Source organism: Tauraco erythrolophus, chromosome 5, assembly GCF_009769465.1.
Source record: "Tauraco erythrolophus isolate bTauEry1 chromosome 5, bTauEry1.pri, whole genome shotgun sequence".
Classification (NCBI taxonomy): Eukaryota; Metazoa; Chordata; class Aves; order Musophagiformes; family Musophagidae; genus Tauraco; species Tauraco erythrolophus.
The window spans coordinates 12,985,356-13,129,534 of record NC_141469.1 but is presented as its reverse complement, the minus strand read 5'-3'; the positions used below and the strand labels follow the sequence as shown (position 1 = coordinate 13,129,534).

The 144,179-nt window shown below is 40.8% G+C and overlaps 1 protein-coding gene across 2 annotated transcripts; it reads left to right on the top strand.

The window, feature by feature from the left end:
* The first annotated feature begins 81,173 nt into the window (after positions 1-81,173).
* On the top strand, positions 81,174-139,278 carry SLC7A11 (solute carrier family 7 member 11). 2 transcript variants are annotated; one of them, XM_009978301.2, is made up of 12 exons: positions 81,174-81,450; positions 84,432-84,558; positions 88,612-88,727; positions 96,461-96,586; positions 98,771-98,870; positions 101,993-102,037; positions 127,152-127,275; positions 128,456-128,559; positions 129,059-129,155; positions 132,138-132,287; positions 133,976-134,153; positions 139,211-139,278. In XM_009978301.2, the coding sequence occupies exons 1-12, from the start codon at positions 81,174-81,176 to the stop codon at positions 139,276-139,278; spliced, it is 1,512 nt and encodes a 503-aa protein (XP_009976603.1). The 2 variants fall into 2 exon arrangements, with proteins under 2 accessions (XP_009976603.1, XP_086467408.1); XM_086611282.1 differs by having other exon boundaries at positions 133,976-134,157; positions 139,215-139,278.
* Positions 139,279-144,179: the final 4,901 nt, after the last annotated feature.

The following is a 144,179-nucleotide window of genomic DNA, read 5'->3' as shown; positions in this document are numbered from 1 at the left end:
GCACAGGTGCTTCCCATGTAGCAGCCAGGAAACTTCCCCAACACTCTCCAAGGTCTTGCACAAATTCGTGTATCAGTAAATCCCAGTCGTTTTCATAAATGGCTTTTAAATAAGTGTATTTCATATTCTAAAAGAAGCTTTAGCAGAAATATAATTCTCAAAGGCCTTTAAGTATTAATCCCAAATCAGTTCATATGTTCTCTGAGCTGCTTTACCTGCGTTACCTGCAGCAGAATTAGGCACTGTATTAAAAAGCACAAATTACCACCATTTCCTCCCCGTGTTCCTCTTCTCCATCACAACAGCCAAAGGCTCTGTGCAGGGCAGCATTGATGCTTTGAAGGAGGTTTCAGTACCTTCCCAGGTGATTTATAAACTGAGTTTTAATTGTAGAAGTCTTATAGGGCAAAGTCACGCTTCGATTGAGGAGGAACAGGGCTCTCCCAGTTCCACATCATGCTGATAAATGCTTCTCCCTTGGTACTTACAGCTGGGTGTCATCTTCACTGTCAGCCTGCCACGAGAGCCTTGGATGTAAGGTTGGTATTTATGAATGAACTACTTCAGAGAATAACCACTTATTACTCTGAGAGAAATCCCATCATGTAGCTGAACCTTGTGCAGTTCTGGTAGCTCTGTGACGTTTTTCCTTTATACTTTTGACAAAAAGTGCTGGGATACAGCGATGACAGCACCATCTCTGCTGTGGCTGAGCTTCAGTGAGGTGAGGTGCACTTGGTCACATAGATTATATGGCTGAAACTCATTTTTGTCTTCAATGACATAGATGATGTTCAGCCTCAGTTTTCTGAACGGTGAATGTACTTGACCCCATTATGCACATATACCTTTTCTCCTTTTGGTGGAAAAAACAGCAAATGCCAGCAGCACAGGGCAGGAGGGAGAGAGAAGTATTCAGAACTTGGTTTTGAGCTGCTTTGTTTCTATTGTGTTTTGGGTGGCTTCGGGTCACAAAATGGTGCAAAGCCATCTCTGTTAAGACCTGCTGCTGAAAGACAAAGCTACAGTAATTTTTGTATATATTCAGTGTTTAAAATAGAAGTTTTCTTGTTATTCTTTCACACTTCCAGGTATAGATCAGTGTGTTGCAAGTCTTTACATTTCTGAATATAAACATCTGTGTTTTGTGGCAAGTTTTATTTTGGTTTCCAATGGTGTATCACTAAACAACTGGTATGGTAAAATTAAAAGTTGTTTTTTCAGTAAATGGGTTTAGAAACAAAGAAAAGTGTTGAAGCGTATTCTGATAATGTGTGGAGGGCTTTTCTTTCCTTCAGTAACACTAGGTCTCATGCACCAAGCGTCGCATCACAGTGCACTAGCTTGCAGACAGGGTAGGTGCTTTTTAAAAAACATACTTCTGAGTTTATAAAAGCACTTGGTTAAGACAAAGAAAACCCTTTATTGAAGCGCTATAACCATAGAGAGAGGGATTACGAAGCAAGTCTTCAAAGGAAAAACACTGAGCTACAGGCAACACAGTCGGAAGCACAACAAAGGACTTCTGAGGCTTAGCAGAGGCACGCAGGAGATGGGCTGGCTTGCCTGCCTGCATGGGGTTGGGAGAAAAGGTATTGGAACAAGATTAAAACCTTGTTCTTAGTAGGATTTCTGCACAGTTTGCGCAGCTGACTAGGAAGGCAGAGCAGGCCCAGGCTATCAGCGTTTATCTCTTTCCCCAAGTGTTGCTGGGGTGAGGAGAGTGGGAGGGCTGCTGCTGAGCTGTGTGGCCAAGTGGTGCGTGCCTGGCTTTGCAGCTCTCCGCAGGAGGATGCGTATGTGATTTTTAGGTATCCTCTCATGAATTCCTTGCGGTTGCGTGAACACTTCTACCTTCGTTTAAAATCTCTGGAATATGGAATACAGTTTAGGTAGGAATTTCTGTAATACATAAAATGGAAGGCAGCATGGGGAATTCTTGTATCCCTCCGTAGTAGCAAGATTGATCACAAAATGAGCAGAGTACAGAGGTTAGTCTGAAAATAGTTTTTTAGACCTTAAACTTAGTGTAATTTCCAGCTTGAATGCAATTTTAAACTTGGAGTCAACAAGACAGCTCACCTGAAACTGGGCACGGGTCCTGCTCTGCAGGGTTTTTTGGAGAAAAAGCAGTTTATTGTGCGTTATGTGCAAAAATGGGTTACATGCAAAAATGCTAGCATAAGGTTATGTCAAGATGGTGCTTCTGAATTTATACTTTAAATTATTTTCTCCTTGTAATAGATACCTTACACAGATTCAAAGTCCTAATCCTGCAATGGCACTGGTGCTTCAGAACTAAAATACCTTGGCTGCTCTGTGAGAGCACTAAAATGCACATCAGTAAAAAGTTGTTTGAGCTTGTGACTAAAAACTGTTTTCATCAGTGTGCTGGCAGCATTCTTGAAGCAAAGACCTCTGAGCTACTGTAGTGTGAGACTTAACCGGTGGTCCTAATTGACTATTGTCACTAAAAATTTCTTGCTACTTTTCACAGTCGGAAGTTTATTAACTCTGATGTTTGGACTAAGTCCAGTTTGGATAATTACATTGTGGCTACATGAAGTATTATACTGCAGTATATTATGTTGGTAGCTCTTTCCCTTCTCATCATAAAATACAGTGTGGTAGTCACGGTTTCTTCTACACTATTTAAATGTATTTTATCTGCTTCAGTAAAGTTAAGATCCACAGTTAGCACGTGCCTGTCTTACCAGGCTTATGCAATACTGTGCGTCAGCGCTGGGTAAAGCCACGGTGTGTGTTCGGTTGAGAAATGGGCTGTCTGGTGAGAAAGCAGTTGCTGTGGAGCATGTCCCGTGGCTTTTGTTGAGGTGTCACGGCCCCCTTTGCCTCCTCTTCTAAAATTAGTCATGGTTAGTGCCTCCAAAATTCAGTCACGAATCTGTGCAGATGTGCCCGAGAGAGAAAAACATTCTTTGTTTTTCACCACTTCCCCATTTTGAGTTTTAGTCTTATGACTGACTTCAGCACATCAGGTTGTGCAGTTCACTTATCCACATCCTGTTGTCACTGAAGCATCCGTGACCATGTTGAGGTACCTCATTCACAACAGAAACATGACGATTTCTGGAAAGTGATGTTGAGTATCTTTGGCTATTTCTTGAGTTTGTAAAATCAATGGCCAACTTCCACTGCGGTGGGTGATGATTCAGAGAAGGACAGAGTGTGTGGTTTTGTAGCAGGAACCCAGACTTCTTCTTTTCTGTTTCTGAAAGACTGATCGTCTCGTCTTAATTGCTAAATCCAGAGTAGCTCCAGACTGTCAGCAACATCCTTATGAGAGAAGACAAAGCAAATGATTACCGTGTCCTCCTGCAGATAGGGATAACTCATGCAAGAGGCTGGAGGATGAAGTGAAATGGAAGCGAATGAAGAGAGCTGGAGTATGCTAAAATCAAGGAGGCAATCTTCTTTCTTCCCGGCAAATACACAAGTGGGCAGAAGAAGCAAATGCATGGGTAAATGGAGACAGAACCTACATCTTTGTAAATCTACTTCGTTCCATCAGGGACACTTCTATTTCCTGCTGTAAACATTTTGTTCTTCTCCCAGCTGTGCTACACTCTCTCTCCTGATTGTTGCTGGTCTGTGTAATGACTCAGGAAAGCGACTTGCAGGTCAAAACGTAAAAACCTGGCCCAAGGAGAGTACATCTAGCTGGGAAACAGCCTCCATCAGCCACTAGCATGGCAGGAATTCAAACAAAACAAAAGGGGAAATAACTGGGCTAGGTGATGCTGAAGTGGAACTGACTCCAGCGGTGGCTGGGATTTCCCTCCCTTAAAGAAGCTAGGAGATCCCCCCTCATATTTGTTTTAAAGTTATGTTGCCATTTGTGGGTGAAATCCTGTGTCACTTGCAGTTTGTGGCCCCATGACTTCTCAGTAGCTTCCAGGACCTCCTTTCTGGGGACTCCCAGACTGTGGTTGTCTTTGGGACAGCCTTGTGAGGGCATCTCACACAGCACAGGGAGCCATAACCTCAGCATCACAGATCAAGGAGAGAATTTGAAGAACTCCTGTTATCTCCTCTGCTACCTGGTTTCCCCTCCCTCTTTGTCCCTGGTCAGAATCTGAAGGTCAGGGAGATGTAGGGTGCTGTGTGGATTTGTATGTGATCTAAACCTGCCGGAAATAGCAATAGATTTGTTAGATATTTGAAATATGGTAGGCAGGAAAGAGATGTTTGGAGGGAAACCAGCTTTCTGGCTTAAGATGTCTGTAGCAGATATCCATTTATACAAGAGTGTTTTTCTGATTCAGGAGTTAGCATGTTTTTTTTTGACCTGGCTCTTTCACATGTGAAGAATTCTGGATTTTCAGTAGTTTCTTTCTGCCTTTGACTTCAGAGGCTTTCACTTTGGGGGGTGTAATGCAGTGCAGACTCTCCTGATGAAGTCCTCAGTTTACTTAAATTGACACGACTCCTGTGAGTTAGGGGAATGGGACTACTGCACGTTTGCTGGCTGAACTTTATTTCATTGCACAGCAACCTCCAAAATCTCCATAATTGCACAAAAGGAGGATACCCAGTGCTTTCCAGTAGTGCAAAAGCCATGTATTTAATGGATTGAAGAAGTTAAGATCTAATGTTTCAAGAGGAACAGATCCCTTAGTATGGAGTGTTTATTTTAGCAGAACTTAGTGGACATCAGCTTTATTTTTCTCATAGAAATTGAAATTGTGCTGGGGCTATAAATATATTTTCAATTCAGGTGCCTTTTAGAGATGTTTTTAACATCTGGTGTCAGAGTGATTGCTATTTGTGGTTTTATTCAGCCCTGGAGGTGTAATACTTAGCGTTGTCAGAGCAAGAGCTTGGATTCCACCTCAAGTCTGAGCCTGCAGTCTGCCTTTCTTTGTATTTTATTGTTTTTAAAATTCCTGTTTGTTTTGCCCTGCACAGGCAATTAGCGTGAATCTCATTAAAAGTGGGGCATGATGACTTTGTCAGGCTGGGTGCAGCACGGATCACCAGACTTTTCCTTCCAGCTGTGTAAAACGAGGGTTGGTTTCAAATCCTTGGAGAAAACTTGTCATGATATTTAACAGGCTTCACTTATACAAGCAGAAATGACTCATTTAAACCACTACCAGCACAATGATTCAGGCTCTGTTAACGAGCTGAAATAAGCAGGTCGTGATGAGGCATATAGGTGTATTTAGATTTATGAAGAGATTTCTTTTTTAGAGTCCTGCCCTCAGACAGGGTAGCTATGAGTCTAACAGAGTGAGTCTAGCGCAGAGGTATGTACTCAGCTTTTCACTGCATGCTTTTATTTTGAAAAATCTGGAGGGGGAAAAAAAAAATCTGTAAAAACTTATGTTGTATCTTTGGCATATGTTGTCATTGATATGTTCTTAGACGTGACCACCCAAACTGACAATTCTAGCTGGCAAAAATCCGATCCTCCGAAGTGTAATTTTTAACTCTGAGCTTATAAAAGCTCTCAAGAAACTGGTGCAATGTCATTGCTGCTTTTTTTGTCTACAAAAGATAAGAACAAAAGAATTCAGGTTCTGGCATTTCCCTCAATATTAATATTTCAGTCATTGTGGTGGCACTGTGAACTGGAGTCAAAGCTGGCAAATGGTTCCTGCTTCAGCAGAGGAAAAAACAAACCCCATATCTCTGAAGCTCCCCTAGATGTGTCAGAAACCCAGTGTCAAGCCCTGTGGTACAGTCTCCACCAAAGTTGTCTCCTGAAAAGCCTGTAAATACCTACAGTCTCCATCCTGCACTAAAGACCATCCCAATCTTTACAGTGCTAAATTACCAGTGCCGTGTCCCCTCCACAGGCCCATCCTGCCTCACCTGCAGATATTGCAGCAGGATAGGCTGATGTTCTGCTGCTCCCATCCAGTTCTTTCATGTACTGTTATGACCTTTTGTGAGCCTGTTAAATCTTCCAGAAGAACAGAATTTTAGATCTGCCACAACCAAAAAAAAAAAAAGTCACATCCTTTGATGCCCTTGCGGATGGAAGCTTCAAAGGAGAAGGACAAAGGCACCAGCATAATTTTAAGTGACTGTGTGATTTGAATTTTGCTCTTCTCTTCGTCAGTAGAAAATGAGGATGCAACACTTACACCCACAAGCAGAAAGGCGATGGGATTCAGTTTTCAGCTACTATTAATATTTTCCTGAAAAGTTACAGGTTTCCTGTAGACTTTTGTCAAGAGGCAAACCATACTGGTTTTTAACACCATAATATTTTCTATGATGAATAGTCATTGTGCAATACTTCGGTTTTATCTGCTGCATTCTGTGACTTCTGATTATTATTTGTTATATCTTATGCTGCGTGCTCACTTGTGCTATGTTCCTCTTTAAGTCCTACAGAAGTCGTCAGGATTGCTCCGCAGACATAGATCTGCACTGTGAAATTGTGCTGCTTTAAGTTTTGTTATCCAAGAACGGGTAACACACACGTGCTCTGGGGACATAGTGACATCAGGATGCTAAAATAGATTACATATCCCCTTGCAGGTGATGCTGTAGCAGTTGAAGCTGATGTATTCTCTGGATAGAAAAAGCAGAGAACTTTCTGTGCTTTGGTGCAGTGCATCACATCACACTCAAGTGTGTTGTCCAGTACTGGATTAGCATGAAAGATTTAGGAATACTAGGGAAAAACAGGCCATGTTTTTGCCTTTTTCACTCGGTCGTTTTGCAGCCCAGAATTTTTGCAAAGGTTAAATCTCACAGGTCTTTGTATGCTTCGTTCTTGCCTATCAGCAGGCACTCAAACCCTTGCAAAGCTATATTTGGTGTTTTTTTTAGTGTAGTGTCACTTTTTTTTTTCCCTTTTGCTTGTAAAATACTTTACATTGAAATTACTTTCTAACAGTTTAGAATCAAAATAATGCCCAGTGGCTCTGGATTTATCTAATGTTAATAATATCATGTTCGTGAAATGAAAAACTTCAGAAATCAGGGAGAATTGCCATTTTCAAATAAGAAGGGGCATCAAAGTGAAGAAAAATGGTTGTCTCTGAAATCAGTCTCTTTCCTGACTGTTCCTGTGACTTCTGTGGCTGCAGTCCTGTTGTGTTTCTGAGAGCTCTGGGTGCTCTCAGATGGGTCGACATCACCTTTGGCATCTCCTTCCTCTTCCTTGCTGTGTACTTGAAAGCGCATGTTGTCCAGTTCATGTGAAGTTACCAGCAATATGGAGCACACTGTGGGTGATTCACCCCTGAGTATGGAAGGGAAAAATCTCTGGGCTGGCTCTTGATGTTTTTTTGTTGTGTGGCCTTGTGGTAGCTAGTTCTTAAGAGACTTCCTCTTGGAAGCTGCTGATTGTGAGCCATGACCGACAGGAACAGCCTTCCCTGAGGTGTCTTCAGAAGTGTTTCCATCCCTTTTTTCCCAGCAGCTGGGCTTGAGCTGCCCTTGCCTGCCTCTAATCCCCTTCCCATGCCGAGGACCCCTTTGGATTCCTTTTCTTTCTCTCCTCTAGGTAGGAGGATAAAACGTAGGTGGTATTTTTTCTTTTGATGGAGCATTGGTGGACTTGGCAGTGTTAGATTTATGGTTGGACTCAATGATCTTAAGGGTCTTTTCCAACCTAAACGATTCTGTGACACTATTACCTGTTTGCTTTAAAATCACCCCGAGGACTTGGCGCTGTACGGGAGCTGCTGAGGTGGTAGGCAGGGCAGCAGTGCGAGGCTGCTGGTCACATTGACCTGGAGTAGTGATCCTCACTGAGGGACCATTGTACGCCCAGGAGTTGGTGACCCACGTAACAGTGACCTTCGGTAGGCGCAGGCTTGTGCTGTGCTGTGTTGCGCTGCCCATCCAGCCTGGCTGTCAGGCTGTGCGGTGCTGCATGGACCCCTTGGTCCGTGGGTTGCCTCAGCCCACTTGTGGCAGCTGAGGAGCCTGTGGGCAGCTCCCACTTGGAGCCACCTGCCTGGCCTCGCCTTTATCTAGCTGTGCAGCAATGCAACTCAAGCCAACATCCTTTCTGTTTGACAGCAGAAATGATGAAGAGGGTTGTTTTCTTGTAAGGAAATTAATTATGTAGTAGCTCAAACGACCAAAAAGGAGGAACCTCTCTCCATCGACAGCATCTGTGCCATGGGGAAATCCATCCAGGGTCTGTCTGATGCCACACGAACATGGGGTTTCCAGCATCCGAAGGGTCACAAGATTTACTTGCTATCTATTTTCCTCTTTTTGTTCAATTTTTATCAAACCAGGTATTTTATTAAGCCATTTGTTGCTGGAATTTCTTGCTAAGATCTGGAAGGAGCCCTGCACTGTCTCTCTCTCCCACCTCACCCCAGTGCAGAAGACCTGGGCAGCAGAGTTTGAAATCATGACACTGTGAAGGTGTGGGTGTTACGGGGTTAAACCTGGGGTGCAGCTGGCCTTCAACACAAAAATTAGAGCCTATAGCTGAAGCCTGGGGCCAGAGTAGTGTTTCTAAACACCTGCACCTGTGATGCATGCCTTGACTGTGTCCCCCTCCCTGTGCCATGACTTCCTTGGGAATGAAATGTGGACCAGTGGATGGGCAAGGAGTCATGGCACGCTCTGGTCATGTGCAGTGACTCTAGTGGTTGCTCTAGTGACAGGCAAAGCAGGACTGCAGAGCCTACTGCAGAGTTCATCCACTACATGGTACAGACAAGCAGTTGTAACTGCAGTGAGATTTTGGTGATAGTTATCTACTAGCTGAGGGCTTGTGGCTTTTAAGGAGATGGTATCACTGACAGAAAATAAAAAAAAAATTAAAAAAGAGTAGTTTTGCTGGCTTGCTCTGAAGTTGTGAGTGTTCACACATAAATCCCTGGTGGTAAAACCTGTGTTACGGTGACAAAGCTTCACAGACCAAGTGAGGGCTGAAATGTAAAAAAATGGGTATGCTGTGATCTTTATCAATCATAACAATGAATCATTTAAAAAATATTATTGAATGAAGGGCTGAGCTTAGGAGCTTGGTATGCCTTTTCACATATATTTGTGAAGTGCATATAGCAATTCTTGTTCTGTTTTCAGCTATCAATAAGATAAAAATCTATCCAAACACTCTTATTCTAACATGCTCTTATTTTATTTTCTTTCACAGTCCATACTTCACATAAATAGTTCCTGGTTTGTAAAACACATGGTGGCATTAGCTATTTTTAGATCTCTGCCTGCAACAAGAACATAAGGTTAGTGTGGTGTTAGTATATTTTTCCACAAAGTCCATGTGATGTTACTACAGAGGCATGGGGTGTTTTTTTACCTTCTGTGTTGCTGGTTTGCATTCAAACTTTACAACAAATGCAAAATGTCCAAACTACCAATATATAAAACTAACAAAATAGTTTTGAAAGCTATGTTGTCTTATTTTGGTAGGATTTTCTCACTCAAATAACTATCCGCTTACAGAAATTTTAGAATAAACATCGCAATACAGGGCCAGTAGCTAGTTTTTGGTTTCAAGTTCTGGTGCTGGTCCTCTTAGGCACCTTTGTGAATATATGAAGTTTTACTCTGAGGAATATTGCCAACCATTAAGACTCCAAATTTAGAACTTTGTGTTAAACGGTTAGAACTTGACAAGAATTGTGCTAAATATTTACTTAGGTTTCACTGAGATTGTCTAAGTTCTGATGAGATCAGAGTTATGATGAAAAGTCAGTATGTAATGCCTAGCTTCTTGAAACAGAGGTAACCACAGCAGGGGCTTAGATACTTTTTCTCAGCTGTGTTTTTTACTTATTCCATCTGGGGCCTCTCACCACCTGTGCACAAACACAATAGTTTGAGACCACCTGTGAAGATCCGGGCAAGAAAACTGTCTGAGACCCAGGATAATAATACCAAAAAGGCTGAGTTTAGGGATTCAGGTTACTGTGTGGTCCACCAAAGAGTTATGAGGGGTGGCACAACCGTGAGTTGAGCCTTGGCATGGGAGTGAGCAGCAGGACTGCAGGCTGGGAGTCAGGACTTCTTCAGAGCCCATGTTGCTGCTGGTGAAAGGCAAACTGTATGCTGATGTTCAGTGGATGATATTGTACATTTTTATGGTGTTTAATATTGTTCTCTTGTCCTCACATAATTCTCGGGGAAATCTACTGTGGAAATTGTTCTCCTTGCTTTACATAGGGAATAGAGGGCAACATCAGTTTTTATCGTTAAGATTCTTGTGGGATTTCATAGGCTGCAAACTATGTTGGCGCATGTGAAGAAGATTTCATACCCTAGCTTCATGTTGCCATTGATCAGCGCAATTTTGGAGTTATGAGAGAAAATTCAGTATCTGCGTCTCCAATTTTGGATTGGTGATAACTTAGGTTGGCCCACATGTTGCACTCGAGATGGGCTCTTTTAGGGCTCTAGGGGTGCTTTTTCATGATACTGATATAGAAAGCAAGCTATGGTGCTAGAAAGTAGCACAATGAGACTATGAAAGCTTTAGCAATAATATCTCATGTGTTTGAGGTGGGACTGGGAATTTCTCTGTTCTCTGCTTCACCTCTTACTCCCCAAATAACCCAATCTCACAAGTAGGGACTGAGTATGAAACTTGGAAAGTTTTAATTCTTTATAGGCAGCTGGACTACAATGCAGCACTGGACTACTGTCCTTTTTCTTAGCTCTCGTAGGAGACTACCCAAACAAAATCCCTCGTCTCAGGACACACACCTTGGGATACTGAGACAAGACTGCTGAGGTGGTGGTACAATGAGTGTTACTAGTTTGTGCATCATTTTATATTTCATACATTGATAATTTCAGTACCACCAGACTGCCAGATAAATATCTAGAAATAGTAAAGAAATGACATCTTGTATACGTATGGGAAGCATGCATGTCTTCCTTGCAGAAGGAGAACCTTGGGAAGGCAATATGGGGACAAAGATCTGATGGTGCTGTCTTGAAGGAGATTTGCCTTTTCTCTCTGTTCCAATTAAAGTCTTGTTGTAAGCCTGCTGTAAGTTGTGTCAGGATATGTTATATTTTATTTAAAAGAGCGAAATTGAGGCACCATAGCAACAGTCTCAAGCACCATCTCTGCGATTTTACTGAGGCCCAGTTAAATGAGGTGCTCCTAGAGATGCAAAAAGCTGGTGTGGGAGTCGTTTTTTTTCTGAGCGGCCCAATTTTCATTGGAAGAAAGGTCAAGAAAGCATTGAAAAGTGATGATGATTATTATTTTCTGTAATTTACACAAGACTGTATGAAGGCATATATCGCTAAGACTGCCATCTGTTTCCAAGGTACTTGACGGAAATTACTTATTCATCTGCTTACCTGCTACTGTTTTAACATGAGTTCAGGGGGTAATTAGTTGTTTTCATTTAGCAAGTTTAAATTTTTTTTTGGTCTAGGAATTATAACAACAGTAATATCATTGCCTATTTGTTTTATGATAGAATAATTGGATGTTCAGTGGCTGAGTTATGAGGCTGGAGAACAAGTAGTTTATCACCAGTGAATTGGAATACCGCTTTGCAGAACACGGAGGCAACGATGTTATCAACAATATACTTCAAAGGCAATCTTCTCAGCTTTTCTTGGGTAGCCTTCTGAGGCACAGGGCCAAATGTGACCTTGAGATCCATCACTTGAGAGCACCACTGACTCCTGTAACGCGCTTCCAGCTTTGTATCACTTTCAAGAAACACAGCTTGCCCATAGCAAATAACAATCACTTATTTTCATTGTTTTGTTGCTAGAAGCCCTTAAGAGAGTGCTCTATGCCCCCAAAACTGTTGTTCAACAGGAGAAAAGTAAAAGCTGAGATGGGTTTGAATCATCCATTTGGCTTAAAAATTCAGAGACATTTGAGATCTGTTGGAATTACAGTAATTTGAAGGGGAACAATATTGGAAACTTGCCCCACTGACATTCAGAGTTAATGATGGAAAAAATGCCTTAAAAAAGAACAGAAAGTTTTTCTAGACTATTAGCACTGTTGCTTTTTTATGAAGAATAATGAACACGCATGCACAGACACTCCCACCTTCCCACCCCTCATGTTAAATGGATAGGTAAATGATTATTAAAGCTAACAGCCATGGTTAGTGGTATGCAGTCACTTTACTCTTAAATGTCTTTCCTTATGATTTAGCTACCTTTTCATAAGATTCCTCTCGCCTCCTGCAAATATTTGAAATATTTTGTCATCTTGAAGACAGTGGTTGTTTATTCTAAAATATGTATATTAAAGAAACTTCTGTTTTCAGACTAGATATAGTAAAATCATAAGGCAAAATCAGTCTTGGAGGAGATTTTCATATTTTCATACACATCACAGGGACAGATACAGTCTTGATATGCAATGGGGGATAGTGGGAGGAAATGTTTGCTGCCCTCCCTCTTCTGCCTCCTGCCAAATGGTTTCTGCTTCAAAGGTTGAGGTTCTCTTTAGTGTGGTGTAATAACTTGGGGTTCTTCCTGCAATATGTGCAAACACGCTTGGTAGTTCACATGGTTGTACAGTAATGGAGTGGAATCATGAGGACTTTACAGAGTACATGGTGATTCACAGTCATGGGTGTGTTTTAGAAAGAGAAGGATCCTCACCATAAACATATCCTGCAGTTCTTGTGTAAGGGTAAATCTTCAAAGGGTAGATAAAAACTTTTGATGACAGAAGTTTTTGAAAATTCCTGTTTGATCTTTTGGTGCATTTTTGGAGCTGCACATTGTAAACTCTTCCCCACTTCCCCAGAAAAAGAAGGATGCTAAGAACAGGGATGTTGTGAAGCTAACCAACACCTGTTTCTGAAGGTTTGGATGCTACTCCAGCATAGCTTGACAGCAGCATCTTCCTAGCAGCTTGACAGCAGCATCTGAAGCAGCTGTTTGACGGCATTTGGCACTGTATCAGACTTCTACATGTAGCATTTTTGCTGCATGCTGGGAATGTGTTCAGAAACTTCTGCTATCCAGCGATGTATCTGGATGTCGTCTTCATTAGTATTTTTGTGTGGTGGATGCTGTTAGCCATGTTAGGTGATACGACTGCTTTCTGTAGGTTATCTTGAGAGCAGTGTAAGCACCACAGGCTTTACAAGGGCAAGACTGGACACTCATCTTGTGGGATCTGCCTGGCAGATACACGTTGGTGGTGACCTGGGGGAACAGGATATTGGTTATTGTCAATTCCACTGTGAGCAACTGAACTGACTAGTCCATTTTTTTTTTTCCATAAGTGTTGTCTACTAAAATTTATGTCTACTAAAATTTATATCTACCAGCAGAAGGCTTAGAGGACAGTAGTTCCTATGTAGAGGCTGAAATGTAGGAAGAGGGAACGGATTTATTAGCTATTGTATAGTAACTGTTATTTAGATTGTATTTTATACAAATATTATTACACTAGGGAAAATGGATCAGATTATACTTAAAATCATAGAATGATTTGTGTTGGAAGGGGCCTTGAGGATTGAGTTCCAAGCTCTCTGCCATGGGCAGGGACACCTTCCACTACACCAGGTTGCTCAAAGCTTGGTCCAACCTGACTTTCAACACTTCCAAGGATGGGGCATCCACAGCTTCTCTGGACAACCTGTTCCAGTAGCTCACCACCCTCAGAGTGAAGAATTTCTTCCTTAGATTTAATCTAAATCTGTGAAGATTGAAGCAAAAAAGTCGTTGAGTACCTCAGCCTTCTCTGTATCCGAGTAACCAGGTGTCCCATATCCTTCTGGAAAGGGACACCTTTTTCCTAGTCCTCCTTTTATCACCAACATACCCATAGAAGCTTTTGTTGGTGCTCTTGGTATCCCTGGCTAGATTTAATTCTCTCAAGGCTTTAGCTTTCTTAGCCTGATCCCTGGCTGCTTAGACAATTTCTCTGTATTTGTCCCAGGCTACCTGTCCTTGCTTCCACCCTCTGCAGCCGCCTTTTTTGTGCTTGAGTTTGTCCAGGAGCTCTTTGTCCATCCATGCAGGCTTGCTGGCATTTTTGTCTGACTTTCTCTTTGTTGAGGTGCACTGCTCCTGAGCTTGGGGAAGGTGATCCTTGAATATTAACCATATTTCCTGGGCCCCTCTTCCATCCAGGGCTTTATTCTGTGGTGCTCTACCAAGCAGATCCCTGAAGAGGCTAAACCCTGCTCTTTTGAAGACCAGGGTAGCGAGCGTGCTGTGCGCTCTCCTTGTCTCCTTAAGGATCTTGAACTCCACCATGTCGTGGTCACTGCACTGCCCTTGAGCTTCATATTCCCCACCAGCTACTCCTTGTTGGCGAGAAGAAGTTCCAGCATAGCACCTCTTCTCGTTGGTTCCTCTATTACTTGGAAAAGGAAATTATCATCAATACGGTCCAGGACTCTCCTGGATTGTTTATGCTCTGCTGTGTTGTCCCTCCAACAGATATTGGTGTGGTTGAAATCCGCCTCGAAGACTTGTGGGCTTGTGAACGTGAGGCTGCTCCTGTCTGCCTATAGAAGACCTCATCCACTGGGTTGTCCTGGTCAGGTGGCCTGTAGCAGAACCCCCACTATAATGTCCACCTGTCTCTGCCCTCCCTTTAATCCTGACTCATGAGCTCTTGGTTGGCCCCTACATCCATCTCCCAGGCAGAGCTCCATGCACTCCAGCTGGTCCTTGACATAGAGGGAGACACCACCTCCTCATCTTACCTGCCTGTCCTTCCTAAAGAGCCTTTATCCTTTCATTCCAATGCTCCAGTCATAGAATACATCCCACTACATCTCTGTGATGCGAATAAAAAAATCATAATCCTGCAGGTGTGCACACATCTTTTAACTCCTCTTGTTTATTCCCCATGCTACGGTGTGTGTGCATAGAGGTATTTAAGTTGGGTCCCCGCTGAAGCTGACTTCCCAGCTGGAGGGGCTTGAATCCCCTTCTGCTGCTCTTCAGGTGCTCTCAGCCTGTCAAGCTTCACCCTTCAAGTCTAGTTTAAAGCTCATGTCAATGAATATTCGTGCGTACAAACCCTAGTTAAACATTTTTTTAAACAACGCAAACCTGGGCATAATTTATTCTGGGGTTTTCGTGTGTGTTGTGTTTGTTTTGTGGTTTGATTGGTTTTTGTGTGTGTTTTTTTTTCCCCCAAGTGTTATGGATTGCTTGGTTAATAGTACCTGGAACTCTGCCAGCATCAAATATAAATGACACATTCCTTTTCACTAGCAAATTTACAGATTTACAAGCTTATTAGATGATAGATAGCAGAATTTTCAACAGATGTGTTCTATTTTGAATTCTTTCTGCTGCATGGAATTAACTTGAAAGGAATTCAGAAAGAAACATTTTCTTCTTATTTAATTCCTGAAATACTCTAGCTGGCAGTTAATCTATTCAGTTTATTCCCTGCTTTATATTCTAATAGGCTATACGGTCTTTCTGACTTTAAAGAGCAAACTTCAAGGGGAAAAGTTGCTTAAAAAGGTAGAGTTGTAGAGGTGCTCAAAATTATGAGCTTGCTGGAAGCTTCAATAGTTCTTTATCCTCCTCGAAATAAATGAAATAGAATGCAGAAAAGACTTAATGGGTGTTTAAGTGGAGTACTGACCTGAAGGATGTAAGCGATGCAATGTGGAACTTAAAAAAATTAACTGATTGTCACTCCTATCACCTCTAACATGGTCCATTTCTTCATGATGTTTTTTCATGCTACAAAGGAAAACAAGCCACAAAACAGTCTGTCAGCAATCACTGCGTGCTGAATAAAATGTATGAGGAGAGAAATGTTTAGAAACCTATTAATGATAGTAAATCCCTTCACAGGATGTTAAAAGGTTAAATGCTTGTGTATGCAGCATCACTTAAGGTCAGTGGCCTGGGAAGGGCAGAAATTAGGGCTTTTGATATGGGTCCTTTCACTCCCTTTCCTGCTCAGTACTGCCTTCCTATTCAAGTGGACCCTGTACTAATGGAGCATGGTGGAAAATACAAAGGATAATGGGTACCAAAACTAGGACTTATTTTATGTACTGTTCTAGTGTCACTATTAAAACTTTGTTTTTTGAACAAACCCAGGTTGTTTTCTATCTTGTAAATCAGGTGGTTCTTCTAAACAAAACTGACACTTCACTCTTAGAGTAACACAGTTAAGTTCATGTAAAGTGGTAAAATCTGAAACTTTAATACTGATAGAGAAAGTAAGTTCAGGTTTGCTTTTATTATGAGATGATATAATTTTTATCCTCTTCGGTCTGTAAACTGGCTCTGCAGATTGATGTTATCAACATGCATATCTACTCAGTAGCAATCGTTCCAGTTCCTAATGCAAATACAACATCATTCCTCTGTAATCTTAGTATTCTCCAATTCATATGCTTAAGATGATACTGGCCATTCTGGTACACCAGCATCACCGCTCACCAGCTCATGCTTGGCTGGTTGTTTCCCGTTACCCCCAAGTCATGTAGGTCCGAGCCTAGGAGCCAACCCTAAGTGCTTCAGGGGTGTGACTATTGTATTGTGCAAAGGCAGGCTCCAGAGGACAGTGGTGGGTGCTGAGACACACAGCCCAGCCTTTCTCCAACGAAAAACCCACTTCTGCATTAAATGTGCTTGGAGACTGGAGCTTGCTCAGTGTCAAGCTGTGAAAATTAGCCTCCTGGAAGATGGCACAAAAAAAATGTTTGTTGTCAAAACATTTGTAAAGAAGCTTCAGTGCATGACAGTCTCTCTCTCCTGTGCTTATTATAATAATTTTTAAGTTTCTTAATTTCTGGGAACAAGTAGGTCTCTTGTTTTGTCATCTATCTCAAGATGCTAACATTGCCTTACGAGAACCTCTCTCTTTCTTGTTAATTAGGAAAAAACAATTCCAGTTACTCTTTTTTTAAGTTACCCAGCAATTAAGCAGCAAAATATTTTTCTTTCTAGTGCTCATTCTTAGAAGCTAGAAAGCTTGGAAAGCTGAAGATGGCTATTAATCTTTCCTGCTATTTGTGAAATACATTGTATCTCCTCTTCTCCCCCCCACCTCCCTGCCCCCTTCCCCTCTTAGATCTTTTTCTGTTGAACTGGATGATGGTGTTTTCATTTTACTTTTTGGGGCCGGGGTGCTGATGCTGTTCTTTAAGACTTAGCAAATAGACAGATGTGTCTTGCTTACTGTAGCACTTCTCTTCAGATCATATCCCTTCATTTCTATGGAAAAAAGTGTTTTGTATGGAGACATACTAGTCTAACACTTCCAAGGCCTCTGTCCATTTACTGTACTTCTAAAATGCTGATTGGTTTTTACTGTACGTTTTGGGTCACTGATCAAAAGAATCATTGAAAGTACTAAAACAACACTTGAAAGAAGAAGGTGAAGTTGTGGGCTGGGGTGTGGGTTTTTTTGATAGTATTCAAATTGGCACAGCTCCAATTCTAGAGCCTATACTCCTCCTCTCTGGCATCCAGTCCAAAGAAGTTCACAGAAGTAGTGTCCTTGAATGGGTTGGTATGACTTATCTAGTATAAACTATACCAGTCAGCTTTCTCAAAGTGAAGCAAAATGTTTATGGCAGCCTGCTGAGAGGACACTTTCAAATCCTGTTAAGATCTTATGGCACAGTACTGCTGGCCACCTAAATAAAAATTTGACAGGACAGCTCAGTTTATTATTTTCTGGGGATTAGTATGGTATCCCTGATGGTTTAACATAAGTGATAAATGCACTCGGAAAACCTACAGTATTTTTTAAGTGGCTGAGCTCAGGCTTTGCAAGGCTAAGATTATGCTGATGTGATAGCTGAAGATGGTCTGGTCATCAGTGGAATTAGGGAAAATTTCAGAATTGATAATTCATGTCTTGAGTTCCCCCAGCTAATCCTGTAATGCACATGCCTGCTTTGGAACTTTTCTCTGCATTACTTTTCTTCCGGTTATATAAGCTCCTCACTCTGGGTGCTGAAGCAATGTGTCAGGAATCAGAAATGGTATGAAAAAATATGTATGAACGCTTTTGGTATCGGAGGCAGGCATTCATAAAGAATGGGAGATGTAGAGGAGGTTGGTTCAGGTGGTCTTAACTACAGCTCAGGTACACCCAGAACTGTGAGCCTCCAAAAGCTGTGTGCAGCTCCAGCCTGTGCCTGTCTGGGCTACATCCCTGTAGGTGACACGTTTTTTGACTGTGCTATGATTTCCCAGGTGGCTACAATCTCTTTGTACGTGTACCTAAAAGCACTTTATTCCTATTGCTTTTTGGCAGCTTGTGTCAAAGACCTGTCTCCTTGAAGGTATTTGATCTGTTTGGTTTGATCTGTGAGGCAGATCAGACACATCAGCACCTACCCAAACGTTGAGAGCCTTGGCTGTTATAGAACACAGCCAAGGGAGCAGTGGGAATACTGCTGCACCCTAACGGTGGAGGTTAACAGTCGGAGTAATTACTAACGATGTGGGAGATACACTACGCTGGAGATGGGATAAATCATACTCCTTGGCACAAAGTCTTACTGTGATAAGGTCAGGAAATTAGAAGGAGCCTTCAGAGTATTTGAGTTGAGGAAACTGTTCCAGCCATAATTTCAACAGAGTGATGAGAGCAAGCAAAAGTGGAAAAAAACCTGCTGTCATATTGGCTTTTACATCCTCTTGAGAGTCACTGGATACCCTTAGTACCAGGTTGTGCCTGTAATATAAGCTCCAGCTGTAGAGCTAATGTTTTTCCGTTCCTGCTGACCTGCTTTGAGGTTTTGTTCTAGCTCACAGACATAGCGTATGGACCTGTAGCATACACGTTTTCTGGAACTGATCATTCACCTAAATGTATTCAGGATGAGGTATCTTCACCGTTCTTCCACTTGGGCGCATCCTGAATCTTTTGCAAGGAGAGCCTCATCTTGTATGGAGAGCAAAACTATTTGTTACAACACCTTTGATGCTGACAGAGGGACTAACATCGACGCATGACGATGGAGCTGGTGTTTCGTTTGGGTCACTGCATCAGCTGTTCGTGCCTTTTCAAGTGCATTGTAAGCAAAACCTCCTTGATTAAAGCTTACCCTGCTGTTGCAGAAAAATTATTCAGAGGCAAAAGAATGATTTGTTCTTACTCCTTGGGCAGTGCTGTGTACAGTCTCCTGGTTGGGTAGGGTGTGCTTTAGTTGTATGAGGTCGTTTTGGTTTTGCACTGCTAGTGCTTTTGCGTTCTTGCGTTTCAACCGTGCACAAGGCGAGTCAAAACGTATTTGACATAGTTGCTGTTATCGGTTTAAAACCGACTAGCATTTAGGTTTCTTCTTTATGAAAGGCATTATAAAAGCCAGATTGCTGCTATTAATAACAGATGTGATCTACCTCTGGCACATTTCAGAGATTCGGTTCACTAATCCGTTACATTACACTCTCTTGTGTTGCATTATTCTGCAAGTGGAAGAGTAAAGTGCAAGATGCTCTTTTAGCATGTTTGCTTAAATACAAGGAGCTTAACTTGAATGAATATTATATGTATAAAAATATATAGTGAGAGAGATATTTACAGGGATATATAGAAAAATATAGTGGGAGATAGATATATCTCACTTTTATTTGAATAGCAAGGCCTCTAATAAAGATTAGAAAAGTATTCTTCTAGGTGAAGAATAAAAACACAATGTGGGATTCTCCTAATCCGAGGGACTTTGACATCAACAGGGAGAGTAGGAGAGTATGCTGAGATGTGGCTGTTAGGGCAATGTGCAGAGAAGGTGAATTCAAAGCAGTGGTGGGACTTCACACTCTCACAGATAGCTGCCAGATGACTTGTGATTGTGACAATTTGCAGTTTTGGTGTTCCAGTTAAGTCCCGTTTCAGGTTCCTTGATCGTCTTTATAATCTGAGACTTTATTTTTGTAGTGTGTAGTGTAAATACATGTTAGATTTTCTATATGCTATGATTAGCCCTTCTTTAGAGGAGCAGAGAACAGGAAGAACATCTATTAACCCAGCTTCAATTCATATGTTTTAAATAAAAAAGATTTTTTTTTTTTTAAAAAAAGAATACTGTGACCAGAGGAGATGTCATTTTCATTTGGTAAAGCTAATTATCTCATTTTGAAAAAATAAGAGTATAACTCAGAACTGATCCCCCCCATCCCCCAAATTTTGAAGACCTTTGCTGTACTTGCCCTTTACAAGAGCCGAAGCTCTGGAAGCAGATAGATGATCTTGGCAAGATGGAGAATTTGTTAGAAGAGAATTTGTATAGTACTGATAAGGGACCCTCCTGCATTTCTTCTTGTTTTTCTTGTGGAAGATTCAAGAGTGTATTGGATAGGTAGAGGGAGGAGACTATTTTTGCTTTTCAGTTGAAATTCTTAAGCAAACTGTTTTATCTTCTATCAGAATGTTGTCCTTTCAAACAGTAATAAGATAGGAATGTTTTATTCATAGCTGGGACACAATTTAGGGCCAAAAGGGACCATTATGATCATCTTATCTAACCTCCTTAATTATTATTTGCTGTTGTGGAAATAAAAAAAAAAGGGAAAAAAGCAAGCTGTAGTTTTTTTCAGAAAGATCAGTATAAGCCAAACACATGTTAAACTATGCTGTGTGAAACACTTATCATAAAGCTGAAAACACAAATGTGCTGTGTCTTGGGCTTCATTACAAAAAACATTTCAGGTGAGTCTTGACTTTTTTTGATATTTCATCAGAATTATGTATAAAATGATAAAAGAAAGGGAGAGGGGAGACAGGAGAAGACACTTTCACCTCCTTTCTGCTGCTAATATTTTAGGCTTTTTGAAACATCAAACTCTACAAAAACATAATGATTGTGCACCCTTTCGGGCCAAAAAGAGAAGAATGTGAGATTTGTGTGATATGAACTGATGTCGAATCATACATGCTGGTTGTAGCTCATTCCAAACACTGTACAGAATTGTCTTTCTCTAAGGAAGAGTATTTTTAACTTGCAAAATGTTGAAGAATTCTGCTACTAAATGCTTGTTATAAAATCAGTCCGTTATATATAATTTTTTTTATTGGGAAAAATGTTAAAACAAATGTCAAAACAAGATTTTTTAATGCCTTACCCTATAACTATTGGTTTATATACCATCAATTACAATGAAATGTGTATTCCATAATAACACAGGAAATGCCTTAAGGTAATTCTTAAGTGTGTCATGTGTACATAGTGTCAAATAGGACAGATTAAATTTACATGCATGCAGTAATGCAGTGTCACTACATAAATGAGAGTAAAGATTTATTCTAGCCCATTGTCTTCTCTTACAATGTTTTCAGTGAGCTGATTTTCATTAAGGTAAGATTTTTGGCTAGGTCTTCTGAATTTGAGGAATAAAATAAATTATTTCTTGTCATCCATATAAACCACTTACCTTCTAGCACACTTTTAAATGACTGTTTTCTGACAATGCAATAAAGGCACATTTGTTCATTTCCCACAAGATCTATAGATATGAGTTGCATTTGTGGGCAGAAAATTTCAAGTGGAAATATAAAAAGAAAATATGAGACTTTCTTTGTTGTCTGAAGATGTGGTGTCAAAGGAATATTTCTCTGTGAAATTAATATCTGGGTTGAAAGGTCAGTGGTGCCTGCACCAAGGACTGTATTTAATGAAAATGAATTAAACAGTTTCTTCTCAGATGCAAATCTTCATTTAGCAGTGTCACCCATGGTAGGAAATTGCATGTGGTTAGGGTTACTATCAGTTGATTTTATTTTTTATTTTCTTCCTGGCCATGCCTTCTTTTTTTCTGGAGCTCTGTTCAAGAAGATTTATGGGAGATTTGGTGCAATTGGGTACTTTACAGTTCTTGTCAAAGGAAGGAGCTAAGCTATAGCTTCTGTAGAGATAGCCAGAAAGCTGTTGAGCTTGTCAGTCTGTGGAGCTCAATGAGAGGGTCAGCAGGAGGCTGTTGAGTATGAGGGGCTGAGGAGAAAAGGCCTCTGGTAAGTCTGGTTTGAGAGGCACGGTGGAGAATGAGGAGAGATGAAAGAGCACCCTGTGGTGAGGACTGGGTAAACTGTGTGTTGTAACCTGATAGACGGTGAAGTTTCACTTTTCCACCCTTTTCTTTTTACCTTAGTTAAGCCCCATCCCTATGTATTGTTCCTTCATTTCTTTAACCTTCCTGTCTCAGGTGGATCAATGCTGGGTTTCATGCACCCATTCTAGGAAACTGTAATTCTGAGCAGCGTTTCCAGGATGTGCTGGGTACCAGGTCACCCATCGCTCTCCATTTACCAGAGCTTGCTGTGGACCAGGTGAGAGGTGAGGAGATGGTGCTGTGAGGTGGTTAGTGGTGGCAGTGGGACAGTAGGGGACAAAGAGAGACTAGACTGTTTCCACCAAACTTTCAAAATCTTGCTCTTTACAGAAGGGGGAGAAAAAGTTACAAAAATCTGATCTAGAGCAGAAAATCACAGATAATCTGAACAAAGAGGAAAGAAGCAGAAGGCTAGGAGTCACCACTTTGCTCAGAAGAGCAGAAACAGAGGAACACCACAGAGACATTATGGGAAGGAATGATTTATTTGGATCCCAATTAAGGGATGATTTGTCTTGATAGTCTAAGAATTGGTTGTATTATGTCTAGTTGGCTTAGATCCATATTTTCAGATCGAAGCAGGCAGTCTTTCATCCTACCCTCATTCAGTTTGTTGTAAAGATGTCTCTTGAAAGGTAGCTCAAAAAGCGAGTCCCTTTTTCCCTGCTGATGGTTTCTCTTTAACGAAGGCCCACCAGATCAGTAGCTGGCCTGCATTTGTGTATGCAGTTGCCTCAGCCAGAGATGTATCCTTGGCAGCCTTCAAATCCCTTCTTTCCTGAGTTGTCTCTGGTGAAGTTATTGAAATCGTGACAACTGTAAGCCTGACCCGAAGCCTCTTGCAAATGGTGTGGGGTCAGTAGGCTTGAGATCAGTATCCTAGAAATATCAGTTCAGTAACTCTTAGATTGGCTTATCTTCTAACTCTACAATTTTAAACAAACTTGTATGCCTAGGTTTAATCATCTCAAATACACTAAATTATAAATCCTATAGATATAAGGTTTAATGATTAAATTTAAGATAAAATTCAAATGAAATCTCAGGTTAAAACACACTGTAAATGGATTCATCCAGTCTTAATTCTGCTCTTTGGTGGCATCAGAAATAGCCACAATGTGCTTGTCGTACAGCAATTGCTGTGACTCTTTAAAGAGCTTGCAAGCAAAGGTGCACGGTAAAACAATCACCCTGTTACCCCTGTGCGCAGGCCTTTGTGGAAAGGGAAGCTTCTGGGATCATTTCACTCACCCAAACAGCATCATCAGCCAGCATTCAGGATAACTAACGTGAACTGGTACCTGCCGCACTGAACTTTTTTAATTTTTTTTTTTTAAATCCCCACATTAAGCAGTAAGTAGTTTTGTATATCATGTTGCCTATGTCTATCTCTTCATCTGTTCGCCAGCCTGAAATTAATTTTTTCAATATCATCCCAAGATTTAGTTTGCAGGTATATATTTGTGTATATAGGCACGAAGTTTAAGAAAACATTTCCTCCACTGGAAATTAAACTATTGAATACTTTCAAAACGTATAGTCGAGTGTCTGAAAAGCAGAGTGATTTGTTTTGACTTATTTATTAAAGAAATTGGTAGAGTGCAAGTGAAGCATTTTAGGGTAAGCAGTTTCTTTATCACTGAAATGGGAACGAACTACAACTCTCGTTGCATTTCAATTTTGTCTCCAGGTATTAACTAGAATTAGCCTTTATGGTGCTTTTTGATAATACTGGAGAGCAGAGGGAATGGATTTTTTTTTAATCTGTTTTTCCTGTGGAGATCTACACAGAGGCTTTCTGACATGCTTCGCTTTTATGGCAGTATTCTGAGGCAGTGCCGCAGTATCCGAAACTAGCCTTGGTCTAGGAAACAAGTGAAGATTAACTCACTGACATCAAGTTAGTCAGGAGCTAAGCTACAAGGTCCATGCAAGGTTTAGCATCCTTGGCATTTGTGTTTCTAATGGTTAAAGTGACACAGACTGAGGAGTAGAGGAAACAGAGCAGAGTGAAGCAGAGGAAGGAACGGAGCGGAGAGCATGGTACACGACTTGTACTTTCTTTGGAAAATAGTTTGCATCGGCTGTAAAACAGTTTGGTTAGATGAGGAACTAAACAGAGTGCTGAGAGGTCTACGCAGCAGTGAAATGTGTTAGAATCTTTCCTGGAAAGATTGAAAATGGGGGACAAAAAGGGATCTCGAGGACTATCGAGTAAAGTTCCCTGTCATCACAGGCTCTGTCACTTAATCCTTTCTAATCCCATAATTAGTTTTCTTTTGTATTTAGAGGTTTCATTTTTCCACTCATTTGCTTAATTCATTTTTTTGTCTCCCTGTCCTGGAGACAAAACTGTAACTGGCATTGGACTGCTGAGATTTATCTTTGAAGAACTACAGTTAATTTTTATCCAGTATTTTTATTTCTGTAGCATAGCAGTCATTGCTAGGAAACATATAGAGAAGGATTCTGATGTTAAATTGAAAAACTGATTCAAATAGGAGTTCTTGGTGCTCTGTAAGTTATAAGTGCTATATATTATGAAGCAATTCTGTTTATGATACATACTGTGTGATGTGCTGAATTGCTTTAGAGAAAAATGTAAATTTACAATGTTTTCTCTTGATACTTAGAGCTTCTATAACTGAAGCTTCAGTCACAGCTTCATCACCATCACAAAGTTGAGTGTACTTTCCAAACTCTTTTATTCTGTTGGCTGTCACTTTAAGGACACTTAACCACAAAGCTGTAATGTGTAAGACAGTATCTAGAAAATCTTCCTTCTGTTTCTCTACTTAGCAGAAATAATTGGCCCTTGATAACAAGTGCAGCAGTCCCACCCACAGCAGCACAGGAAAGGAAGCTGCCTGCAGCAGAGGATGAAGCAAAGCGATGGGCGACTACGGTTCGCCCTTTTGTCACGGGTCAGGGATGCTGCCAAGACTGGATCAGAGATACCATTTCCCCTGCGGTAACCTCTCTGTTCTGATTACTGAGCTGCTGTTGAGCAACGTTCGTGACACCACTTCCACTTGTGGTTACTATTTGGCGAGCGAGGATAATTTCCATTTTTTGCTACTTGAAACTTAAAATTGCTTCCTGGCTGCTTTTCTACTCAGCCTGCTCTGATTTTAATATTGTAGCAAATTCAAGGGTATAAGCAGAAAAATATCCCTGTCAAAAGCTCTTTTATCTTTTTTCAATTTTTTTGTTCTTCAGTCAGTGAACAGAGAGGCACTAATTATTTGATGATGGTTGATGACTGGTAGGACGACTTTCAAAAGGAACAGAAGATCACAAGCAAGTGTCTACCAGTAAGGAAAGAAGCAAGCAGCGAGGCTGATGCAGAGTTCAGCAGGGTAAATCATAATCTGAACTGGCTGAGGCAAGGTCAGATGTCTCTGCTTAGCGATGTCCTAATTAGTAAAGCTACTGATGAACTATGAGAGCAATACTGCCAGTCCGATGTTAATCACATGAACCTAACTCACTTAATTGGATTGTGTTTTTGCCACTTTGCAAATCCTAATTATACAAAGAGGCTATTTAGCAGCAAGCATGCTTTAACTCTACAAAAGATTTTTTTCATACTGTTCGTCATTAAAATAAGTCTCTTTCAAGAAGTATGCTTCTGTTCAAGTTAGATGACTGAAATGATGATGGCTTTTGGGATTTTTTTCCACCAAAAATCAACATTTACTGGTAAAATCTGGCCAATGGAGTGTTTCTACAGTTTCTAAAGAGGTGAGATGTAAATAGAAGAACGTTGTCACGAGGTAACAATGGTCTCCTGCCAGTTCAGAAAAAAACAAAGTAGAGAAGTTATTGATTGCAAAGCAGTGAGAGATTGATTGTATGACAGTGTTTTCTTACAACGAGGTTGTAAGATACTCTTTATTTCTCTTAGTTCAAATAAATAATATAGATTTATCAATTTTGTTATGGGAGTGTTTGTGCAGAAGTGATTACCGTACCATTACTATTTGTATTCTCTTTCGGCTATAAAATAGACTGATTTGAGTTTGTAAAGGTAGAGGACCTAAGACTGTTTCACTGTGTTATTCAGCAAATCAGGCTACCTCCTCCATAACGTCGTGTTAGGAAATATATTACCATCTTACCTCTTTAGGTTGTATGTTTCTGTAACATTCAAGGATCAAAGAAAGTTTAGTGGACTCTGTCTCTTCTGGGTTTCTGAACTGGCTTTCTCTCTTGCGTTTGCTTTCTTACCCATCTGTGTATTTTGACTTCTAGTTTCTGGCCATTCTGCCCAGCATCTCTTACACGTCAACCAGCCCAGAGACAGGCTGTGAACTTTTCCTTGATGGTGAATAAAGCAATTTGGAGGGTGTTCCCAATGCCCACTTTATAGAGGTGATTACCTTCCTGACCGCCAATGTGAAATCTCCTATTCCAAATAACTGCCATTATTTGGTCAAGCAGATGTCCTGCCTGGTTGGTGCTACCTGCAGGGTGGCTGAGTTGGAGCTGTCCTTTCCATCTTTTCTTTTTAAATCTTTGTTTCGCTCGTGCTAAGAGCGTTTGGTCCTAGATGTTTGTGTCTGTAGGGTGAGCTGATTAAAACTGTTTTAATTATTGGTGTAAATTGGCTCCCAGTGAAACTAGTGATGAAGCTCCCATAGTTGCATTGGGGGGAACAGCTAAACTGCCTGGTAAATCTTGCTAGTGCAGCTTATCCCACAGACACTTTTCTAGGAAGCAACTACTTCATGCAATGCACCAGCGAGCAGAGCTCCTTTGAAGAACTATAGGCATGTATGCCTAGTGCTGAACCAGAACTAATTAGTTCAGCTCATCAACACCATTTCAGTGTGCTCACATGATTTTAAGAAAGCCTCTGTGCAGCTCTTGCTGTGTCATTTGGTGCACCAAGTTATTTGGCGCTTGCCTGGATGTCTGTAATGCAATATAGTGTGAGCTTGCCCCAGAAAGCTGGGCTTCATCACTGATACTTCTTTATTTCTGGATGGCAACTGTATGCTTATTTCCACAAAAGCCAAATGTCTTTTTTTCTTTTCCAGAAACGAAAATGAAGATGACAGCTGCCATAGACAACAGCTCTGATAGGATTCTTCTGTTCTCAGTAGCATCCAAATATTTTTTTTTTTTTTCATACACAACCCCCAGAATTACTCTCTTAGATCTACAAAGAGGACTTCAGTGGATTGTGAATTTTTATAAAAGAAAACCAGCAACAGCCAGCAGGTAGAGAACCACAAAAAGACTTCTGTTTCATTCCTGCCTGGTCAACACACTTATTTTTTCCTCCAAAAGAAAAAAGGTTCTATGAATTCAAAAAGCTTCTCTTGTATTTTAAAACAAAACTGTTAAAAAAAACCCAAACAAACCAACAAACAAAAACCAAAACAACTGAGGATTCTTCCAGAAACAGGTATTGGAAGAGTTCTGCATAAAACTAATAAAAGTTAGGAAAGAAACAAACAAAAAAAAAAATCAAGAATTCCACCTGTTCCTTGATTAATGGTTTAGCTTTACTTTTTCTTCATTTTTGAAGAAGGCCAACAATGCTGCTTTTTCCCGTATGGTTCTTTTTCTATAAAGAAAGTGGCTCTATGCACACCTGCCAGCAGTTTCTTAGATTCCTCTTTACTCTGGTCCTTGCTTACTGTTGCTTCTAGTGGGATTGTTCATCTTTTTGCTGCTGGAGATCTATATCCTTAGACACATACCTAAGAGTACCCTCCAAGTACCTTAGGCTAAAACAAAACTGTAAATAATCTAAGGGAAGAGGAAAAAAAACTGTAAATGGTGGATCCTCAGTGCACTCTGAAATCTGTCTCTTTCCTGACCATGTACGTTGCTGATCTGGCCAGGAAGTGCCACTGCTCCTTCCTAATCCAAGTGCTCTGATTTTCTGTCCCTGAAACCCGAGCAAAGTGGGGACATAAGAGAGGAGAAAAGTGTCTGTTTGGTACAGTAAGCCATCCACGCTTCATCCTGATGGAGGGGTTTAGATATTGCCTTGTTGTCTACTGCCCTGATTATATATCTCCTTGCTCCTCAGACAGCTGCTGGGCACCTGTGTCTAATTGCATTTTCTTCTCTTTAGGTATCTACCTTTCATTTTTCATCACATTACAAATCTAATCCAGTCCATGATGTTTCAAAAGAATTTCTCACTGAAGCATTTGAAATGCCTTACAAAACTAGATGTGAGGAAGGGCAATGAGAGGTAATAATGGGATGAGGTCAATGACTGCACTTCCTTTTTTATTTTAAGTTTACTATTTGTAGCAGGAGTGTTTTTTTTACTGCTGAGCAGTGGTTACATAGAATCAAGGCCCTTTCTGCTTCTCATCCCACCAGCGAGTAAGCAGTGGGGGCACAAGGAGCTGGGAGGAGACACGGCTGGGACAGTTGACCCCAACTGACCAAAGGGATATTCCAAAGTGTATGAAATCATGCTCAGAATACAAAAATGGGGGAAGAAGAATGAAGGGGTGAATGTTCAGAGTTATGGAGTTTGTTCTTCCTAAGTAACCGCTTTCCTGAAGATGGCTGAACACCTGCCCCCCCATGGGAAGTGGTGAATGAATTCCTTGCTTTGCTTGCATGCATAGCATTTGCTTTACTTATTAAACTGTCTTTATCTTAACCCATGAGTTTTCTCACTTTTACTCTTCTGATTCTCTCCTCCATCCCACTGGGAGGGAGGGAGTGAGCGGCTGTGTGGTGCTTAGTTGCTGGCTGAGCTTAAACCGTGACAGAAGGTTTCCTCAAAAACAATATGTGGATTTTCGTCTCCGAGAATGAAGTGCAATAGAGCCAAATGTGATCTCTCTTGGCAGATTGCTCCATACCTAAGGTCCTGCTTTTGTAAATGGTCTGTCATCAGATGATGAACATCTGATTATCTCCAGCTGTGGTATCTGAGATGTATGATGGTGTGTCTGAAATGCAGTGCATTAGAGAATACCAGAGTAACACCCCCAAATCCCTCCAAATCCCTTCCAGAAGAGAGGCATTAAAAAAAAAGCTTAAAAATTTTAAAATCTGTATTTATATGTAACAGTTTTAGTGTAATACTACTTAGAAAAATCCTCTGGCATTTTGAGAACAGGCTAGTCTCAAGGAACTTTTAAGTCCCCATGTACTAGACAAGACCAGCCGTGAATCCAGTGGGCAGGCTGGGGAGCAGCTGCTACTGCTGACACCATTTCCATTCTCATGTTTGGCGCTGGGCTCACTGCTAGAGGTCAATATGAGACAGGCCTTACTGACCCTTTAGGCTATACCTTAAACTCTGGAGCAGGTTTAAGGGCACTGGTGTGCTGAATGTAAATACTATATCATAATATGTTTAGCAGAGGGCAGCAAGGGAGTTAAGCATAGCTTACTATGTGTATTTCTGCATTAATCTACCACACTGTGGGAAATAAGATATGAATCAAAAACAAATAAAAAATTCAAGCTCCTTGAGAAAAGTGTCTTAACCTAAAAGTGAACAGTCCTAAATAAAACTGTCAATATGTCTGCATTTTGCAATACTGTAAGAGCATTGGAATTTTTTAATATAAATCTGTGTTGAAAACTACTGACATATGATCATAGGTTGCTTCTTCATTAGGTAAACAACCTTTTTTCCCTACCCCAAAGCAAACAGGCTCTTGAAAACAATAAATAATTTATAGCAGAGAAGCTGTAATCATAGGTAACGTTTTTTGCTTTGTTAGCATAAAAAAGGTAGCCTATATGTTAAGAGAAATGGACACCCACATAATAAAAGTAATGAGTACCTTAGGAAGTGATGAAAATAGACCAGGTGCCACATACCGAGCATAGGAATAGGTAGTTCAAAATTGTGGAACAGAAATAAATATGGCCCTCACCCTAGCAGGCTTCTGGACACAAGTGTAGATGTGCTTACCTGGGCAGGGTCTGGGTTTGCAGTGCTTCCAGAGTGGAGTAATTGCTGTTCTTTGCATGGTGATGCCTAGGGACCACAGCCAGAGCCATGGGCTCTCGGTTGGGTGGGCTGGTAAAACACGAGCTCTAGAAGGCAGCCTGAGCTGGAGTGTTTTGTTGTTAAGGTTTCATCTCTCGACTGAATTCACTAAAATATGTTGACTGATGGAAGTGTGACATAGGGTCAGTTCAGTAGGGGTGGGGACAGGGTTTGCAGTAGCAATCAGAGCGAGTGAAATAGTGGGATATATTAGACAGTGATCCAAAATAACACAGGAAACGTTTAATTGGCGTTATCTAAACAGAAGCACATCTTTCTCCTTAACCTTGAATGCTGTGTTCAGTTCTAGTTGTGTTGTAGCAGAAGGACATGGCAGAAGTAGATGGAATTCAGAGCGCAAAGGAAATTTTTGGAGGCAGAGGGACTACCAAGCAAAGAGATATTTATAAGGCTTGCCTGACCTAGTTAAGGAAGGAGGACACAGTAAAAGATGTTAGTCGTGTATGAAATATGAACTGGTATGGAGAAGCTCAATCAAATGCTTAGCTTTTCCTCTTTCTCGTAACAAAAGAACAAAGGGATACTGAAATTAAAAGGCAACAAATTTAAAACGGATAAAGAGAAACATGTTTTCATGCAACATTTATTTAATCTATAGAAATTGCTGAGGCAGGATGATGCTGTTGCCAATAGCTCAGCTAGGTAATAAAAATGACGAGACACATGAAAAGGAGTTCAGTTACACAAGCCAGGAAAAAAGTTACATTATATGAGCAATTAATCAGGCTTCAAGGGAAAAATAATGATCAACTGCTGGGTGCAGGAAGAAACTTCTCTTACATTCAGTAGAATTTGATCTAATTAAGGTCTGTGTGATTGGCTTCATCATTCTGCTCTTTCCACATGATTGTATAATTAAGAAAAAGTACATTTAAATAAATACTGCTCATTGCCTAAGCACAGGATTTAGTGCTAAAATCTGTCTCTCTTGCTTCTATTTGGGAAAACACTCTCGTGAAAAAGTCAGCTGATGCTTGGCCGACATACCATAGTTACCCTGCCCTGTGATGTTGAAGCTAGTTTATGCTAAGTAGCTTTGATGGGACCACACTTTTATGGAACAGTTTGGGGCAAGGATCTACGTATAAAGTCCTGTGTAGGGTCATGCTAATAGATGAGGCTTCCTGCAGGAATGCGAAGCCACAGGGGTTGTATGGTAAGAGGAGGGTGTTTATTAGCGTATTTTTGCTCCTGGGCTGCACAAGCTCTGTCATATTGATATGATACCAACATTTTAATTAGAAAGTTCCAGAATGGAGGCTTTTAGCACTGATACACTGTAGTATTATCTTTTTATTAATACAAAAAAGTGCATTTACAATGACCTACCCATGATGCAAAATCCAGTGAAATTGCATTGGATGAATATAGATCTACATGCCTACAATGTATTATTAACAGTTAGTGTTAAAATTGATTTGAAACGAAAGCCACAATATTCCATTTTTTACAATATACTCAGAATAAACCGTTAAGTCAAAAAGACTCTTATTGTCTCAGATCTCCTTTGTATCACTCTGCCTAGAATTTGTTTAAAACATAATTCCTTCATATGATAAGTATTTTTGAAGCTAAGCGTACATCTGTAAATCATCTTTAAAGTTTTTAAGCATTTTTCCAGTGAGGATGTCACGCTGACTGTTTTGTATGCCATGATGGTCGGTAGCAATTTAGCTTTCTTCCTCTGAAAAGACTTTTTGGATCCTCACTTTGCATGTACTTGTGAAATGAACGGATGTGAAAGTCAATGCGATTGCTTGCGTGTGAACGTATCTCAAAGGTAAAAGAGTCACTACTGGACTTTCTTTGTCTATAAAACAAGAAATCTCACATTTGACAGCCTTCTTACTTGCATCTGATAACTGATGGTGTCTTCTCCTAGCTCAGTCGTGTCCCGAAGCCTTTATTATCAGGCTATCGTCTCACAGGTCAGAGGCTACAGAACAAATTATTGTGATAAATGTCAATAGTTAATTTAACTCCCATTAAAATTTTCTGTGTCGTAAACCTTAAATTAAAGACTAATGACATCTCTTTTATTATTCTCCATGGCAGTAAAAACAGTATTACATCTGGCTTTGGCTCACAGGGAAAGGATGAAGTGACTTGAAAAACTGTTTCAAAAACATAGGGGCAGAGAGTGATGGTCCACTGCTTTTCACAATTACCTGATGCTCTGCCCAGTGTGCTCTTGGTAAGAAGATCACTGATCTGCTCAGCCAGATCCCAACCCTGCCTGGTGGCCTCATGGCGCAGCTGGTGTCCTTTGGCACCAAAGTCAAGCAGTCAGACCTCTCAGAGCCGCTGAAAATTCCTGAAGGTATCACTATTAATTACAGTCAGTTATAGTGAACCACACGGGAAATTTTCTGGCCTTTTGCAACCTCAAGAAGGAAAAGAGAACTAATTATTTTTTTATTTTTATTTTTTTTTAAATGACACTGAGAAGCAGAATGGGCATCTCCTTTTACAGATAACACGAAAACTTGAATTCATCTTGGAGCCGCTTAATTCCTAGTGAAATTCTAACTCCATTCAGGAGTGGACTCCGGAATAAGCGGAGTCCTCCAGGCTGGACTGGAATTTGGTTTTTAAGTGATTTTTAGCCCTTGCCTTTGTGCAGTACCTGCCTCTGTTTCAAAGAACTGTATTTTCAAGCTCTTCCCTTCTTAAAAGGAAACATGATCTAAAAGGATGATCCCCAAAAACTATGTAGAGTATGGACTAGAATGCTTGTGTTGAAGGGAAAAAATTTATGAAAAAACACCTCAGAGAGAGATGGGTGGAGAGTGAGCTGGAGGAGATGGACTGGGAATCTCTCTTCCCATTGGCACCTCTGATTCTGTGACCTCTCTTTAACTGTAGTAAATTTGGAGATTCCAACAGAATGGGAGATGCTTTTCTCTGTTTAATAGGTAACATCTTAAATCTTAATGTTAGGTACTATCTGGTTTTATTGCTAGTCACTTAGAAAATGGGAGTCTAAGCATGTGAGCAAGGCGTTGTCTAATAACATGCGCTTATTTGTCACTAACAGTTTGACTCACAGTAGGTACAGTGGAAGAGCTATAAGTCCGTGATTCAGACTGAAGTCATGAGATATGACCATAGGTCACTTTACTTGGTTAGGAAAGTGCTATATGCTACCAGGAATGCAAACATATAGTGATGGATGTTTGTGTGACTTGCCCCTCCCACAAACTTTATGCAAAGAGGCCGACTCTTGTTAGTGACTACAGTCAGAGCTTAATGTTCTCAATTATAAGCGTATTAAAAAAAAAAAAAAAAACCCACCAACCAAAAGAAGAATTGTGAAAATGAAACATTTATGAAAGAGCAACGGAGACATTCCTTTCTTAGCAGATGACAAACCCTGACCTGGCATTAGATGGTACAGCAACGAGGTTGTGCTACGCTTCTCGTTGTAACGTTGCTCCTGTACTTTCAAAGTATCTTGTGCCGCTTGTGTGCTCTGTAGTGGTGGTGATCTGCCCCACTTCTGGATTCAGGGACAAAATGTTTGGTTTATGCAAGTGTTTCTCCATCATCTCTTGATTATGTCATTAGGTTAGAGATGAAGCATCTTATGATAAAGTTTTTGACAAGTTACACTCTGTTACTGTTAGTTGTTGACAGATGCAGGTATTTTTGTTAGTAATTAACTGTCATTCAAAAGGAACTTTAAGTTATCTTAAAGTTATCTATTTTTTAATGCAAAAGTTATTTTAGGATTATTTTTTTTTAGTCATTAAATGCTTTAGGTTACCTACATCCGCTTAAGTTCTAACTGTTTTTTTGTAGTCTAATTTTCTGCCTAACTTGAGAAATGAATATTAAGTGTAGCTGAAATCTTCTTAGGTTTTCTGTGTTTAATGTCACATGTTGCTAAGAACTTTGAGGACCCTTTGAATCTTTACTGAGGTTTTTTTTTTTAAAGTATAATAATGAAAACAAGTGGTTGAAAGCTAAGCAATGCTCTGCATTAATCCATCTGTCATATTGGCCTTTAAAGTGAATTTTATTTTTTACTAGAACGATAATTTTGATAGAACTATCACTATGTACTAATAATCTGCAAAATGTTTTTGTGAAGTTTGAGTATCTCCTTGAGGAAATCATAAATATTTCATGTTACTAGGTTTAACTCAGTGTCATGCAATCTTGATTTTTCTTCTCTGTTGAGATAACTTGATTGATAAAGCACATGCGTTCAGAGAAAACGGTTGAGCAAAAAGGAAGGAATACTGTTGTGAATGGTTTTAATGCCACAACTTTACTGTAACTGATGTTATACCATTTTCTTGTTGCCTCTGAAAGTGCCCTATGACCATGCAAGGTTTCATTTTTCTGTTCTCCAAACCCACATGTTTGTTTTTTTGTCAGGCTGCAACACATTCGTGAAACGAGGACAAAGCTCTCAGTGGAGTGTTGGAACGAATTTGTTTTGTGAATCTGAAAGGTCTGAAAGAGAGGAACTTTATTTGGCTCCCTCCAATGTGTCTCTATTGAATTGCCAGCAGGTCTTTAGTCAGTGTTTTTCCATGTCTTTTTCCACCTTCAGTCTGTTCAGAGGTTCAGGATAACCAGTGCGCTCCACTGGTGTAATTGATTCATTGTAGAGTCTGGGAAGAGTTGAAGAAAATACAAGCAAAAATCCATCCAAGAAAAATAATTACGGGATTTGGAGGAGACAGGTAGGGGACCTTGTTTCCTGTAAGTGCATGTCCCATTGACACCTCTGCTTTCTGTATTTTCCCTGCTATAAAGAGAGAGTCTCATCAGCTGAGGCTTTTTACCTTTTGGAAAGGCTGAGTTCTCAAGTATATTATCTGCGTAGCCCCGGTGACATATAGCTGAACTGAGCTGAAACTGGTAACCTGGCCAGCTGTCAGAGGTTTGGATTTTTTTTTTTTTTTTAATTGGCATACAGGAAGAATTCTTACAATGTGGAAAAGATATCAGTGGATTCAATTGTATTTTTTTCTGTTTGTTTTAAAATACAGCATTATGGTGGTATTAAATTTTCAGGATGCTTCAAATGTTTGATCCGAAAATGAGAAAACTTTATAGACTTTGGAAGGAAAGTAACTGATACTGGAGGGTGATGAAAAAATAAATACTGCAGAAATTTTAAAAAATATTTTAATATTGTGGATGAAATATTTTTGTGAGTAATAAGTAGGACTAGGGTTCTCTTGGGGCTTGAGCGTTTCATTTTTAATGTATCAATTCTTTCTTCTTTTGAAATATACAGGGAAAGTGCTAAGGTAGCCACCTTACTGCACATTCTATTATTTGAAAATAGGCAATTAGGAGAGCAAATAACTTAATATTATTTGACAGATCATTAGTCTGTAATACAAAAAGTGAGAAAGGGTAGGAGACTAAGGAAGCAGTAGCTCTCTTTAGAGTTGAAGAGGAAAAAAAGTTCTTACTAGTGAAGCATGGTAATAACTAGAGGATAGGCAAAAGAAAGCAGAAAATTGCTGGTACACAAAAAATTTGGACTGTGTCTCGCCGCCGAAGCTGAGTCAGCTTAAACCTGAATGCTAATTGGCACTCATAGGCTGCTCTGTACTTCTTCATGACCTGGACCTGTCTCAGGTGATGGTACGTGCTGAGTACTTGAGTGAATGACAGCTGTGATGAGCAAATTTGGGCCTCATTTCCCAGAGGGCCAGGTCTTCATTAGGAAAAATGTGTTTTGAGTGGCTGAAAATAGAGTCAAGTCCTGGTGAAGATAAAATAGCTGGAAGATTTAATGTGCTAAGATTAGATTTATACGTCCTCCCATTTCAGGAGGGAGGAAATGGAAGGGTGTGTTGCAGTGAGGGGGTACAGCCTGGAGCATGAGAGTGAAATGGGAATTTCATGAGGTTGAAATAGGAAGCTGGACTGTCCCGTAAGTAGCCTTTTAAAACAGAGGTTTTCTTTTAAAGACTGATTTAGGGTCATCTCAAACCTACAGTCAAACTTCTTAGCTTTCTAGATCACATAGTTCGTAGTATGGGAACAAACCTTATTACAGATCTTTCATAAATGAGAAGAAAAGGTACAGGACATACCTACCCTACATGTCAAACTGTTGCCAGACCTGTGCGTGGTATTACACCTACCGCTGGTGTGAAAACTGTTCCAGTAGATAACAGCAGTAGCAGGAAGAGGAGATGAATGCCCTAAGACAGGGAAAAGCGAATTCAGCAAGAGAAAAACGATATGTTTGTCTTTCAGGAATTTTTAATGAGATCACAGCAAAGACTGGGCTGGAACTAATAACTAATCTTTCACTCTAGGTAGATCAGTAAAATGTATTCTATTGTTAATTTTGGGAATTTTAATTTTATGTACGATAAACCTCCAGCTGAACAGAGTCCCTACCTGAAATGCAGCTTGCTAAATACTACATTGTGATTTCGGATGGCTTTTAATTATAACTAACCATAGTTAGAACAATAATTTTTCAAAGTATTTTTCTTTTCTTTCACTTTTTTTAAGGAAAAAGCAAAAAACTTTTTAATTAAATTAAAATAAAAGAAAGGTTTGTTCTTCCCTTTTTTTAGTGTTCATTCAGAATGCTTACCTTTTGTTAAATTTTCTTCTTTTCTCTCCCAGTGTCAAAGGTTGTCTTTATAATTACTCTCCATTTCTTCATGGGAAATTATTAGAGAGTAGAATCTGTAGTGGTGATTGAAATAAACGTGAATTTCTCTGTATTGTCTTAGAAACCTGGAATGTGAACATCTTAGAATAATATGCAGTTCTTGAATATTATCTAATTATGTGTGGGGTTTTGTGTTGCCTTTTTTTTTTTAACAAACCCCTAGGAGAATAGAATCACTGGTCTCTTTCTTTAGAGTTTAAAGTTCCCATCCTGCAAAGATATTTGCATGACAGTTTAGTAGCTACTAGCAATATGCGAACTATATATCCTTCTGTGTCTGAAGTGCATTTTTAGAGAGGCCATTTAAGAGATCTTCTAGGAGGTTGCTGTTTGGGTATCTAGTTATGTGAGATTATTCTATAGACACAGCTTAGAATGTATATATAAAATGATATATATAACACATATCCTTCAGTTAAAGTAAGGACATGGAATTTCAATGACATGTTTGGACTGACTTTGCATTGAAATTTGAGATAAATAATAAAACTTAGATTTATGGAGGAAAGACATCTTAGCTGGAGAACAGATGAAACAAACTTGATTAGTAATGGAGCCTGTCCCTCCAAAATCTGAATATAGTGTAAATAAAATACGATGTTTGTGGGGAAAAAAATGGGAGTGATCTTTTGAGTCAAACGGTAACTGACAAGGCTAGGAGCTCGCAGCAAGACTATGTGATTCTGATGCTTTGTTTTGTTTTGTATTCTCTGTATATATATTTATGATTGTATCAGAGAGGTTCTGGATTCCAGCAACACCTTCTGGCAAGGTGGTTCTTCAGCCATTTATCCATCCCTCCTCTCAGTCAGATGAGGTCCCTGCTTCTGTCGTGCATACAAGTGCTCTCGGGAAACTGGGATTCGTCTCACCTGACTTTACATGTCTCTGGGGTTGATGCCTGAACTCCAGAGGCAGTCGCCCTAAACTCTGGAGGCAGTCGCCCTAAACTCCCTGTGTAGTCAAAGGTGAGAAATGTGTATTTTTAGTATGTGATTCCCCTGATCCATTTTCATTTTCTTCTGACCTGTGCCCTGTTTCTTTCCATTGACTCCAATGGAAGTCCAGGAGGGTATGGGATGCCAGATGTAGGTATATCCACCTTGTCAGAGGAATGATGCGTTTCCTTATGGTATTTGACATTTTTTAATGGGTGTTGTCCTTTCTTTCACTAATACAGGAAAGCAAAGTAGAGGAGGAGGGTTCTTACAACACTGATTTTGGAGGAAATGAGATCATCTAAATAGGTAGGTAAACAAATAGTTTCCCCTAGAATTGAATTTGAAATTGAAGTTTTCAAACACAACTACCTTGGCTTGTGCTGTTTCTCGATGAAATGCTGCTTCTGTGCTCTTTAATGCATAAAAAAAAGTCTTAGGCCCAAATGAAATCCTACAAGTTTGTTCTACAACTTTTTTTCTATATGTTTGTGTGGGCCAGAATTTCTATGTTATTTTGGCTTTGTTCAGCTGCAAAGTACAGGTTCAGAGAAATTTTGGAATTTGTGGTACCCTACAGATATGAACTATAGCCACAAAAAAACGGGACTGATTTGGGATTACAGATGACTGAAAATTTCTGGTGAGAGGAGATGAACAGGAATGCTCTGTACTTTTAGTTTGTTTCCCTGCTTGTTAATTTGTGAGCTATAGAATTACCTTTTTTTAAAAAAAAAAAAAGTAAATCAGACAACTCTGCTGAAATATTGTCTCAGTGCTGGAACTTGCTGAGCTAGTCTAAATGGAAAACATTAATTAGTATTTTTGTATTTATAAAACCGATATTTTGGGCCACAGAAATTTATCCTTTGTATCTAGAGGGAGCTCAATAGTTTATGCTTGAATTAGACACACCTGGTTTGGTACAAAGATCTATTGTGGCTAGTTGAGACTAGCTAATGCCAGACTCTTTAAAGATGCAATTCTCTACAGTTCTCCGCTTTTTCTGTCATACACAAAAATCAATTTCTTGTGTTTTAATTGTATCGTGAGTTCATATAAAAACTTTACAAAACTATAAGCTAATTTAATGCTTATTTTAAGTGTCATTGATGATGATACCCTTTTGTCAAAATTAGTTTCACCAATGTTTTCTCTCCACCACATCTGAGAAGTATATGAGCTGTTGACCAGTGCCAATATCTCGTCAGAGACTTTTGCAGTTTTCTGGAAGCCCTGACTTCTGGAGGGGGAGACCTTCTTTTTTTTTTATTAGAAAAAGAAGAGAGTGTATTTTAGATCTCTTGGCTCAGCTTTTCCACAGGGAAAAGCCTGAAAATACAAGCTTAATTCCTCCTCAGTGTCCAGACACCGCAAGACAAAGGGATCCGTCATGAGGAAGATATTTTTAAAAGACATTTGAGGAAGGGGATTATTTCAGGAGGGGTAAAGGCGGACTAATGCATTTATAACGCCAGGAACTGGCAAGACTGTCTTCTGGAACTGAATTCAGCCTGTGCAGCTGGAGACACAGAAATGACTCCTCGCTTTTATCTTGTGTGTGACAGCTAACAATTTAATCTGCTCTGTTGTGCAGGTCGGATGCTCTACCTGGTTAGTGGATTACAGAAACAGAAAGCGTCTGTGCTTACAAAGCAATTACTCTGATCCTCTGATTGTTCGTGTGTTATAAAGCAAGATAATCTTTCAGATATTAAACAGATGCATTTAGATTCTACATAATTTGATGCTCAGCGGTGTGCTGGGTGTTCTGATCACCCAGTTGCGGGTCCACGTTTCATTTAGAGGTCACCTTAACAAAAGGAGGTGTGACGTGAACAGTAACTCGGCATGCGTCTTTGATCAGTCGCTTCTGCAAAGTTACTTTACTTCCCTTTAAGAGAAAATTCTTGCTGAAGTGTGAAATGTGAAGTTTGCAGGAGTCTTGGCTGATTCAGGGTTTGGCTGCTGTGTAAAACAACGTTAGGCATGACCACAGTCCTTTCCGATCCTTGTGTCTCTTATACCAGTTTGTAAAACTTGAGCAGGAATGTGCGAGGCGGGAGGAATGGACTGGAAGGAATGGGAGCTGGGTTTTCCTCAGGGCCTGTTTGTCCCTGGTGGGTTGACTGTTTGCAAAATGAGCTCTATCTTCTCCCCTTTAACAAAGGGGAGACGATAACTCCTTCTTTAATAAACATTTATTTTCTTTGAACTCATCTTCTTTGTCATTTCATTTTCCCCTTTCTCATCACATCCATCGTTTTACATTTCAGTTTGGTTATTGGTGGACAGAGGAGAGGAAATGAGCTCTCCTGTCAAGGAGGGAGGACCAGGCTGGCAGATGTGCAGCATCGCTGGTGATGCAGGTTGTTTGGGCAATGTCAGCCGCTGCTAGCACTGCTGGAAGTTTTAGAGAGGCTGGTGCTGGTGACGTTTTACTTTTGTCCAGATGGTGGCTTAATCCTCATAGTGATGTGCGTCAGGATGGCAGCTGAGGCTGTTCCTGGCCTGCCCTCCTCTTCCCGAAGAGTCCTGCCACACTCTTTGTTTGAGTTAGGTGCTTTAAAGGTAAGTGCTTCAGTATTCATTCACTGGCCTGTCCTCTCTGCATCCCTTTTTCTTGCTTTTTTAAGAGTATCAGCTTGTATGAGAACAGGAAATGGACACCTGGCCCCATTGGAATTGCTGCACAAATTGGCACCGTATCGTTTATTTGTCTATGTTCAGATAAGCTTTGATGTCTGTCAGTTTTATTATACAGACGATGTGAATAAAATCTGACAGTGTAACAGAGCACATAAGACAAGAATAGTGTGCTTTAACACTAGCTTGAATTCACTGGTTTGTTACATAAAGAATGAAAAGAATGTGCCAGTCGAAAATCAGATCATGTTTGCAATGACTTGGGTGCTCTATTGCTTTTCTCTCCCTTGTGCTTTTCAGGGAGTCTTTAAGTCACAGGAAAGCCACTTTTACTTGCTCACACCTTGGCTTCCCCATTGCTTTGGATTTCTAACCCTGTGGTGGAGCTCATACACTCAAAGTCTAGCACAACTTATTGTCTTTGTACCCTCATTTGTTCTCATTAGTATGTCTCTGACAGAGGTTAGATAACCACATGGTTAGAAATAGGCTCAGCTTTATGCAAAACTATTCCTTCTCCTTGAAGGGTGGTGGATTAGTGTTGTCTAACTCCTTGGCTGGCACCGTCTCTTTGTCTTTTCTCCTCAGATGTTGCACTGTCGGAAGAGAGCGCAGCAGCAACACCACTGGTTCAGAACAAGGTCCAGATAATTTTGATTTTGTTGCTTAACGTACAGTGGTTTTAAAGCTGTGTATAAAACCAATGAGGCATATAGACTGTTAGAGGTTCCAAAGGTCTTGGGATGTGGCTTAATTGTTCTAGAAATGAATCAATTGGGATATGAGTGTAAATCTGTCTTCTCATTGGTCTCTGTAGTCTAGTCCTTGTGCTTCTGAGGAAAACATTTGACATTTCAGAGAAGAAAGAAGTAATACAAAATGTGAGACAGCTTGTTTTTCATATCATCTGGGGGATGTTGCAGATAAAGCAGCAGCACAGTTTACTGATTTTTGCATGTTGTCATATTTGTGTTAATTTGTTATCATTTTTGAAGTAGTAATATCCTTAAAATTAGTATAGTTGTTTCTAATTTGTTTATTTTCAAAAAGCTGTGTTCAGTTCCTCTCTTCATCTTTTATGCTTACACCTCAGATGCATTGCAGTGAAGAAACTTGGTTTGTTCTTCCAGACATCATCAATTATAGCCAGGATAGGCTTCTGACCTAATACGGCGTAGATGCTCGTCCTTGATGAAATTGGTAGCATTTAGCTATTTTTAGCAAGCTGTTCTCATAGTCCTGTCAAGCCTTTGTTTTGGTAGCCTGCAATGAGTATCGGCTGAAATCATGAGACTGGGATCAGAATTAACAAAAGTTTCGGTTTCCTAATACTTTTTTTATCTCCCTCACTCATGCAGAGCTCACAAGGGAAGGATACTATGCTGAGGCTGCTTTTCCTACCTACCTCATCAAAAGCAGTTCTGAAATAATTTTTGTTGTGTTGTATTTGAAGACAGTGATTGAAAGCCTCTTTGAAGTATATTTTGTTAAGTGGGCAAAAGACAACGCAAGGACACTCGGAAACTGCTTTGCATTTTGCCATTGGTAGGAGGTGAGGTTGTTTAGCAATAAAGGTTACTAAAGAGACAACTTACCTACACACTGTCTCTGTCTTCTCAGTACCATTACATCCTCTCACACACACCCCATCTTGTCCAGAAGAATTGTCTGCATGAAATAAACTGCAAAACCACTTCCAAAGCTATTGTAAGAAAGGAAAACAATGTTCATGTTTTATCTTGTAATTCCTTCCTATCAATCACTGGCTTGCACCGCATGTTTATCATTCGTATGAGGAGTTGTAAGGTGGGCCATCTTTCCTTTTTATGCATGACAGATTCATTTTCTGCTAATGGATTACAGATATGAAGGGCTTTTGTTTATAAACCCATTATGTAAACTCTTTGCCCTGCTTGTAGTTTATAGAACAGAGACAGTGTGATTGTCTTCCCACTTAAATAAGCCTTAGACTGCTGTAACTCACGGGAATTCACTCGAGTTATTCCTGGTTCACAGTACTGTAAGAGAAAAGCTGGAGACTGCTTAGCTTTAGGAAAATGGAACAGGTTTGCAGTTCACTAGTACCTGATATTATGCATTCCTGGAACCTTAAAATTACATCTGTCTTGTAGGAAGGCACTTTCTTTGTCAGAACGCTGCTAATGGAATTTCTTTTGGAAGTCAGGAATCTGCACCATTCTAATGGTAAGCTTCCAAGTCTCTGCTGTATTGGATTTGAAGTGCAATGATGTCTGGAGAAGATTACGTTTATTTTTTCAGCCTGTACTGCTTGCTTTTGGACTTCCACTACTAAGGTTTGCACCATGGCATTTTTAGAAAGGAAACCTAAATGTACAGGCTATATCCAAATTAGATGCAAAGTTGTTATGTGCCAATATTGCTTATGAGAATGCTGCTGTGAAATTGTATGTGTTTTGCACAGGACTCAGATCTTTATAAGTCTGGAAATGGTGGGATAGGAGTCTTTTCTCAGGTACCTGTGAAGTTGACCTGGTTTGTGGACATTAGCTTCCTTCAGAAATCCTTTGTGAATATTTTTGATAATGTCAATATGTATCTGTTTGACCAAAGATTAAATTAGTGTGTAGACTGGTGAAACTGTTAGGGATGACTGCATGGGGTGGGTGACACTGTTTGTCTAAGCCACTGCTGCTGGTGCTGTTTTGGAAGGGAATCCTCTACTCCAGATTTGTCTGAATGACACCGTTCACATGATCCCCTTCCTTGTCTCTTTTCCTTTTTCTTTGTTTGTCTGTTCTGACTGCACAAGTCAGGGGCCCTTAAGGAAAGTCACATAGCAAGATCATGAAAGCACTGACTTATGTTAATAATAAAGTAAGAACGTTAGTAGATCTGTATTTTCTACCTCTGAAGGAAATACATAGGAGCAGAAGTTACTGAACACTTGGAAGGACGTTTAGCAAACAGCATTGCATCCTTTTCAGAAAATCGCTTTTCTGACTAGCGTCTAGTCATTTCTTGCATGACCCCTGTATCCTACTGATTGTCTTGGTATGTTTTCCCTACATTACTTGTCCACACAGTGCTCTTCTGTTGCATTATTTATGGTAACCTTTTCCCTGTGTGCTGTCTTGTTAGTCAGCCATTGTTTTGACCTCCTAGCCTGAGTTATCCAGGAGGAAAATGTCAGTAGACAAACACGTAACTTGTTTGGTGCCCCTTCAAGAATGCTGCTGTTGTTTTGTGAGGCTTTTTTCTACCTGTGGTAATTTATAGCAACTGCCACCCTTGAAAGTGCAGAGCACAAAGGTGAGCCTATAATTATGGCTAAAGGCAGATCTCTGAAATGTTGAGCTTTGCCTTAGTGCTGTGGTTTGCATCAGAATCTCAAATGAGGCTTAATTCTTAGATCTCATGATCTAAGAGAACCAAAACAGCAGCAGGAGCCCATAACCAACTAACCAACCAACCAGCCAACCAACGCAACGCTGTGCTTGGTCCAACACGTGATCAGAGAAATGCAAACACAAAAGCTTTCTCTGAAGAAATGTGGATGGCAGCTGGCATTTGTCTTATGCTGTCACATCTAAGCGTAACTGGTTGATTGATGTTTGCTTTTTTTCCATAGGAAATGTACGATTGCCTGATGTTCACTGGTGTTTCTTGCAAGGTAGCTAGCTGTCACCCTGCTAGGAATTCCAGATCAAAATAATACTTGCAGGATTATCCTGGCTCTGCTGAACGATGTTACTTTCCTAATGCTTCCTCTGAACTTTGTTTGAAGTCTTTTGTGAGTCTTTTTCTTAGGTGGAGAAATGGAAAGAAATAATTGTTTTGCTCTTCCAGCAATACCTAGATAGGAGAAGGACTAAGAATATTAAATTTTCTATCTGGACATGTTTTCACTCATTTACTGTTGCCATTTTCCAATAAACACTTCATTGTAATGAACATTATTGAAGGCTCTGGCATATGATCACTAGAAGTGGCAATAAATATTTAGAGCTTAATGTTGAGCTGGTTAAAAGGAAGTCAGTGTTTCTTGTGGACTCCAGTAACTTTGGATCATGCCCTAAGTGCTGTCTCAGACTTTTGATGTCTGCTTGTCTTTCCAATGAAATCTGATGATCTTGGTGTAACTGAGATGCTGAGAGTGTTTGAAGAGTGAGAATAAAAGGAGGAACTGAGTTATTTGACAGTAGATCTGATAGAGAAGGAAAAGAATAATGTCGTAGGAAAGAAGATGTAATCTTAAATATTTACTGCTCTGTTGTCAATGTCTCTGGACTGATTTAATATGGCATTACAAAAAAAAATAAATTGTGCCAGACACACTTTTATTTTATATGAAAAAATAAATTTAGCTTCAATCCAGTAAATGTTTAGGAAAGTAACAGATACTGTCTTGTATAAAGAACCTAAGATCAATATCACTAACTTTTTAAAAGGACCTGAAGTTGTGCTTTTATTATACGTTATAAATAATATTGTCCTTAGTATTGTGTCCTCAGGCAAACAGATCAAGAACTCTTTAAGGAGCAGAATTTGAGTTCAGTGTACTCAGGTTTTTGCTGCCTGCATCTAAGTTCTGTATACTTCATATACTTACTGTGTTTGGGGTTTTTTCCCCTAAAAGAGTTTACCTCCCCTTTTTGGGATGGCTGTCTTTTCTAGGGTTACTTCTTTGGCCCTGGTTCAGATAGATATAGCTAAAGAGCAGAATATTGCCTTCAGAATATTCCTTTTCGAGCTAAGCAGGGGTACAATGCCTGGGACAGCTACAAACCTGCAATGTTTCGTTTTTTTTTGGTGGAATAACAAAGTGTAAAGTAACTCTTGTAATTTTATGTGTAAATGATGTTATTTTGTGAGTGAAGTTACGTTGAAGCCAGGCCTTTTCTGGCTAAGCATGCAGCTGTTGAATGGGTAGATTGTAGTTTCTGTGCTGCTGATGTACAATTCAAAAACACGTTTGCATACCAGCACACTCAGTAGCTCAATATAGGATTCACCCTGGGGCAGAATTGCATCCTGAGTGGTTTTATAGCCGCCATGACCAGCGTTTTCCTTCTAGCCAGTGAGTGGTGAAGAGCCCACAGCTCTTACCACCTCCTTGGACCCGGGATTGGAAATTCTGGGCAAATGGTACCAGCCTGCTTGCTTAAGAGCACAAGCAGTTTTTGGGCAGGACAGAAGTGAAGAAGTTATTTGTTCCAACATAAACCCTGTTTCAGGTGTTGAAATGTTTCATCAGGCAGTGGTCAGCCTAACCCAGGGTGGTGTCCCAAGAGCTACCAGTGTCAAAGGGCTCAGATGAAAAGTTGCAAAAACCAGCTTGGGTAACATCCAGAGATGAAGCACAGCTTCTCATTAGCTGTTTTCTATACATTATTGTCTGTAGGGTATATTTTCTCATTGAGGTAAGGATCTATTTGGGGTTTATGTGGACATTGTTACATCCACACCCCTGAACCTTTGTGGTTTTAGTTTGTCAATTAGATTTAAATATAAAGCACCCTGACTGCAAATTAAATTATGTTCTTTTGCTGACTATTTTTCTGGCAGTGTTCTGTCTCTAACTGTCCAGACTGGCTTCTGAAGGCAGCTAGGTAGAAACATAGCTCCGAGGGCAAGGATTAGAGAGGAAAGACTCTGAATGAAGGGTCTGTGCTGAAGGAGGAGATAGTGGTCAATATAGGCAGAGCTAAGGAGTATGATGATTTTCCCTGACTTTTGTTTCTGTTTTCTTCCAAGGCATATTACCATGCAAACATTGCCCAAGCTTTCACAAGCCTAAGACGACCTCGTATCTACATACACAAATGCAAACTGAAAAAAAAGCCTCTACTAAAGTAGTTATTTTAAATAGCCTAATAATAATTTAAATAACCTGTGAAGTTACAGTAGAAATATAATACAAAAATATTCATCTCTAGAAGAAGCTTATTGCGTCTCAATTGATATGTGGATACAGATCAGTAAACATTAAATGTATTATTTCTGGTTAGTCTTAGAAACACATCGAAACTCTGAATTATAGCATAAAAGGACACGTGTTTAGGGTCGAGTTTGTACTTAAAGCAAGAGCTTAGCATCTGTGTAGATCTCAAATCTTCCTGCTCCTGTGAATTCTTCCCTAAATCGCTGTCCTTTTTGAAGCCTGGAGCAGATTTGCTGATAAGAAACAAATCGGTCCTCAGGCAAAGTGCTGAGCCATCCCTCTCTGCCCAGGTTTGCTTCCCGGAGGTACCACCACCATCCTGGTCCTCGGGCACAGCTGGTCGATCAGTGGGGCTGGGGGCTTTGTCAGGAACACAGCAGTGAATTAGCATCAGAGGGCTAAAACTGTTGTTGCCCATCGCTGTCTGTTCCACCCTGCCAGTGGTAAACCAACTTTGATGTCAGGTTACCTTAAAATGCTGGGCTGAAAAGTGGGGTGAGTTAGGAGTTGATTCATGAGTGGATCAGATGTCCCTGCCTTGGAGGCAGCAACATCTGTTTAGCAGGTGGGGAGGAAGGCAGGGAGTGGTAGCAGCTTCAGCTGTCCGATTTTCAGCTGCTGCTGCGTGTCTATCAGAGCCCTATGGTCACGAGTTGCCCTTGATTAAAGTGTCCTTCCCTGGCTGAGAGTTGCTGCTTGTTGTTCTCAGCGGGATTAAGGTTTGCAAGATCAAAGGTTCTGGTTTTGCTTGACATACGGCCACAGTCAGCTCTTCCTACCAGATGAGCCTGAGCTGTGCAATGTTTTCTTCAGCCCTCAGCACGGGAAGAGGGAGGACTGCAGCTCGAAACTCCAACAGCTGCCTTTTCCTCCTGCTTTTTCAGTTTTTCTGACATCTTCACCTCCTTACTGGGTTTGTCAATACCTGCACTTAATTTTACAAAGCTCAGTCGTTCTCTTCACTCATGTTGCACTACAGTTTTCTAACACGTTTCAAGAAATCTTTCCCATGTTCAGCCCTTAAAGACAGTGCTCATTCAGCTGCAGGCAGCAGTTAGCCATCCAAATTCCACAGGGTTAGCCTGGCTAACACCGTACTCTTTTTTGAAGGTATCCCAGTTCTCAGTCTAAGGACCACCTATCATGGACAAAAATCCACGGTCAGTCCTGGATGTTGTAGCTAAAATAATTAATTTTAAAAATTTGGGTGTAATTTGAATATTTTTCTGTTTTGTTTAGTGGCTTGCTTTATCTGTAGGAGTCTCTGTGGTTTTATTAAAAATTATAAATATCATTTATGAACATTTTCCTGATGTCTTAGTGACCACAGGCTGAGGAATGCCAATCATCTGAAAAGTCTTGCCAGCCTCTGAGACATTTCAGTCATAGCCAAAGTCTTTATTAGTAAACCAGGAGTTGCTGGAAGTTGTCAATTGTGCTTGTGTTTTCTTGACCAACTTCCCAAATTCAAGTAGGATAGAAGGAGCTGATTTGCCTGATGAAATTTATCTGGTGGTGTACTCTGGGACTTTACCTAAGCTGCTCCTAGACTATATGCTGGAGTCAGCTGTGGCGTATCCAGATGTCCTCTGTATAGAAGCAAGATTTCAGGAGTAAAAGACGGCTTGTCGCATGCAGATGCAAAACTGGGAGAGGGTGTGCACTGCTGCCTTGGAGTGGAGTTCATGCTATGCCTGGTAATACAGTTGTAGTTCCATCCTCTTCTGTGTCTGCTTATGATGACAAAAATAGCATTGCTAAACAGTACTGCCTTTCTTCCTGGCATGAAATCCATTAAAAAGAACAGACAGACACTTGTTCTTGTCTTTTATGCTGAAGAAATTAGTTGCATTGGAAGCAGTGCTGAAAGAAGGAACCTCACGGTAGGATGTTCTGGCAGTACTTAGGCAGCAGAGACGAACAAGGAGGGAAAGTATCAGAAAGCAAAGGATGTATGGGTAAGCGGGACAAGCCATGTCATGAAAGGTTTCACCAGGAAAAAATTTTCTCCTTGGTTCTCTTCATAATTTTTTAAAAATCGTTTTCCAGCCATTGCTTCTTATTTATATGTATTAGTGAGTACTACTGCTGGTGCTCAGCCCCTGCCAAAGCGTAAAAGCTGGAGTGGAATTCCTCTCAACTCCCATTCACTCTGAGCACTGGAAAAATAAAAATGCAGATGCCCAGAACAGGAAAAAAAACGTTAAAATCAGTAGTCTCAGTGAAACACATCCTCCTACTCTCCAAAACTTTGTTCTGCCAAAATCCCTGTGCTTTTCCTATAGCCAGTTCACATCCCATTATTTTACAGTTATGAGATGATTATTTTTCTAAGATGCCGAATCAGAAATACGCGTTAGAATAGGAAAAGATTAGGCCTGATGTATCTCTTCATTCATTTTTAGTCTGCTGATAATGAGCCAAGATTGACTTGGCTCTGTGGAAGTGTACAGGGCCAGATTCAGATTAGTTAAACACTTAATAGTCTACATGGACAATAGCATGATAGTTAGGAAAAATCTGTTCAAAACCCTCCAAAGAAGTTGCTGGTTCTCTGAAATAAAATGTTCTCCTTCTATATTTTTATCTGCTCGCTTTCTCTTCTTTCTTTTGCAGACCCCCTAAATGAATGAGGGATTGTTTGTTTTCAGTTAATTAAAGCTATTAAATGGATTATTTCATAATCCCAGGTTTATTGAATCACTCTGTTTTGGGAATGAGTAAGAAAGATTCGATCAGGTAAATATATATATAGCTCAGGAAAGTATCCATTTAATGTGGGAGTTGGCATGTTTGTGCCAAGTTTTTTATCGTAGATGTGGGGTTTTTTTCTTAGTACAAAAAACAAGATGTGAGTAAAGGTCGTCAGCTATTCAATCTGTTTCTATCTCTGTGATGTGAGTGCTAGTGTTGTACGATGTGTTCTTACTCCTTCCATTGCTTTCCTTACTCCTTTCCTTCCAATCAGGGTCTCTCTTCTGCCTCAGATCAATGGATGAAGATAACTAAAACAGATGGTGTCTCCCGTGGGCTTGCATATGGTTTAGGGTGCAAAAGGCACCACCCTATGACCACCTCTATGACCTGCCTCAGAAGGAGAGTGGGAAAGAGGGAAGGTGTTGCCAGTCTCAAGTCCCGAAGTACTTGGTGTTTCTGACTCGTTTCCTCCTAGCCAGTCTTCCCCAACTCCTGTTTCTGTATGTCCAGCTTTATGTTTTTTCAGCTTCCGATGTAAGAACTACTACTGATGGGATGTAAATGAAGTCAAATGAATGTCAACCAAATGTTTTCATTATCACCTTGGAAACTTCTATTTCTTAAGTTCCATCATTTTTCTCATTCAGACCAGTTACTCTGAGTGCGTGCCTCAGAGAAGCATTCAAATAATGTAGACTTCTGCAACTCCCTCCTCTCTTCTTTCTCTAGTGAGCACATACACAAGTGTGAGACCCAGGCAGGGTGTACAGAGGTGTTACACCAATAGCTGCTGAGTTGGGTTCCCCTCTTTGACTTCTAACCGTATGTGCTGGAGCCTACTCTTGGGCTCTACCTTGGCAGCACCCAGGGTGCGGGCAGTGCCAACTGGCTGCCCGCACACCTCTGCCTCACCTCTGGTCTTGGAGTGCCTTCTCCATCACATTCTCAATTTCCTTCCTTTCCTTTCCTTCTCAATTCCTGGTTTCAAGCATTTTCTCTGTCTCGTGATGCTAAGCCAGCATTTTCTATAGCAACTTCAAGACATCCTAGTGGTACTACTAGTTTAGAGCCACAACCACACAAGTGTGTTGAGCGTTACTGTTTCCACGCGTACCACGAGGCACTTGCCAATGTAGTATTTATCAAGCAACAGGGTTATAATATATCAACATGCAATTTTTTGCTGTTCTTTGTAGCCGGCTTAGGTTTGAATCACTTGAATGATTTTTGTGTCACCGACAGAGTTTGGAACTTGGCTGTCTTCTCTCTTCTCGGATTATTGATTTATACAGATGCTGAGGATGTGGTGTAGCACAGACCCTGCTGGGAGCCTCACTCAGCCCCAAAAAGTGGCCTTTTCTTTTCATATCTTTTAACTGGTTATTAATCCAGGAAAGTATCTTCCCTTCTCCTCTGGGCACTTTTTTTGAAGCTAACTGAAAGTTTAGGTGTAACTGGGGACTGAACGTAAAGATTTGGGTTCAGAGAGGGGCCACAAAAATGATCAGAAGAATGGAACACCTCTCCTAAGGAGGAAAGGGCGAGAGAGTTGGGATTGTTCAGCCTGGAGAAGAGAGGCTCTGGGGAAATCTTACAACAGCCTTCCGGTACCTAAAGGGGTCCTGTAAGAAAGAAAGGGACAAACTTTTTAGCAGGGCCTATTGTTGATAGGACAAGAAGTAATGGTTTTAAACTAAAAAAGTGCAGATTTAGACTAGATATGAAGAATTTTTCGATGATGAGGGCAGTGAAGACCTGGAACAGGTTTCTCAGAGAGGTGGTAGATGCCCCATCCTTGGAAACGTTCAAGGTCAGGTTGGATGGGGCTCTGAGCAACCTGATCTAGTTGAGGATGTCTCTGCTCACTACAGAGTGGTTGGACTAGATGACCTTTGAAGGTTCCTTCCAGCCCAAACTATTCTATGATTCTGAGTTAATTAAGCAGGAGGAATCTGGTTCGCGTTTGTCTTTTCTTCTTCAGGGAAGAAGATGTGAGTGGGGTAGAGCTTTCAAAAATCATGAAGGAACAAGATATTCTGTGCAGGCAGAAAAGCATACCTCCTTCAGATGGTTCAGTCTTTGTTGTGGTGTCTTGGAAATAGCATGGGTATTTCTACTAAGCACTCTGCATCATTAAATATTGTAAGCTCTTTGCATTATTAATTGTTCTCACATTCTGTGAAGCAGGAAAACAGCCGAAGGTGCATAATCTCAGTTCCCAGTCCCCTTATATAATTTAACTAGTGTTCAGTGACCTTTAGCTGGAGAATGATTTTTTCAGAAGCCTTTTCAAAATCTATTTTTTACATGACATCCATACTTTCAGCTATACCTGAGATTTTGCCAAGCTTAGGGGAAGGTCAGGGCGTTATATGAAACAGATCATTTTGCTTCTAGCTACACTCCAATAAAGAAATAAAATAGATCAATAAAGCATGTTGAAGCCATTATAATCCAGATTTTGGAAATTCCTCTTAGTAGAGCACTTGCAGGTATTAACAGAAAATATGCTTTCTTGAAGGATAAGTGGCTGCAATAGCTGCTGTCACTCAGTGACTGAGAACTTTCTCTGCATGCAGATATCATGCCCAGCTCAAAACTGTGCCATTCAGGTGTCAGTCTTGATACGCGCCTTATTATGGTCAGACTGGTAAAAGGAGACGTGTGTCAAAACTCTGACCCTTCAAACTAAGCTAACCCTTTTTTGGAAGCCTGGAAAATTTTCACTGAGATGTTTGTATCTGTGTTGTCCTGATTGGGCAACCACCTTTTTCCCCTCTGTTAAGATAAAATGTCAAATTATTTCATAGAATCATAGAATGGCATAGGCTGGAAGGGACCTCAGAGATTATCTAATCCAACCTCCCTGTCATGGACAGGGATGCCTCTCAACTAGATCAGGCTACTCAAGGCTCCGTCCAACCTGGCCTTGAACACCTCCAGGGAGCAAGTATCCACCACTTCTCTGGGCAATTTATTCCAAAGTCTTACCACCCTTGTACTGAAGAATTTCTTCCTAAGATCTAATCTAAATCTGTTCTCCTTCAACTTAAACCCATTTCCCCTTGTTTTATCAGTGGACACTCTTGTAAAAAGTCCCTCCCCAGCCTTCCTGTAAGTTCCCATTTAAACGCTATTCACTTGAAGATACTGATGGATAAATAACAGGTACATAAGTAATAACAAAATCATCAAATTTGGTAATATGTCATCAGTGAGCCGAAGACCTAAATTCATTGCTCTTTTCAAATAAAAGCAAATCAAAATCCTTTCTGTAGTCCAGAGCAAGGCATTCCTCAGGGAAAAAGAAAATCCAGAAAGTGCTTAATGCTTGACTTGCTGTGACATATTTCCTATTATAATAATGAAAAATTCCAGTTGTCTCCTGCTGTGTTTTCTAGCTATTCACCTTTTATACACATAAATCTTCAAGGGTAAATTCAGGAAATTAAGATAGAAGCAACAAAAGAGATCAATGTTTGCTGTCTTTTTTTTTAAAAAAAGTTTTACTTGGTTTGAATAGGTCCTGTTATAAAATATGGTCCATATGTTGCACATTTTGAACTACATCCTAGGCTGATCATTCATATTTCAAAGAAATGGAGAAGAGCATAGAAACGTGGGAAAGAGTGATTGATTTATTAATTTTTAGGGAAACTATTCGATCATACATTGTTCATGTAAGAAAGAAAACTCCAAGTGTGAAACAGTTGCAATACAGTGAAATATCTTACCTAAAAAAAAAATACTCAGGTTTTAAATGAGTTTAATTTTTCTACAGAAGATACTCTTCCAATTCCTCTTGTTGTGATGCTCATAGAAATGTAGGCAAAACTGAATTACTCTGTCCTGAGAAGGCTGGGACTGAGTAGTCATCAAAACAAACAACTAATGTGTGACTAACTCAGCAAAGTGAAGTCAGCCAGCCCCTGTTGAGCATGTGCGCTGTGGGCGGGAAGTTTAAGGCGTTTTCCTGTTCTCTATTTCATCCCATTATTTTTCAGTCTTATTTCTCATTACTTCTTGAAATTTAATCCTAATACATATGAGTAGTTAATCCTAAAAGACGTCCTAAGGGTGAAGCGTTGTTTGCCAATGTGTGGTGTCAGAATTTGAGGGTATAAAATTGGGAGTATGATTCTGTCCTTCCCTCAGGAGACAACGGACACAGGCAATCCTTTTTTTTTTGTGTGTGTTGTGCTCAGAACAAAACACATTACTTTTATGTTTGAGTTCTAATGCCCAAGGCTAAATTTATAGGACTGACAGTTGCTATAGATGTAGTGCTGTTTATGGAGCGATCAGGCTTGTTCTGGAAACCGCTGACATGGTTCTCTAGCTCAACAGTTTCTGAAGTTAATTTTCTGAGTAGAGTCTCAACAAAACTGCTAGAGCCGTTAAGTAACTTCCAAAGAGATTTTTATTTGCAAGGAATTTGTTACAGTTTGGAGACATTCCTAAAGTAAATGCCACCTAGATTTTGCATGATGTCATATCCAAAACTTATTCCCCGAAAACAGACACACTCTAACTAGAGGAAAAAAAATAAAGAGAACAGACTTTTCATTCACTAGTTATTAATAACTTTTAGTCAAGTACCTTTTTAAAACCAAAACCACATACTGCTCCAGTAAAGATCCTTAAGTAAGTCCTTCTTAATAACTATTGTCCCTATCCCCATTAGCACCTAAAGCAGATAGAAATGAAGCTTGTAAGTGCTGGAGAGAGAAGATCAGCAAAATCTTTTCTGTTGAAGTCACCAGTTACAAAATGTTTCCCTTTTAAAGCACATCCAAGCATAACAGCAGTCTCTTTCTTAATAGGTTAAGTAATCTCTTTTCATTTGAAAGACTTTAATCGTGTACTGTTAGAGGGTGATTTGCTGTTTGCCAATATTTGTTTATAGAGACTTTTATTGCAGGAACGTTTTTAGTTGTTGGGTTTTTTCTGTGTGGTGGTGTTTTATTATTATTTTTATTCACTTCCAGAAAACTTTAAATGTGAGGTCTTGTAAACTAATCTGTGTTTTTATAAAGTGATATGTGGGATTGCAGAACTCTATTTTAGAAGTAAGATATAATGATCTATAGCTGTGAAGTTAACAAGCTGTCAAGCATTAGTCGTTCACAAAAAATGAAACTGTTTTTTACCCTTAACTATCCAGAGATACTGAAATACGGGCTTTGCACCAGTGTTCAAAAAGTGTAATTCTGCAATACTAGGAACATTTATTTACATTTTCTTGTCACATGTTTTTTAGTATTATGAATATCTTTTTTTCTAGTCATGTAAAATACGATCCAACCTTGAATATATGCCTGAAAGCATTCTGACAGCAAGCAGTCATTATAAATAGTGCATTCACTTGAAGCTGAATAGTATCAGATTGTTTATATTCAACAAATAGGAATAAGATACTATTTCCTGATATAGAGGAGCATTCTTTGTGAAGGCGGCTTTGCAAGCAGTGCTGTCTGGAAAGCAGAACTTACTGACTGTCCTGAGTGCAGCATACTGCTGCTCCAGAGTCCCAAACTAAAATTGCTGTGTGGTTCTCTTTCACTGTCTGTCCATATACCAGCTTGGTCACCACTGGCTCAGGGCTCTCCACCCAGCCCTCCCTTGGACAGTGAGAGTTTGCCTTTTGCCTCTTTGGCTGGGACTCATTTGCTTAAATGTAGACCTGCAAATGGTGTCTCCATCTAAAGAAACTGCTAGACAGCATTTGCAGTCAAAAGGAAAAAGGACGAATGTCTGGGGCACGACTGATCTCATTCTGAAGGTAGATATGTGAAACAGAGCATATGACTCTGGCCCTAAAATGCCTTTTTCTCTGCTGTCTGTTAACAGAGCCTGTGGTGCAATCTACAGTTGAATGTTTTGAAGCCTACCTTACGTGACCTGTCAAATCTCAGTCATCTAAACCTAAATGTTGGCAGTTAAATATATGTTTTGTGGAAATTCAGAATGATCATAAACCCAGGAGAAGTAGTAGCCTGAGGAGCAGAAAGCTGTGAATATGAATATTCACCTACTTGAGGTCAAGGCTTGCTTCGAAACATTGGCTTTTCTCAGTTTACCGTCTTATAAAGTATAATAATGCTGCTTTTTAATCACAAATGATTTTGTGCTCGCCATATTGTAAATCAGACCTACAGCCACAGTCGTATAAGAAATAGACCATCGAGATACGGCAAGTCTTACTTTCTTTGCACTGGCCATTAAAGATAACTTGATACAAAACCTGATGTATTAATCCTGATTTTTATGTGTGTTGCCATCTATACCTACAAGACAATAGGATATTACTTACTGCAATGACTATTTCTGGCTCTACCCTTATTCTGTAAAAAGAATATTTGATACCTCTTTCCCTTCACTTTCTTTGGAAGTGTGCATATGGAATTGATCATAAATAGCTTCACGTAACGAAAAAGGCTGAGGGGTACTCTGTTTCAAGATGTATCTGTGGAATAAGATTTGCATCTCTGTGATATTTACATTATAATTCAGCTCTTATGTATTGACCTTTTGGCTCTGGGAAACATTAAAAATGCTGAATTGCCTCTTAGATGCAAAACAGCAGCAGTGTCTCAAATACAAGCTAAAAGCACATCACTAATAAACCATCAACTGTTCTCTGCTAACAGAAGCAGTCTGAAGCCCTTCACCCAATTTAAGCGATACCAGTAATAGAAGTTCTTAGTTTGACCGTTGGAATCTGAATCACGCAGGATGAAAGCATGTTAAAATGGTGAACTAATATAGCTGCTTGGGACTGAGAGAAGAAAAAATTAATAAGAGACCATGGGATCAACGTTGGCTAGCTGTGATTGAAAATTAGAAGTGTTGAGCACTGTGTGATTTCTTTGGTGTAAATAGAATGAAAGCAATTTTGAAAGCTTAACAAGTCTGTCTCCCAGTTGCTCTTTGTAATTCAAAGCCAGTGTCTTTGCTGATAATTTCTGCTGGAGTCTCCTGAAACCCCAATAGTTAGGGAGAATAATTCTGTTTGTTTTCTAACTTCTAATCTTTCTTCTTATTCCTTCTGAACAGGAAAGTCAGGGTTAATTTTGGAGAGGAAATGCAATTTGAACGTTATAAGCAGTGACACCTAGGTAACTTGCAGAGGAGCTCTGCAGCTGCCCTGGAGTCACAGATCTCCTTTTGAGATACCTGGGGGAACGTGCCACAGCTTCTGGCTAATCTAGGTGCCTGGATTTCCTTTTGGTGGAGTAAGGATGCAGTTGGACCATGGCCATGGAAGCTGCAATTTGATTCTTTAAATTTTACCTTGTTTTGAAGCACCTTGCATTGCAATCTGTCCCAGTCTTGTCTGTTTGATGCATAAATTTGAGAATTAAATATACTCGATTTATAACTTCCATCTGCTTAAATACTGCAAATTTTGGTACATTGTATTATACAAGTGCAAGAAGAGGAAATCTGACCTTTTTCTAAAACAAAATATTAAGTGTCCCAGTGCCAATGGAATGTGAGGGATGATGCAGTACCAACAGTAGTACTGCTACAAAGAATATTTTTCATAGAATCATAGAATGGTTGGAGTTTTTACAAGCTTATAGTTTGCAAGCAGTGAAAGGCAGATAAAAGAAGCGATTCACGTACTTAGCTGTAGTAGACACCTATACCTACAGATGTAACCTCTGTATGGTTGGCAGATGTGTTACAGGATCTATGGGATACCCGTGCACTGCTGGAACATCAGCTGAAGCAGGAAAATACCTGTAAGCATTACAAATGGACTAAACATCAATGTCTAGACACATGAATTCCTCTTAAAGTGGTGAGAATTTGTGACCTCCTGGCCTTCTGCTTTATTAAGCTCCTTAGTGTGACAGGTTCTGATCTCCTTTTCCCTTACTGGCAGAGTAGTACTTTGTCTGCTAGCACTTGTTTTAAAAGGTCAGCAAGGCCAAATTTGGGGATAACGTTTTTGGCTATCGCTATTATAAGGAAATGATATCTGGGTTGACACGTTTTAGCTGTAGCATAGTTCATACTCAGAACTCATAATTTCTGTAGTAAATAGAAGATTTTAACGTTGTGTTGGTTTTCAGTTCACAAAGAGTGGCTATACACTCTTTAAATTGTTCTGTGGCTTTTCTTAAGATGAGTGTAAGTGAATAAATAGCAAAACATCACCATAAGGTTTCCAGAAGTTGTTTAAACTACTGCCTTTTTGGTTCTATGGTGTATCAAATCTGCCTTATAAAATGACAGCTGCTAGAAATGTAAAAGCTGTGGTACAGAAAAAAGATCATAAGTTACCTTAGTACCTATACAATAGTTACCTACTGACCAAGAGCTACTGTCTGCCACAGAGGGGTAGTAGTTTCTTAAGTGCATGGCCAACACAATAATTTATGCCTTTGTGTAGTCAAAGCAAATAATTCCATATTTATTTATACCTATTTTCAAATTAACTGTTTTATAATGAAATAAAAACAGCAAACATATTGCTTCCCTAGATGCAACATCACTTTCCCCCTTAGGACAAGACAAATGTACAGAAGTCGATGGGAGATGTGAGCTGCTAATGCATCACTTAATTTCCAGCAGTGCCTTAAATGATAAGGTTTTAGTCTTGCAAGACTCTGTAGAGCTGGGTGAAATTTTTCAGTGAAAATGGGGGAAAGAGAGGAATCTGTGACATAAATAATTCCTGGTTTTGGACAAACTCCTGTAAGGCACAATGTAACCTAAAGTCATCACTCAGGAAATTTAGATGCTTGAGGCCTCATCAAAATACAGTTAGAAATGCACTTCTAGACCTAGTAAGGAAAGACAGAACTATTCAGGTAAGAGAATACTATGTGGAATGATACCTCAATAATTCTGCCTTCTGATTAGGTATGCATTTATTGGCAATTGTTGTTGTGCTGCTCTTCTCCCTGTCATCCCTCCCCCCAAACCTTCTTTGTACTTCCCACTTTTTCTTTTTAATTAGTTCTCTTCTTTGGTCCTAACATGTAGGAGAATTAAACAAGGCTCTCCAGGCTGCTAGTAAGATCAAAATCTGTAAAATGAAATGGAAGATGGAAACCAAACTTTGTTTGAACATTAAACAAAGAAAAATAATTATGAAGAAGATCATAATAATATGAGTCCTCCATTACCGCAGCAGTCTGGCCACGAAACTACAAAAAGGGGGAAAAAAAAATAATCCGCCCTAGCATCTCTCATTTTAATTAAACTGTGTCATTTTTAAGTGCTGCCATAAATTTTACAACCAGGTTTATAAATCCTGACTGTGGGCCTAAGTCTGATTTCAGATCAGGAGGTGCTATGTCCGCACACGTTTCTGTGGATTTACCTCAGAATAACTTTGATGTAGGAAAGGACTTTTGCCTCTTGTGTAGACCAAAACAAATATAATACAAAGAAAGCAGCAGTTGAAAGAAAGCAGCTGCAGAACGACAGAGTATCAGTGAGCCAGGATTTTAGATGCTACAATTAACCTTTAACTTTAAGTACCTTTCTTTAGTGTATCTCTGGTGATGTTTAGTTGCTGGATAAGAGGGAATGTAGAGACATGAATAATCTGTGAAGCCCACTGGAATTGACTATGTGCTAGGAGCTCATAAGCTCTTCTGCCTAGAGTCTGAGAAAGGCTATTTGTAAAATAAGATAGGCAATATTTAAAAAAATATACAGTAAAATTTGATGCAAGTTATCCTATTGGGAATTTTTCTTCTTTTGTTGCAAAGTATTGAATTTAGAAAGAGAAAAGTTGTCCCCACGACAGTCTGAAGAAAATATAGTCATTCCTTCAAGTGTTTATGGTGTCTTCTGAGGGGAAAAAGCCCTCATACTGGTGTGCTTGTTTTAACTGACTGAGCCTCCACAGCATATGGAAAGACTGACCTGTACAAAGTTGGTTTTGACCACCCCTGAAATGCAATAGTCTCTTAAGACTCTGCAACTGCATTGACAAGTTTCATGGGGGAAATGGAGATGGTAGGAAGGGAGGGGAGCAGGATGTCTGCAGGAGCTGCTGGTCATTGAACCGCAATTACCTGACTCGAAAAGACATTAGGGCGCTGTCACTCTGTCACTGGCACAGTTGGTTTTATAACGTTGCTACTCGATCTTTATTGATCCTAACTGGATTCTGAATTTATTGTTCCTTTTTATGTAATGCCTGCGATGTGCTTTTTGGGGTAATCCTAGGTGGTGGCTTTGGGATGGGGAAATGCTCCTAAAGCATACAATGATCTTGGATTGTTTGTGTAGACAATAGATGGCTTCAGTTGTCTCTCTTAATAAAACATCATCCTTTCTCTTATTTTCATGGTAGAAAACTTGCCTCTCTGATAGTGAAGAGATGTTCTTGGTAACTCTACAACAGGTTGGTGGAACAGGAAGGTTGTCTCTTGGCTCACTGCATCCCTCTGGTATGCAGGCAGTATTTTTTCAAAAATTGCTCCTGTGCAGCAATCGGCATGTTTGCCACCTTGCAAAATGAAAGAAGACATACATACTTGTTCATCTTCCACAGGCTTTCATTTTTGCAGTAAGAACAGCAGTCTTGCTGGGTCCAAATTACCATCTATGGGCACCATGAAAACTCTAGGGGATTCACTTGTTAAATCAACCCCTCAACGAATATACATGGAGGTTGCTTTTTTCCTTGCAGATATGAGACTAGAACATCTGTTTAGCCCAGTGAGACCTTTGTTTTAGCAGAATTTTTATTCTCCACAGGGATTTGGTTATATTTATGCAGTAATTTTTACTCACATAAAGCTACATTTAGTTTTATGATTTTTTTTTTTATATTTGACTTCTATGATAAGCCTGCTAATAAAAACTTCAGACCTATATAGCCTTCTCCATTTTTGTGCATTTGGGAATAACTGGAATTTTTGCATCTTTCTCTGTTGGATTTTAAAAGTGACACCATCTTTCCCTTGAATCAGTGCTGAAAAAGCATGTTATAACTGAAGTGCAACTGCAGACTTGAGTAATGACTCAGTACCCACCCTCATCTCCTATTATGTTACCAGAAGAATAATGTAATTGAACTAAAACATCATTTTGGAAGCTTATCAGTTGGATTAAAGGGAGACAAGACTTATTTCGGCTTGTGTGTGACTTTCAGAGATACTTCACATGTTGCAGAAAGTTATTAAGTGGTTATAGCAGCTATGGAATAGATTTTCAAGGAAAGCTAACTGTATAATTATTTGGCTTTGATGAAGCTGCTGCTGGTATCAACTATCTAGCACTAATCTCAACACTACATTGAAGCAGAATGTAGATGGCTTTACAGCTTTCTGTTTTCCTACAGCTAGAAGTACTGGTGCCAGTATTGCCTAATACCATGGTTAACACAAAAAAATCACTGCCTGCCATAGTAAAAATAATAATAATTGGGGGGAAAAAACAGACAGAGTGAAGCCAAGCATATCGGAGACTTCATTGTCAAAAGCCATCCACAGGACACAAGATTAGAAGTACTTAGTGCCACATCCTTGCTGAAAGGTTGTGCTTTAGCAGTTTCCTATTGAGCAAAAAACCTAGTATTGGCATCCCCTGCCATAGCTGCAAGGTGACTGCACAGCTTAGCCTTTTGCTCTGGTCGTTCATACGTGGCTAAAGATTTCCTTGCACAATGGATTTTTCCATATCTTTTCTTATTGTAGTTATTACCATTTTAGAGTTGCTGCATGTTTTGACCTCAGTTGCAGCCTAAGCTGAACCTCTTTCTTCACGTTCTATTTTGATATTATTTTCCTATTCTTTTGGCATACTACTGGGTTTGGGGAGGCAATTTTAAGTACCAAAAGATCAAGAGCTGGGAATGCGACCATAACAATTAAATATTATTAAGATTTTCTCCTACTGTGCTATAAATTAGTGAAGAGGTTTCTATGAAAAAGAAAATATTAATCTTAACATGAAATGGAGATAACGTAAAACTAAAAAAAAAAACATGTATAGTATTGTTTGATTACCTATAAAGATGATGAATAATTCTTGAACACCTTGATTTTGATTTTAAGTATGCTTGAATGTGTGATGATAGACAAACAAGTGCTAAGATTGGAACAGGTAAAAATGTTCTCTCATGGACCCCAAATCTTTTTGACCTTACATTCATGACACGCAGTGATATGCAATTTCCAGAAAGAAGACTTGAGTATGAGGCAGCTGTCAGAGCAGAGTGAGGAACACAGCCATGTATCGTGTTATGCTCCAAACTTACAAAATGTCCACCTCCCACGCTTACGAGTTTTCGACAAAGCACCAGTACATAAGCTATGTGTTGAACTACGGACTTTAAATGGAAAACGTTGTCTGCTGGCCTGTTTTATGTGTTGTTAAAGTAGACTTTAAATGCAGGAAGAACCAAGTTTTAAGCAGAAGACCTGTTCTTCAAAGTAATTCTGAGGACTTTGAAGTCCTGAGAAAAAACCTGAGGAATAAGTTGCTAGAGTTGTCTCAGCTTCTGTTAGGTATTTGGTTAGGTATCAGCACCTCCTGTGTGCTGTCCTTAGGGGAAAATGAAACAGAAGTAAATTTTTAACATAAAATCTTGCTAGCCCTGCAAAAGTGACAGGACTCAGGAAGATGTACTGTGCTGTATGGTCAAAATGGTCAACAGATTTGTTTAAGTGCTACTTGCTGTCCGTGTACCACTGTTGTCTCAGATTTTATGCGTGCTCGTGTAACTCCTCTGAAGTCAATGATGTTTGCATTGACTTCTGATGCAATTGGTGGCACGCTTTGAGGGCAAAGAGCCGGTGAGAGCAGAACTGTTGAAAGAAAGTGAACCAAGGGCTTTGCAAATCTGGGAGCTGGGCAGTGTCTTTTTGCATATATGAGATCAAAACATTAGATGTAGAGTAGAAATGGAGCTCCAGGTCTTCATAAAGCTGCAAACGGTAATAAAAAGTGTATTTTTTGAGATATTCAAGAAGAATATTCTAAAGGATGTCATTGAATATTCTTTCTCTGACCTCTTTTATGCATTGAGTAGAAGTCCCCGCTACTGTTCTTCCTCAATTACTGCGTAATTTTTCTTATTTATTTTATCCTGACATGTTGCAACTGTAGTAATTCATAAAACATCTCTGTTCATAGATGGCCTTTGCTCTTAGATTCAGTTTTGTCTGACACCATGTTGCCCCACACTTCAGTATTACTATGACTTTAGAATTTTTTTCTCATAATTCTTACTACTACTGTGCCATCAGCATTTTTCCCCGTTTTACCCCATTTCCCACTTTGCCAATAAACACAGAAAAGAACATTAGTTTTATTACAATTCCATCGAGTATGTTGTAACTCAATGATCTTCTGCCTTAAAATGCACTCTTTTTCAGTTTTTGATCCGTAACAGAACTTTCCTTTTATTTTTCTTAACTACTGAACTTACTTAATTGCATTGAATGAAAAAAAAAAAAAATCTGTAAAAATCTTTTTGAAACTCAGAATCTGAATCTAACTTCCAGCTTCTATTTCTGTTTTAGGAATTTCTTGCAGTTGTGTAGAAGAGGATGACAAATATGCTCAGAAATTTCGAGTGAAAATTCTCATGTAGGCATTTTCATGCTGTCCACAGCATGAAATCTGTCACATCATGTGATCCTACTAATACTAAGTAGTGTAGAGCTGTGTGTTTATATATATATATATATATATTTATTTATTTTTGCTATAAAGTACCAAGACTTGAATGTTTTGGTAGAATTGTGTGCACATGTTGGGTTCATACTCTAAAAACAAAATAGAGAGGAGAATAACTGCGACAAATACATTATCTCAGCATCTATCCAGAGGGGTAAAAACCCTGCAGTGTTCTGATACATTGCAATGTTTCTCACTGTCACCCCTTGTTTTTCTGAATACATCTATGTGCTCTTGTGAAACTCATTAGAAAACTGGGCTGTTTTGAAAACAGCCTCCCTTGCTTGACTGGGGCAGAGGCATGAAGCAGTTAAGTTGTTTCTTCTGTGATTCCTTTTATGTTCCCAGGGCCGGCTAGTCCGAAGTATGAACAAATTGTGCCTAGCCATACTTATATGGGTGATGATATATTTTTTTGCCATCCAAGGGCAGCTTCTTGCATTTTTCTGCCTTAAACAAGATTTTCTGCCAAATTTTGTCCATCGCTATGCCGTAATAATACATGGTGTTACTTTTGTGTAGCTAGAGAGAGGCTTGCCGTGAACTGGATCTAGCATAATAATGCCTTGACATACACTAGAGTACATGCAATTACTTCAACTGATAGTTAGCATCCATGGGAAAAGCTTTTCCTAGAGAGATGAAGCTTAAAAATAACCAGTGACCTCTGACTCTCCGTCTGGCTGCATTTGGTTTAAACCTGGGCTGTGTAATGCTAGATAAGCAGAGGAACTACAGCACCTTTTGTTGTCAGAGCCTTTCATGGCCCAGAAGGATTACATGAATGTATCTGAAAAGCAGAGGTGCTCAGGGACAGGTCAGAAAGACAAGCACAGGAGGGGGAAAATGATGCAATTTTTTCAAGTTCCTCTTTTCCTTGTAATAGACATGCCCTCCAAACTCTCTTTTCCGCTTTCCCCAGTGTTGTTTCCTCAGTTATCAACGTTTTCTCTGCCCAAAGATATGTCCATGCCAGTATATTTGTCAGATTGGCTTTACTTTAACGCTAGGTGTTGTTACGTGGATGGGTGGTCGTGTTTCTTGTTTTTTGTTATGCCACCATTATCCGACCTTGGAGCGTTGTAAAGGGGCTTTGGAGCAGACATGGACTGCTGTAAGTTTACCTCACCCAGATGACTACTCCTGCCTTCCCTGAGTGTTATGGGGTAGTTCATCTGATAAAAATCTCATTCTGCTGCCTCCTCTTCTGAAGGAGCTTGCAATTTATCCCTCTTGTTGATGCACATACACACACGTCTTAAATGGGTTGGTAGGTAATCATTATCTTGAAGTGGCAGGCGGTAATTGCTGTATTAAAATTCTATGTAGCTTATTTGCCACGCAGGACTGCAGCAGAATTGTATGTACCTCGCCAGCAAGTTGATTAGAGATGCCTTAGGCATCATCTTTTTCCAATTTTTAAAAAATTAATCATGCATAGTTTTCATATTAACTTAGAACAGGGCAAGGGGTGAAAACGAGACAGTTCTTGCAGCACGCTCTGCGTGTTCTGTGTCTTTTTATGAGCCCAGTCTAACCTCTGTCTGCCTCTGGTGACCCATACCTGAAAGAAGAAAAGGAGAAGCATTGTAATGAATCCACCTTCTCCAGGCAGGGTTTCTATTCTGCATAGAAAAGATGCAAATGAAAAAAAAAAAAAAAAAAAGTTGGAGATGCTGAGCATTCATGCTGACTTTGCCAGCGCTGGAATGGCTATGGTAACATATGTTAGTGCATGTCACGACGTTAACACGGTGAAGGGGAGTCGCTGTCTAGCAGAGGTGCAGAGTATTTGCATAGTACAAAACAAATGACATAACCTAAGCCTGCAAAAGCCCTCAGCTGTTAGTAAATCTGTTTCTACATCAGGGATTTTGCTGCCTTTGTTTGGGTTGGCAAAGTGATTTATTCTTCTCTCCGCTGCCAATGGGTGTAGTTGTAATGGCAAACCTTGTTGTATAGGTGGTGTCCTCAAAAGAATAGGAATTCCTCTCAAAGTATAGGAATTACAGCAGTCTAAAGAGCCATCTCTGCATATCTAACAATGTTTGGGGGAGGAGACAGAGGCTAACACAGGCTTTAGTAGTCACCCATCTTTACACAGCTGATTGCAACAGATTCAGTGAAGCAGTAATGATCTTGTTCAGCTTCCCATGTTACGAGGAAGTCTTTGGTGGTTCATTGGTAGAGCTGGATGAGGTAGCATGTTGTACCATGTGGCTTTATTTTCCATAGCATTGGGTCCAGCTGGGTTTTGGGAACTGACCAAGTCTTGTTGATGTGTTTATACTACAGATGGAAGAGATGCCTGCTGTGTTCATGAACTGGTGTGGATGGACAATGACACCGGAGTAGCCACAGCAGCATGGATACCCGGGGTGAGAAGATGCCTGTGTGTGCCCATGTACAGAGTGGTCTGAGGAACTTCTGTTGTGTAGATTGGTTTACATTGGTAAATTAAAGACCCAATCCCTGCCTTAAAGGGTTTGCAGCCTAAATCCTACTGATATACATGGGACTACTTAGCAGATAAAAGTTAAGCCACTGGTAGGCAGTGAGACTTGTGATGTGAGCTGTGAAGACAAGAAAGGGGAAGTGGCAGCTGGTGAAAACAGAAGTCCCAGGAACCTCCCATGCTCTACAGTCATTTGAATGCTATAAATTGTTTTCCTCATTTTAAAAGCAGAATGAAAAGTTCCCTCTTCTTAATTACTCACACGGGGGAAGTTTTGAGAAAATTACCAAAAGTTTACGTCAGAAAAACCTGACATGTACTCTAAAATAAGCCCATTTTGCTGTTTAGAATTCACTAATCTATAATGATTTTCACAACAAACAGTGATGCCACAAGCTCAACATTATGATGAAAGTTATGAAAAAAGCAGTAGAAGCAAATTACGCATTAATAATGGGTATACTGAACCCAACAGGCAAAGGAAGGTGGGGTTTATTTAAAACAAAACAAATTACTTGCCATATAAAAATAAAATGATGAGTACCATTGGCATCTCTGCAGTTACATGCTGAGATTAGTCAGTGATTGTTTCATTGAACGAGATTCTGGAATAAGCATAGTTAAATCATAGACTCGGTCATGCAGCGACTATTGCTTCCCTTTTTCTTTCACGCAGCTTGTGCAGTATGATAAATAAATTTACTGTGTTCCTGATTGCTACTGCCAGTTGGTAGAGTTACTTGTGCAGCAGAGGTGGTTTATACTAGGAGGTTCAGCATTTTCTTGATGGTTCACGATAGAGGTTGTTGTGCAGCCAACACACGTTTGTTTGAACAACTGGATGCAAGAAGCTGTTTATGGATCTTCATCCTTGTCTTCTCCCAAGAGAACATGAAGCTGAATTTTTCTTCCTTTTAATTTGATTTATCTGGTTTTCCCATGTAACCTATGTACTGGCAAGTAACAGTAGAGTTACCAATTTCAGTGTACAAATGTTATTTGCTTCAAAATGAAGATCTGCTAGTCTTACTTTGGTCCATAAAAATCTGTCTAAATGCATGGAGGTTTTTTTATTTTTTTTTTTGTTGTTGTTGTTATTGGTCTTTTTTTTTCAAATTTTCTATTGGATATATATTGAAAAATTTCATGGCTGATAATTTCCTGAAGTGATGCTTTTTATATCTAGAAAACTCTATCTGAATAAGTGGGAGTTTAAGATATTAATAGCATTCAAATAGTTATTGCCTTAAACATAGCAAGCAAGTATCTCTTGAAGGGTATTATGTACTCATTAATGTCTGGAACATAGATAGACACTTTGGTGTAAGGTAATTGAATGAAGAATATATGAATTATAAGAAATGAAATTACTACAGTGGGAAAAATCCTACTTATTTTATTCTGACATCCAAATTACCCCATTTTTGGAGCCATATCTGGGAGCAGAGTTGGCCCAAATCAAGTTCACTCACAAAAGGGCATGAGAGGAAAATATTGTGCTAAAGCAGTAGTCTGTTGGTTTAGAAGTACAGTGAGATCAGTCTCTTGCTGTATTAATGTACCACTTCTTCCTTTCTACGGCTCAGATTGGCTCAGCCAACTTTGAGAGAGTTTTACTAAATAAGTGAAATACTACTTTGAGGGTTTTCTGGGGGAATTAGTTTGAAATATTTAAGCACTACAAAGGTTTTTGACCTAAATGAACAGTGTAAGAGACCCAGGGGTCTTCTTTACTTTTGGCTTTTTGCCTACCTGGAGAAAACTTAATGTAATAGTTACAATGTGCTATAATCTGTCTCTCAGAGGTCCCATTCAGAAATTTATCTTCCTCATCCTTAGCATTTAAATCTGACCACTACTTCCTGAGGAATTTAAAAGGGAAATGTTGAGATGTTCATAGTTTAAGTGCCTACAGATGTCAAATTGCTTTGTGAATGATAGTCAACATTGTTAATGGAAAAAAAAAAATCCTATGATAGAAATTAATGAAGATGAAGATTTCTTTTTTTTCTTTTTTTCATATATTTCCTTAAAGTTGTTGAAAAATACCTCTTGGAAAACTTCCCTGTAAACTGAAAACAAGGAATTTAAAGAGCATGGTGTGGCGATTTCTTAATATGAGTGGATGGTATAAAACAGAAGAAAAATATTTCAAACAAAAATAAAGATCTTTCTTTTTTTTTTTTCTCCAGAATTGAAATGCGTCTGAAAATTCATGGTGGAGGTGTGTTCTGGCAATTAAAATAGTGCAACTTTTGTGCCAAGAAGTCTTGGAACATCAGCAGTAGTCAACTCTTTGTGGCCTGCAGGTGGATGGTGTTTGTTGGGGAACCCAATTTTCCAGTCCTTGAAGAACTGCTGTGGTGGTGGCATTGAGCTGGTATACGGTAGTTAATAAGGTAACCAGAAATTACTTCTTTGTTGTGAAAAGAAACGTTCCCAGAAGAGACAGGTGAATAATACTGGCTCAGTATTAACCACAGACCTTTGGTCTCACTTTTTTCCACTAGAGAAACAGTCTTTGTATTTTTTTATTTCCTTTGACTTTTAGTTGAGAGTGCACTAAGGGAATGCATCAGGTTATCATAGAAAGACTTCAACATGAAGTATACAACTAATTGATTAAACTATTCAAACCTGGAAAAATGGTGAGATCTGTTAGTTACAATGTTTGTTTCTCTGATTTTCTTGCCATATTCAGCCAACATACTGTGTATGAATAATAATTCTAGGACTGGGCCAGACTGTGATGTCATTAACGTTTTGAGGATGTAGATGAAGGTGAAAGCTGGCCAGCTGATGGGACGAGGCTGCACAACGTCCAAAAGCAGCGGTGCTGTGTTCTGCCTTGGTGGATGTGTAGCTCTGAAGGCTGCCTTTTAGTACGATTCACCCAAAGCATTTCTATTTTGTTTCTATCTGCAATGGCTTTGGACACTAACCCAAAGGTGTTTTTCTGACTGAACAGGTTTTGCTGATATACACACTGGGGACAGGAGAGAATGCAGAGATAAGCATGCAACAACTGAATTGTGTAAATGAACAGTTGTGACCCTGAGTTGTTCCAGTGGTTCTGTGATTTAATACTCTTTGCTTCGAGTGAAATTTACTATGCAGTCTGCATCCTCAGAGTCCGTTGCAGAGAATTTCGTTGTGCTAGACGCATCTGTTAAATGACTTCCAGCTTCCTCTATGCGTTATTCCAAAAGAGGAAAAATAAATAGAATAGAAGGAGGAGGGAAGAAAAAAAAAAGGGTTTAGTGCAGGATAGAAAGAAAGGAGGATTAAAAAAACGGAAAGAAAGAAACTGGCATTTGCTAGTTGGCTGTTAATGTTAATCCTCTTTAATACACACGTGACTTCAGCTGGAAAACCTCTCGCATTTTTCAATCTGTTGAGAAGCAGCGAGCTTAGTGACAGTCATAAGAACCTGTAAAAATCTCTAAGCAGTTTCTAGCTCCTCTCAGTGTCACTGTCTGACTGGCAGACTGGCACTGCTCAGGGACCTAGGACCAAATGATAAGTACTAACCCTGTTTCTTTATATTTCCAATAGCCTGTTGTTCCATGACTAGTGGTTCGAAATGACCTGTCAGAAATTGGTATGTGGATTTTAATGCCATTTTTGAAAAGAGATTTAAACAGAATTTTTAGTTTCAAAGTGGAATTTAATAATCTGTAGCATGTGCCATAAAAAACACACCCTGGAATTCCCTGATTTCCTTTGTGAAGATGTTTCAGAGGAGCTACTACAAGTCCTGAAAGGACAAAGCAGAGCACAATTATGAAGGTTTTCCTTCTTGAATGACTGTAGAGGTAGTAAATTTAAAAAAAAAAAAAAAAGGAAAAAAGAAGTAGTACAATAGATCATTTTGTCTCTTGTCTTGTCAAAGTTGGAGTAGGTTCATACATCGTCATTTGCAGTAGTTACCCAGATTAATTTTGGATGTCTCAAGGAGCTGGATTTTACTGCCATATATGCCCAGAGGTACAGACACAGGATTATTTCAATTGTTTTTTCTTTACTGAAAGGTATCTTAAATGTATTATTAGGAAATATGGGCTGACTGAGAACAATTTCACAAATAATTATGGGTCGTATGGCCTGACAGTATGGAGTATGACAATGGTTTTAGACCTTAAAATAAAACTTTGACAATTCAGAAGAAAGACCAAAAAGCTAGAAAAGAAAGAAAATGATCTGGCTTGTTTGTTGTTTTTTCTCCCACCATTAATTTTTCTGTATGATCTAAGTATAAGAAATGAAAAGAACAGCTGACTGCCTGAAATGCTACTGTATGCCGAGCTCCAGTGGCGTTTGTTTTTATCTCTTCGGTGGCCTCTTACTGTCTTTATTTTGTCTAATTTTTTAACACAGTGATACTGATGAACTTTACTGATGATTCCTTTCATATTGTGAGAAATGAGATACGTAACTGTCTGGAAACACCAAACAAGTCATGTAGCTCTTCACAAATCTCATCAACTCTGAGAGCTTGGATTTTGCTGTGTATAAATGCTTCGGTTAGATTGGTTGCCAATAAACATTGTAAATCTATAGAAAATGAATGAAGGGTGAAGCTTGGAGAATATATCTGAAAAGATCTATTTTGCATGCTGATTGTGGGATGAGATATGAATATGTATGAGGATGTATTTTGGCATACCAAGATGTTATCCTTAAATCAAATTTTGATTTATTGATGCTGACAGGCTCTTCTTCCTACTTGATTTCCAGGTCCTAGCTAGTATTAATGAGTGCAATGGCAATTCTAATACTATGTTTCATAAATATAAGTGTGTCAATCATGGTTTAATGCACAGCTGCTTTGTTAACTTAAAAAGTCATCTGTGAAATTCACGTGTGCATGTACATTTAAAAGAAATTTCTTGTTTACTTGTAAAATGATGCAGAGAGTGTGATTAAAAAGCATCCTGGAAAGTGAGACATCGTAAACTGAGGGAAAGCCCTTTGGAAATATGACCCTGAGAAGTCTGGGAACCTGGTCCACAATTCCTACTGCCACTAAAATTTTGATGGCAGGTAGTAAAACTCAGTGCGAATGTTGAATTTCATTTGAAATGATTTTTTTTTTTAAATGAAGTAACAGTGAAGAAGTGTATGACTGCACTTAGATAAACCTTCACTAGGTGATATTTGAAAGATAAAACTTATAAAGGGACAACATGTGAATGGAAGCAGCCAGACAGGCTGGAGGAGTGGCCATCAATTTATGCACACAACTGCATTTTCAACATAATTAACTGTCTAATTGAGCATTATAATTTAACTGATGCATTTAAACATGTAATTTATTTGAATGCACACTGCTTATAATCTGTTTATAATGTTTTGCTCTTCAGGATGGTGTCAGACTCTAGAAGATAAAAATATCCTTCTGATGAGCAGAAAAAGAACCAAAAAGAATATATCAAGGTGCCCTGAATGCAAAAAATTTTTTGTGATTCCAAATCAGAAGGGGAGTGTGGCAGCAGGAAAGCCATGCAGATAAAATTAAGTGCTGAGCATAACTGTAAGCAGCATCTTAATTTTAAATACTAGAGGAATAGTACTGCACTTCAAGCTGACCGGTTTAGCTGGCAACTAGATAGGATGGAGATTTTGGTAAATGAGAGGTTTAAACTGCACATCTATCTTGTCTGGAGGAAAGAATCCTCCCTTCATCAGCGTGGTAGATATTGCCAATAGATCGGTGTTCATGCAAGGGCAGATTCTGAACCTGATGTTTGTAGGCTACACTACAAGGTAATTGCTGAAATAAAGATGGTTTTTTCCTTCTGTACTGATCACGCTGGAGTGGTGCTGGTGCCTGCTTGCTGTTTCAGCTGCTGTTTCTGTCTTGCAGTCCTTATAGCTTTGCCTCAGGTATGGCTGGCTCTTGTCATATCCAAACAGGGACAAGGGCATATAATCCCTAGGCTCTGTTAAAATACACACAGGGTAGCCTGTCAACCAGTTGCAGAGAAAGGAGCCAAAAGTCTCTTCATTCATGCTTGTCTACTCCCTGGTGTGTCGAAATGTTCCTTCTCTGGGTGATAGCTAAGCACCTGGACATTTATTTTCAAGGAAAAAGCAAACTGATGCATGTTTGGTTTTGTTCCCAGAATTATTTTTTTTTACTTTCAGGTTTTATTTGCTGAACAAAATAGATGCAGGTTTCCTTTTAACCCAATAAACTTTTGTACTGTTACACCTCGTTATATATTTTGTGGTGCCGAGTTTTGAATCTGCTGCTTCAATTACAGAAACTGCCAACAGATGTATGAAAATTCAGAATGTAGAGGCTGAAGCATCCCTGCTTTTTAGCTTTGGAATTACTTTTGCATACTCTGACAATTTCTCCTTATAATCTAAGTCAATGATAGCTACGGTTACGGAACGCAAGAAAACTAATGCAACGTTTGACTGCCAAAATAAAGAAGAAAACAACTTTTTCAAACCAGAGGTTGGCACAATTTGTGGCTTTTCTCCTCACCTTTCTCTGCTCTCTACCCTCCCAAGTCGGTAATTATCAGAAGTAGAGAAGATGAAGTAAATGTAAGGCTATGTGAGAGGAAATAAAAATGTACGGATCTTTTACCTCAAGGAGTTGCAGGTTTCTTTCTGACAACACATATTGCGATTTCATGTATTTATTATGTTCAGCGTCGCGTAAGAGGTGATGAAAGAAGTTCTGCCCCTGATGTATGTGAAGTGAGGAGTTTTAGCTTCAGTCTTAAGCCTAAGGGATAGAATATTGCATTTGTATTGTTTGTTTAAAAAAACAAATGTACTGACTAAGCAGAGGATACATTGGACTGTTTGGAGTGGGGAGATTACTTCATTTTCATATTGAACAAGATGAACTCGCTTATTAGCAGATCCTGAAGCTTATAGAGGTGGATTTTGTCTATCTGGATAGATAAGGCTGGGGTAGGACAAGCTCACAAGTTAAGTTAAAATAGGGTTTGTATAAAGCTCTCACAAATCTTGGAGACGCTTGTCTGTCACTGTGACTCGACTATGTTGGTGCGTAGATTTCCAAATACATGGTTGCATGTGCATGCAAGACGAGGAAAGGGAAATCTTCCAGGAAAACTGGACTTTGTACCCTTCCTGGCGAGATGAAGAGAGAGAGGAAGATGGACAAAGGCTCAGAGCATCGTTTTTCATTTCCAGTTCTCTGATAGAGTAATTGTCAGGAGGTTGAATTTCTATTTTGTTGCCCAGCGTGTTCAGAATCCTTTTGTCAGGAGAAGCAATATTAGAAGTATAATGCAAAACACATTCTATAAAATAAAATTCTTTACTACTTTGACCTTTCAGTCCTTTGCACTGTGCTTCATGGTGATATCTGCTATTCTGTGGAGATTAGCAAGGCTCACCCTACAAAGAGGAGAGCCCATCAAAAAACTCTCTACTCTGGCTACAGGATCTGTTGGCACTCTTTTGTGTTTCGACTGTTAGTGCCTCTTGTTCTTCCTTGATGATAAAGGAGCAATGAATTAATCCTTTGCCATTTGGAAGGGGAGGGCCAGTGAAAGGGGAGAATCAGTGGACTTACTCCCGAATTACCTCTAATAGAGTAATTCTTATCTTAACAGTATTGCTCGTTCTTGCTGTGTTGTCTGGAGAAAAACAGAAATTCCTGTCTTTGTGCCCTGAGTTGAGTTGGCTGTGCACTGGAGGGAAGCTGATGGGGCAGCTCCCACACTAGATTAAGAAATGGCACCAATGCCCAAAGGCAATCTGGTAACTGCTGTTTCCTCGCTGAGTTTTCTGCTTGATTGTGCACTAGTGTGGACACACAAGGCTGGCTCAGCTGGTTGGTCAAGTCCTCTTCTGATGTGCAAGGCTGGCATAGCCTGAGGGGCAGGCAGGACAATAAAAAGCTCTGGATTAAACTGCTTTGCTTGGTGCAGGCTTAGCTGAGCTATGTGGGATAATGAAAAGTACATGGATCAAAGGGTGAATTCTATGTTATTCATGGAGATTTGCTGAGACTTGGGCATTTGTTGCCCCTTGGAAAAGGGACATGGGAAAATAAGGAAATTCTGAATGGCTCCTACTTCAGCTTAGAATTTAGAGAGTGTGCTTTAAGTGGGAGAAAAGGTGAGAAATAAAGTTGAAAATAAAGCAACAACTGATGGCAAGATGTCTCTCATGTACCAAGCTCATTGCTGTCATGTTTGAGGAGATGCCTTTAAATCTACATGGTTTTCAGAAAACCAAATTGGGATGTTTTTCGTAGTTTCTCTGAAAGAGTTTAATAGATTGAAGTTAATTAATTATTAGTAAAAAATATACTCAGATGATTAGCGTGATCTCTCTTCTTAGACTATACTCCAGTCCAAATAAACACTTATTCCAAATTTTTTATTTAAATTAAAAATAAAAAAAAAAAGCCTGCATTGTGTGACCTGAATAGAAGCTGAGAGAGGAGAAAGTCAAGTTTCCCCCAACTTGAATTTCTGTGGTGCTTTGACCTATTCCCCGGTAAGTGTTCACATGATTTACAGTGCAGTATCGTTCTGTACTCCCTCTTCGAGCCTTCTGTATGTAGAAGTACCACCTTTTACAGGGAGGTATTGTGCTACTTGAAAATGACCATAGTTAACTTCATGTACTGTTTTTACTCAAGTACAATTTGTACTTTGAGTCATAAAGCTGATGGGGTACCCTGTAATGGAGATATCTATATACTCAGGATTGTATACTTAAGGGGAAGGTCCCTTCTGTGTGTGAAGGTTATGCAGTGGGCAGGGTTTGCTTTTGCTATGGAGACAGCTGGCTCTATACTTTTTCTTCACTGTATATTGGCTCCAAATTCCAGCAGTGTGTGTGGAGGAGGGGAGTGGGAGTCTTTTGTCCCAGTTAACCTCTCTCTGCCATCCTCTTTACAATGAGAGACTTGGACCCTCTGGAAAAGCGTGAGCAATACTGATTATATCAATTTATTTTAAGGCAAGAGTCCTCAAAGTGTGCTCCTATAGAATCCTCTCAACTCTTCTTCTTGAAGCGTAAGCAAGATACTAACAAAGAAGAATAAAACACAGTAGCTAGTGTCCGTTGTGTTGTAAAAGAGCCTATGATAAAAGTGGAGGCATTTGATAGAAGAGCTTTCTTAATCTTTGGACTAGATTAAACATGGGAGGGATGGAAAAGGGCTAGAATTGATGCATTATATGCAGAGGGGGTTGAACTGTTGGCTGTTTGTAAGCTCATGCGTGAAGCATGAATTTGAAATGTACTTAGAAATCCATGTCACTACTTGTTGTTGTCCTGGAGACTTGGCTTCTGAGGCTCTGGATAACCTGTACCTCCCCACAAACGTGGTGAGGGAGAAGAGGGCAGATTTCTGACACGGTAGCTGTTTTACTCAAAATTTTAAAGCCTAGACTAGACAAGACAAAGATACCCTCGTCATGCCCACCCGCTGCATGCGTCTGCTGTGCGTTGGCTTCATAATCTTCTTACTAAACATCACAAAGCATGGTAAAACTACTATGCTTGAACAGGCTATGTCTCTGAAGAACGTGTCGTGAATGTGGAAAAGAGGAACTTTGCTTTCAAAGAAACAGAGGCTGACCTCAGCACTAAGATGCTCCTCTCTATCGAAATGTGGGAATAATATATGGAGCCGCACTAGTACAAACTGCTGAAGCGCTTTGGCAGTGCTCCAGACGAGTGCCCTTTCTGATGGAGTTTTTAATACTTCAAGAAGACATAGTATGCGCATTTAGATGCCAATAAAATGATTCCCTGTAGGCTCCATAGGCTGCATTTCGATGCTAAATTACGATGACAGTGTGAGTGATTGACCACCAATCACCAGCGAAGCATTTTGGCACACACGTACTTTTGCTTTTCTGCAGTTTAATCCTTTCTTCTGGTAAGCTCTGTCACCGCTTCGACCCTTAATTGAGATGCTTCTGTCTGTCTCTCTCAACGCACGTGTTGTGCCGTTGCTGCTGATGCTAAAGAAGCCCTAACCACCTGGCAGTTTATTGACTGGAGCCTGACCTTATCTCATTCGTGACCTGCAAGAGACCCCAGCCAAGACTTATTCGGTCTCCAGACAAAAAGCTACAATTAAATGAACCAAAAGAGAAACCCGTAGAAGCGACTATCGCTGCATCTGGCAATTGAGAGAGGAATGAGAAGGGAACTAAAAATCCCATTACAATTATTCTTGGGTAAGAGTGTAGTTTTCTTTTTCAGAAGAATCAAATAACTTTTGAATGTATTCTCCATCTAGCCGAAGTTGTATGCAACAGGAGGGGAACGAGCTTGTGAAACCTGACAGGAAAGAAGGGTGACCTTCTGTTCAGGGTGAGAATGAAGGAACTGGAGTTCAGATTAAGACAAATGATCTGAAAGGTTTCCCCATAGAGTGGTCAGTAAATTAAAACTTTTGCTTAAGTTCTTGAAGTTCCACTTTCTGAGATTTTGGATAGATTATTTTGGTAACAGAACTGAGTGGCTGAATCTATCACACCTGGGAATTTGGGATAAGTATCATTAACCCTTTTAAAAAAAAAAGAAAGATTTGGTTCATAGTGGAAAAACATGATTCTCATAAGGTACAGTGCCCGGCCAAATAGAGGAGTAAGGCAAATGCCTCAGGATCCTGTTTCTTGTATACTGTATAAATTGTGTGAGAAATACAATAAAAGTGAATAGGGAGCAATTAATAGCCAAGCATAAATTTGATAATCTAAGCAGCTGTTGTATGATTTCTTTGCGTTATAAAGTTTTTCTCTAGTGTGAAGAATTCTCGTCAAGGAAATGGAGAAATGAGCTAGGAAAGAAAATGTTCTCAGTGTTAATTCTGTCTCTGTCTTGATTTTTTCAGAAATCCTAATTTTTTTTCTGAAGTGCTGGTTAATTCTGCTCATGTGCCCAGGCTAGCCTGAGACTACTCAAGTGAAATCCTGACTCCCTGAAGCCAACAGCAATCTTGCCATTGTGCCAGGTATCTGGCACATGCAGGTTTGATGGAAATTTACCCTGAGGTCTTGATTTCTTGAAAGCTGTGGGTTATCTCAATGTTTGCATCCAAAAGATGAGGAACAATAACATAACGACTCTGAAAATTGTTATCTCATTCTGCTGATGAAAAATGCAAACACTGAAAACTCAAGAATAATATTTATGTACAGCATTGCTTAGGTTATAATTGCATATATCCTGAACACAAAAAATGAGATTGTGAAAAATACAATCATGCTTTCACTTACGCAGGGCTTCAGTAAGAGTTGGCTTTCTCTCGTGTGGAGCTTTCCTGCTTGGTACCAGGTGCTAATGATTCTTGTCCACTTAAAAAATCATTAAAAAGTCAAACAGCTCAGCTGAAATCATCATGCTTTTTGAAATAAAGCTTTAATAGTGAGAAAAATACAAGGGATTTCTGAAAACACTTTGTTTTGCTTTTCCAGGCTGAAAATTGCCTGGCAGCTACCAGCAAATTGGAGACAGGGAAACTTTCAGAAGTGTTTGCCTTCTAAACTATTATCGTTGTCTGCAGTCTTCCTGGAACTGGATTTCTATTTGCTGACTGCATAGGCATTTTGTTGGAAGCTTTTTACTGAAAATATAAGAAAGAATATTTGAATTACTTTTGGATTTCTTGTAGGATTTTTTCTTATTTTTAAAGCCTCTGAGCTGGATGTGTATTTCATTCCTTCTTGCTTTTTGTTTATCTTCTAAATATCTTCTTTATATCTGGCACAAAGTGGAATGCAAAATAATTAAGCAAGTAATTTGTGAGCCTCTGACAGCAAAATAACACTCCCTCCAACATTCTCAGTAATTCCATTTTTAGCTAAAGCTTTGACCTGTAGTAGAGACAATAACAAATTGGTTTAGTCTCCTCGCAGTTCTAGATTTGCATTATAACTTAAAAACCTGTCGCAACCTCCTGAGGTTTTTGTATTCTTCATGATAATACTATTCTCACCTAATTCCCAATGACACCTTATTTCTTAAATTCCTTACAGAGTTCCCCCCCCTCACCTCAATGCTACTTAAACTTTCTCAACACTACAAAAAGGACCAGAAAATCCCCGGTCAAAATTTTCAATGCTAGATTATCTACATGAAACAAATACTTTTAGGTATTTTGCCCTCCTTTGACATTTGAAACCAGACTACCGCCTTCCTACAGGGTTGCTTTCCGAGGCTCACAAACAGCTCGGCATTATACGGAGAAGACGCAGCTCTGTTTTCTAAACAACTTTTTCATGCCATGCCACCCACACAAAAGAGTTTGAGGCTTTCCTCGCCTCTTCAGTCTTGATATACTTCCTTTTTTATTCCCACGTCTCCAGTCAGCGTGGCAGTGCGTGGCCTGGAGGCTTGACTTGTGACTCTTTGGACTTGCTCGATGCAATAAGCTGATATACAAATGCCTGGAAGGATTGTCAAGGTATGCTCGCTACACCTACAAATTAAGGAGTTTTTGTGGGCTTGGGAAGTGGAAACTCAAGTCCAGGCTTGAATTTTAGGTCCTTCACTTTGCTCTGTGTGTGTTGTAGAGCTCCCATAAAGGGGAATGCTCTGTGTGTGTGTTTCACAGTGTTCCCCAGGGGAAATCTTGAAATTGTAGCTTCTTTAGAATCGGAGATACAGCTGTGTCCAGGTATTTGGCATAATCTCTACTAGTGTGAAAAACGGGTGGCCTCGTATCAGGCATGTTCAGTAGATACTACACTGTAGCATCCTTATTCCCCATGGTGCTTGAGTATTTCATTTGCTGGAGTAGTGCAGTGCAGCTGCCAGAAAGATTGTTCTATGCACACTGTGAAAAGTCCTGGTCGCCAGAGCCCACCGATGGCAGCAGCCAGCCAGCACAGGGAGCTGACTCCTTCGGCTGGTGGTTTGGCTCTTTGCAGGGTGTAAGTGTAGGAGGACTCGTGGGCTTGGCCGATGAGGATTTCTGTTTGAAACAGACAGTGGACAGGTAGTTGAGGGCTGATGGTGAGATTCAAAAGGAAACCATCTCATAGTGATGATCTCTCTTGCTTTAAAATGTTTGTTCAGGAGAAAATGTCTATGAATTGGGGGAAAATGAAACCAACCAGAGAGAAACAATAAAAGGCCGTGCACAATGCCAGCTGCCATTAGAGGCTGAAGGTTTGTTTTCAGAGCATCACTTTTAGAAACGTTGCTTCAAATAATTTCATCTGTCTAAAGAAAATTGTATCTTATATTTTTTTGTTGTTTTCAGAGTGGATTTTATGGATGAACAGGGCTGTTCTTAGTGTTGGAGCTTAAGCCTTGTGCTTTCAGAAGAGGTCTGTGAAAAGGCACTGAGCATTGTGTGTTGCATAGTGATACCACAGTCCTTCCTCTGTGATGAATAATTCAAATGAAAGTGGCTGGTGGGCTGCAAATAATGGGAACAGATTTTGTGAGTATAACGGGGGACAGCAGACAGTAATGGGCCTTTCCAGCTTCGTGCCCTCCTCAGAACTGAGCTCAGGTGAGTTCTGATGAAATTTCCAGAATATATCAAATGATCCCCCAACACCAAAGATGCATTCTCTATGCTGGGTGGAAGTGATAATTGGAAGTAAAGCTTGAACTTAAAGGAGAAAAAGCACTCCTTATTTTTGTTTATTTTAATGGATAGCATTGAGAAGCAGGGTACACAACAGTACTGGCTGGGAAGGCTGCAAATAACGCGATCACTAGCAAGCTGCCAGTATTTAAGAAAAAGAGTTTTCTGTATCCAGCCTCCCTTAGTTCCCTCCTTAGAAATTTCCCTGGGAATTTCACACGGTCCGAAACTTTGCATGCGTGTTATCCCTGTACCGCAGAAGAAGCAAGCACCCTTTTTTCCTGCGTGGGAGAGCGTTAATAGTTATGTCCAACGGGCAAATGTGTTCTTCTGGCTAGTGGTCAAATGAAATTTGAAAGCCATTATACTGTCCAGTGTTTTTGCTGAATAGCTGATGCAGACAGCTGGATTGCTGGGAGCTGCCTCAGGATCATCTGGGAGGTTACTGGGCTTTTGGTTTGATCTTGGAACCATCTTCCTGTGTAAACAAAGGGTAAGCATTAGTTAAGAATGATTACCTTAAAGTAGTAGATGTTTTAAGATGTCATGTGTTTCTTCATTAAGCAGCCTTTGAAAATTAAAAGGAAGGTCATCAGCCTAACCCTCTTCTGTGGTTCATGCTTTTTTCCTGGTTTGATTTATCTAGTTACTCCCTTCAGGCATTTATAATCTTACTGGGGGGAGGGCAGCCCATGAAACGTACATCGGGGGGAAAACAGCCCTGCACAGCACACCACGTACTCATGGCTTTGCATGTCACCGGCGCCGTGAAAATTGGCTTGGACCTTGCAGTGACCAGAGGAGGTCCTGCCCGTGGTCGGTCTGCGCTGTCACCTATGGCACGTGGTGGAGGGGCAACGGCTTCCCTGAAAGGTCGGGCACGTGGTGCGGCGACCGATGAGAGCGTGAGGTGCGCGGAGACGTGAGGGATGAGCTGCTGTGCGCATCAGCAGGTGGAGGGAGAAGGAGGAGGTCTTCAGAAAACAGAGAGCTACCAGCGCATAGTCAAAAGCTACGATCGCTTTGGTTTTAACCTGCATGTGTTTCGACCAAATAAGCTTTTTTTTAATGCTTTCTTTTATCTCAGTGCAAATTATCACCAGTGAGTTATAACTGAAAATACGGGGCTTTAAAAGCACTCAAGTTTTACAGCTGCAGTGTGTCAATACTCCGGGTTCTCCTCTTTCTCACATAAACGTGAAAGCACAGTAGTGCTCTGAGCTCAGCGCCTGCTTTTCAAATGATAAAATGTTTTAACTGCTGTCTCTTTTTTTTTTCCCTCCCCTCGATCCTAGGTTCTAATTAAGCAGTAACTGCAGTAATCATTTCTCTTTGCACTGATCTAATCTGAAGCCACGAGCAGCTGCAATAGTTATGCTACAAAGGATTTTTCCCCTTTGGCATATATTGCACAGACTGTCCCTCGATTAAGTTACAAGTGCTTGAAGGATATTGATTTTTTTTTTCTCTCTATTTTATGAGAAAGCTCCTCTTTTCAACAGTTCTGTCTCTCAGGTTTGAATTTGAATGACCAGGTTGTGAAACGAAAGTATTTATGCATCCCATTACCTGTTCATCTGGTCAGGGAAGCTCTACGATAAGGCGCAAACCCCTTTGTGACTCCCGAGCTGCCGGAGATGCCGTGCTCCGGGGTGTTGCCCCGCTCCTGCTCCTGCCCGACGGCGCACGCAAGGCGGCTGTAAACGTTCGCGGTGTTTCCGAAGGGGAAGCGTCGTGGTGGCAGCACTTACCGACGTCCCAGAAACACGCTGTGCGTGTGAAAATGACTGCGCTGTGGCAATAACCCCGGCTTCTCCTGAGGCTGATGTGGGCGCGTTGCCCGGCAACGCAGGGGAGCAAGGGGGCTGTATGTATCCTTTAGATCCACACAAGTCCCTATAGAGGTTTCCAGGTGAGTAGCGTAGATGTGAGAGGGGCTGATCAGCTGCGACACAAGAAGTTAAGCCCTGCGAAGTTAACTTTCGTTATGAGGAGTTTTTCCAGAAAGGAGTTGGATTAGACCCAGGGGTGACGTAGCCTGTTTGATTTCTTTTCCCCTTGCGCTCTCATGAGCTTTGTGTTTGGGCAGGCTTTTGTTTCTGGCTCTGAGTTGCTTTAAAAAAAAAAAATAAAAAATTTGGGAGCGTGTCTCGGGTGATGTGCTTGGCTTGATTGGCTCGGTTTACTTGCGAGTGCTTTGTTCTTTCCACCACCCTCAGGTTGGTTGTGCAACATGCCCCTACTGTTTAAAAAGGGGAAAAAAAAAAAAAAAAAGAGAAATGCTGAGTAATGCCAGAGTTTCTCAAATGGCTGATGCAAACCTGGAGAATTTGCATCATCATTCAGCTGGGGTAACTTGGTTTGACAAGAGCTTAAATAGAAGTCCACGCGGAAGCTGAGCTGGTTTCCAATGATAGGGCAGTACCAGCTCGCAGTGTGAAAGCGCAGGTGTTCCCCAGCGCGGCTCGGGTCGCAGCAAAGGCTCCGGTACGCTTCAGGAGCTCGCTACCTGTGCGGAGGAGCAGCTGGAAAGATAAGAGAGGGCAGAGACTGAGTAGCTGGCTACGGAGAGAGGGGAAAAAAAAAACAAACAACCAACACAACAACCTTGAGTTTCTGCTGCAAACTTTTCAGCCTGCGCTCGCCCTTGGTGTGCCGGTGCCACTGTAGCATGTTTAGGAAAGCTGCTGTAACCTCTGTCTCTAATGGGGGCTACTTGCAGGGGCAAGCTAATGGCAGGTTGCCCTCTATGGAGAGCGGACAGCCAGCCCAGAAGGGAAAAGTCGTGCTGAAGAAGAAGGTGACACTTTTGAGGGGGATATCCATCATAATTGGCACTATCATCGGAGCTGGCATCTTCATCTCTCCCAAAGGCATCCTGAAGAACACGGGCAGTGTTGGCATGTCCTTGACTGTCTGGACAGTGTGCGGTATCCTCTCACTCTTCGGTAAGTCCCTTCAAAGTTTCTAATTGGTCCAGAGGGGTGCCTGGTGGATTCTTGCTCGTATTTGTCCGATTGTACTATTGGATAGCAAGGCACAGTGCGGAGCTTGAGCACCAATAGGGCTACAGAAGGCTTTTGCTGCGTGATCGGTTGCATGGAGGGTGCGGAGGTGGGCAACACCTGCCCCCCCGGTGCCTGGTCGGCAAAGATTGGCAGCGTAAATTATTGTTTCGTACGGGTCCCTAAAGGAACAGGAAAAGTAAATGGCCATTTTATGCCCTACAATGTGCCGTGTATATAATGTTTTTCTTCTGACTGTGAGAGGTAGTTTATGGCTCGCTTGTAAGGCCCCCGGCAGCTGGGCACGCGGGTCACTCTGCTCGAGCACTGGCAAAATGTTTAGACAGCTCGACTCAGTTTCCTAAAGGCTAGAGCAAGGACTGAGAGGAATAATTCCCGCTGGACATAAGCTGTATCGGCATGAAAAGAAGCAAAATAATAACACTAATGACCCCACTCCCCAGTCTTGTGTTACTGCTCTTTACTTCGTTCCTCACTCACAATGTGGCTTTGAAAGATTGAGCTGCAAAAAACAGCGGGGTGGAAACAAATTTGTAATGCGAGCTTTGCTGCTGGCCTGCCTGTCGTGACAGTTTTTACTAATTTTTGTGTATTTCTGAAATGTATTAAATTCTGAAGAATGCCAGATCGTTTGTTCTGTACACAAAGCCCCTGTTCAGAGCGGAAAACCCCACCCTGGCCTTTGTGGGACAGAGGGTCCGTTGACCTTCTTAATGAGTTAATCTTAAAGAAGCTGAAGAACTAACATGAATATTGGCTTTATTTAGAACAGAAACGACTTGTTTTCTGGCAGGAGGTAGGGAGGACGAACATGGACTAACACGTGTCTGCTTAGTAGGTGGAACATGCAAATGCCACCCTGTGTAAATTGGCTTTGAGCTTAAAAGAAACACAGACTGTTTACAGGCTAAGCCCACAAAAGCCTAAGAGATAGTGCAAGCAAGTTAGGACCCGTTTAGGTCAAATGTTAAATGTATTGGTACAATGTGTAGCATAATCCGTTGTACAAATGTGGAAGTCCTGCCTGTAACCAAAATTTCCCCATAAAGAAAGACCTCAGATACAACTTGTAACCCTGTCAGAAGACCTTGGTCTTTGGATTTAGTCAAAACAGACTTTGCTTAAGTGTTGCGTTTTTGGCTTTAATAGTAGCAATTTTCTGGCTGTGAAGTAAAGTCTGTACCAAAAAAAAAAAACACCTCTCTTTTATGAGATGGATTTTCTAGGTCATTTTCCAATCTCAAGATATGAAGAACTGTGTAATTTGGCCCAGCAAAAGATACTATCTCTTTCTCTGAATGGACCTGTTACAGGTTTGGGTTTTTTTTCCATATTTTTTTATGCCATGGGTGCTTTTAATTCCCTGCATGACTTAATTATGGTAAAATCACACGTAAAGATCACTTAAGGTCTTACTGAGGCCATGTGTATAACATGTATTGAAACACAATTTCATTTCATCCTAAACCTCAACAGAAGAGGCTGGCAAGACAAAACCCATCCATAGCCTCTTTTTTTTGTTTGCTTTTTTTTTTAATGTGGCTGTAAGAATTCCTTTAAGTACATTTTCAGGTAAGCTGAAGAATAACAAATAAAAGCTGCCATGTATTTGCAAAGCCCCAAACAAAGCAAATGAACAAGGATGGAATTTATCATAACATGGTATGGCTTTAATGGACTGGTAAGCGTTGTGTGGTTTTGACAACTGTAGTTTTCATCTTCAAGTGCCATAGCATAAAAGCACGCAGGGAGCAGAGCCAAAATGAGTTCATATATGTTGCTGGCCTTAACTGCATGTGATGCAGTGTTTACAGACTTTATTGCTGTTATCACCTGCCTTCTCAGACTCCACTAAAAGGGCTGCCTGCATTTGTTGGACGTGCTACACTTCTCTACTCGTGCAGTTCACCCATGAAGCTGAGAATCCACGGGCTTTGTGGCCTGGATGATGGCTCATTAAGCAACAGTAGCAGTTGGTGCATGGGTGAAGAAGGCTTCATGCAGATCCTTGTAGCTGCAGTGTGCTGTTGCCTGCTCCATAGTGGCAGAGGCTATGTGATGTGCCGGCAGCAGCCTCAGGGAGCTCTTGGAGAGCTGCTGCTTGCTGGGAACACCGCTAGCACTTGCTCCAAAGGGGCCTGAACCACTTCTGCATGAACTAATGCAGCAACGCGATGATGATTTGGGTTTTATTTTAGTCAATGTAAATGCACCAAAGGATGAAGCGAGCCTCCTGTTATAAAAACGTGAAGTGGTCTGTATTTAAAGCAATGCAGAAGTGAATTGATCTTTCATTGCATTAGCAGTACCCAACAACACTGCACCAGTGTTGAAAAGCCAGGGCTAAGCCATCCCCTGAATTTTGTATATAAGACATTGGGAGTACTATTGAGGAAAATCTTAATCTGCAATTCCTGCCTCCATATTTTGGCTGGTCCATTGCTTTGCCTTTGGCTAAGGAGGGGCAATACAGTTTTCAGGCTTTTCTTCAGAGGCTGAGCCAGGCATCTCCCAGACTGAAAGGAGCTGATCATTGTTTGATAACAAGCAAGTGTGTCAGAAGGCTTTCACTTAGCAGTGCAGTCAGGCGGGCTGGGGAGCCAGGCTAGCTGGCGTGACACAGCGTTTTATTGTCCCTTTTCGTGAGATACGGATGAGTAATGCAGCGTGGTGATAGCAAACAGTTTGTTCAGGGGCTTTACACGTCAATGTAACTGAATATATATACGTTTGGTTACCTGCAAGTCTAGCTGAATGAATTAAAATTCACAAATTTGCTTGGGAAAAACGATGAAAGTATACCAAAAATAGTTGTGATACCACAGCAGCTCCGTTGTTTAGCTTACGTATGTTTTGAAAGATATTTCTGGATATCTCTTGTGATGCCAGTTTAATTCTCCCAGGTGCCCTCTGCTATGCTGAATTAGGAACGTGCATTAAGAAATCTGGTGGTCACTACACTTATATTCTGGAAGCCTTTGGCCCGTTACCTGCTTTTGTGAGAGTCTGGGTTGAATTACTCATCATTCGGTAAGTGTATCGTGGCTTTTCTGTGTTTCTTTTCTGATGGCAATACACTTTTCGACCATAAAGAAAAATCTCCAATACATAATGGACAAAGCAAATCAAATTTATCTTGATTGATGAACCGTGTTCTTTTAGTATGGTTGCTTTGGAGAATTTAACAATGCTGTTTTGCTCGTCAGCATTGAAACGTTCAAGAAGACATATGTACATGTATGAGGGGAAAAAATGATTCGAAGAAAACTGCCTGCCACACAAATTCAACTACTTGCTTTAATTTTGCTGAGCTTACTGTATCCATTAATGTCACTAATAATGCTAATACCCATGCCTATGTATAGTACAGTGGAAGAGGGAAGTCACCTTTACGTTTTCTCAGTCTTGGCACTAGCTTTTGGAGCGGTTGCAGTTGTTTGTGGATACAGGAATAACTCTTGGTGAATCTCCTGTCCAGCAGTTTTCAGATTTGGGGACAGCATGTATTCTTTATATGTAAATTCAGGTCCCCATTTTTTGTTTTTGTGGGGTGTTGGAGAACTTAACTCTTGATTACTATGAAAAGCACTAACTGGCCAAATAAAGCAATATTAAGTCCTTACATATCTAAAATATCCAAAGTATTGTTTTGGTGTGTAAGCCTGCGACTCATGCAACCCTTGACATTGTATAGGTGAATCACAATATGAGGATGCTGAATCACTGAATCGTATCAAATAAATTTTCATAACAGAAATAGATCTTTCTCTCAAACTCAAACGTGGCCCTTTGAATTTCTATTTTTTAATATATATTATTTATTTTTTTTTTACAGTATTGCTGAGGCTGGAGAGCTTGTTACATGTAGAACAGGGCAACTCACTTATGCAAAATAACTTTGGGAATGCTCCATTCCTGCCTCAGGCTAGCGAGCACTCCTTTCCCCTCTCTTCGGCAATCAGCAAATTAGTCACAAAAGCACAAGCTTCATTTCAACCCACAACTATGTTTACATAATATTGACAAGTTCCAACCTAGACTTTTGAGTTTAAAAGCCCTGACAGTGCTGAGTCATTATGAGACCGTAAATCCTCATCTTGTTTCCGGAGGAAATCATTGTGTATGTCAGATGGTCCCTTACATCCTCCCCACCCATACATAACCTTTGAATTAACTGCATAATTTCCATCAAACGTGATGAAAGAGCAGATATCTTAACTGTATGAACTTTTTGCCAACAAGGAAAACCAGACAGAGGAAGCAGACCTGTGTTTTCACTGTGAGAAGCACAGTGCTGTGAAGGTAGCTATATCATTGCACATCACAGAATTGACAGAAGAGTGTTAGAAATCTCGCTCTCAACCTGCACCTTACTAGGCAGGGAGACCTTATTAACCTAGGCACAAATCCCCACCAGAAACCAGGCTTCATAAATTCTTCTCTTCTCAAGATTATTGTTTTTCATACGCATGACAGTGTCCCAGGAGTGTCATGAAAACACTCTTAGTCATTGTGATCTGCCCCACACCCAGAAAATAATCATCTTGCATGGGAAGGAACATCAGTGGATTCTTTAATCATCAAATCTGAGAGGCAGCGAGGGAGACGTACTTGTTATAACTTGTGATGATCAGAGCAGCGCTGCCGAAACTGTGTAGTGTTTTATATCCAGCTCCTGGATTGGTAAACTAATTGGCTGCTGCTATCAAAGAAGATGAGACCTAATATGTATCTAGATTTTTTTTTTCAATAGATGAAGTTGCACACACACTTCTCAGCGAGGCCTTTCTTTCCTCTGAAAGATTGCAGGATTATCACACCCACGGGCTGGTGGAGCAGCCGCAACAAAAACATTTCCTGCTCTCGTATATCTTTTCAGCCACTATTTTACTGTCTAGGACACACTTAAACTCTGCCCACATACTGATTAAACCGGGCCAGTATCACCTGCTGTTTAGATGTGCCTTACACTCTGCTGCTCCTCATCTAGTACAAGTAGGAACTTTTTTTCTCCCCAAAAGTCAGGTTGTCGGTATAGTACATACCTTAAAAAAAAAAAAAAAAAAAAAAGCAGGCAGTTTTCAAACAAGCGAAGACAACTGTGTGAACATGTTGTCTGTAGTGCTCAACTTCCGTGGTTGCTAAGCACAGGTTGGGTGAGAGTGCCCTGCCAAGTGACTCACTCACCTGCAGTATGTGCTGGGGCACTCTCCCTGCTCCTTTTCCGGTGGCTTTTTGTGCTCCTCGCCCTTCAGTGAAAGCTGCTAATGCGCTTTTCTGCTCCTGAACATGCAGTTGTTAGGGGGCTGCCGGTCTGTCTTCAGGACTGCAGTCAAAAGGAATTGACCGCAATCAATTCCCTGTTCCTTCAGCTTCCACCTCCATCGATCGACTGCGCTGCCCAGCAACATCTCCTGCCAAACCGGGGAGTAGGAGACACACAGCTGTTTATTAGAGGTATAATTTAGGAGCTATGTTTTTAAAAACATAGTGGTGTGAATAGCAGCGACTGCCTCGTTAAAAAGACTTTTCTTAAAATGAGAGGGGAAAAATCCAAGTTCTGGAATAAGGAGCTAGGACTGAGAAAGAAAGTCTGGGAAAGCTCCAAAAATCTGATCTTTCATCGGGTCTAGAACACTTCAAACTACTGTTGGCAGCTGCCATGTTTAAAAGCCGGAAGCCTGGTAAACTTCTCGTGTAAATTAGAACTATTTCACGGAGGTAAAGTCAGTAAATGTCTGTATAAGTCCAGCACAGAGGACGTTTGGTCTGGGAGCAAAGGCAAAAGTTGCAAAGCCAATTGTTGGCCAGTGAAAAGACCCGTCCTTGTGCGTGGGGACTGCACAAGCACCAGACCTCACCTGTCCACACAGAAACTTTCTGAGAAAGATGTTTCTGTCCTTTGCTGGTCTGCAGTTTGGTCCAATGCAATGTGTGACCTTTTGGTTGAGTCATAACGCTAAGAAAGTGGGTTTTATTTCAAGGGTGGAAGATTCCCTTATCATTCCATGAAGAATAATAACGTCTTTCCAGAATTTTTATGCTATTCCACAACATTTTTAGCAACTTTATTCTTACTAAAATTCTGCAAGGTGAGGCAATATTTTATTAAATGTAGAATTTTTCCACAGGAAGTTTGCCTGGACTCTTGTTTAACTCAAAAATCCTTTGAGGCAGCATCGTGCCCTTTTGACCCTATGGTGTGTGACCACGTGATGAAGCACAAATGTCCTAAGAAGGCTGAAAGTGTCCTCCCAAATCAAATTTGAACAGATCACAAGAACTGTAATATTCAGACAGTGTCTGATACAAGGCACAGGGTAACTTGCTGTTAATATGTGTCAGTGCTAAGGCGTCTGGAAAACATTCAGCTTTTCTCAAAGAGAAAGGCTGTACAAATATTCTGAATATTTCAATTTTGTAAATGCAACAACTGCATGCCTGCCTTTCTTCATATTTCTCTGTTTCATGGTAGGCGCTTTCTGTGCTTTGAGGATTTTTACTCTCACTTGCAGTGCTAGGAAGTTTTTAGTCAAGTTCTGCTTACGTTTTAGGAAATTCCATTTTCATTCATTTTTTGCATTGTGTCAGATTTTAGTAACAGCCTAAATGGATGCTTAGTAAAGCAGAATTCTCAGCTTGATTGAAATTAATTCACTTGTGTCTCTGAGGGATGAGATATACCTGGCCACTAAAATTCAGTCCTCAACGACTTTTATGCAAGGTTTTGCCCATGTAATCTAATTCTCGCTATGTTTGCTTCAAGCGAGTGAATGAAGATTTCTGTTGATACCTTTCCTTCCTGTTTACGTCTGCTTCCCAACGTGGAAGTTGTAAAACCAATCCTGGTAAGAGGGGTTGCTGTCAAGATCAGAACTGCTTGAGCAAAGCTGAACTTGCTCGTGGTTTCCTGCTGCACTCAGAAATCATGGTGCGTGGCAGCATAGTTACAAGCAGGCACCAAAATTAAATACAGTTCACAGTTCTGTGGTAGTAAAGTTACAGCATGATCCCATGAGAATATTACCTATATACTATTGCAGATTAATTTTGTGATTTTTGCTGTTGTTGTTTTTATTCTAGCCCTGCTGCCACAGCTGTGATATCGTTGGCATTTGGACGCTACATTTTGGAACCTTTCTTTATGCAGTGTGAAATCCCAGAACTTGCGATTAAACTTATTACAGCTGTTGGCATCAGTAAGTATCCAATTTTAGGTTTCAGGGACGGATAAAGATGATGGGGGGGGGGGGGTGGCGGTGGGGCAGGGGTGAAGTAATTGCACGCTGAACAGGTAGTTGTTTGATGTGAATCATTACAAAATGACAGTGCCAAGGGCGTCAGCGTGACTTTTTGCCTGGCTATGTGTGTTTGTGAACATACATAGTAAAAAGAATAGCAGACTTTATTAATGGCAGGGAAAAATCTGTTGCCAAGGCTGATTCTGTTGTCACTTGAATTAATGGTAGAACTCTCATTACTTCTGTGTAGGCAATTTCAGTCCCTAAGAGATGGTGAACCAGTGCCAGAAATACAGAAGAATGATTACCTGATTTTAAGTGCTGTGCTCTACCTCAGTTTTAGGAGGCCATTGAGTGCCAAGTATGATGCCATGAAGAAATGTAGTTCTCTCGAGTGGAGCACAGGCAACATGAGATCATCTTCCCTGGTCCCACTCTGTCCTTCATAGCAATAAAACCTATTGAGGCATTTGCAGTTCAGGAAGCAGGAACCCAACCGATGACTTTGGGAGCAGGGTGTCCAGTTTGGTGCAAACACATGTCTGGTACCAGCAGCTTGTCCTACTCTTGCTAACTTTGCATTTTGTGTAAAAGGGACCATTTAGGATTACAGAGAAGGGATAATTGCCAGTGGAAGGAGGGAGCCTACCCTGAGACCAGGAGCTTTACAGCATACCTGGGCTGGAATGGGAGGCTGCGTGAAATGGGAAGGCACAAATCCTGATGCGAATGGGACTCTGGAGCAGTGTGCCTGTCCCTCTAGAAGAGGTTTGTTTCCAGTTCTGTCTGGTCACTGGTGATGATGCTCCTTGCACACGTGTACAGGCTCCCAGCTGTGCTGGGAGGAGAGTGTGGAGCAGACCTGAGTAATTAGTAACAGATCGTTCCTTTCAATCTGGTCAGTGCACATATCGGAAACAAAGGGACTGGAAAAAGGAATTAAGACATGCAAAATGATCAAAGGCACACAGGAGACTCCTTCAGTTTTGCACAATAATAGGTTCAGATGACTTTTCTTTCTTTGGGCTAGGGAGTTCAATTGACATTGAAATTTCCAGTCTCCAGGTTACTGTGGCTTTTTGTGGGAGCTCTCTTGATAAGCTTTCCCTTCTGCCAGGAGTGTTAAAAAAAAAAAAAAAAATCACTATGTGACCACATTTCTTTCTAACTTAATTATGCACAAACTATAGGTTTCATAGGAATAATTGAATTAAGGGCTTGAATTTTGAGGTCAATGACTTTTTATAGCTACATCTGTCTAAAATATTTCAATGCAAGATCAGGGTGAAACAGATGTTCAGTAACTTCAAGGTCACTGAGACGGAAGGAATGTTAAGTGAGGACTCCATCAAAGCGTTTTGTTAAGTGTGTGTGATTCGAACACAATAAGTGAACAATTTGAAATAGGTTTTTATTGCTTTTAATTTAATTGAAAATCTGTGTGATAAGCCAGGGCTTTGCAAAGTAATTAAACAAAGAAGTAGCATTGCGAGGGGGGTGGAGTTATGCTGAAATAATTGCAGCCTAAAGGGAGAGAAGAGTTCACAGCAGACTGCTCTGTACAGTGAGCGTGGGTCTGTACGGCACAGGTAGGCTGAGCTGTTGTTTCACCAAAAGAAGGGATTCTTGTAAAAAAGTTTGTCGTGGTGAATGGGACAACGCTGAGGAAAACAGCGACATGTCAGGCAGAGGCTGTTGTCTTTGTTCTTTGCAGTATGCTCTGCAGTGGAGTTTCATTTGTAGTAGTTTTTGATCATATGCTGCACTTAAGGATCCCGGAGTGTGTGACTGTTATTCTTGTACAGCAAGAATTGAGGTGGTAATTTTTATGAATGTTTTGTATTCTGCATGTAGGCCGAGTGATAGGTAAGATTGAGGTGTTGTTGAGCTGAACAGACACATTGCAGCCCCGAAGATCTTATAATCCAATTTAACAGTGCCAAAGGTAGCCTTTGCTTCCACTGAAAATTCTAAGCTAATCAGGAAGTGAATTGAGATGCCTTTTGTCTTCTTACTCACTCCTGGTCCCTTCTCCCTCCTGTGCCTGCTGACAGAGCGCTCACTGCATCCCTGTCCTTATTGCGCAGGGGAAAGGCCGTGGGAAGCACCATTAAACACTGTCCTTGAGTGAGACTTTGTTCTGTAGTTTTACCTTGTCATTTCTGATCATACTAGAAAGGGCAGGAAGAGATTTTGAAAAATCTCCAGGTGATCCCCTGCCCTCAAACACAATCAGCGTATCTAAACAATTTCTGACAGATGTTTGTCTAAACTGCTCTTAAAACCTCCAGTGAGGGAGTTGCTAAAGCCTCACCTAATACTGTAGCCCAGGGTTTTTTTCTATCCTTGTCACAAGACAGCTTTTCTAATTTATTTTTTTTTCCCCACCTAAACCTCTGCAATTTAAGCCTATTACTAAAAGGTTGCCTGAGATGGATGCAACCAGGATTATGATGGGGAGTGGCAAATACTATTACTCCTCTATGAGCTGCAAACAAGGACTTCCTGTAGAGGGGCTGCAGCCCGTTCTGCTCCCAACGTTCCACCTTGGTGCCTCTGCAGTGACAAAGGAACAACGGTGCTGCAGAGAAGATGTAGATCAGATGAGAGCTAAAATGGCACTACTGGAGATGGTGACCTTTAAAAATAAACCTCATTCTTTGTTTATTATTTAGAGGAAAAAAGTATGTGTTGGCCACAAAATTCCCCTTGAAATCCTATCTGTTCTGAGGAATTTTAAGCAATCTGTAGAAGAAAATTTTCTATTCCACGATATGGTGCTTTCACTTTTTAAACAAACTATTTTTTTTTTTTTTAAATAAAAACAACCAACCAAAAAGTCAGAACATTTTAGTGGCTCATTAGGAAGAAGGATGCTTGTGTGGAGGTTCTCTTCAGATACCCCAGTTTACTGAACCTCTGGAGAAAAGGCTGTCTGTTCCTTTCAAACTTAGAAATCACTTTTGTTCCCTTGGTATTTCTCGAGTGAATCTCCACGAGAAGAGAAACCTAGACAAATACTGGATATGCTTATCTCGGTCTGTCTGTCATCTGCCATTAACTTTTTTATCTGTACTTGAGAGAAGAGCGGACATCTCAAAGATGTCCAAGTACTATAATTTTTATGAAAATAAGTAGCCAGGAAGAGGAGAGAGAACCTAGATGTGCCCCAGCATAAGGCAGAACAGCTGAAGAAAATGCAAACGGAGATGAAGCCTTCTAAATGCCCAGCTTTGCTTTCGTTGGACACAACAGCCCCAGGACAAAAAGCAGAAGGGATGCTGTTCACTTCTGTTCTGATGCTGAAGACAGTCTTTTTAGAAGAGAGAGTTAGCAATTAATTTCCCTCTTTAAGTGAAAGCTGGTAGACTGCTCCATATTTATTGCTTCTTCCAATGAAGAAACATCCCGTCACCATGCCTATCACCACTGCAAAGCATGGTGATATTCTTAATTTGCTTTATTTGTATCTTTGAATTCTTCTCCTAACGATAAGGAATTCTTCTCCAATATATTGGTAACACGAAGGGATAAATTGTGCTGTGCAAAGGTATTGAACTGTATTATCAATATGTAACCTGAACAGATAACGCAGTCTTAGCTGAGCCTGGTCTAATCTTTTCACTTGGCCTCCGTATCAGAAAGCAGATAAACAGGTTTCAGCTATTAAAACTCGTGAGATCAAAAGCAGGTTACCAACTCGCACCTGTTTTTATAGTTTTTACTGTCATTGATACATATTTTGGGAATTTAAGCTACAATAATGTATAACTTCCTCCTTTTTTGGAGGTCTGCTAAAAACCATCAAATACCCCAAACTATGGCTGTTAGAAGCAATATTATGCTTGAAAACCAAGGTCACCGGTACAGATCTGTCACTGCTTGCTGACAAATACTCCAGCCCAAAACTTTATTGGCATAAATTTGGTGTGTATGTGAGTCTGTAGTTCGTTGATTTTATTTTTCTTTTCCATCATGGCAGATGTTACAGATAACGCTTTTTTTTTTGTCACTGACAGTTTTCAGACAAGCAGTTTAAATTAAGACATCTCTTGGCTTGCAGGGATAGCAAAAGCCGCTCCGATGGGTGCTTTTGTGCCTCCTGTGACTCTGTTTTAATTGACGCATTAGGATCTGCAAATTGAGGGTATTTTTGGCTTTGTGTGAATGCCTTGACCCTAAAAGCCTGACAAGTTAGGGGAGGGCAGTTTCCTTGGTCTCCTGCTGAGGCAATGGTACATATATTCTTGAAAAGTAGGCCAGGATGTAATGCTTACTGCTGCTTCTCCCATTAGATTTTGTTATCCATCTATAGCTGTGGCTGTGTGAAGGAAAGAGATTGTGAAAAGAGACGTGATCGATGTTACCATTGTGTCTGATTGTTCATGAACCCTATTTTGTTCTCCCTCCATACTCCCGTCAGTTAGGATTCATCTCGCTTCTAGTTACGTGTTTAGTTTGAGGTAATTGTCTCAGCTCCTCATCGAGTTAGTGAAGAAACAGAGAGACACACACTTCCTGAAAGCAACCCGTCTCATCTGAGATAAACATCTGAAAGAGGTGTTGTTACTCATCCTCTGGAGATGACTGTCTCTTCATTGAGGATGCAGCCACACTAGATGCCTGACTTTTAGCAAAGTTAGAGATGAGTCCTCCTTTCACTGTCCTTTTATCTGGGGAGTTGCTGCTTCGTTCTGATCTTTGCTGTGATCCTGTATCAACGCATCTACAATCAGTTTCTTGAAGTATCTCCATAAGGCCCTATTCATAGAAGAGAGATGTTGAACAATGAGCATAGTCCCAAGATATAATTTCCTTGTTGAACCCTGGCACGGTTGCCATATTCTTTCCTGCTCTTTAGCAGCCTTCTTTGTTACTCCTCCGTTGCCTTTCACTGTCTGGTTGCTCACACACTGGTATGGTGCTGATACGTGACAGCAGTATAAGCTCACATCCCTAGAAAGCTGTTACGCATATAGAACTGCTAAGACTAAATATTATAAGACGACTATAAATTCTTATAGCCTACTAAGTCCAATAAAATGAAATTCCAAAGAACGCTAAATTAGTCTCAAATTTTCTAAGAACTTAAGTCTCAGCCCTGCAACCTGAACTACTAGATTTGTGCAGTCGTCCAACTCTGCAAAGGACTTGACCTTATAGAGGCCCATCAAAACTAATGGCACGTGCACTGGACTGACTGCAGGTGTAGCATCTCTTCGGCTTCCTGATTAAATGAAGGTCCTTGCAGTGCCCTTTCGCTTTCACTATATGGTTAGCCTCAGATGAAACATTTGGCTGACTTGAACTCACAGCTGGGGATGGAGAAAGTTTTAACATGAAAATACCAGCCTGCATTTTTTTTTCTTTCAAGCCAGTGTAGCCCTTATACAGATTTGGGGCTTGTGATTGGTGTGGACTGCCCCAAGGAAGATTCTGATCTTCCCTGTGAGTTGATGGTAGTGTTAGTACTCGTTTGCCATCCAGTGATGTTCCCGTATGTGAATAAGGAAGGTGAAACTGATGCATTAGAAAACCTCGAGGAGGGCTCTCCGCAGGGAGGATGCTTGTGTTACCTATTCTGACCTGTGTAAGGTAACAGACCGATTGCTGCAGTTAGCTTGAACTCTGAATAAGCTGATTGTCAAACTGCAGATACTTTCTTACGCGTTTTCTTGTGGCCTGGTCCCTGCCTGAGCTTTGTCTTCTGGGAAAGAAAAGTACAATATCCTGACCTTTCTAGGAAATTTGAAATAAGCCGGTGCTTGTTTATGGCACTGGATTTTTTTTTTTTTTTTTTTTTTTTTTGTAACTTAAGCACTGTTGGTCAAATTAATATTTTAAATACATTGTGCTTAAATGACAGTTGTTAACCTTCCTGGTAATTAAGCCCTAGGAAAAGAGGGGAAGCCTCAATCAGCACTCATATTCAGCAGCAATGTAAAGGGATCTTTCAACATTTAAACAAGTGAAGATATGTCAGCGTAGTATTGGGACAATAGCATAACGAATCAGGCCCCTGGGATTTTCTGTTTCCTGCCAAATATAGGTATACACGGAGGTAATAAAGCAAAAAATAAGTATTTGGATCTCAAGCAATACTTTGCAAAAGTCCAAATGATTTCTTTGTGACTTAGAAAAGAACACGTCAGTTCTGAAATATGGTGAAATACAGAACTGAAAAAACATTTTGGCCTTTAAGATCTTTTCGGTGAAAAATTCACATTAAGTGACGTTGCAAATTTATGTTGACCTTGGTGTGAATGAATGAATTTATGTTCATTTGAGAATGAGCCCTCTCTTTCCCAAATAAAAATTCCAGAAAAAACTTTTTTTTCCTGGAATTTTTATTTTATTACAAATATCTAAAAATTACATTGGAATCCAGATTACTTGGAATTTTCTCCCTTTTCAGTTAAACCAAAATTACTTTTGGCTTAAACTGAGAAGATATTTTTATGATATATTTTTTGGCCTTGCAGGTGAACATCTGTATAAAAGACTTGGGATAAATCAGTGGGTTTTGCTGCCAGAAAGCTCGTACAATGCTAGCTCGTGCGAACCAGCTCCCAGAATCTGGTGGAGATAGCAACTTGTGCTTTTATGCATCCCAAGACGTGTGATATGGCAGATGACACAGACAAACTGGTGCTCTTGAGAGAGTTTGAAGTGCGGGAGGACTGTGATGGGAGCTAATTCATTAGGTTCATACCTAAGCAAGAGGAGTGAGCAGCCTTCTTTGACTACATTTGGCTTTTCCTGTAGCAGAGTGGGAAAGGGACTAATTATCTAGCAAAATGACCCACATTTTCTGTTCTTTAGGTAAATTATTAGTTTTTTAAATATCTAAACTCCTTTATTGATTCTGCTTTGCCAGCATAGTTTCAATAAGCTAGAATAACTGGTACTCAAATGATAAGTAACCTGATGTCCTTCTGTCAGCCAGGGCCATAGCAAAGGCCAGAAGATGCCCTCCCTGACCCAGCAGGAGATGCAAGCCAAGCAGGCAGGACGTAAAAGCTGTTCTCACCTGTCTCTCTAAGAGTTGGTGAGGCACAGACCTGGGCTTTGTTTTCAAGAAGTAAAAGTCTCTGTTTCTTCACCAATTCCCAGCAAGGATGGGAATATGCCTTGCACTCTTGGCCCTCCTGCACTTCTGGTGGTATGGTGATAAGGGAGGAGAAAGAGTGAAAAAGAGGAGCAGGGGTAAAAAAGGTAGTGGGTGACAAATTTATACCGGGCTTAAATGGGGGTGACAAAGTTTAATATGATTATTAATTGTTAATTGTTCTTTGAAAATGCAAATCTCTACTCAAACTGGCACTGATTCAGAAATCTGGAGTGACAAGGGTTGAGCAATTAATTTCTTTCACCCAAGGCAGGGTCCTGCCAGCCCATTGCCTATCAACAGCTAACGATTCTGGATAAACGAAGCTGTAATTTGGTGCGGAGGGAGCCAGGCAGGGAACGGAGAGGAGAGATGGAGGGGCTCAGCTCAAGTGTTTCGTGTGGGGTCTGGAAGGGGAATGTGAGAAGCGGGAGGGCAGCAGCTGGAGAAGGTTATCGGGATGTGTTTCCTTCAATGCATCTGGATCGATTGTGCGTGCGGCGGCCTCTCTGCTGGCAGAGAGTTTTGTAGTGCTTTCAGTGGCACACGGATTTCTTTCTGACTTTTCTTTTTCCCCTTGCAGCGCTGGTGATGGTCCTGAACAGCACGAGTGTCAGCTGGAGTGCTCGCATTCAGATTTTCCTTACCTTTTGCAAGCTTGTAGCAATTCTGATAATTATAGTCCCTGGAGTTATCCAGCTAATTAAAGGTATGAAATGAAAAGTAAATGCTTTTAAAGTGCTTTTATCTTTACCCTCCCCAGTCTTTCCCCACCTACCTCCACCAAATAATGCTTATAGCAGCAAAATCTCTTAATTAATCTGTGCTTGTTTAACTGAAACTCTGTACTGTCATGTAATTGATTAGAAGTGGAACTACACTGGGATGAACTGGTATGTCATGCAGCATGCCAATGAGTCTGTTTGGATCAGACTAGGCTTTCAAGCGAGCGACAGGATTGCTCTTTGTCATTTGCCTTTGGCATGAACTTTGTGAAAGGGGCAGGATGGGTTTTAAGGACAGGTGGGCGTACGCCTCCCCAAAGCACAAGCCCGGTCCAGGAAGAACACGTTGTCTTTAACTGGGCCAGTGCCTGATCCTGCTCAGTACCGGGTGTGCGGTGGCAGATGGGGCTCAGAATTGGGGAATACATGAAAGAAACAGTATCATGGGTGCTGTTCTGCCACTTGGGTGATGTAAATTGTCAAGTTCCAGCTGCCGTGCTGGCAAGAGAAACTGTGGTTAGCTATTACTTTTGTGGCATTCCTGCCTGCAAATACTGGCCACCCCATGCTGCATGCATGCTTTATCTCTTCCAAGTGAAAAACTAAAGCGTAAAGACAATGGTCTGGGGCTAACCCAAGTGTAGGAAAGGAAAGCAGGAGTGTTTGGAGGGCCAGAATTAGTCTACAGACTTTATCGGTGTTGGTGCCCAAGTAAGCAGTGCAAAACCACACCTTTGTTTTCCTCAGCAGCACCCAGCATGGACATGGCCTGATAGAGTCCTGTCCTCGGCTCTCTGGAAGCCGTTTGGGTAAAGCTGTGCTGGCAGAGAAACTGTTTTTGCTGACAGCCACTCAGCCACCTGAAGAGGCTTTTCTACTTGAGCCCAATGAGCAGCGGGGGTGAGATGGTACCAAGCCCCAGCTCCCTCTCCTTACAATAACTACGGAAGGCACAAGGAGCCGTTCAGCACAGAGGGGCAGAACGGGGAGCGCTTTTCAATTAATTGGTGGCAGGTTTTATCTGACAAAAATTATCACAGTTGTTGGCTCTGTCCCTGGGGATGCTCTTTTGTGACGCCTCACAAAGGCTCCCATCTGAGTCAAGAGCAGAGCGTTGGGCTTTGCAGTGAGCTCGCTTTCTCGGGGACAGGCAGCTCTCTGTGGTTAGCAATAGCCTCGGAAATAAGAGTTTCCTGTGTAGCAGTCTGCTGATGCACTCTTTCTGTTTTCATGTTTTTCAATTCCTTTCTGGCCGTTGCGATGCCTCTTCCCTCACCCCTTTTCCTGTGCAAAATTTCTCTGTTTCCATCCGCCCCATTTTTCCTAGACCAGGTTTGGATTGGGTTTGCTGCCCTTAAGTAGCTCAGATGGTGTCCCTGATTCCCCACGGGGACTTACCTCTGGCTACAGCTCTTTCCTCACCTGAAAAACCTCCACTTCAGTGGGAATTTTGACTGAGTGAAAAAACAAGTGAAAGGCAGAGGATTTGACTCATTGCTCATTTAAGTCTCAATTGTGCTTCTTCCTGCTCCTTTTCTGTGGAAGACTATTGCTTCTCAGGAAATTTGAGGTCTTGTAGGGAGGTGTTACAAACCACAGAGCACTTTATAAGTAAGAGCATAACACAACTCTTACATGTTTGCATTTATAGACATGTGATTCTTAGTGTAATATTAATACAGTACTGAGTATATGTGGTAGGGAGTTACTCAATTTTTCAGTGGTAGAAATATTTAAGGGATTGGGTTGGTTTACCTTAAAAATGCTGCTTGTGAGTGAATCGCCAGCAGTGTTGCTTCCAATTCAAATGTTAAACAAGTGAAATTTTCCACAGCGAAAACTCCAGAGCTCATTCTGCTCCTTCATGTTGATGTAAGTCTTTGCTGGAGATGACAGTGCAGTGAGTGTCATCAAGCTCAGAATGCTTTGAGAAAAACCTAATAGGTCAAATGCTGCTATTGCCTGACTAGGGATGCTGCAGAACCTTTTACAATTGCTGGCAGATTGCGACTGCAAGGGTTGGGTCAGAAATTAAGGTCAAGGGCAGAATGTGAAGTCAGTGAACTGTTGGGTGATTAAATGTTCCATGGTGTGATATATTTGTTTGTTTTAAAGTAGTAGGTGACCAAAGAGCTGATTTTTCAATGTTGTTTTTGTGGATGTTGCAGGAGAAACACAGCACTTTAAAAATGCCTTTGCGGGGAACGATGCCAGTGTTATGGGATTACCACTTGCTTTCTATTCAGGAATGTATGCCTATTCAGGCTGGTAAGTTGTTGAAACCTCTAAGTATTTGTCCTGAAAACAAACACTAATATGCTCTCCTAAAGATGTTTGTTTATATGAAGAAATGAGTAGCACGTTCTACATCACTTGCCAAAGTACATCATGTAGTAAGGGTAGATCTCATCACTGTTCCGTATGCTTGGTAGTTATTCCACAAGCAGCTCTACAAAGGAAATATTTTTCTTCTGCAACGTGCGGTAGGTAAACACGTGCTGAACACTAAAAAAAATCAGACTTTTGTTTCTACTCTTAAGACTAGAAATAAAGGCAACAAGAAAGGAATATTCTTAATTTTTCATTAGATGTTTTGAGAAAAGAATAAAAGGGACAATGAAGCTTTAATTTTTGTTGAACAAGTCAGTAATTACCTGAAAAATCTATGAACCGTTACAAAGCTGTGGGTCTCTATCCCACTTGTGTGGACCTCAGCCTTTGCTTTGTAAAAGCAGTATTTGAAGAATAAGAAGAGAGCCACAATAACATTAGTATAGACCACAAAATAAGGTAAAGAACTAGATTCTTACACCTCTTGCTCCGAAGGAATTGGACCTCACTTAGCAAGAAGTGCAGCTGACTTCCATAGAAGTCAAGTGCTATTGACGGCGAGCAAAGGTGTGAGAATCTGCCTTCAAGTGTCCAGCTCAGAACTTTCTTTCAAGTTCTTTCCCTCTTCCCCATCAAGTGAGTTTGAAAGGTGCTGCTGCTCTTCAAATCTGCCTTACAATTTATTCATGCTTCGCGAGGGCTCCGCGTTGCACAGTGCCAACGTGCTTTTGCAGCAGCGGTGTGTGTGTGGGGAAAAAAGAGACTACAATGCACAGAGTGGGCTTATTTTGAGATAGCTTTGTCTGCAGGTCTTCCTTTTCCTTTCCATAGCCTCAGAGGCAGCCAAGTTCTTTACCTCGCACAAAAGGCGAGAGCTGAGAGATAAGGATTTTACTTATTTAATTCGGAGGGACAACGGGCCGAGCATTCGAGTTCTCTGCCAGCCTGTAACTCCCTGGTTGCAGGAGCATTATAAACATGCACACTGAAGTACTGAACAGAACTTTTATATTAAATGGGGGCGGGGGGGAACCCAAGAGAGTCCAAAGCCTTTATCTTTGATAGATATATAAGAAAAGAACCTGGCATTTTGAAGCCTCGAAGAATTTGAACATTATCTGGACAGTCTCTGCCTTCTTCCCTTTCTCTCATATAACCACCTCCGTCTCTCATATCTGTACATATAATGGTTTCTCACTGTTAAAATGTTAACCTAACTGTACATTTTTGTATGAAGGTAATTTTAAAAGGTCTTTAATGTTATTCATCACTAGGCAGTTTGTTTACTGTAAAATGCTACATCAAAAATGCTATTATTCTGTTGCTTCTTTCCCATTTCTTTCCATTTTCCACCTAACGTTCCAAGCCTCTACAATAAAAATAATCTCTGTTTCTCTTTTACACATTCTGACTTCTATTTCAAGGTCCTTATTTTCCCCCTTAGAAAAGAAATTAGCAGGAAAAGACCTAATTTGGCTAGTGGTTCTTCCCAGCTGCCTATTTGTCTTTGTCACCAGCTCAAATTGATTGCCTCAGAGCACAGAAGAGCAGACCATTAAGTGGAGTGTCAATGCCCTTGCACTATCAGTTTCATGGGGCTAAGTCAATCCAATAAGCTGAATGTGAAGGAGTGTCGCAAATGGTGGTGGTGTGTCCCAGGAGGCAGGCGGAATTTTATGCATAGCCTGTGAGACTGTTAACTTTTAATGATACAGCTTTGAAAAACAAAACAAAGGTAGTATTGCTTGTATGTGTGGGTTCATCCTGTGAAGAGCAAGGGTAGACTATTTGGTATATAAAATGCTGGGTGAAAAAGGATAAGTAGAGAAAAAAGCGCAAGGAAACATGTCTTTGTATCAATAAAAGGACTGATACAGGGCTGTCAAAATACTTCTGTCTAGAAGCAGGACTAAGACCAGAAAGGAGCAGCTGAATGTCTTACTCGTCAGAAGCCATCTCTCCTTTGAACTATCCCAACCCCTTCTTTTGTGCTCTGTGCACTAGCAAGTTTAGAAACAAGTACTGAAGTTGTTGTGTAAGATGGCAAATCTAGTTTTACAGAATTTCATGCTCAGTCACAAAATCATGTTTTTTAAAACTGTGAGCCAGCACTAACTCGTTCTGCTCACCCAGACCTGGTCCAAGACTTGTGATGGAGAGAAGTTCCCAGACTTTCTGCCAGATCAGGTACCATTTATTTATTCACTGTAGCACTGTTGGGTCAGATATCATTTGTCTTCCTGTATCTGTCCTAAAAGTAGGAAGCCAACACAACCACTGCGTCGACTGCTCTGTTTAATTACCCAGGATGTGCCTTTGTGCCCGTATCTGAGCCGGGCACATCTGTGTGATCCAGCCATGTGCAGACCTGGTGCTAATAAATGCAGAACAGAGGGTTCAGTGACCTTGAGGCTTACGGTTGCTTTGTATGCAGGGCTGTGCCCGGTGAACAGTTCCTATGAATTCCCATACGTAGCTGTCTCTTGCACGCTGCTGGAATACAACCGGAGTGCAACCTGTACAGGAGGTTGTGCAAGAGCACGCAGGGCCAGTAGCCTGGGTTTACGATCGTAAACGACACGTTAGTGTCAAAATCCTGGTTTTAGGAGGGCTTTTTTGAGGCTTCATTCATTTTTATAGTTAAGAAGTCCTTGCTGAGTACCCTGATGAGAAGTTTTGCCGATATAACCTGAAATTGTAAAAGATTACAGACACAAATGGAATATGAGGCTGGAGGGGGTGTGTGTGTTTGTGTATAGGATTAGGGTGAGCCATAATTTGCCTGGTATGCCAGGGAAAAAAAAGAACTTAATTCTACACCAACATTACATAGCTTTTGTCTTTCTTTCTGTTTTGCTGTCTTTCCTGAGAATTCCATTCTTGAGCGTGGGGATGAGGGAAGGTTAAATCTCACACTCTTTTTAACCCAAACTTGGGTCTGTAGAGTCTACTATAATCAACAGCAGTGCTTAACTAAAAGTATCATCTTGATTCTTTGGGGAAGAAATACAGAATCAAAATCTACCAAGCCCTTAATACGTTTTATAACTCTTTTCTAGGTTTTACCTCAATTTTGTTACTGAAGAAGTGGAAAACCCTGAAAAGTATGTACCTGGTGTTTTTTCTTGACTTTTGAAAAATGATTGTAAAATTGAAAATGCTATAACAGTAGTGATCTTCAGAAATTCTGCATGCTGGTCAAGTTGCTTGCTTTCCTGTAGATCTGGTATCTATTTGAATTGCAACTGCTTGAAGATTTGCTATTTTTGGCCTGTCGTGACCTTGTTACGTATTCTGCTTTTATGTGCACAGAAAGCAGAAAACTAAGTAGATCTCCAGGGCTCTGATTCTCCCCCTCAGGATACGAGTAACTATCAGCGGCTTCTTTCAGTGGAAGTTACTGCTATCCTGTCAGGGAAGTCTTGCCCAAGAAACTTATCTGCTGCAATATTTGGCAGTTTTGCTATGTTTAAATATTAATCAAATACTTAGTTCTACTTGTTTTAGATGTCTTGGGGTTGCAGGATCTTGAATACACATAGTACAGCATCCGATCCAATTAAGCCGAACAGGGGATGTTGGTGGGAGTCTGTTTCAAACCAGAGATCAGTACTCTCTGCCTGTCTGTAAAATATGGAAAGAAAAGCTGTCCTGTTAGGGAGGGTTTGATTTGGCAGATGTATTTTGGTAGTTGTGTTTTGATACACGCAGCCAGTAATAAAATAATATTAACCTTTTCTAAAAATTGAAGAAAATATGCCTCATCAAATCAAATTGTGTTCTTTGAGGAAATTAACAATTTACTTGATAAAAAATTAATGGGTAGATATCATTTTCTTAGGTTTTTAAAATAAGATACCTGACTGGGTACCAAATAACTTACTGTTTAAAAAGACCCCCAGCACCCCCAGTTCATTCAGAGGATATGAACCTGCATATCCTGAGACATGTAGAGAAAGGAAAAAAAAAAACAACCCACAACAAACAGCCATCAATCGGGAGCATGCAGAAGGTTTTTAGTTGGTTTCTTCAAAGTCTGAACCAAGCCTGGTGCTGTTTGGTATTTTCTTCAGAGATCTGAAAATAATTTTTAAGAACTTCATGATAAAACATGAGGATGGCAGAAGAACTGGCAGATTCTCTTTGTTTCATCACCTTTGAGAGGTCTTGGGTGTCAACGGGCTCTTTAGTGTCATCAGGATATGTATACTGAGGAATGTACGACTGGAAGCTGAAACCAGACAAAAGCAGGTGGAAAATACAGCATTAATATTTAACAAAGTGGTTGGCTAATTGTAAGCGCAGTTACCTATGTACATTTGGGTTTTTCGTTGGTAGTCTTCAGTTCAGACTGAACACCTTTTTAGAAGCTGTGTCATACAGGTCAGTGGAGAGCAACTGGCTAACGCTTCCCAGGCCTGGGACACACAAGAAGTCAGGCTAGATCATCTAGTATCATCTAACTACCAAGAATTGTGTGCTTTATAAAGCCAGGGAGGCAGACATTTTTTAAAAAAAAAACAACTTTTTTTTTTTTTTACTTTTGAAAAATTATATGGCAGACTGACTTGAAAGAAATGTGAAACTAGATAAAGGAGTGAAGTGATTCTGCTTCAGGAAATTCTGCAGAGATGGGTTAGGAGCCAGAGTCTTGGTGATGTGATCAAAAGCATTTGCTAGAAGCAATACAATTTGTAAATTATCCTGTGGTTACCATCGATACCGTGTGATGTTTTTAAACACTCACATGTCTGCCACCCTTTGGGACTTTTCATACACTTATGTGCCTCTGCAGCCTTCTTAACTGTGTGGTGATTGACTGAAATTATTGGTAATTTTCATTATAGCTGTTTTGGTATATGTTGACGTTTTTTCCTTGTGATTTGAGTCAGAGGAGTGTGTATTTTTGAACACCTTGTCCACTGCTGTGTAGGATAGAAAGTCATAGTTCCTTTTTTTTTTTTTTTAAACTGAGCACTCATTGAAGCATGTTGTATCTCATCTAAGAAAAGTGGTGTGGGTTAGATTTCAGGCTTTTCTTCATTGCAGCTGGGATGTGAGGGAGGGAGATGGTATTTTCTGCCCCCATCTTGAGCATCTCAGGTTACCCTTGGAGAGAGCTGCTGAAGTTAATTGTGCTGCTAGTGGGAATGCAGGACTAGGGGGGCAAGTCATGTAGTCTGGATGGCTTGGTGGATTCCAGGACAGGTCTGGAAAAAACAGGTCGGTGTTACATGTGCAATGTTGTTGCAAAGCTGTTAAATCTTCCCTTCATCACTCTTCTTGGGGTTGCACTTGGAAAGGACGAGAAGGGAAGGTGCCCAGTGTTTACATTGGGATCACGATCTCTATGCGCAGGTACAAACATCCAATAGAGGAGACTGGGATTTTAAACATTGCTAAATAAGTGGCAGGTGATAGCAGGGCGAGTGGATTGCTGCTGGCTGTGCTGATGGAGACCTCTGAACCGCCTGTAAATGGGGATTCTGGACTCCGTTAACGCAAAACGAGCAATTACATGAAACTGTTGGAATATGTTCTGAACGAAACTGTTGGAATAGGTGGGGTTTTTTCATCCATTTGCCACCTGTGAATGGCTCTGTTGGAAGCACGTCCTGCTGAACGGGGGCCTGCTCCACAACCGTTCCCAAAGATACAGGGCAAGGGAATAGTGTGGACTAATCCCAGGGGCAGCTGTCTCGGCTCCCACCAAATTCAGTGCAGGTGCTTGGTGAGTCACAAATTGTGCTGCTGTTGTAGGCATTTATGAGAACTCAACTGTTCCTATTTTTTCTGTTTGTTGTTTGATTTGTTTGTTTGGGATTTTTTTAGTCTAAAATATTATCTTTCCTTTTATTCTTGTTGTATGCCTTATGTTGAAAGTTGCACGTAATGCTGTGCAGGTATGATGTAGCTGGTTTTAAAAGAGAAGAGGGAAGTATAGGCTTGAACCACCTAGAATCTGTAACAGTTCCAGGTGTGCAATTTGTAATGTTTGTCAGTGGTTAGGGATGCAAATTACTTACGCAACAGAGGTGAGGGCGCTGGTGCCTTCTGCGCCCTGTGTGCCATGGTAAATATTTGTCTGAGAACCAGCTGCAGTCGCCTTTTTCCAGGTGTGCGGCAGCTGTTGAAGTATCTGACAGCTGGTGCTGAGATGAATGATCAGCACCTTCCCCACCTTAACCAGCCTGCTGCAAACCTGCAGTGAAGTCTACTGGCAGCTATGGAGTTCTGACAGAGCTGTGGGGAGGACAGCATGGCTGCAGCGGGGAGGGATGCAGAAATGTCTAGCAGAGAGAGGAGTTGCCAAAGGCCCACGTTTGTGGAGACCTGGCTTTAAGCTCCTTTTTGTTTGTTGAGTCCTGGATTCCCTCTCTGGTATTGTGGAAGGTGAGAGAGTGAGATGGGTCAGGACCTTAGAATGTATCCTGAAATGCACAGGAAGGTGGAAACATCTGCTTTTGGACATTAAAGTTTTCCGGATAGAGATTGCTTTGTTTGCTGTGGTGTGTGGGGCACCAGGAAAGCTTACTGTGGAGTACAGCAAGTGCCATCGGAAATGTCAGAGAGAGGCAGGAGAAGGGGGGACGCTCGTGACCTTGCCCAGCTGAAAGCCGCCTTTGTGCTCCGGCAGAGCGGCTGTTTGCACAGGCAGAAAGGGCTCTCGAAGGCTGTGGGAGCCCGTGTAGGTGCAGCAGTCTGTCCAGGCACCGTAAGTTGCTGATTTAGGTCTATAAATAGGGTGCATACCATGGGCTGGAGGCGCTGGGACACCTAGGCGATATGAAATCCTAGATAGAGAGAGATGAAATGGAGACAGTGGAAATGACCCAAGTGGAGAGGGAAGCGCCCTTTAAATTATAGAAGGGAGAATGGAAAAAGGAAGAAAAAAAAATCTGAAAGTGAATGCCACTGCTTTTTGAAGATTTTTGGAAGTAGTGCTGAATTCTCACTTTGGAAATGTCACAATCCCTTCTTTTGTCGAAGAAAAAGGACATTATTATAACCCCAGTTATTGTAAGATGTAAAAGTAGCTGTTCCTGTCTCCTGCTAAACCCCTTTTTGATGTCTCATTTTTAAGCCCGGACTCATTTCTTTATTCCTCTTTGTTAAAGTGCTTCCATCACACAGCATTAGTAGGACCTGAAGCAACACGAAGTTGATGTTTGTTTTACAAGGGGCTGTGGTTACAGTGTTCAGCTGCTGTAACGTATGATTTTTTTTAAAAAGAGCCTGAAATAATTTTAATAGCAAGAATATGTGGAACGGCATTGAAGCGTAATAACAAATTTCTTTTACTTTTGAAAATTGTGCTTTGGATATGTGTGCTGGGTCCATAGTGATCGCTGGTTGAAACGAAATATCTGAATAATCCTTGAAGCAGAGCTTCACTAAAGTAACCTCATGCAGCCACGTCACGTGTGCCTTTGATCTTTTTGATTTTCTTACATTATAAGGATCAGCCTTGCTCAAACTGAGGTTGTATTGTATTGTCTAAATAATAAGTGAATAAAGGAACAGCGGGGTCTCTGAGAGAGAATTTGTCACCTGAAAATTGACAGGAACCGTGTTGCCTGGAGCAGTAAATTTAGAGGACTGGAAATCAAGCATGTTGAACTTTCAAACTCATTTCTTACACATAGTCTTTGAGCTCATCTGTATTCTCGAGCATCCGCTCTGTACTCTCAAGAAACAGACCAAGCTTTTTCAATCAAGACCCTAAAAGCAGCTCGTGCCCGAATGGTGCTTCCCTCCCCCCTTCCCAGGCAGAGCAGAGTCCAGGATCAGTGCTCTAGTTTGTCGGGAGGTTTGACGGACTCCAGATGAGAAAATAACACTGCAGTGTTTTTATGTTACAGCAATGTCTTCAGAGCCTCATCAGAGCTCGAGCCAGATTATGTCAAATGCTGGCCAAAGAGTCCTGCTTTAAGAAAAAAAAAAGTTCTGTGTCCTCAGTATGAGCAGATGACGAGCCCGAATGCATCACATTATAAAGATTAAGCTCTTGTTATAAGAGAAAGAAGATATTAATCCATTTTAAGGGAAGGGAAACTAAGACTTCATTAATGACTTCAGGGAAGTCTGTGATCAAGTGGGAAACTAGATGTATTGATTCACAGTCATCCTTTAACTCAAAATCACATTATTCCTTTGGCAGTGCGAGTTTTTATTAGTGTTGTTGAACTTAGGAAATATTTTTCCTTTAGTGATCTTCAGTTTCAGTTATGTAAAATACAGATTTTCAAAGGACAAGGATTCTGAAAATATTTTGTAGCAAAAAGTTAAGTATAGCTGCTATTGACATAATCCTTTCTTCCTTTTTCTTTTTTTTTTTTTTTCCTTCCCTTATTGGTTCATTTCATTTGCAAATATTCTGTTTCTGTTTGTAAAATAACTTTGGTCCAGCCCAGGCAATCTATCATTGTTTAAAAAGTTACACAGTGCAAAGAACATATTATTGAGATGTATAGTGTTTATAAGCCTGGTCTCAGATTGATAAATCATGTCTTGTGCTGTTGAAAAGCCAAGAAATGAATTGCTTTGCTATGACCTTGGGGTCTGAGATTAGTCAGTTTGTCTATTAGATTTTTCCAGTGTTCTTTTCACTTCATTTATTCCTTCTTTTCTAAGGAATGGAGAAGCAGTAGATGTATAGCAAGTCACCAAGGCTTGATGTCATCAGACATTTGTAAAATCAGAATATCAAAATGTTCAATATAATCTATTTTTATATTGGGTTTAAATAATGCGAGTGTCATGTCTGATTAATCTAATATGTACTACCCATTTGTATTAATTAATGTTTAAAGTCACACTTTACATCTCTGAGGACTGAGTGAGAGAAATGTGGCATTGGGAGTTTTTTCAGGATGTCTAAGCATCATAGAGATGCAGATGGATGGGAGAACAATGGCGACTAAGACACTAAAACTCTTCCCGCTCCCTAGTTTGTAGCCATCTGATTTTTGGCACTTTGCATTAGGATGCACCCCTCTCCCAAAATCAATCAGAAACTTTAATTGCATTGTTGCCTACTACCTGTCTAGACCCTGACTAGCTATTCCTAGTGATTGTAACAATGAAAAATATTTCTAATGTTGAGAGGATGCAAGCCTTTGCCATTTCTTCCTCTCTGCTGCTTTGTTCCTTTCTGTTATTTTATAATTTAATGACAAGCTCCACTCTGAAGAGGAATATTAATATTGATATTGATTATCTTAGGCACTAGAAAATGAATAAAGTCAGAAGTTTATCTCCCTGCAGCTATGCTGTCTATCATTTCAAACACAATTCATCACTGCTTTTTATTCAGGAAAGACAGATGATGTAGTTGAAGCACTGAACTGGGACTCTGGAGATCTGGCTCAGGCAAACTTGCTGAGGAAATGGAGGGTGGGGGTTACTTCATCTCTTCTCCTGTTTCTCTCCTTTCTCTCCTGCTCTTCTTTTCTCTATCCGCTTTATGGAGTGGGAGGTATCACCCTTTGGCTTCATTTCTGGAGTATTTATGTCCTTCCAAGGTCCTGGCTAAACCATGGGCTACAGGGAACCAAGAAGAGTTTATTTGGATTTAATCCTTGAACTGAAGGCTTTAGCAGATTTGTTAAACCCCCCTGGGTGGGGCTTCTGCACGTCCCAGTCATATAAAGGCTTATATGATATCAGTGGGACAAGGAGGTCTGTGTAGGTCCCTACATGAGTAACTAGCACCCGGGGGTGTTCCCCATGGGGATACAATCTTATTTTTAAATAAACTTTGGACAAGCCTTTCTCACAAAGTAGCTGGCCATAAATACAGTTCCTTCCTTTTCAGTCTGATGCTGGATGCAGGTATCCTGCCTAGATGTAAGGAGAATGGTCTTAGTACCTCAATTTGAAATCTTTCTTGCATTATTCTGTTCCACTTGCTCATAAAAGATATGTTTGACTCCAATTCATTTTCTTCACGTCAGTCTACAGTGCCAAATATTCAGTGCAGAAATTATAGGATTACATTGTGATATTTTATCTGAAGATAACCAAAAGAGACAAATGCTAATCTTCCAAATATTTTGCAAAGCCCATTTGCTCATGTGAATTCATCAGATTACCTTCAAGGGAAAGCCAGGTCAGCTAAGTGAGCATTTGTGGGTTTTTTTTTTTTCAATATATTATTTGTATCTTGGGTTATTATTTCTGTTTGAATAGTTATCCTCCATCACAGAATGACTATGTTCCAATTACCCTCCCCCAGCTATTTTTATGTGTCACTTCAATAGAAATCTTACTCTTTCTGAATTTTCCTGTATCTAACAGTGTAACAGGCTACCTAAAGTCCCTCAGTTATCTGCTAAGCATCTCAGAAGATGAGATGTCCAACCACTGGTGAATCCAACATCACTTTCCACAATTTAATTGTGCCCTTTGTGAGGGATAAAACGATAAATTGACAATCACGTCTTCAGAACTATAAAGTCCTTTAATGGGGAGCTGAATCTGCCAAATAAAGAAAACAAATTAATTTACTAGATCAAATATTCTTAAACAAACCTAAGCATGGGTTTTGCTATTTGTAAATTTTACGAAAAAGCATTTAATTGAGAATGTAGTTCAGTAGTATTTGTGTGTCTATTTCTCCCTCTCAAACACAATTACTAGCTCACAGGGGAGCTGGCTCACCAGCATGAAACTGTTCTTGGTAAAATGAGCTTTACTTTTGCGCTCTCACTAACCTTATTAGCTACTTGCTGCTTGCATGCCTCACATGGTCAGCTCCTTCATTATAGTCTTTTATAAATGACCGATAATTCATTTCTGAAACTAAGTATTTCAGTCTTGGATGCATGTTTTTTGGTAGGTTCAGGTTTCTGAAATCTCAGTGTAGGAGGCAACTTTTTGCACTTCAGGAGAAAAAGTTTTTTTAAATACAGGATACTGCTGCTTCTCTTGCTGCAAGCTGGAAATTCCCTTATGAGTGGGATTCAAATGTTCCCAGTTGCTTTGCTTTTATTTATAACTTTTTTTTCACTAAAACTCCTAGTTTGGAAGACCTTAATTGTCCTATAGTTTGGTACACAGATGTTTCCCAAAGTGTCACTTGCAGATCATGGGTTCCACATCAGGCTGAGATTTGCTTGACAAAGCATTCTGTGGGAGGTGATGCAAGCATTAGCTGTGACATGGTATGCTTCATAAATACAACTTGCCAGTAGGAAGGAGTAATTGTTTCTTAATTTTGCACCTGGTCTCAGCTAATTTTTGGTGATAGTTTTAGGCAGCTTGGATTCAAAACCAATTACAAAGCCGATGTGGAGAGTGTTGAAAATACTCTTTGGCCAGCTCTGATCTCAGCTTAGACATAGTAGTATTGTAGTCAGATTTTCTTGCAATGCTTCCTAGTTCCTAATGGGAATGTCAGTAAATTGATAAGGAATAACAAGATTTATAAAAAGCCACCAGAATTCCTTCAGGACACTTTGCTTTTGCTGCTGCACTGTCCTGCATGTCAATGAGTGGAACTTTTAGAGTCACAAGTAAAAGGATCTTGAAGGAAAAATCTGTGCTGGAGCAGCAGATGCTGTGGCAGGTTCAGCTGAGTTCTGGCTCCAGCTTTTCCTTCTCTGTTCCTTCTCCATCCCGCCCTCCCTGAGATGTGCTGTAAATGCCCTAACCTTGACAATCTGTTGGCTCTGCTGAGGATGGATGCAATTAAGTGAGCCACGTGTGAGACATACAAATGTTTCAAGGGCTGCAACTTGCTTGTGAGCCATACTTGGGGCCTGTCTGTGATAGGATTTGGTGAGAATCACTGAATCCACAAATATTTCCAACCGGCTGGAGTGAACAAGGGAAACTGTGATTTTAACCGTGTTAGCAGCTTGAGTTAAACCAAGGAAAATGTCAGGATGGAATTGAAATTGGTAACCCAAATTAAAATCCAAGTAGTTGTCTTCTTTGTGTTTGTTTTTTTCTTTTGACTTCAATTACATTGAACTAGATTTTTGGATTTGATAGTGTGGGTTATCTCGTACTCTTGTAGCACAGACTTTTCTTTGGCCCTGCAATTTTCGAGAGGTCCAGCACGCTAGCTACCATACCTAATGTCTCATAATTAACTGAGGATTTGAATTCAGTCCTTTGGTTCTTATTTTCCCTGTTTTATGCTGTTGAACACAAATTCCTCCTGCCACACCTGGGTGTCCTTTGCCCCCAGTTGCAGTGAGTCCTTCTTAACTGCAATGCTGTGTCGTAAAAGAGAAGAAATAGAGAGCACAGCTGGAAAATATGATGTGTCATGCAGTTTGAGTCTGGAGTGATCCAAATGTATGCAGAAAGACATTGCAAACCTGAATCCCCTGCCTTGAATTTGACACACGCACTTTGTGTCTGAGCAGTGCTTTGAGTTCACCAGAGCGCACCGAAGGTTAGTACTAAGACAAAGGTTTTAGATTTCAGAAGAGCAAACTTCAGCTCACTCAGAGCTTGGTTGGGAGGGATTCCATGGGAAGCTTCCATGGAGGATAAAGGAGCTAGCGAGTGCTGGGAGTTTTTCAAGAGCGCTCTCCTGGAAGCACAGAAACAGTTCATCCCTTTTAAAGGTAAGGAAAGTAGGTGGAGGAAGAGACCCCCTTGGCTTAACTGCGAGCTTCTGAGACTGCTCAAAGCCAAAAGAGGAGCATTCCAGAGATGGAAAAGCAGACGAATACCCGTTGAGAATTACAGGAGCATTGCCAGAGTGTGCAGAGTTGCAGTTAGAAAAGCCAAAGCTCAGCTTGAATCAAAATTGCCCAGAGATATCAAAAACTACAAGAAAGGGTTCTTCAGGTACGTAAACAACACATGGAAACAGAAGGAAAATATTGGCCCACTGTTAAACAGGAGAGGTGAATTAGTCACCAACAACACTGAAAAGGCAGGTGTGCTGCTGCGACAAAGCCAACAGGGCGCTGGGTTACCTCAGCAAGGGCATCACCAGCAGAGATAAAGAAGTCATTATCCCACTCTACTCAGCGCTTGTCAGGCCACATCTGGAATACTGTGTTCAGTTTTGGTCCCTGCTATACAAAAAAGACATGGATAGGCTGGAGAGGGTCCAGAGAAGGGCCACAAAGACGATCAAAGGACTGGGAAGCTTGCCATGTAGGCAAAGGCTGAGAGAACTGGGTTTGTTCAGCCTTGAGAAAAGAAAGCTTAGAGGAGATCAGATCACCATGTTCCAGTATTTAAAAGGTGGCTACAAAGAAGATGGAGACTCTCTTTTTAGAAGGAGTCACATGGAAAAGACGAGGGGTAATGGGTACAAGTTACTCCTGGGGAGATTCTGACTGGACACAAGAGGAAAATTTTTCACAATGAGAACAATCAGCCTTTGGAATAATCTTCTCAGGGAAGTGGTGGATTCCTCAACATTGAACACTTCTAAGATTCAGCTGGATAGGGTGTTGGGCCATCTTGTGAAGACTGTGCTTTTGCCATGAAAGATTGGACCAGATGATCCTTGAGATCCCTTTCAACCTGGGATTCTATGATCCAGAGAAATATATGCAGACAGCAGAAGGGCTGGGAACATTCACCGCGTGAATTCACCAGTCATGTGGAATAGGGATCACAGAGAGAGAGCAAAGGCTTCAGCAATGGGGATAACCAAAAGGCTACAGATTTCATCAGGCACTATTCCTCTTCCTTACCTCTGCAGACAGTCGGAGGTAGCTGCTGTGGGTGTGTAATGCTTTCCAGAGGCTGTGTGTTTTCCTTATGCATTTAGTTAGGGACTGACCTATTGGATACTATCACAGCCTATAATGTCTGGGAAGGTGTATGTGACACACATTCTACAGATGTTATTATTTCTTTTTCCTTTTCCCTTGTGTAGTTTCCTTTTTTTCTCCCACCCCATGGTTTTTAGGTGCTTATAGCAGTGCTGAGTCCAGTGGTGCCATCCCACGCCATGAGAGAATGATCCTCCGGAGCAGTTTTCAGGCACCGCTATCTTTGTCGTTGGCAGCTGCTTTTTAAATGCCAATTTAGCATTTGAATTGATTCAGCTGACTTTCAGTCTTTCTATCTCCCACTTCCACTTTATTATCTTTCTATTTTAATGTTGAAAAAAAAGGAAAAAAAGAAATATGGTTTTTTGTTTAGAAACCTACTGCAGTGAAGAACTACCTGTGCCAGGGTTTAAACTGATATGCCAGTCAATATGTGTAAATTAGAAAAGAGACTGATGTAATCTATAGCGTCCATAAAGGTTTCAAAGATGTACCTTGATCATTAATTAAGACAATAAGGATGTCTCATAAAATTACAGTTGAGGAGACTAATAATTCACTATCGAATGAAGAAAGGCAAGGTCACTTGTATAATTGCCTGTTCTGACATTTATATTCCTTGTATAAAATGCTCCTACTCACAGGAAAGTCGAGCTGATGGCTGTGGAAATGTTCAGGACTAGGAAATGCAGATTTCATCCCTAAGCTTTGAGGGCATTCTTAAAAAAAAAAAAAGTGTAGCTGTCTCTTTTTGTGTATTTGTTCTGTTTGATTTTTGTGGTATGATTTATTATGTCATACAGTCAAAGTTAACTTATAGCACATGCCTGGCATGGATGTTTAGGGAAGAGTGAGTGGAAAAATGGAAGAACAAAAATGAATGCTATAGATGCAGGGTTAGATCAGTATTGCTGTGCTGGGTTTTGGCTGTGAGTATGCAGATTGAAATGAATAGTGCTATTACTATTCTTTTTCTCTTAATTGCCTGATATACAATCTGATTCCAATTCCTTTTACGTTTCAAGAATATAAAGATATTGCAAAGATGTTAGCACAGGAATCAGGAAGGTAGTCAGCTACCTGAAAAAAAATCAAAGATGCTCACCAAACATAGCTGGAGGATGGAAGGAAAAAGAGAGGAGAAAAGATAAATTGCAAAAGCAGAGGCCGTAATACCACCCTGATATATGCCAGGACACAGGGTCAGTAGTGGTTCTGCTCCTGTGGGTGCTGTGTGAGGAGGGCAGGGTGGAGGAGCAGGCTGCCTTGCTCGATGGTCTCCCCGCCAAGGCAGCCTCTACGCTAAGGCGATACTTCAGAAGCCATTGCTTTGATATGTTTGTTTCTGTTTACATCGAGTGGTTTGAGATAAAAGGCCCAACTTGAAATGAAAATGACTGCAAAAAATCTCTCAGAATTCTGGAAACACTCAAAACTTTTTGAAGGTTACTCGGGCATTCGGGCAGGCTCCCGATGAAGGAGAGGTTTGGGATGGATGGGAGAGGTTCCTGCGGGCTGGCTTGGTAGGTTGGGTGAACAAGCAGGTACGTGGGCTGCCGTGATGCACAGCCTTATTTTTTTCTGATCCAGGGATAGTGGAGAAAGGGGGTCTGGGCTAATCCCTTCTGCAAGGGGTGAGGATATTTCAACATTTTGATTTTCACGTGTGACTGCTTTAGTCAACTTAATGCTGATGATGTAAGGTGTCGTGACTGGGCGCAGGTGAAGTTGTTGCCTGGAGTGTACATGGACAAGGCAAACATCTACACGGAAGCGGACACTAAAGAGGCAAACCCTCAACCAGGTTTCTCATCCCCTGCCAAGCCCGCAGCGCCTCTTTCGAGGAATCAAAGTTCAGGGAACTCGGCTGGAGCTTCCTGCCCTCCCTCCTCCTCCACGGCCGTGGGGGTGTCTCCCCGGGGTGCCAAGCACCCCGTAGGGTTGTAGGAGCTGACTGGCTGTCATGGAGAGTCTTGCAGCAGCTCCGGCTCAGAGATTTGCAGAGTTTCACAGTGGCTCTGAGGCATGAGGATGCGATAAGCCCAGTGCCGGCTTCGGCCGGAGGCGGTGGCCGCTCCGGCTGTCCCTGCGCTGCAGCAGCTCTTCCGTTGGCGATGCGCAGTGTCTCGTCACTCCTTCCCTGCCCGTGTGGCTGGGTTTGCTTGCTGATGCGATAACCTGCTGAGCGCAAGGTGTGTTTGCTCTATTTTTTTTCTTTTCTTTTTTTTTTTTTTTTTGTTTGTTTATGTGAATCATCGTTACTATGAATCAGCCCTGCTAAGGAAGTAAAACAAACGTTTATTCACAGGCTCCCTGGGTAGTTGCAAAATCCTAATCTGCTTTACCAGCAGGGTAATGTAATGTAGCGACAAAACAATGTAACCTTCCAAGTTTCCACTGCCCTGCGATTTCCTTTATTTTCTCCACCTGAAATGCACATGAGACTGTTTGAACATCTATTTCTCTTGCACTGAGGGTCCTCTGCAGAAGGGTGACAGTGTCTTCTTTATGGAAAACCTGAGCTGCTCAGCAGAATATTCATTGCTGGAATAAAAAAATTTCTTGCAAGACTGATGTAATGCTGGAGGTCCAGAACTGTGAAACATACTGTGTTTTACTGGAGATGTCATGGGTCTCTCAGGGCTCTTGGCCGCAGTGACGGTCCCAGGCTCACATTAGACATTTTCTTTCTTTTTTGGTGGTTCTTAAGCAAGTGGCCTGACAATTTCCTGGAAAACAGGTGAGACTGCAGTGCATGAGTGGTAGATAGGAAAGTGAGTAAGCTCACCAGATCAGTTGTAAACAGATGAGGCAAAAAAAAAAAGATAATTGTCAGAGTAGGGATCAGATAAAGCTGTATCTATACGCTCCCAACTGCAGCACTGGGTCCTTCGTGCCAAACACACCCATCCAAATCAGCAAACCTTTTGTCAGCCTAAGAATTACTGGCTTGAAAAGCAGTTTTTCATTGAGCTATGATGTATTGCCCCTTTGTGTGCTAACACAACGCCTGAAATGCCTGATCGTGCTGGCTGATGCCCGCTATCGGACTAGGCTTTGGGCTCACAGCTGGGTAAGGTGGCAAAGCGTGCGTCCAGGCGAGGTGGTTCGGAGCCTGCCTTTCCGTTCGGAGCCTGCCTTTCTGTACAGAGCACGGTCGCTGTGGCTGCCCCGCCGCCTCCACCATGTTTATCACCTCGGGCCCTGTGGGAGTTATACTCTTCGAAAGAAAGCACATCTGTTTTGCATAACTTTTGGTGTTGATGCTGCTCCACAGTGAAAACCGCTCCTGGGTTTTCCCCTTCCTACTGTAAAGGAGGAACCTGGTTTCCCCTGGTGCTGATGCTTTTATTTCCGTATTTACTGGCAGCATTAGCTGTGGGGGGTGTGATTCTGAGCACTCGCTTTAATGTTTCGGTCTGAAGTTTAAATCTGGGTTTCAAATAGCACTGAAGTCTCACTGTAAAACCTAGCAGTAGCCAAGAATTTCCGTAGGAAATTCCTTATGAGATTGCGCAGGTGTAGAGCAGTCTTTGCTCATCGGTACTGTCAGTGTCGGTTACATCCTGTGTATAGAAAAAAGAGGTGTCTCAGCCATTTTTCCTGTTGTTTGTAAAAGCAAGCAACACCTACTACCTATGGGTAGTTACATATGGTAGAGACTGCAAGTTTAATTCCCAGCATGATGTTCTGGTCTGTACTGTGGTGCATCCTTTCCTGGCTGCAGAAGAGGCTGAGCTTCTTTGTGCCTCTCTTTTTTTTCCCTGTAATGCCGAGCCTCAAACATGACACAGTGTAGAGTGCTAAGCCAGCGTTAGGTCAGTGTGGTGTTATACCAGAAGCTGTAGCAGCATCTTGCATGCCAATAACAGTTACCTTTTATTTGAGCACCATTTAAAACTTCTATGGGCTGACGCTGGCAACTAACTGTGACGGAGAAAGTTGAGATAGTGCTTTTTTGTTTACTGGTATAAAGTACAAAACAGGAGAATAAACCACAAATAAAGGAGCAGACTACTAAAATTGCAAGGGTAGGACATTCTTTATTGTACTCACGTGCATCAGATTGGAGTTTTATAACTGCACAAACAGTTATTAACACGTGCCATGTCATCAAGAGTACTTATCCTTTAGAACAGCATGGTCAAAACATCAATAGCGATGTTGTTATCTTTCCTGTAGATGAGCATATCCCTTTCTGTGATGTCAGAATTTCCATCAGAGGAGGCTGTAGGTGGTTCTTAGCCAGGGAATGCTCAGATTCTGGTTCCTCTGCACATCCCTTCCCTGCATGGTAGCTGGTTTATGTGTGTGCTTACAGGTTTACTGATGTGCTGGAAGTGGCTTACTTACGATATAGCTTATTCTTTGATATTTGGCTTGAGCGTGTTGGAATTTTAAATACACAGTGACAGTGATATTTTATTTAAGAAAAGAATATTGTTAACTAAAAACCCATAAGGGTTTTTAATCATTTAAATTACAGTACAGCCTATATCCGTGAACTGTAAACTAAGAGGATTTGTATAAGATTATTATGACTCTAGAGGAACTGTGAAGTGATTAATCTGCATTTTACAAGTTTCATGACATCACTTCTTAAAAAAAAAAGGAAAAAAAAAAACCAAAACAAAACCAAACCGAAAACCCCCATGATATATTCTTCTCCTATGCATGTGTAGTTTAAGTATTATGAAGCTTTAGCGAGAGGGGGTTTCAGCTTACTGATATTTCCTTTCTCGAAGCACTGAAGGTAAGAAAATAGAAAAAGTTGATATTCCCATTTGAACAGCATTCACGCACCTCCAGTTACTGCATGCTACAAAGGCATATTTCAGCTCACACTTGGAGTTCACTGGATTTCTCTTCTATGTCAGAAGGTAGTCATTTTTTACAGAGTTATTTCAGTGTGCTATATGGGCTGTCCCACATCTGTAGCTAGTCTGCTAGGCTGTCCTTAGCAAAAGCCTCATTTCCTTGTTTTCTGCAGAGAAAACTCTTTCTCTGCCAGACAGCCCCCTTCATGGCAGTGCAGTATTGTTAAGACATGTCTTTTTAATTTCATTTAAACCTTTTATATCTTTTAAAATGCTAATGCTTCCAGGCACCTGCAGTTACCATTTTTCCCGTTTTGAATTCCTTCAGAAGAAGAGCTTTTCTTGGTAAACGATATTTCAGTTTCCATGGTGCTCCCTATTACAAGTAGCTGCTCTTTTCATCACCAAACGGTGCAATTTTCATTCATGCTGAAATATCAATGGTAACATACAGCAGCAAATTGTTCCTTTATGATCCTTGGCATTGTGGAAGCTCTCCTGCTCAAAATTAAATGTCAAGGAATTTAACAAGTATGAAAAATCTGACTCCTTTTATGCACACACACACACAGACACACGCTCCTCCCTCCATCCCTCTATGCACCTACGCGTTTGTCTTCCCTCGTTACCCTAAGGAGTCATTAATATGCTACCAGCAATGCTTCCTGAAAAGTTCAGCTGCAGGGCCGAGGGGGTGGCATTCCTTCCTGTACCCTCCGCCGGAGCGGAGCGAGGTGTTTTGTATTCAGGCTGCTTGTTCCCAGGCTCTGAACTTGAGCGGCTCGTTTGGGGAATGATAGCAGCCTCACCAGCCTGCTGCCCGGCGTTACTCAAAGTGTCTCTTTGCCATTTGCCACGCCGTAAATCAGAAACATATGTCCTCGGTATAGACGATGGAAATACGTACAGATCAAGGCAGGGCTCCGCGTCCACCTCAACCCTGCTGCCTGCAAGCGCTCGGGCACCTGCGGTGCTTCGGGAAGGGTGCTGAGGCAGGCAGCAGGATTTTCAGTGGGATTCCTTTTGTAATCACCGTAATCTGTCGTGGCATTATTGTGATGTGGTAGCTGCTGTCTGCTGGCTTCGGTTTCTCAGCGATGAGGGCTGATCCGCTCATTTCCCACCTCAGGTTCCCGTGTTTATACAGCTCAATATTCCCCCCAGCTACTGCCAGTGCTCTGCCGACTGCTGTCTTTGAGCTTCATGGGAAAGCGGCCGTGCAGGATGTCAGCTCTGCCTGCTTGGAAGTTAGCAGGGAACTTCAGGAGCATCTGTCTTTCCAATGGAAAGGGATTCTGCCTGGGGAGAGTAGACCCTGTTCATAGATCAAGTGTTCAGGGAATTAATAATTTCTAATTCTCAGGAGAGCCTCTAGTAACAAATAAAACTACTTTTAATACACAATTACATCGCACCCTTCTTTTTACTTTTATTTTAAGTCTGGCAGCGGGGTATGTGTCTGTACGGAGCAGTTCGGAGGAAGTTAGACCCGTGATCCCGCGCTAGGCAAGGCAGCGTGGAGGAAGGGCTTCGAATTGCGCCTTTGCCCCACTGCCCTTCGTTTCCGTACATGAGCTTGGTGCAGGCAGGTGTTTTGTTTTTACAACCCTGTGTCATTTTTGTGGTTATGGCTTCCTTGCCTCCAAGCAAGCCCAGTGATTTACTATTGCTTCTCACCATAATCTATGCTACTGGCAGTGCTGTAAGCACTTCCAGCAAATAGGCTTCAGGAGAAAATAAAGTGCTGGAGCTTGTGAAAGAGCAGAGGGGCTCTCTTCATCTCCTGGTTGAGCGGGAGCTGAGCGATAAAAGTCAAACCTGAGGTTTTGCATCTCTGGTGGAAATGGTCACAAACTTCCCAGAGTACATGAAAGTTTCCCACAAATGAAATAAAGGGAGGATGTCAAAATGCTGGTGTTAGGTAGAAGCATGGAAGTCATTCATCAAACCCAGTAGGGATGATATATTTGTATTTCAATCCTCTGAACTTAGACTATCTGCTTTTCAAAAGGCAAGCTTTTGTGAAAGTCAGTGGCAGACATAATTTTGATTACAGGTCCAACCTAAACCACGCCTTTTTGCAATACTTTGGGTAAATGAGCATCTTCATCTGAGCATCTTCACTGTCATTTCAGGTTTTGAAATGCTAAATGCAGATGCTTTGCTGGAGATGCTGCTCAGCTGCTGCCCATGTTTCCAGGCACCTGACTCTTCTCCAGTTAAGCTTCCAAGACTCCCTGATAATAAGCACGGCTGAGTTCCCAGGCTCCATACAGGGGTGGCTAGGCCTGACTATTACCATGGGAAAGAAAAGCCAGCTTAGGTCCCTGGGACCTTTAGGTCCTTGGGAGGGCTGTGACTTGGGGTCAAGTTAAAGCACAAAATAAAAGCCAGGTCTGATTATTCACATATCTCTTGGAAACAGTAATAAACTTTGTACAATAAGTTTGCAAATGAGTTAATGTGAAGATGTTGAATACTGGCGCTTGATGGACGTGTGGAAATGGTTTATCAGAGAGTTGACTGAGAAGTCACAGGGATGATTTATATCTTAAGTTTCCGGTCTGTGTTCCACTTCTTTTCTTACAAAATTAAGCCCCTGTTTTACTTGCCTTTTGTATTGTTCCAGCAGCACTGTGTACTACCTCTGCGTTTGCTTTTTGATTCCTAGAAGTGCTCACACACTTGCTGTACAAGAACTGTACATGGCTCAGCAGAGGCAGCGTGACTAATATTTAATGTTGTGACCTTGAAAGTCCTTTGGGGATTTAGCTGTCATTTTTAATATCTGCTGTGTTGGCTTAGTATTCTTTGGGAATGCCAGGAATGCTATCCACTCCATTCGAAAAGATTCAGGATCCTGCTCGAACATGAGAGGTCTCTCTAGCTGGTAATCCAAGTTTCAGAGGAATCCATTCTGCTCTTCAAAGAAAGGTGTTTCATAAAAGGCATTGGCTTGACAAGTTAGGACTTGGGCCATGATGTAAATGAATATGGCACTCTGGTGAGATCTGGCTTGCCAGTCGGAGTTGGTACACAATGTGACCACAGCCAGGTTTAAACCTCTATTAAAATAAAGGAAATTGCCTTGTGATCATGACAATTATCTTCAGCCTCTCAAGGGCTGTTGACAGATCTGCTTCTGCTTGATACTTCAGCTGGGAGAGTTTGCCCAGAAGGAGATGTTGTGGAGAACAATGTCACCCTGTGCGATTGGTACCTTTCTAGGTCTTAAGTTATAGCCAAGAGAGTATTTATGCTAATTCAGTTTTTAGGAAAGTCTGCTGGAAAGGATATTGGAAACATTTGAGAAGTTAATAAAATCTTCTGCCTATCCCAGCACACTTACAGTGTGGTTTGACCATTTAAAGTCAGTTGGTCACAAAAGACCCCTTTTATGACATTTAAGCAATTATAATCCAAACTAGTGAAGTCAAACACTGGGAAGAAAGCAAGTGATTAGGCACAGCAGAAGCCTTTTTCTTCTCTTGCTAAGTGCTAGAAAGCAAGAAGGTTTTTAAATACAAACCGTGGCCTGATTCTTCACTCTATTACCCCAGTGTCTCTGCAGAGGTCAGAAGTACAGAACCAATGCATCAAAACAGAGAAGGGAGCCCTTCCATACTCGCCCCAGCAGTAACATCTGTGGAGTGTGTGGTGGTGTAAATGAGAGCGCAGCTTAATAGCTAGTCTTTCTTTTTTTCTTTTTTTCATTTCTCCCCGGAAAATCGCAATCATAAGAAGATGAAGGGAACTCACGTAATTTAATAGTGTCTAAGCTGCAAGCCCATAGACAGCAAGCTCCAGTCTGGAACATACTGGGAGGCAGTGAAGGGGGAGAAGTGGTGATCTGTTGAGGAGAACTTTTACTACAATAAACAAAATAATAATAGCTCGTTGCTACAGTCAGTTGTTGCTGAGATCCGTATTAGTATTTACAAATATGTGGATTTGAGGTGTGCTGTGATGATTCCCAACCCTTTTGCCTCTCTGTTCCTGGCTTTGATTCTGCCCTGGCAGGTGGCCTCCTTTTAAGTTTTGCATCCTCTTTTTCTCCCAACAGATGGGTGAGATTGTAGTTTTTTCGCATGTTGACATGGTGAGAACCATTTGATCCCTTCAGTGTAACAGGCTGCCTTGTAGGCTGCTTTTTGCATGAAAAACATGCACCAGAGAGGAGTAGAGTTTAAAATAAAACATACTGCTTTCCTGTTTAGGGCTCGGGATTGCTGCAGCTCACAGAATGACCACCTGGGAATGGCAAGAGATACAGATCGGGCTCTGGAAAGCGGCACTTAGCCAAGCCTATATGTCTTCTGGTCTTGCACGGAAGTCCTGGGAATATTAAATTACCGGGGCTCTCTTGCTGCTCTCTGTATTTTATTTGGTTATTTTTTCCAGTGTCAGGTTATTTGGATAAATTCGTGCTTGTGACTTCTTCTGCCAAGCTTTGGCCCTATGGACAGTGCAACGAATGATTAGATTTTTTAAGAGTGCCAAAATCTGGAAACGGTTCACTTGGAAAATTGCTTAACAGATTGCGAATGGTGAATAAATTATTGCACCAGGGAATTTTTGAAAAGGATCTTCAAACTCCTGCGGTGGTAAATTTTCAACTCAAGAAATGTAGCATGTACAGGCTCATGCTCATGAAAACCAAGCAAATCTTTGCCTGGAATTCGTGTAAAGGAATTAGGACTTTTCTACTCTCCTTTTTTCTGTGTTTTTTTTGTTGTTGTTGTTTTTGGTTTTGTGGGGTTTTTTTTAAATTTATGTGTTACAGAAAGTATCTTTCACAATTTCTGTAGCACAATAAAGACGTGGTTAATCTCATTTAACTTTACCAGTAATTAATTGATTTGTTTAGACCTTCTTGTTTAAGTTTTCCTACTGGGTCCCATTGACGCAGCTTTTTCCACGACAGCCGACTCAAACTGAGCATTTGTAAGACCTGGATTTGAAAGGCACAGAAGGAAATGATTTTGGCACTGCCTCTAAACAGCAGAGGATGTGACGACACTGTGTTTCACACTTGTGAGCTCAGCTGTGTGCTTGTCGTTTGACAGAGAGAACAGCCCGCCCTGGTCACAGCTCTTATCGCTCACTGTTTGTTGTTATAAAAGTTGCCATTAAGCTGGGATATGAGCTGTAGGCTTCTGGGAATGTTTCTTGGCTGATTTATTGAAATTGTTGTTCTTATCCTCAGGTTCTTGCTCTGGCTTTCTTTCTTTTCAGCCCTTTTATTCTTCCCCTCCCACCCCTTATTTGATCTGTTCTTTGTGTTTTCTCTCAAAAATTATTTGTAGGAGGTAGAGCAGTACCAGAGCTGATTCAGAAGATCTATGATTCTGCAACACCCAAGGTCAAAACCAAAACCCAGTGGATATCCTGATTAACTGAACCCTGTGCCCTGGCCCTGGGGCCCTTTACAGGCTCTAGAAGGAGGAAATTTTCTTCCAAGCCATATACAGCATAGCTTGGCAATACATTTCAGCCTTGTTTAGCCACAGGAGGGACTAACTGTATTCCTAATGCTGAATTTCTCCATGATAGTAGACTCTTTGGTGACTCTCCTTTTGGGAAGCACAAGGTAGATGTGCTCTTTGTTCAAGCTGTTGTCGTTCTTCATGACAATTGCTTTGTATATAGGGCAGAAGGGGAAGATTTGGCTTTGAATAGTAGCTAGGGATGGGTAAATCTTAAAATGTGTGGAGATTCAGTTCAATTTTAATCAACATTCAGATGCTTAGAAGGTACCCTAATTGTCTCCCTTCTTATTTTATAAAGACTTTTTAGTTATATTGTCAATATTTTCCTGATTCAAGTTTCCTCAGATACCTTTTTTTTTCCCCTTTTGATACTAATTTTCCTCAGAGTTCTGTGAGAAGAGATGAATAGTGCAAAAGACTTTCCTGGCAGTAGATTCCTCTTCTACTTGCGGTGCAGCCTGCTTAAATATCATCTAGGCAGTAATGCACGAGACACTTCCAAATCGTTGTATAGGTTTGGGGCTAATGTCAGCACCTCAAGGTGTGCTCAGAAAAACAGCTCATTTGAAAAGCATTTTTCTTGATTTTGAAATTTGTTGAGATTTCATTCTGAGATGAAATGCAAAAGAAAGGCACTTCCCTACAGTAACCAGTAGCCACTTCAATGCAAGTTCAAGTCCTGAGCCTGCTTTATGTAAATAAAACACTGCAGTGTCCTGTATCTGAGCATGCACAATTCTATGGTTTTTAAGCCACTGGCTATTCTGAGGTCTTTGCCGGTTGGATGAGATTTCTGTCTTGGTTCTAAGAATTTTTTCCTAAGAAGTATCATACTGAAATGGTCAAGTTTCCCATCAGAAGTTTTAGCTTCAATGAGTCAAAATCTTAAAGTGAAAAATATTTTTTTCTGGAGTTTTCTGACTCTAGTCCAAAACTCTCAGCTGGCTGGCTGGCATTTGTAAATCTGAATTATATCAGAAACATGGCTTATCGATGTGCTGACACCTTATGTTGTATTTGATTCACAGGATGCAGAAGCAAAAAGGTGAAATCTGCATTGATAGAGGTAGTTTAAAGGAGAATAGAACTTAGGTACAATTTTTCCTGATTTGGAGAGAAGATTTAGAAGTCTAGGGGAATATCTAGAATACAAGAAAATTGGTACGGTGATCCTCCAAGGAAAGGAGGTTATCTTTATTGGTAACGGCATAACAGTCTTTATTCCAGCGCAGTGACTGTAGCTCATAGCAAAGAGTTAGATAATGGAATCCTGTTGCAAATTGGGAACTGCCTCTAAAATTGGATTAAAGCTCTCACTTGGTGGTTTTACATATGGTTTGTACCTGTCTGTCTGTGCTTTCAGATGATTCGAGGACCAAGTGTAATTCTGAACAGAGGTGTCAGTGAGAAACGAACCGTGCTCTATTACTCGTCTCTGAAATCTTGAAATTGGCCTTTCATTTTTGTCTAAATCTGTCGCTGCGAGCAGTGGCTGATCAGCAGCACTCAGAGGGGCTGTGTGCGAACATACGGCAGCCCTCCAAAGGCCTGCTCCTGCCCGGAGACCAAATGAGGTGCAGCCTGAGCGCTCGTTTTGCTCAGAAGATGAGGACTCGGGAGCTTAGAAGTCACAGCATCCCTTGTGCTGCTCCAGGCGTGAGTTATGATCTGCGGGCTTTTTAATGAATAGTGCTTGCTGACTAGTTCTGTCTTGTTTTTTGGGTTTTATTCTTCTCCTGAGTGTTTTTTTTTGTTGTTATTGTTGATATTACTGTCCAAGGGGCTTAGTGCTCTTCAGCACAACAAGGCAGGACCTGCAGTGCTAAGAAAACAGTCATGTCTGGAAGCATGAATTATATTTTTTTTTTCCTCCTTTAGTTTTGAACTGCCATTTTGTTTCAGAGGGAATTAGACTGGGATTTAAATTAGAAGTGAACATAGCAAGCAGGTGTTTGATAAGAGTTATAATGGGCAAAGATAGTTAAACGATGTGGTTTCAGTTATTCAAACAGTACTTTTGAAAATAGTACAAATTTGCTATCTTTGGCTGGAAACATTTTTTTTTTTTGAGGTTGGAGTAAGTGCAGATTTATCCAGTAGCTTGGTGGTTGAAGCATTCATCTGTGATGCAGAAGATATAATTAAAATCTCTGTTCTGAGAAGCTTTGAAACCATATATCCCTACCTTGAATCAGATGCTGAATGCGCTGAATTCAATTTACGCCCAGGTCGGATAAGAAGCTTAATCAAAACAGTTGCAAAATAACTGGCAACTGACTTACAAAATGTCACTTTTTTGCACAGACATATTATCAACACTCAGTTCTGTGGTATTTCTTGAGTCAGTAACGTTGTGGTTTTCCCAGCAATATGGCAACACCCAGTTACGCAGTTATTTCTTGAGTTAGTGATGTTGTGGTTTTTCCAGCAATATGACACTTATATTCTGAGCTCTTTTCTCTGGTCCTTGCCATTGCCTTCTCCATCAAGAAGAACATCTTACAAGCTGACTTGGCTCCCCTCCTTCCAGCTTCTTCACCTGGGACGGTGTGTGTGAGGTAGCAGTGGGTTAATGCAGTATCATCACGTCTGCCCAGATGTGATGCTGCAATACAGCATCGTTCTCTTACCTACCTGTGTGCCTGGGATAATGACAGTGCTTGACACCGTGGTTTCTAAGGTGGGCAAGATGCGCAACAGCAATGCTGTCCAGCTGTATTTATTTATTTAGTCTCAGTTTAGAGCTTCTTTTCAGCTCTAGACAGGCATATCGATGGCAAGGATTTCTTTGAGAAATAAGGACTGGTTAGAAAGAGGATCCTTAAATTCTGACCCAGCTGTGTTTCTTTGAGAGAAATATCAGAAAATAATGGATCTTTGTGTTGGTTTTCAAAACACCTTTTCCTTTGAGGTAATTGCAATAGTCTTTTAGGAGTGTGCTTGCGATCTCTTCAGGGACATCAGAATTCCTTGTTCTGTCTCTCCTTTCTCCCACCTGATGGGGCGACATTCACGGCAAAGTTCTCTAAGTATGGCAACTTCTCCATCTCTTCAAAAGCAACCTTAATATAGATAGCTGGAGGGTAACTGTCCATGAGGCAGGAGCTCTCAGCTCTCCTCAGAGGGAGCACACATATCGCATCTTTCCAACCTCGACTCTCAGCCTTGAAATTAAAAGACCAAACACTGGTTTCAGATCTGAGTCTCTTTTTGGTGCGGTGCAGATATCAATGACATCAAGCAATGATATCAAGTGGAAAGAGACTAGAAGTAACACTTTTGAAGCATCTGCATTTTGTTCCTAACTCAAACATTTGCCAGCATCTTGGCTTCAGGTGAATTCACTGTGCCTCTGTTCCTTTTCTTTAAAATAGAAATAATTCTGCTTTTCTGCTTTACAGACTGGGAGGACATGCTATATGAAAGTTTGACATTATTATTTATTTGTGTGTTATTGTTCTGTCTTTTAGTTAAGATGACAGGGCTTTTGTACTGTCCCGTACTACTTGCGCTGTGCTAACAGTACAAATTTGTGCTGTTTCTGTGTTGTATTCTGCTCTCGTATATCCCTGAACAGTGAGAGATAATTGGGACACAATAAAGTGTGCAAGGGAAGAATTGCACAGGGGAGGAAGGGGCAGAGTTTCACATGGTAGATGTTTTGGCATCCAGGGAGAGATGTCCAACCACCTCCAGATGAGCAGTCATTGAGTGCCAGTAGGTATGTTGGAGATGCCGCTATGATTGCTTTCCTGATAGAGCTGGATCTCCTGCATCTGTCATCTGCCTTACTGCCGGTTCAAACACTGATACCTGCCACCTTCCTATTGGACTCAGCTTGAAAGTCAATATGGATAGACAGCTGAAATGGGCCATAACTCTTGTATGGGAAGCATGGGCACCACAACCTCTCGGCATCCCCAAAGGACTCCTCCCTCAAATGGTTTCTCACCTCTTCATTATAAACCTATTTGCTTTATCTAGATGGTTCTGTTTAGATGTGTTACTTTTTTTTTTTTTACTGGTAGTTTCTAATTATGATTTTTCGGGATCACCAAATGTGCATTCACCATCATTAGTGGCTTCTTCTCATGTTATTTGTTTCATGTTCAGGGAATAGAAACCAGATTGCAAAATAATGAGCTACCTTGTGTATTTCAGAAACATACCCCTCGCAATATGCATTTCAATGATTATCGTCACAGTTGGCTATGTGTTAACAAACGTGGCTTATTTCACTACAATCAGTGCTGGGGAATTGCTGCTTTCAAAAGCTGTAGCAGTGGTAAGTTACAGAAGAAAAATACAAAGCTATATCCCTGCTGCAGTTGTGTTTGTTGATATATTCTTATTTCCAGGGGAAAAAAATCGGGGGGACACATCCAATCAGGCTTTTCTATGGCTCCTCTTTCACACCATGTGTTAGCATCCTGGTGAACTTAGTCTGATTTTTGACTGATGAGTGGGATTGCACTTAAAGCCATCGATAGCATTTGTAATGTAATGTTAGATCGTATTTATTGACCTGATATAACAAAGTCAATAGGACATTAATTTTATAGCCAATTCATGATTCTTTGCTAAATTGTAGGCCAAACTCCTGGGAAGCAGGAAACACAGATATTTGTGGAAGTGGGAATTCTGAACTATTTTTTTTGTAGCAAGAAGCAGTAACGCTGTGTCTGCACAATGTGCGTCCCGAGCACTTAGGAAATGGGTTACTGTGAATACTGGAGTTCATCTGGGAAGGAGTTGCAAGGCAGCCTGGCTTGGAAATACTGCTTTGATTGTTCTTGCTGAATGGTGACAATGACACTGATTTTTGTATTTATGGTATCTGACTCGCAATGAGGAAATAAAAATTTCTATTTACTTTCCAGTAGTGACACTGCCTGTGGCTATTTCAATTGACGTGGCATTTAAAAGATGACCAAATTCTGTAGCTCATGGGAGATTTAGAAACGAAACATTTTACAAACCTGAAGAAAATTGTGTATGTCTCCTGTGGTGCCCAAAACTCCAATTAAGACTCTTCTGGTAACCTAGAACAATAAAGTGTGAATGGGTGGACTATACCACTGGGTAGCATCAGCTAAGTAAAATGAAGGCCGTTGTAAAAAAATACTAGGTATGCAGATCAGACCTCGAGTCATTCAGACTGAGTCTTCTCTTTTGGAGTCATAATAGTCTGAACAGAGAGAAATCAGGGCCTGATTCCACCTACACAGCATTGCCTCAACTGACAATCTTCCACACGCAGTCAGGAACAAAGGTGGGGGACCTCATCTGGAGTAGCCTCGGTGACACAAAATAAAAGGTAACAAAGGCACAGCACAACTTTCAGTGAGGGATGTACAAAAGAGGTATAAATAAAGCTTACCATACTGATTAATAATTTGTTAATAAAGTGAAATTGCTTTCATGTTTTATGAAAAGTCACTGTATGTTTCTCTCTCCTCTAACAGACCTTTGCCGAACGACTAATGGGAGACTTTTCTTTAGCTGTACCAGTATTTGTTGCTCTCTCCTGCTTTGGATCTATGAATGGCGGCGTTTTTGCAGTATCCAGGTGAGCATTGCTAATATTCCTGGGAGTGAAGGGCATGGGATATACACTGAAAGTAAGGAAGCAAGGAGAAGGAAGAGTAAGATTCGTTCCTGTAGCAGGAAATGAAAAATGACTTTAATTTTTACTAGGTGTGGGGCTTTTTCTCACTTAGCTCGTGTTGAATTTAGTGTCTTCTTCTTAAAACCCTGTTAACGGTTTGGAAATGGATCCCTCTGAGCCTAGCACTTAATTAACGGCTGCTTTGTTTCATGCAAAGGAGGGCAATTGGAGAGAAAATATCAACTAATTCCGAACACTAAGCCTAGTGTAAGAGAAAGAGGGAACGCCTTCAGAGATGACTTTGATTTCTGCGTATGGGCTTCTCCTGCTAGTCTTTTCATTCAGAATACCTCAAACAAGCCTAAGAAGTGCCGCTGTGCTCCGTGACTTTCATGAAGCCGCTTTGCCTAGTCGCAGTAATGAGCACATTTAAAGTCTGTCCGCATTTATTTCCCACCAGGATGTTCTTCGTTGCATCCCGCGAGGGTCACCTTCCGGAAATTCTCTCCATGATTCATGTCCGCAAGCACACTCCTCTGCCAGCTGTCATTGTTTTGGTAAATCATACAAACAAATGTTCCTGCACAAGAATTCATATTACAGGCTTGCTCTGGAGGATTCGAGCAGAATTTGGGCACTGCTTGAGTCTCATTTATTAATGTGTACGTGGGCTTTGGGCAAGGCAGAGGACAGTAAAGAGAGGAATGAGATTTGGGAGTTGTTCTTATTCCATCATCTTCTTGCTGTCTTGTCGGTAGCACTTGACTGCCTATCGCTGCAGCCTAATTCATGTCTTATGGCCCTTTATTTCTAAGGACCTGCTAGTGATGAGCTAGTTCCCTTTCAGAGAAACAAATTCCAGTTAAACAAACAAACAAAAAAGGGACTCATTTAACTGAAAGTGCAGCTAAACACCAGCATCTGGGAGCGCCCTAAAGACTCATTATACCACCTTATAGTGAAAAATGCAAACAATTATGCACTAAGATAATGGAAGGGGAACCCTCAGCAGTGCAGTGTAGCAGTGATTAAAAAATGAGAGAATGTGTGTCTGGGCAATAGTCTGTGAATTGTCAAAGGAAAAACACCAGTATTGTAGTGGAAATCCTATTACTGACTTCTAAAATAGCAGCAGAGCTAAACATTGGACATGTGTTTGCGCTGCAGATGAATTTGTACGGTAAAACGTCAGGACAAAATGTCAAAATACTGACCTCAAACCTCGGTTTGCATAGTGCCAAGAAGATTTCCACTTAACTTGCAGTGTTCATAACCGTGGGTGTTCAGCCCCTCTTTTGGGACCAATGACTCTGATGTATCTGGACAGACCTCTGCATCTGTAGGGAGTTCTAGCCACAGCAGATGATGTACGTGCATCTGTGAGCGTACGCTAGTAAGATCAGATGCTTGTACTGGAATTTAAATCAGTTTTTGCTATAGATGCCTATAAGGTCACTTCTGAAGTGCCAGCTGCAGCATTGAATTTTACATGTGCACATACATCTGTAGGCTTCCAAATTTCGAAAATTAGGCAATGTGATCATGGTGAAAAGTTTTAATGGAATTCATTTTACATAAGCATTTACTTTGCATTTTATTTCATTGGGCTGAAGTAGTCATACCTTTCAGGTAAATTGCGTTGACTGTTTTCTCTGGAATGAAATGCACGGAGTGTATGAATACGTTATTTTTTTCTAAAAGACATTTTCTGCTATTGCATCTGGTCCTGTTACACCAGTGCATTGATTTCCTTTGAAAAAAGTCAGATTCTCTTATGAAGATGGCTTTCCTTCAGAGATTGTAATTTTTTTCTTATCTTATTGCAACTAGTGTAGTTGCAAGATACATTCTGCATCGATAGTCTGCATTTTAGCATCTTCCTATTTTATTTCTCCTGCCAAGTTCTACACACCGTAAGAAAGGAAAGAGTTCTTGAAGTGAAAATGAGCATGTTCAGCGTTGGAGGCTTGTTAAATATAAAAAATTTTTTAGGAATTAAGAGATCTGTTTATGTATATATGTCCTGGTATTTGATAGATGTGTGTGTAGCAGCTCCAAGAAATCATGATATTGGATTGTAGTCCTACATTATTTTTTTTCTTGATAGCTCTCCTTCACTGTCCATGGCCCTTTCTTGCTTTATCGTGCTTATAACGGAGATTTTAAACTTTTAGGGGCTGAGTCTATATAGAAGAAATCTTGCCTAATATAATGCAGTGATAAAATTTCCTTTGACCTTTACAGAGAAGGAGTTTGCTGAATATCTATGTGTAAAGAGCCAAGCACTTTGCAAGTCATGAGAGGTTGGAAGCCAGAGACCCATATTTGAAATATTGATCCTTCTGGTTCAAATCCATGCTGTCTTCATTGCTTTTTTTTTTTTTTTTTTAAAAAAAAAAAAAACTGAGAGAGGCTGTGAATCTAGATAACTAATACCAGTTAGTTTCCCTTACTTAGTGATTTAAAGATTTAGCCCAGTGTTTTACTGCATCTGCAGTTGATGTCATCTGTTGCCTGGTTCTAAACCTAGAGAGGCCATCGCTGCCAGGCTCTTCCCCCTTGCTGAACAATAAGGGCTATGGTGAATTTGACTTCATCCCTGAATGCAGGGACTGTGTCATTGTAGGTGTAGGGTGTCTCATATCGAAAGTGCAGCCTTGATCCAAGCTATGAATGTTCTGCTTTTGTCCAGAGATTACCCTGAAATAGATCCCTGTAGCCTATGCTAATCATCTAACCCAAGACACAGCACTAGTTTATACATAAGCTTTTGCCTGCATCACAGAGACCTTGTACCTCAGAACAGCTTTTTAATGAGGAAACGTTGTTTATTCTAGTGTCCCCTCTCCTTGCTGTTCAGTAGCTGCCTGAGTGACAGCTAAATGCTTCTTTCTGCTCAGAAACTTTTGCATTTCCAATGCGCAACAAGTCTACACCCTGCAAACCTGAAAGGCAGCCTGCGTATCCAAGATGGTGGCAACCCGGTGTGCCCAACTGGCACCCCGTGGTGTGCAGCTAGCCCTTACCATGTCCTTGTTGCTGGGGTTCCCCGTTGTAGTCTGGGGGACCATAAGACTTTTTTCTTCCACAAAACACCTAGAAGCATCCACTTCATATGATCAGATGTGACCAAAATTTACCTGCTCTTATCGTTTGCACCCATGATGAGCAAGTAAATCTGCAGTGGGCTAATATATTTCTCAGGTCCCATAAGAAGGGAGCCCAGGATGCTCAAGCATTTTGGTGACATGGTGGGCTGTGTGCCCATGTATTTGTCTGGGTCACAGAGGACAGATGTGTGTTGGATCACGTGTGGCCTCCCAGGACAGATATATATTGATCAAACATGATCTCAGGGGACAGCTGGGTATCGATCACCCACCTGATTGGCATGAGAAAGGCAGAACCAAAGGCTGTAGCCCTCAAGTGTTTCTGCACAAGGCTGTGCCTTGTCCTCGTGGGAAAATCTGTCATTGCTGCTGTAAAATAATAGAGATCAATCCACTAAACCCCTCTTACGCTCTGAATTTCTTTTGCAGCATCCTCTCACAATGATAATGTTATTCAACGGGGATCTCTACAGCCTCCTGAATTTCCTCAGTTTTGCCAGGTGGCTTTTTATTGGACTAGTAGTTGCTGGGTTGATTTATCTCAGATATAAACGTCCTGATATGCCTCGTCCTTTCAAGGTAACCTCCGCTCTCTACTGTTTTACATGAATCCTTCTCCCTCCTATCTCTCATGCAGTCAGGCAGTAAAGGAGCATTTTCTGAGGCAGAAAGCTAACAGGCAGAAAAACAGAGTTAACAGAAAATAGTCTTTTGCATTGAAAGGTCTCCAAGTGTTTTCCTGCAAGCTCCCCAGCACTATCCCAGCTGTGGGGATAAAGATAATTCTTGCCCCATTCCCTGGTGCCTGGAGGGCAGCGGCTGCAGCTGCTGTGCCAAAGTGAAGGTGTTTGCTCGGTTTTGCCAGTCTGTCGCGTCGAGGCAGTGTGATGCAAGCTGTGTGAAAATACCTCTGGTCCTGTGTAGTCGCATAGGGTTCGAACTGCAAATATTGGGGTTACATGTGCCAACCTGATTTTCAGCCACTCCTCTATTTGTTGTCTTCTTTGATAAAAGCCTGAATGATTTTGCTACCGGAATTGATGTCAGGTTTAAGCATTAATGTTAAACATTTATTTCATTGCCTATCCGATACTGAATATACTGATTTGATGTGCAAATAAGTTAGTAGTGCCATTATTTGGGATTTGTAAGGGATCTGCAGGCACAGTTATAGTGAACCCAAAAAGAAAACGCTAGTAGTCTCACCCATTGAACAGTAGTTGTTTTGGCCTCGGTTCTGCCACTCTTCTTGCTTATTTTAAGTAACATCTTACAAAGTAAGTTGTCCTATTGTGTAGCCAGAAAGATAAGGTCCATCATGAAGGAGAAAAAAAAAGAGGGATCTATCCCTATTTGTATATTGCCAAGAAGCTTATTTTGTGAAAAACTAAGAATGTGCACTGTTGCATTCTCGTAGGTATATCTGTAAATAAGAAGGTCAACAGCACAACCTGTTTTGCTTTGATTAAAAAAAAAAAGTGCTTTGAGAGTGCACAAAAGAGGAACAGTAATGCTTCAAGGCATGAAAGGAAGAGAATAATCTCCAAGGAATTCTCTGCTCTGCGTTACAGCAAACATCTCGCAAGCCGTGCCTGTAGGCGTTTCCTTCAGAGAAGTGCTAATGTAATGATTGTAGTGGCATTCTTAAAAATTGAAAGAATTAGTTTGATATTGTTATTTTTTTTGTACTTTCAACAGTGACACTGATAATGCTATCAGTCATACAGTCAGAAAGTGCTTTTTCAGTAGCTATCAGTTGCATAATGCTATCAAATATCTTTATCACCAGATAAATTGGTCTTTAATTTGCTCTCTTCCTGCCGGATTTTGATTTTTACCTTAGGAAGAAAATCAATATGTTCTTAATAGTTTTAAAAGGTGAGTTGAGCTCCTGGTCGTGTTTTAAAATGTTTTCTAATAGGTAATTATCAAAGAGGAAATCTTTACTGCAGTTGGTGCTGCTTACTTATCTACTGGGGGATTAGAGAAAGGACTTTCGCAATGTAACTTATTTACGGCCTTTATGTTTGAAAGGACGTAAAACACTGTGGTGTTTTAGTGTGTAATTAAACGACTTTGGTGCTCGCTGCATAGCTTGGTTTCTGCAGCCACTGACACTTTGCGTGTTCTAGATACTCATATTTCTCCAGAACTATCCTGTACTGCTGGGTTTTGTCCAATTTACATTTCACGGAACATTAAGCACTATAGTCATTCAATAGCAAGGTCAATGTAAAGTAATGTTTCTTTGTGTGGTTATGTTTCAGGTGCCTCTATTTATTCCCGCGTTGTTTTCCTTCACCTGCCTCTTCATGGTTGCACTGTCACTTTACTCTGATCCAGTGAACACGGGGATTGGATTTGCAATAACCCTGACTGGAGTTCCCGCCTACTACCTCTTTATTGTATGGGACAATAAGCCAAAGTGGTTCAGAAAGCTCCTAGGTAAGTCCCGGTGGGACTCTCCTCCTTGGTGCTGACTCTGGGAATTTCTCAGGGCTCTCCATGTTGTGAAACCCTGCTGATCGATCCTCTCAGCTGCTCTGAACTGGAGATGACAATGCACGTTTCTTTTCGGCACATGCTACAGCATTGCTCTGCTGGTTACAATCAATGTCCGCTAGTTAACGAGTTATGTTTACAGTAAGCCTGTCTTCAGCTGGTGATTGACTTTAAATGACTGGATACTTCTCCCCCTGCCCGCTTCTCCCCTCTCTCCCCTACAAACATCTGATTCCTTTTAAATCACCCATCTCCCTACCCTGGCCCTTGGCCCACACTAGTAGAGAAAGTATTTCACTCCTAGGAGAATCGGTTTGGCAGCTTAAACATCACAGTTGTGATGACAGGATGGGCTCAGTGGTCCCTGCTGAGGCCACACATCTCTGGAGTATTCGGAATGGGACAGGCTCCATCGGGCATGGTATGGGGATACAGTCCTTAGTGGTTGCTCCCAACAAAATGATAGCAAAATATACCGTGCCTGACACACCTCTGTGGAAATTGTTTCTGTGCTTCATGAAAGATGACTTCCGAAGGACTTAGCTGTAGTATTTCACACCTGAAATACACTGAGAATCATTTTTATACCATTTCTGAAAGTTTTTGAAACCATTTGTGGAAGTTCTGATGTATTGGAGAAGGGTTATTTGGAGCATTTAAATTAGAAGTCAGTAACATTTATTGCAGCTCCCCATTCTTCTCTTTTTTGTTACTGAGTATGATAGGAGGTTTCCAAAATGGAGGTAATTTTCATAACATGAAACAATAATGTAGGCAAAATATTGGAGGAATTATGGATAATTTATTAAACAAAACTGAAAGAAAATCTGCTTCAAAAGAAAAACGCAACCCATTAAATTTTTTCAGCTAAAAATAGCCTATTTGTGTAGGTGCTGAGTCAAAAATACATATTGTCTTCTGTGCTTTCGTCTTAAGGGATGATTTAAAATGAGCTGCTCACAACCAAAGAATAGGGCTTTTATATGTATGCTATTATACTACAGCTTTTCATATGTATTTTCTCTATATAAATACAGATTATATAGTTATGTCTGTTGTAGAATCTATGAATTTCCCTCTCAATTCATGCTGGGAAGTCCATGGACAACAGGGCAGAAAGTATTTACAGAAAAGGATATTATCTTGAGGCTAGGACACTCTGGTCTGCTTAATTTTATATCCATAAAGTTATAAATTACTTGCAATGTCCTGGGAATGGGTAGAAAGCTCCAGTGCAAATGAAAACAGTTGTATGCAAAAAGACATTCTATTAAATAGTTGGTTTTCCATCTGTTTATAATTTATCAGCCTTGACATTTAGGGACTAGGAAATTTTCCGTTATCAAACTCAGGAGAGTTTTGGCATTTTCTGTGAGGTCTCAGAGGTTTTGGAATTCAGTTACTTGAATCTCTGGCCACAGGATGCCAGTGTTGAACCACATTACTTGGGTGAGAGAAAAAATATTCTCTTTAAGGTAGACTGGGTAGATGTGAAGCTTTTTCTGCCAGCTGTGACAATGAAGGTGAATCTTCTAGCTGTTTAGATAACACAAAATTTCTCCTCCTAGAAGGAAAGCCTGGTGCCTATGTAATACCTACGATGGACACAGTGTACTGGCGCAGAGGGGACAGCAGGAAACCCCAGTCACTGGGTGAAACAGCTTGTTTGCTTTGTAATTGCTATTCCCAAAATAGCAACAGTAATGATGGAAAACTGATGCTGACAGTTTTGGGGTGGAGCAGAGTGGAGATTTACTTGTTAAATAAAAAGATGATTTCTTTTTTTTCTCCCCCTCAGAAGAAGCAATAAACCTTCTGTGTGGAGTCATTAAGCTGGCATTATTTTGTGAGTGTTAAGGGAGCTCCGTTGTATAACCTGAGAGCATTTTTCAAAGGCGTTGATTGAGGATAAATTCACTTAAGGTACCTCTGTGAGATACAGAAAAGAAAATTCATTGGACAGCTGCAAGCTTTACATTCTAACCTTGAAACAATATGCATTAGGTGTTCATAGGCATGAAAGAGTGATTCCAGACACGAGGTAAATGGACAACATGAGAAAAGGTGACTGTCATTTAAGATTTTTGCCAGATTAACTGGGCAATGTTCTTTGAGGAGATAACTGATTTTTCTAGACAAAGGAGAACGTGATAGATCCAATCTGCTTAGACTTCAGCAAAGCATTTCGTGGAGTACCACAGGGGAATCAAACCTGTTAGTCTGAACATTGTGTCGTGCTAACAAGACTCTTCCCAGGCTGCTTCTTCCTCTGTGCAGCCCAGCGCGAGAACAGAGCGGTGTGGGGCTCTCGTTACCCATTTGCAAAGTCACCTTCTTGGGGAACTTGGCTTGTTCAGCTCCTCAGGCGTGCTTTGGAGATGAGAGATGCCTTCTGCTCGTAAACCCTACGTGGAACACGTGCTACTTGAGTAAAGGGCAGCACTGGTGCAAAAGCACACGAGTACAGAACAGCCCCATATAAAATTAGACTGGATGTTCAGAATAGGTGTTGTAAGGATCAGAGGAGAGGGATGTTGAACAGCCAGAATGAGTAGTGGGATAAAAGACCCAGCCTGAAGACAACTACGTTTATGAAAGGGGTTTCAGATTGGTTCCGGTAGCAGAGCCCTCAAATGGATTACCCAAGAAATCCTCTCCAAGGCTGAACGTCTTTGTTTTGTATGTTTTGACTCTGCTTAATGGCATTTACATTGCCCATTCTCCTTACCAAGGTGCTGCATTGAACAAAAGGTAACTTCACAGTTTGTGGGGTTAATAGGGCCTGGTGATATTTTGCAGCGAGAATAACATTTTATTCTCTCCTTTTTCAAAGAAATTTTGCTGTAGCACCAGATGTGCTGGGACAAATCATTTTCAGCTAGCACAGACTTCATTTGACCTCCGCTTTCTTGCTTTTTGTAGATCTAATGTGAAAATGAAAAAAGTCAAGCCCAGCAAATCCTACGAAGCAGATCAACGCTTCCATTTGGGCTTCCTCAGTCGAAAACCCAACCTTAGGCTCATATTCAAAACATCTATTTCTTTACAGTAGCTTGAATTGAAAGGAGCTTAACAGTTGAATCCTGCTTTCCTTGTAGCCTGAGCCCATGCTGGAAAAGAGATCTGCTTATATAACAAAATGTCTCTTCTAGGGTTATTTACAAACACCCCAGGATGACACTTGCTCACTCAGGACAGAGTGTTATACGCTCAGTTTGCTTCTTTTTGTTGAGTTTGTGATGTTGGGATCTGCAGGAAATCATCTCAGCATTTTCCTGTTGCAGATTTCATGTCCGGTCTTATATGTATGCAGTAGATTACTGCTTGCTTTCCTCACCTGAGCTTTATGTGGTGCTTATATAGATACCAGGTCTCAGTTTTTTATAAAAGTTGTCCACTGGGACCTGTTTACAGTGAATTCTCCTCTTGAAAGGGAAAATTAAGGTTTAAATTTTTTCCGGTTTGGGGGTGGGGGGAAGTCATCTTTACTGTCATGGTACATTAAGTTGTCTTGTTACAAACATGAAGCTAGTCCTGTCACTCCAGGTACTGCTCAAGGCAGACGATACAGAGATACTGATCTGAGACAGATTGGAACGTATTTTTGGGGGGAAAATACTCCTTATACTGTCTTATCCTGAGTATATTGCAACCAAAAACCCAAGCAAGCACCCTAGCTCCCCCAACTTGTCTGATTACTCTTCCATGGCTTCATGTCAGAACAGAGCAAAACTACCCTGTGGAAATGGAAGAGTGGCAGCTGTCTCCTGCCTCAGCGAGGGCAAGGGCTTGCTGCAAGTGGCTCTTGTCGAACAGGGTATTAAAATCACAGCCGGCTCTCGAGATGCTCAGGCTTTCCCCCTGCTGCTGTGCCCTTTTCCGAGAGCTGCTACACCATAGCTCAGCTTGACAGAAAGTCTGTTTTTCTTCTTCTTCCTTTGCTCAACCTCAAACCTGGAAGGAGTGGGATGGCAGGGGCAAAGCCCTGCTGGCTTTCCTGCTGCTGACTTTCCTCCTGCCCTTCACCCCGGCCATGTTCAGCCCCGTTCTGAAGTCCCCGCTGTGGGTAGGGGAGGGAGATGGGAGGAAAAAGCAGTCCCTGTTGACTCCCAGCCTCTCTGACCCCATCAGTTTACAGTCTAAGGGCAACCTGGCTTTGCACTGAACCAGTGACCTCCAGAGAGAAGAGCAAAAGACAGCAGAGCCTGCCTTAGACAGGAGAGCAGGAAAGCAGTTTCGGTTCATATCCTCTGTGAGTTGCACTGTTTTACCCTCCTCGCTTTACACCTCCTGGTGTAAACGCCGACACACCGTGCTAGACAAGGAAAATCAGAACTTTCTCTTACTACAACTCCTGCTTGTTTAAAATGGGTGAAAAAAAAAATAAGTGAGAAAGGAGTGGTAAGAGAATGCTCTTCTGCTATTCTCTATGTAAATTAACTGTGCCATTTATGAATCAGTACTGTAAAAAGAAAACCAGCAAAACTGTCAGAAGGAAATAAACGTCGAGAGTGACATAAAGACAACGTGAAGTTGCTTTGGATGTGTGACGTTCTTAGACCTGTGAAGCTTTGTAATCAGTTTCCTTTCATTTTAATCTTTTTTTCTTTTTTGCTTAGGCAGGTCCTGGCACAGCTGAATTAACTCGTTTGAACTCTTTCAGACTTTTATTTCAGCTTGCAACTTTGTTAAAACTAAGCAGTTGTGCAGAGTAGTTGTGCCTTAAAATGCATGCAGACCTTTATTGAACAGGTTTATACCTCCATACCCTTCCACTGTTATTGTCTACGTATAGCCTTGGATCAGAGGCAAAGAAAACATAGTTTAAAAGAAAAAAAAATCGAATCAGACATTTAAATGATACATGCACCTGGTGTACATGACAGCTGTGAACCGTATGTGCAAGTAGGCTGTATAGCAGCTAAGATAATTTTCCTGGCTGCTTCTGCCTTCCCTCTCCCCACCAAAATTTCCCACATTTTTTTCTTTTACCTTTGCAGACAGGGTAACCTTAACGTTGCAAATCCTCTTGGAAGTTGTCCCACCAGAGGAAGACCAGAAATCATGATCTTCGTGCACAGCTTTTGGCTTGGTGTTTCATTTCAACCTGAGGAAGAGGGTAGGGAGCTTTCTCCCCCTACCTAATGTACTGCAAACTGGAGGAACAAGTCACAGCTGAGATGGATACCGAGCGAGTCACTTACCAGAACTGTATTTTATGATGTTACAAAATTTTTTTTAATGTAAAAAGCAAGAACTTGTGCTATGAGGGGACTCATCTCTTCACTATTTCTTTTGTTCCAGTGTCATATTTTAACAAATCGTAGGTTCATCAGGCTAGGATTTTGATTGAATCGTCGCTGAAAATAGGTTTAAGCAACGTGTAAGTAATAGTTGGGTGTACTGTGAAGAACGTATCCTGCTTGCTGTCTCTGAAGAACCAGACTGTCACCAGAGGAAGGGTGAGATAAAGCTGCTGAGTTTCACTTATGAATGTTCTTTCCGTCACTCCGTTTGGCAGATGGATTTGACTTCCTTTGGCTCGCTGGGAGCACTGGCACACCGATGCAGAAGCACAGCAGTTTCCACACCTTTGTGGTGGCAAGTTCAAGGTTTCTTCCTTCCAGAGCTGTTATACTATAGCCCATAGGAACATCTTCTGAGAATTAACACTTCTGTCAGCGGGGCAGGAAGATTCCTAGCCTGGGGGCAGTAATTTTATACACGTTAAAGTTTCTACCAGTCTAGAAGCGATTACTGTTTTTTCCAGTGTTTTTTTGTTTTGTTTTTTTTTTGTGTACGTATGTGTAGGAAATACAGCAGCTAAGTAATCACCTCCAAATGAGTGAAAACATTTGAATGTGACCTCTGTTGCTGCATGTTTCCCTGCCCATGGCAGGGGGGTTGGAACTAGATGATCTTTGAGGTCCCTTCCAACCCAAACCATTCTATGATTCTATGAATATTTTCTATATAGAAGCATATGGACCTGCAGTTACCAGTCAGGCAAACCTGATTTTAAAGTTTTATATCATTGTCAGTGGGCAGAAATGAATAATAGTCACTGGTGGGAATACTGTATAGACACAGCAATAAATGCAATACCTTTTTATGAATAAGGTATAAGGCAAGCTACAAGAGATTTGTTGATTTGAGTAGGATATGTGCCTAATCTGTGGGCTTTTCGTTCAAGCACACTCCAATTAACTGGGCTTTGAAACACCAAGGAACCAGGTGCTCTGCCAGTGTTGTCTTCCTGGTTTTATCTCAGCAGAAACAGAGAAAGACCATCAAAACTGATAAAATTAAATGAAATTCGTCTTCAGAATGATGCTGGAGGCAATGAGATTTGGCTCAAATATGATCTGAAGTTTTGCCTTATTTTTTAAGATTCTTGTAGATAAAGAAATTTTTTAATGCTTAGAAATTCAGTTTTATATTGTTAATTGAAGACTACTCAACCTTAAGATTAAGGTTTGTTATCTCTCTGTTAAGAATATAATGCTTAAATGTTGAATGCACTACTTTTTGAGCTGTTTGCTATCAGCAAGTCATATGTTTCATGAAAACTTTTATGGAACTAAGCAACATTAAACTTCCTAAATTGGGAGAAAAGCACAACTAGTAGCCAGACCACTACAGTAAAGGGAGACTGTGTATTGTGTATGTGTTGTATAGATCCAGAACACTTACTGTTTTAAGGGTGTACAGTAAAATGTCTTAAATTTATACATGTTTTTCCTCCTTGTATTTCTATGGTGGAATTTCGTAGAAGTAGGGAAATAGGAGTAACTGATTATGTAGAAGAGCAGTAATTTAAGAAACAGAAAACACCTTGCAAACAATTTTTTGTTTAAATGTTTTCTGTTTACAGTAACTTGAAGTGTTATTTGAAACTTTTTTAGGTGAACGTTTTGAGAGAGATCTTTATGTTGACAGTGCATGTGTTTCATTAGTATTTACGTTGGGGTCAAAATTCTGCTTTTGAGGCCATCTCCTGCCATCCTAGTTCACCAGGGTTTGGCCTGTGTCATCGTGGAGCATCTTCAGAGTACCCAAACTGCGTTTCTCTCCGACAAAAATAAACTGCCTGGTGCCCTCCGGGAGCACACCTGACACACTCCTCGCTAATGGATGCTGAGCACATGGGATCCCACCAGAGCTAATCCAAAGCAAAACCTCCTGAACATTGGTAGTGTGGATGCCAGGTTTTCAGCACCGACTGTTTCATTCCACCTCTTCACTCCTATCATGCCATGTTACTTGAAAGTTTAAATGTACGCAGTGTTAACCTGTAGAAATAAACGGGCTCTGTAAATATAACTGACTGTTGCTTTATTTTCCTGCCGTGGACTTTAAAGTTTAGAAATGTTTCTGAAGCTTAATTCAATGGCCACATTTTACTAGGTTTACTTCATGTAAGGGGTTAATTTGTCCCAAGGGAAATCCTATGACTCAATGATTGTGAAGTTTTACATTTTAGGAAGAAAAAATAGATTACCTGCAAAATAAAAAACTATTTTGTTGAAAATGCACAGGAATTCTAATTTCAGGTTTAGTTTCTTTAGCATGTACAATCACAGTACAAAATATTGTAGCTGGGTTTCCACTGTGTTATGAAAGTCAGTATTAAGGACTTTTATTACACCTGGAAGTAAGGCATGTCCTCACAAACGGAGGAAAAGCAGGTTACAATTTTTTTAAAAAAAAAAATCGTTATTTTTTTAAGACCTTTTAAAAAGTGTTGTCTTCAGAGTCATAAAGGAAATTCTTCTAGAATAAAAGATAAACTATATATATAAATTTTTCTTATTAGGGCCTGAGGTGGTCAGTTCAATGAGACTACTTCTGTGGAGAACTTAAGTCTTAATTTTCCTTGATTTTTTTTCTTTCTTTTTTTTTTCTTGCCCTTTGCACCTTTTTATCAGCTGGACTCTGTCAAAACATTTCTTTCTTTTTGTTTAGATGAGTGCTGCTGTTTTTCTTCTTTGAACTTGTTGCTCTTCTGGGGTCTAGGCAGAAGGCAACAGAAATGAACATTTTACGTGAGTAGCAAATACTGTCGAGATTCAGTACACCACCTCTTAGAGAACCAGTTTGGCATTTGAAGCCTCCGAAGATGCTGACTTATCTTTGCACTTCGTGATCTCGACAGCTATGTGGCCTAAGGCATCATTTTATCAGAGGGGCATGGTTTGATTTCTGAAGCCTGCTCTCAGCTCTGCGTGGGCACGGCATGGCCGACCTTTTCTCTGGTGCCACGTGCTGCAGGTCCGTCCCTGCCATCCCCTCCCAGCCCAGGAGTCTGCCATGGATATCAAGGGGCTATCGGATGGGAGCCAGAGGGTCTCCTCTTCCTTCCCTACATCAGCAATACATTCCTTGTCTGGACCTAGGATTTTTACATTTCATTTCTCTTCCACTGGCTAATCTCCTTTTACACAGGAATCAAAGCAAGTGAAAGAGAATCTTTTTTTTTTTTTAAACGAGTTGCCTGTGGTCTGATAAAATCTGAGATGTGTATGTCGTGTGAAATGCTCCCAGATCCGCCCTGTAGAGCTTTTCGTAGATATTGTGCCCTTTTTGCACTGTTGTACATGGACATTTTGGTACAAGATAAAATGCACCAAAGTCTTCGACGTGACAGGCAGCTGCAAAGTTTTAGGGATGCTTTTTATCACGACGGCGTGGTGTTTGCGAAGCAGTAGTGCTGACGCCGCCGATGGGCAGCACCTTTTTCTAGGGACACTGCAGCCTCCAGCTGTGGCTGAGGAGCAGAGATGCTTTAACGTGATGCCTGTCCCCAGCTCCTCGCCTTGTCAATCAGCTCCCAGGCTGCAGCACTGTGCCATGGAGGGTTTTAAGTTAACCTGCATTGATTTTGGTCTGCCTTAAAATACTGCGCCATCCGTCACCGTGTTTTAGGAGCTGGCACTGGAGCCTCTGCGCAGTGGAGAGAGCTCAGAGCTGTGGCTTCAGCAGCCAAACATTGAAATATCTCATAGGAGTGTGTTTATATATTCATTTGTGTATATACTGCCATAATGTGTGTCCAAGCTATATTTTTATGAGAAAACTTCTAAATACTTTTAGAAAAGCTATCCAAAATGAAGCAACTGTCATAACTCTTATGCCATGTTTTGAAATTTTTGTTACATTTTTCACTTTATACGAAATTGTTGCTTATTTTTCTCTCACTTGTGTGTTTCAAAAGTTGTCTTTTAATGCTAGTGTACAGTAACAAAGGCATTTAATCTGATTTGATTTAAATATGCATTTGATTGACATCATAAACTAAGGGCCAAGCTGGCTCAGAGAAAGACAAGCCTGAGAAAACTAAGCTGCCCCAAGGTGTGATGCATACCATGCTAAGGCAGGTATTTAAGGCAGGTGAGATGAACTGATCTCTGGAATTGCTCATAGCCTTATTTTTCTTGAAGGAGGAGATGGGGTGACCAGTTCAGACATGCTTAACATGTTAGACAGCTGAGCAGGAGTGAAATGAACCGTAAGTTACTGAAGCCAGTATAATGAAATTACTAAAAGCCCTTATGTTCTAAAGTGATTGGTACTGAGGATCAAAATTACCCCCTAAGAATTACTTATTTTCAATTCAAATTGCAATAGATATTTCTTTTGACTAGAACATGCTGCATTTTCCGGATTTTCCAATTCGGATTAAAACCAAACCAAAAAACTTTGCAAAGAAGTTCATCTGCCTTGTCTGTGAATGTATAAATAAAACTTTTAGGCTGAATGTACATGCTCCTGCTTCCTGATTTTCAGAAGAAAATCAGCTTTCAATTTAAGAATATTTTCCAAGTATTATTCTGAAGAAAAAGATAGAAGTTATCTATATCCACAAGGTAGGTAGCTAATTGTGTTGACGAAACAAGATGAAAAGGACTTTCCATAACATTCAGTACCTCCAGAATTTTTGGTTCAAGGATCCAGACAGATTTAATCAAC

Bases quoted from the DNA above. Each gene is read 5' to 3' on its own strand.
- SLC7A11 (XM_009978301.2), top strand. From the start codon at position 81,174: ATGTTTAGGAAAGCTGCTGTAACCTCTGTCTCTAATGGGGGCTACTTG. The intron at 88,728-96,460 runs GTAAGTATCCAA...TTCCCCTTGCAG, and splicing joins TATTACAGCTGTTGGCATCA to CGCTGGTGATGGTCCTGAAC. The intron at 127,276-128,455 runs GTAAGTTACAGA...CTCCTCTAACAG, and splicing joins TTTCAAAAGCTGTAGCAGTG to ACCTTTGCCGAACGACTAAT.